The sequence below is a fragment of the Globicephala melas genome, chromosome 4 (assembly GCF_963455315.2).
Source record: "Globicephala melas chromosome 4, mGloMel1.2, whole genome shotgun sequence".
Taxonomy (NCBI): domain Eukaryota; kingdom Metazoa; phylum Chordata; class Mammalia; order Artiodactyla; family Delphinidae; genus Globicephala; species Globicephala melas.
The window spans coordinates 96177435-96321613 of NC_083317.1; the positions used below are offsets into that span (position 1 = coordinate 96177435).

Consider the following 144179-nt stretch of genomic DNA (forward strand, 5'->3'; position numbering starts at 1 on the left):
CTTGTGAGAATATATCAGGCAGCCCTATGAAGAGGCCCACATGGTGTACCTTAGGAGAGAAGGGTACACCGGAACTGCTTTCCTAGCTCGATGGCTTTGCTGTTCTTATGCTAAAGAGTCAAACAATATTGCCTTATGCTTTTTTCCTTTTTTTTTTTTTTTTTTTTTTTTTGCGGTACACAGGCCTCTCCCGTTGTGGACACGCAGGCTCAGCGGCCATGGCCCACGGACCCAGCCGTTCCGCGGCACGCGGGATCCTCCCGGACCGGGGCACAAACCCGCGTCCCCTGCATCGGCAGGCGGACTCCCAACCACTGTGCCACCAAGGAAGCCCAATGCTTTTTTTTTTTTTTAAGGAATTTTGCCTTTTTTATTTTAAAATTTTATTTATTTATGGCCGTGTTGGTTCTTCGTTTCTGTGCGAGGGCTTTCTCTAGTTGCGGCAAGCGGGGGCCACTCTTCATCGCGGTGCGCCGACCTCTCACTATCGCGGCCTCTCTTGTTGCGGAGCACAGGCTCCAGACTCGCAGGCTCAGTAATTGTGGCTCACGGGGCTAGTTGCTCCGCGGCATGTGGGATCCTCCACAGACCAGGGCTCGAACCTGTGTCCCCTGCATTGGCAGGCAGATTCTCAACCACTGCGCCACCAGGGAAGCCCGCCTCATGCTTTTTTGGAATTACCTTTTCCTCCCCTTCTCCCACTTCATCTGGATCTTCTCTTGCCTTTGCTCATAGTATCTCTGTGCTGCTCAATTTAGATTCTACTGCCAGCAGATCCTTCTCCGTGAGGGACTTTGTCCTGGAAAGGAGAGTCAATCGGTTAGTTCTGAGATTTAATAGGGCCCAGACTGTCACACACCATCTAATCTTTCCTTTGCCTTCACCCTTAGAACCTAGCTCTGGCACTGTTCCTCAAAAACCCAATTAGCTTTCTATGCTGAGTGGGCACATTTAGATTTTAGGGTAAGTACCTTTGGCAGTTTGATTACAAGTCTGATGCCGTTCAGTGCCACCAGAAGACCCTTTGCCTGCTTTCGACGTCCTCCTGCCCACTTGCTGATACCCTGTGGGTCTTTCTGCTGTCAGTTAATCCTCCCTTTCCTTGTATTCGAAGTTCACAGGATACCTTACTATTTTTATAGTAGATAATTGTTGTGCGTTTTTTGTGGTGGTGGTTACTGTTAGTGGAATAGGTAGATTCAAAACTACACGATTGCCACTTTAATCTTGCACAGAAATGATCACATTTTTAATTTCTAGAAGTTCCTTTATTCCCTAGATTTCCCCCTTTTTACATCTTCTGATTCTTGGTTTATGGGCCCAAGAACTAAGTATAATAGCGATTTTAAAACTTTTTTTTCTTCTCCTTACTTTGTCCTTATTTTCTCCAAGTTCCCTCTTTCTTACGGTTTCATTTTCATATCAGAATCTTTCCTCAACCATCTTGAGGTCTTTGGTCCTCCGAGCACTTGTAGAATGAGGGGCTCTGTGTATATAGGTAGGACTTGTCAATCAGTGGGCTTCTCTGTAATTGCTTGGGCAGCAACAGATTCATTTAGTTGAGGGACTCTACACAGTCAATATCTGCAGGTTTTTTCTCTTGGGCTGGTCAGTTTCCCAGGTAGGTGTCCCCGCACCTGCCTCTATTGGGCGGGGGGGAAGAGGGTGATTAAGCTTGGTTGCCAGTGTGTTCTTAGAGGAACTAAAGGGGGCTTAGGGAGAGATCTCATGCTTCCATGCACAGACTTTACTTCACCCCCTATCCAATACGGTACTTGAACCATGACCAGTGTCTCTGAATCCAGAACCTCTGTGTTTCAACAGTTTCTGAAAATAAACTTTCTATCTTTTCCAGGGTGGGGACGAGGACGGTCTCCTGTCTGCCCCGGAGTGAGAAATGGAATTTAATAGTTTAACTTCTTATACTTTTATACTAATCATCCTGTTTTCAGCCCTGCCCATTCCTACCTCTTCCTTCAGAGTTACCTGGTATAATTACTGGTTCACTTACTGAACCTCTGGGGATTCTGAAATTTGAAAAATCTGTTACCCCAAACTTTGCAGGTAATTAACTGTAAAGTCAGGTAAACATACCCTCTTCATGCTCTCTAGATTCCAAAATTTTGTTGGAATCTGTCCAGTTCTCTTTATCCTTACAGATTCATGAAGTGATTGTGTTTTTTTAATTCCTTAATTGTTTAAATGGAGTTCAAAAGGAGTGGAGGTAAACACATGTTTACCTTTGTCATCTTTTTAATAGAAGTTTTGTCATCCTTTTATTTATTTATTTATTTTTGGCTGTGTTGGGTCTTCGTTTCTGTGCGAGGGCTTTCTCCAGTTGCGGAGAGCGGGGGCCACTCTTCATCGCGGTGCGCGGGCCTCTCACTGTCGCGGCCTCTCCCGTTGCGGAGCACAGGCTCCAGACGCGCAAGCTCAGTAGTTGTGGCTCACGGGCTTAGTTGCTCCGCGGCATGTGGGATCTTCCCAGACCAGGGCTCGAACCCGTGTACCCTGCCTTGGCAGGCAAACTCCCAACAACTGCGCCACCAGGGAAGCCCCTTGTCATCCTTTTAATACATCCCTTTTCTGCTTAAATTAATTGAGAATAGTAATACTAATGCTAGAAATATATCTACAATAATATGTTTTCAAGGCAAGAGGTCTGCATAGGGCTGAAGTAAGCCCATCAGACATGTAACTCAAGACATTGCATGCCGCCAGAATGCTTTAGAGCTGAGTGACTGAAGTAAGTTTTTAAAAATTACCTAGGATTTTTACTTTATACTTATTAAAACTTATTTAGACATTCAGGTATGGATTTTTAAAAATCATGTCGTACTTGTACATACATAAGAAGAAAAATAAAAGCAGAAATTGATTAAGGTACTCTTAAAACTTCTTTACATTTAGAGTCCTAGCCTTCTGAATCATGTTTTTTAAATATATTTTAAAAAAATGTTTAATTGTAGTAAAAAGCCCCACATACTATAAAAGTTACCATCTTAACCATTTTAAAGTGTGCAGTTCAGTAGTGTTAAATATATTCATATCGCTGTGCAACAGATCACCAGAACTTTTTCATCTTACAAAAGTGAAACTCTGTACAGATTAGACAACTCCCCATTTCCTCCTCCCCCAAGCCCCTGGCAACCACCGTTTTACTATCTGTTTCTATGAATTTGACTGCTTTATATACCTCATGCAAGAGGAATCATACAGTATTTGCCTTTTTTATGACTGGCTTTCTTCTCTTATGTCCTCAAGTGTCATTCATGTTGTAGCATGTGTTATGCTTTTTAATAAAGTAAGTTTTGTGGAGAAAGAAAATGCATTTCCCTTTAAGAAGCAACACTGAAAATATGATTCACTCTGAAAACACTGGATCAAAAATTTTAAGGCCTTTGAAAGCATTCCTCAAAAATGCTTTCAAATATACATTAAGCCTGAAGTGAGAGAGTGGCATGGACATATATACACTACCAAACGTAAAATAGCTAGCTAGTGGGAAGCAGCCGCATAGCACAGGGAGATCAGCTCGGTGCTTTGTGACCACCTAGAGGGGTGGGATAGGGAGGGTGGGAAGGAGGGAGACGCAAGAGGGAAGAGATATGGGGACATATGTATATGTATAGCTGATTCACTTTGTTATAAAGCAGAAACTAACACACCATTGTAAAGCAATTATACTCCAATAAAGATGTTAAAAAAATTAAAATAAAATAAAATATACGTTAAGCCTAAACCTAAGGATGGAAAAGAAAAAAAAGTATACCTCACTTTTACAAAAACAAAAATCGCTTCAGTGCAAGAGAAATTACATGCCAAATATGTATTATCCTTGGGGTTTCATGGCAAGTAACCTTACCTACTGATAATACAGTAAATATGATACGGTAACTACTCTGTTAAATGCCAGCCATTAGTTTTCCCAGAGGGCTCTTAAGTGAATGCCTCTGATCCTGGGAGGAGAGGCAAAACCCTAGTTTTTAGTTGCTGTAGTCTGGTTATGTTGTGATCTGAAAATTTCCCCAAATTCGGTTTCCAGGATTTACCTTCACAGAGTAAAACCCAGTGCAGAGACAAGGGGGAAGCCATTCTTAAAGCTCGAGTTGGTGTGGGAAGCCTGAGGACTTGCACAAGTTTGTATATAAAGAGAAATACATTTTGAAAAAAATTCTTTTCTAAGCACGCGCATGGTAACCTACTGCTTAACCCACTGTATATTAAGAAACATGCAGGTGCTCTCCCCCTTGTTCTCACAAATCTGCCTTTCTCGCACTTGTTCCTTTTCTGATTCCCTGTTAGCTCTCAGTTGCTTCCTTCTCTTGCCTTCCTCTCCTTTCTGCCTTCCTTGTTCCCTGTGGTATTTTGTTTCCTCTCCCGATCACTCAAGTCCTGTGTACTTTCTGACCTTCCCTGGCTCCCTGGTCTTTCCCATCCTGCTCTGTGGTGTACTCATCTGCACATAGAACCCAGCGGGGCCTCACCAGCCGGGTGGGGTTTCACTTGGGGAAATTACCACATCCTGGAGCGCCATCCAGCAGTGTTTTCTTAAGACGTGGGAGATGGAGTCACAGCAACTGGGGGGGGGGGGAGTAAAAGCATTTACTGTGATGGCTCTCCAAAGAATAGCAGTGTATAAACCTCCCAAAGGTGAAAATGAGTGAAACTGACCATAGAGGTAAGTCTTGGGTGGGAGCCAGGGGACCAGTGAAAGGAAAAGCGCCCCCCGGCGTGACGGTGGGATCAGGATGGGGCAGTCAGGGCAGCAGGTTGTGGCTGGATTCACAAGCTGAAGGTCTCTCTTTCCCACCCACCCTACTGAGGCTCCGTCAGCTACGGGGCTGTGGCTGGGACACCTGTCTGGTTCCATTGCTGTCTGTTCCTGCGTGAACCTGGTGGGCCGGATCCTGCTTCTAGGTTGGAGAAAAAAAAAAAAAGGATGCCCAGTTGTGACTTCTAAAATAGTACTCCGGGTATATGGAACATTCCATCCCCCAAGCAGGGAGGTGGGCTCTGCAAAGTCATTTTGAGGATCCCCTTGTGCGAAATGTTTCTTGAACCATTCTGGAACATTGTAAGACCTATTTTATAGGGAGGAAGCCATGAACATTGTAACTTTAAGAATACCTATTAGGCCCTAGCCTAAGGACAGAACCTAAATTTTATTAACAGAATCTAAAACTCCATTTATAGTTTCATCCCTTTAAGTCTTGAACCCTCCCTTAAAATGTAAGCAAATCCCCAGAGGGATTCATAAATTGACCCTTCTGAATCTTGAGCCTCAAATCATACCAGAACTACCCCTAACCTCCATCCTCCATTCTTGCTCCAGGCAAACCAGAATTCACTCCTAGAGGCAACCCCAGGCTCCTTTAGATCTTCATACCTGGAAGTTTCTGAGCCTGATTTTTCTTCCTGGGACACTTCCCCCTCTCTCCTCTTTTTAGCTACCTCAGTTCTTCAAAACCCAGGCGATGCCACTCATTGTTCAAAGGCTGTGCTCCAAGACAGGCTTGGTCCAACTGTGGGTTCCCTGACGACGTGGGTCTCTCCTCCCTGACAGCCCTTGCTCCAGTGTAACCATCTTTCCACCAGGTTAAGACTTCAGTGACATGAGCTGTGTCTTGTTTATCATTGAATCTCTTAGCATCGAGAACAGTGAGTTCTGTTTATGGAGTGAATTAATTCTTTACTGCCAATGAGTTTTTATGGGGTGTGGGTGAAGGGCTGCAGTAGAGAAGGTGAGAATGCCAAGAGAAAAAGAAACGGTAAGCCAAGAGATGCGACTGGGGTCCCTGGAAGCAGACTCCTCTGGCCCTTTGCAAAACTGTCGCCCAGACAGCTCAGAGGCATGCCAAGTGCTCTGACACTCTCTCTCCCGGAAGGTAACTTTAACTGACTGTTGAAATTTTAAAAGTATTGACACATTTAATGCACTTGCCAAAGTGGTGTTTAATGAATTGTATCTCACAATAAAATAGGGCAAAGTTTAAAACTCAAATTTGCTTTGGATTTCTATCTGCTATCATCTGTTAGTTCCAGGACCCTGGGTTGCATCATTCTCATTTTTACGTTAAACACTACCAGCAAGAAAAACAGAAAGTAAGGGGGAAATAAAGACAGGTGTAGGGAAGTTAGGATTTCACACAGGCTTGACAGACTCTTGTTTTCTTCTGAAATCCTAGAAAACAGAAAACCACAGGAAGATGGCTTATTGAGAAAGACCCCCTTCAACTTGTCCATGAGTCAAACAGGGAACAAGAGTTCCTCAGATGGAGAAACTAAACCCCAGACTTTATTTGTCAACAAATGCATCAGGGGGTCAAAATTCAGGTCCCCCAAAGCTGAAAACAGAAAAGAGAGCAATGACCTTAAAACAACTGCTTTTCGACCCAGCGACGAGACACCGAAACCTAACATGATGAGTCTGTTCTAAACATTTATTTTGTTAAATGCTTTAAATAATTTGCTCATTTTACTTTTTAGGTTTGGCCATGCCACACAGCTTGCGGGACCCCAACCAGGGATTGAACCCAGGCTCCCAGCAGCGGAAGCGTGGAGTCCTAACCACTGGACCGCCAGGGAATTCCCCTCACTTTCCTTTTAAATTATCAAAAGTAATATGTTGCAGAAAGGTTTAGAGAAAAATACCCTCTTTCCTTTCATTCTAACACAAATGGTCATTTCTTCAAGATTCTTTTCAGCCTTTTATTCCTATACATGCATTTATGGTCAACCAACAAGTCAAACACTGAGCATCTGTGCCAATCACTTTTATTAGAAGGACAGCCATGAAAAAGAGAACATTTGCGTACATAAAGAACCAAAAGCAGATATAATTTCAGTGTGATAAGTCATATGAAGACAAAGTAGGCTGAGGAGACAGAGAATGATGGGCTGGGGGTGCTATTTTAGATGTGGTTGGAAGGAAGGAGTCTCTGATTTGGTGGCATTTGAGCTGAGATCTGAAAGTCAGCCACGTAGAATGAATGAAGCCAGCTACACAGGTGTTTGTGGGAGTAGTTTTCCAGGCAAAGGGATGCGTAAATGCAAAGGCCCAAGATGGGAGTGAGCCTGGAGTGCTTGAGAGCAAGCCAGGAGGTTAGGCATGCTGAAGCAGGATGAGAGATGGAGAGAGGATGAGTAGTAGACCAGTCAGAGAGGTGGCTGGGGCCAAACGGACGTACTTTGTACGGTTATAAGAGCTTATAAAGCCCGCTTGATCTGACACGGAGCTGTGATCCTACTGAGACATATTATTATACTGCTCAGTTCTCATATTGTTACGTCATGTTCATATGCTAATTTTGACAGTGGCATAATATTCCATTACATGCCTATGCCATAATTACTTAAGTTCCTTTTCTGCCCTTTAGTGAATATCTTTGGCTTCCCCTCTCCCCTATTTTCTGCTTTAGTCTGTTTCAGCTAATTAGCACACATTCCCAGAACAGAGGTGACAAATACAAGGGTTATGAAAATATTGCTAAATCTCTCTCTAAAGTTATGTCATATACAATGCCGTCACTATATTATTAGATTAAATGTATTTTTAAAACACTTTAAACTTTTTATGCAAACATATACAAAAGAAGAGAGAACAGTATGAGTCCCCAAGACCACCTCCCTCTAACAATTACCAATCCATGGCCAATCTTGTTTCATTTAAACTTACCCTCATGTCCGTCAGATTATTTGCACCAAATACCAAAAATATCATTTTACCTGTAAGCAGATTGAATGCATTTTTGGAAGTAGAAAATTAAGAAGTCTACCTTTAAAAGAGGGCAGTCAGAAAGTTGTTGATATTTGTTCTAAAGTATGATTTGGAGCTTCAGGAACATGGTTCATGGATACCCACAACCATGATTAAATTAACTGCACAAGACCAGTCAGCTGGTTACCCCAGCTGGGCAACACCATGCATGGCTTCTCCATTTCCATTTCTCCCCAAGTCCAGTGGCCCCTGGAGTCATGTGAATTCTGTCCTCCGAACAGCTCTGGGACCTCGTTCCTTCTCTCCGCTGCTGTCCTGGCTTTCATCGTCTCTTGCCTGGACCACTGCCACAGCTTTCTCCCTGGTTTCTCTGCTCCTGGTCTTGCTCTGTGGCCAGCCTGTCCTCCACACTGCTACCGGGTGCTCTTTCTAAACCACAGATACTGTGGTGTCTCTCACCGGTTTAAAATCCTTCACTGAGTCTTTCCTGCCTTGAAGAGAAAGTCTATACTCGCAAGCATGGTCTTCAAGGTGTTTGTGATCAGTTGAATATCTCTTCACAACCTTTGCCTTCCCCCCAATCTTATGTTCATCCTCTACTCCTGACATTCTGACTGACTCTCTCCTGAACTGGCCACATTCCCCTGAAATGGGTACCTGTGCCTAGAAAGACCTACCCTTGTGGCATCCTCCCTCTGCACCCCTCCCCCATTTATTCCTCTCTCATGTCCACCCACCTGGCTGACTTTCACTCACCCTTTAAGGTGCAATTTATCTACCACGTTCACCTGGAAGCTTCCCAAGACGCACCCACTGGACTTTGGACCCTCTGTGGCTTTCTTGTCTGCTCCATCAGACAGGTAGCTCCTTGGCAACAGGAACTTGTTACCTTGGTTCCCTGTACAGCATCACCCATGTTACAAACATGTAAAAATGTTTTATGAAAGCATCGGGATTCTTGGTTGTAAACAACGGAAACAAGCCCCTACAGGTTTAGCTTGGAAAGGAACCTAATGAGAAGATACTGCTTGGCTCACAGAATCACCTGGAGAAGCAAGAGCTCGGTTCAGCAGTAAAGCCGCCAGAAAAGGCCCCGAGTCACTCCATGGAGCTGCTTACGTGTGGTCACTTTGCACCCTCCATGGAGTGCCAGCCCTCCCTCCTCAGCCAACCTGTAGCAGCTCTGACTCGTCTGTTTTATATAATGAGGTATGACATAAGATATTTTTTGAAGGAAGGGGTTTATAGATTAAAAAAAAGAAATATATGGCCTGTAAGGAGAGGTCCAGGGGCCTCATAAGTTGGTACTCATATTTATACTTAGGTGGTTTGATAAAGATTTGTCATCTTGATTTATTTTGGTTATTGAGGAACTGTAAAACTAATATTCATTCATTCATTCAGTTATTTGCTCATTCAACAAATGTTTACAAAGTGCCTCTGATGTAGAAGGCATTGCAGAGTCCCATCTTCCTGGGAGGCCTCAGTAACTTTAAGTCACTATGCTCCTGAGAAATGAACCGGGCAGGAATTATAATTTCCATTTTATAGATGAGTAAACCAAGGCTCAGAGAAGTTAAGTGACTTGCTTACCTGATGGACCCACGAGTTGAACCAGGTTTTCCCGTTGTGCTGCCTTGGACTTGCCAATCATATAAATATTACAGAGCGCCCAAGTAGGCTGTGGTCTGAGAAGCGATTTCTGAATCTGTCAACTGGTTGGTTGGTGGACCGCACCCCACCAGCCTGCAAATCTTGTAGCTGCTCAGCCTTGAGACCAAAGAAAAGCCTGGAGACAACAACAGAGACATCAAAGCTCGTTGGTTAAGGGGCATCTTACACAAAGGTCCTGGAGCAACACTCCTTCCACGGATGGCCGGCAGCAGACAGGACATAGCAACAACCTCCACTACTTGGTGGAGAAGGAGGCTACCATTTATAGGGGGACTGATGTCAGGTGGGCTCATCAGTTACCACGGAAACCAGCAGCAGGGGCAGGGGGCAAGCACAGCAGGCAGTTACTGATTAAGCCCTATAATTAAGAGGATTGGAGAGTCATGTGAGTGAAGCAGGGCCTGGTGGAACAGGGGATGGACGGAGAGCAAGAGAACAGCCATCTTGAATGGCCTGACCATACGTAGGTCATTGGTGGTGACCCCTGAGAAACAATTTATTTGGCTAGGCCAGTGTGGCAACCAGAATGTAGAGGGTTAATTGGTAACTGTGGTGAAGAAGTGGGGTCAGCAAATACAAACCATTCTTTCCAAACATTTGACAGTAAAGGAAATGATTGACAGAACAGTGGTTTGAGGAGAAAACAAAGAAAAAGAAGGTTTGGTGAGGCTGGAACTTGAGCATGATTGTAGGTTGAGCCTATGGAGACAAAAAGCTAAAAAAAAAAAAAGAGAGCAATAAGATACAATGCAGAGAAAATTTTTTTAAGAACAAAAGTTTTAAAAAGCACCTGCACATAATGGGCTTTGGAGTCGATTGCTCTGGGTTCAAATTCTGCCTCTGCTGCTTACTACTTAACAGTCTCTCTGAGTCTCAGTTTCCAAATCTATGAAATAGTGTACTTGTGACTCTTTGCATTAAGTTTACACAAAGTGCCCTGTACTCACATCCTCCATCCACAACTCTCCTCACCCCAAAATTAGGGTTGCCAGAAAAAATACACACAATATTTGGGACATACTTTTACTAAACAATGATTCCTTGTTTACCTGAAGTTTAAGTTTAATCGGACGTGCTATTTTTATTTTTCCTAAATCTGGCAACCCTACCCAAAACAAAATACCTTGTATCCAATGTACCATAATAAAAATTGAAGGTCGAAATGAAGAGGTAAATGGTAGGTGGATGATGCTGCCTCCTACTGGTAGAATGTGACAACACCAACTATCCCCGCAAAGATGTACAGCCTGTAGGTGGTTTTCTTAAAAATAGCAAGCCACCAAGAAAACAAAACAAAACAAAGCAACAAAACAAAACAAAACAAAAATAGCAAGCCACCAGACACACTGTGGAGGAGAGGGGGAATTTTTATTATCCTGCTAATATTTTAGTCTACATTTACTACTACTGTCATGCCATCATCTTTTCATTTCCACTGGTACTAATATATTTCTTTTTTGCTATGTGGTTGTATACGTTTTGTCAGGGGTAGTAGAGTATTACTGCACATTCAGAATTTATGCTTTCCTATTGGATTCCAGTATACTCTTTGCATGTGTTTTTAACTGTGCATTTTCACTTGCAAAACCTCTTTAAAGTCACTGTCAATACATGCCTATTCATTTTTCCTTACAAAAGTATGATGTGTTTCACATGTGTCTTAAATGTTGACACATTCAGTAGGTAAAGCCCTGGTACATAGTAGGCACTCTATAAAATCATAGCTTTTCATTTTTATTTATTTAACTTTTAAAAATTGTAGTGATGGGCTTCCCTGGTGGCGCAGTGGTTGAGAATCTGCCTGCTAATGCAGGGGACACGGGTTCGAGCCCTGGTCTGGGAAGATCCCACATGCTGTGGAGCAACTAGGCCCGTGAGCCACAACTACTGAGCCTGCGCGTCTGGAGCCTGTGCTCCGCAACAAGAGAGGCCGCAATAGTGAGAGGTGCGCACACCGCGATGAAGAGTGGCCCCCACTTGCCACAACTAGAGAAAGCCCTCGCACAGAAATGAAGACCCAACACAGCCCAAAATTAATTAATTAATTAATTAATTATTAAAAAAAAAAAAGTAAATCCTATTTAAAAAAAAAGTTGTAGTTATATCATGTAGTGTGGTATTACAGTGGAACTTGGTAAGGGTGCCACTTAAAAAGTCCCTAATAACGAGGACACATGAGGCTTTCTGAGTGTATTCTCTGGCAGGAGTTGAGAAAATACAAAAGCTCTCCCAGGGACTACTCTCTCCGGATGCGTCAATTGAGGGGTCTAGGAAATGAGCAGCGAGGGTTTCACTCGCTCTCTTTAGCCATCTGAGGCTCATCAGTGGTGACTGCAGTGCTTCCCCTTCCTCACCTGTCTGGTTAGGAGGCCAGTGCCTGGGCATACCCCCAGCGTTACATTCACCAAAGATGTTTGTGCATCCTTCCAGCAGCGCTGTCTTAAACGCTGTAATAACAAGTTTACCTCTTTTTTTTTTTTTTTGCGGTACGCGGGCCTCTCCCTGTTGTGGCCTCTCCCGTTGCGGAGCACAGGCTCCGGACGCGCAGGCTCAGCGGCCATGGCTCATGGGCCCAGCCGCTCCGCGGCATGTGGGATCCTCCCGGACCGGGGCACGAACCTGTGTCCCCTGCATCGGCAGGCGGACTCTCAACCACTGCGCCACCAGGGAAGCCCAAGTTTACCTCTGTCCAGGAGCAAAGCTCCATCTACATGCAAGAAGCCCAGGTCAGGCCAGGAAAGAAAAGCCACTGAGTTCCTCAGGCTCCTTTGTAGGAAACGGGTCACTGGAGCGGCCAGTGTTGAGCACCGACCGCAGGAACAGAGGTCAGGTTTTGTCCCCTTACTGAGGTGAGGTTTCACAAGGGACCAGTTCAGGGTTGTTGTCCGTCTTCTCACTTGTCTTATGGTGATCATTATGCATCTTTAATACACTCTGTCATTCACAGCAAATTTTTCTTTATTTTTATAATACAGCTAAGACTATCACTTCAGAAATGGAATTAAGACCCAGGATGGAGGAAAAAAACGTTCCCGCCGAAGGTGGGCAAAAACCCTGTCGACAAGTGTCTAGATTGAGTGTCTAGATGTGAGGGAGCCAGGTCTGTATGGAGTTGACCTTGCGCAGAGGCACAGAGGGCCTTCGGGCTGGGATGAGCAGGGAAAGTGCTCGGTCCTCACTTGGTAGTGCTAGGTCTGCAGGGTGGCCCAGACAACTCAGGAAGCGCAGATGCAACGCTATCTTTTTTTTTAAACAAGTTAATTGATTCTTCCTCAAGCTTCAAAGATTTGAGCCGAGTTTAAGAGGGAGGTTTGTTTGTTTTTCCTGAGCAATTTTACTTCTTATTGATTACCTCTAGCTCCCTGAAACACACCTGTTCCTGCATCGGATGTATACTCATCCATAAAACTGAGCCCTGCTTGGAATTTAAAGGGGCATCTCGTTGTTATCTGTGGAATGAAAACTATCACTACCAGCAATTATTGCTCACACCGTTTTACACAAAAGTGCAACTACTGTTTGTGACACTGTAGCATGAGTTTGGTTGTGAAGAACCATCTTCCCAACACCACTGTCACCACCTTTTTTAAAAACTCTCTTTTTTCAGATACCTTAAATCAAATCTTGAATCAAATTAGGTGTGTCTACCAACAGAGGTATCAAAAGAACTGCGTTTTGAGTGAGGGGTCCTTGAGTATTTTAATTAAAATCCATGCCATTATATTTGAGACAGATCTCTTACGAGGGAGCTCTCACCATGCCTGTGATTCTCAAATGCCTATGTACATGTCAGAATCTCTTGCAGAACTTGTGGAAATGCAGGCACTTGAGTCCAACCCAAACCCACCGAATTGAAATCTTTGAGGGTGGGCCCCGGGAATCCTGTTTTTTTCCTTCTTAATGTGTTCAATAGTCTTTCATACTTTATCAAGTTAGGATCGTGGTGAACAAGATGAAGTTGTTAAAGTGCTTTGAATGCTAGTAGAAAGAAAACATATTTTTTTGCCCCCTAAGCATGTTTTTAGAATTTCTTTGGAATTGTGGAAGGTCAGGAATTGCTATGTCTGTAACTCTAGAAGCTCACCATGCAGCATCTGACTGCTGACACTATTTTAACATTCAAGACAGATGTTTAAAAGCAAGCAAGCAAAGACACTTTCACCCCCTGACTTTGGCATTTCCACTCTTAAGTCTTGTTGCTGCAGGAGATAAAGATGACCTTTGAGAATCTTGTTCACAGAGAGTAGCTTCAATTTTCGTGAGCAGTGGAGGAGACTCAGAGAAGATTCTGGTCAGGGTTTGTGTGTCTAAACCTGCACATGTTGGCCCATGTAGGTATAACAGGAACTTTATAAAGTGGTGACACCCAGGTGATCAAGATAAGAAAGAAAAGGTAACGGGCACCCTCAGTCTCAGCGGTCCTGCCAACGGAGTATTCCCCAGACCTTCAGCCTGAGGGTCCAATAGGACAACAGGGTGACGGGCGTCAGGGGGGTTTGCAAAATAAAAGGACCCGTATACACTTTACAGTGACAGTGGTAGTAACAGTCCTAGCAGTAGAATTACAATTTCCACTACAATAAAGGAGTTCTTATGAAATCTTATGGAAACCCCACCGCATTTTCAGAGTGCAGTTATTTGGCAGAAATAGAAAACGTCCCAAGAAATAGGTAAAGTAAATGTCACAATGTCTCCAGTTGTGCGGCTGAGAGATCCCTGCTTTGTGGAAAGTCAGCAAGTCCACCCTCCTTCTATCCGCTTACCAGAGCAACAGGCAGTGGATCCTATTGACTACAAATCACAAATTACACGTGCAAATCTGTTTTTTCTTGTGTTCACTTCTACTTGCTTTGCTGCCTTCTCTCCCAGACTTGGAAGAACTGGATATTTCCTGGAATGATTTCATAGGCAGAACCCTGCATTTACTCATGCAGCAAATGCATCTTGTCAGCAAGTTAAAAATCCTGAGGCTGGGTAGATGCAGACTTACTGCTGATGATGTTCGAGCACTGGGTATGATGAATGCTTCCCTTAAGAGATGCTCCCCTGGAAGGATCTTTGCAACCCAAACCCTCAGGGGCGAATTATCTGGGTCACCACCCCCTCAAGTGCCCATGGACGAGGATGAGAGTGCTGCCTGTACATGATGTGATGCTGTGTTGAGCTCTTGTATACCTTCTAAGGAGCTGTGTAACCTGCACCTAGCATCGTGCTAAGCCCTGGGACAGAGAAGGGAACAGGCTGACCAAGCCTCTGTTCTCATGGAGTTTAAGTGGAGATAGTAACTGTAAAATTTGCTCACTTTGGGTCTGTTACCTCATCTGTAAATTAGAGGAGTTGGGATAGATAATAATTAAGTTCTTTTCCAATTCCAAAATAGTATTTCTCTCTTCTATTTTCCCATTCCCATTTTTAAAAAAACGATCAAAACAAGATTTTCCAATTAAAAGCAATGATTTAAATAGGACTAGAACCTCAATTAAGTTAGTTTATAGTATATCAAACATTGGATAACATAGAACATAAGATAAAATTTGTCATGCTATTAACCCAGCTGCTTTACTGGGTTATGAATGCTGGGTTATCTAGAATGCTTGCTGGTTTTAGATGCAATGAATACTTTTTCTGTCTTCTTTTTGTCTGAAGTTTCTTATTTCGATCATGTATTTTGATCATTTAAATCTCTGCAAAGATTTCTGTAAAAGCAACAAAATTTATGCCAATGTCTTCTCTCTAATCCTTCCCTAGAAAATAGGGGCCAGCTGATGTTTCCTGGTTCACCCTTCCTATAGCTAAGGAAAAATGTTATACATCTCAGAGCTGGCCAGATCCTTTCAAATCCTAGTCCCACTTCGAATTCTCTTTGTGACCATGGACAAAATACTTAACTTTCTGAGCCTCAGTTTTATTATCTCTGAAAAGGGGTGATATCCACCTCAAAAAAAATTATTGTGAGCATTAAATCATTTCTGTAAAGTACCTACTATGTGCTTGACACATAGTAGGCGCTCAATAATTCTTTCTTTCCCTATTCCCTCATCCAAAATTACCTTTCTGTGGTTTTTCATGATCAATTTAGCCCCACTGGTTAGCAGCTGGTTATTGTGTACCAGGGTCTCAAATTTAACATACTGTTACTCAGGCATGAAAAGAAGTATAGATTATTTTCTATGACTAATCTAATCTTTTTCATGATCCACCATCCTTAAGAAACCAGGAAGTGGAATTTCTGCCCTGGGACCCACTCTAAACTCATCTGGTCCAGGAGAGAGTCTGCACCCTTGTCACTAATGTTTTGTGTCCTTTCCCCTCTCCCCGAGATTTTATCCTCTCTGGAAGGACTTCTGCATCCTCTCCACCAGGAGGGGCTATCTTATCATCCATACTCTGCTTAGCCTTAATGGCAGATGGAGTATAAGGAGAATGAATGGTTTACCAATAAGAAAACAGAAATCAGAGGCATTTCAACATTATTGCACCTGTTACAATTGCTTAGTGCAAGATTGCAAATGCCTAGGCCCTCCAGTACCATATGCACTGCAGACAATCATGTACTCTTTCTCCCTGATCCTGGGGGATGCCTCAGGGCGATACATATCCACGCCCCTTTGACTGGCCACGGCATACAAAATGACACCTTTTTATCCCTGGCTTATGATATTATAACTCCTGGAGAATTTGCATTTTAACCTGAGGCTCCTGGACTCCAAAAACCTCAAACCATGGAATAAATAACCAGTGGCAGAAGTTCCAGCCCAGTAGTGGATGGTGGAAGAGAGGCTTCTGGACACAGTGGACCTTCCAACACTCTTAACTGGTGCTAAAATTGACTCCAGACATTGAGAAAGCACATTTGTCATGTGTGTGGCTCACCATTCTGTTCTGCCCCCAAAGCAGTGAAAATTATTCCTAAGGGCTGATCTCCCCACACTTCCCCTGTTCTCTCCCAGCTTCCACTCTGTAGCCCTCAGATGTTTCCTGTGTGAAATGGTATCAGAAATGTCAAGTTTCACCCCCCTCACTGTATCCTCCTCCACCCCAAGATTGCATCACTGTTAGGAGCTGCTAGTGCCTGATGCTCTCTTACTGGTTCCTCCCTGCAGTGGTTGGATCAGTGGTATGTGATATTCTTGATGTCAAAGTGAGCTTTTCCTCTGTGGTGGCCAGTGCCCTGCTTTGCTTCTACCAATCTTCCTCTGGCCAAAATATAAAGAGTGGTTATGCTGGGGAATAGTATTATGGGTGATTTAAATCTTCTTCATGTTTTATTTTCTAAGTCTTTCACACTTCTACCTCTGGCCGAGCTTCTCAGCAATGCTGATCCCCGGAGAAGGTGGATGAGAGAAAGTAGATGGATTGGTAGAAATATTTACTACCATGAAAACAATTCGGTGAAACCACCCCTACTAACAGGTGGATTTTTTTTTTTTTTTTACACAACGTTTGCTTACGAGCATGGCTTCAGAATTCTGGAGGGACTAGACTTGCTGTGCCTGTACCTGTATGTAGAAGCTCACCGTGCTGGGAGTGGGCAAGAACTGGGTCCTTTTCTCCTCCCTGTTCCCTGGCATCTAACCAGTAGCTGGCCCGGCTTCAATACTCCGTAAACAATGGCTGTATTGATTTTGAAACGAATTCCCTGCTTTGCGGATTAGCGATCAACCTGATCTTTGGGCCATTTTGTAACAGGAGAAGCACTTAAAGCGCTGCCTGAACTTGAGTTGAATTTGTCCTGGAACAGTAAAGTGGGAGGAAACTTGCCTCTGATCCTCCGGACATTCCGAGAAGGGAGCAAGATACAAATGCCTGAGCTTGTGGACTACGCCCTCACGTCAGAAGATGGGGCGTTTGTGGGTAAGTGGAATTTGGAAGAGTCCTTCCCAGGAAAACATGTGAAGGCACCCATGATTGGATAGCTTGGAAATCAACGTTGGCTGTGTTTTCTCTCACCCTGAATTGAAAGAGTGGTTCACTATATCCCAGGTCACATGAAGATGTACCTCCCTCCTGCCTGCCCCAACTTTCACACCCTGCATCTTTACTGAGTTGTCTTTTGGATTTCCTTCCTTCCAGGTCAGTTGCTACTTAGGCTGCAAAACCTTGAAGTACTTGATCTTTCTATTAACAGAAACATCGGTGGCAGTCTCAACAGTATTGCTCAGGGATTAAAAAGTACCTTAACTCTGAAAGTCTTGAAGTTACATTCATGTGGGTTATCACAAAAGAGTGTCAAACTACTGGGTGAGTTAGGAATGGCTAAAGTTTGTATATAACTTTATATTATACGGAATTTTTAAGCTGTTAGGAAATACAACAAAACATAAACAGTGGTTATGTTGGGGAATAAGATTATGGGTGATTTAAATCTTCTTCATGTTTTATTGATTTTCTAAGTCTTTTACAGTGAGCATGTACTTTCATGATTACAAAAATAATCTTTTAAAACAGCTGACTCTGAAAAGGCCAGGATATTTTAGGTCTGAGAGAGACACTGTGCAAAATAAGTGTGCTACTAAAGCTGTCCATTTTTCTCTTACTTTTGAAAATGGCAGCATTATTTTATGCTTAGTAGTAGGAAGGAATTGGTATTGATAAAAAGAACAGCTTCAGTGACATAGGAAATGAAATGTGTATCTATCCCTTCAACTTCTAGAGCCTGTAAAATCCTGCTCCCTGGTAGTTTGAATAAGTCTAGAATGCTATGACAGCACCAGTGCTCAAGGATAGCAGGGGAAGATTCATTAGTTGAAAGATTTTGATCAAAACCATTGAGGATCAATGCAGATCACAGGGAGTGTGTATTTGAAGCCATTGTCAGGTCCGAAGGGGTAGATGGTACAAAGTGGACAGTTATCCCACTGTCTGGGCTTTTGTCAACATAGTGTACATATTGTCTCAGTCTCCCTTCTCCACACCTGCCCCCTCTCCTGCCGACCGCCTTGTAATATGTCAGAATGGGGTTCTGACCTTCTTTGTAGATGCTGCTTTTAGATACTTGTGTGAGCTGAGGACGCTAGACCTTTCCTGCAACAAGGAGATGAGTGGAGGGTTTGAAGACTCCCCGGGGCTGGCCGTGCTCGAGCATCTGGAGGGGCTGGATCTTCACCAGTGCTCGCTGATGGCCGACGACACGATGTGGCTGAGTAGGTACTGCAGAGCCGAGGGAGGACGCTTGGAGCCTTGCCATGTGTTTGCAAACCTGGCAAATTTGAGATGTGCTGTTTATGAAGTTACCAGAAGGACCACATCATAAAAGTTTTGTGAATGCCCCAATATAGTATTAAGTGCCCAGTAATTGTTGGTGAATCTAAACTCCTCCTAGACACATCTGTAAAGGATGGATGTGGCACTTGAGGGAGAAAATTTTTGAATGTATGTGGCTGTTTAGAAACGGATCTGTTACTGTTACAAAGTGGATTACACATAGGGATGTAGAAGGAAAGCCAAAACGGAGGGTGTTGAGTCTTTCTCGCTAATCAAGTGAAGCCGAGGCACTTAGAAACAAATGAAGTTACAGAAAGTCGGTGGGACGGTGCATAACGGGTGTACGTTACAACTTTAGGTCACTACGCTTACTTTCCTACCACAGACATAGTCCTGTAACCTGTCATGTATAAGTGCAGTTTCCCCTAACAAACAACGAGCGTACGCTTGAGATTAAGGGTTTTATTCCACCTACAGCCAAAATAAACCTTCAGAACGCATCAAGACTCTGACCATGGCTTACCATCTAGACCTCTACTACCCTGGTCCAGCCCGCTGTCACCTCATGCCTAGATTATTACAAGAGTCCAGATGGTTTTCCTGCTCCTCTGTCACTCTGACTGCATTCTCTCTTCCTTCCCCGCATTGGCTACTCCAGCCACAGCATGTGTGCTGACGCTCGTGCACACCAGCCGTGCTCTGCTCTCCCTCCGTACTATGGGCTCCTCCTGCGTAGGGATGGTTTTTATTTTTATTTTTTTTCAGTATCTCTCTGTTGCTCATGCACAGGGTCTGGCACATAGTTGGCAGCCAGTAAATGCTTGTTGAGAATGTGATTGATTGAATAAATCAATCAACAAAGGACGAGAAAAAGAATTTTTTGTTGTTTTGAGTACAACTGGGGGAGAAAAACAGTAAAATAGGTCTTTAGGTCTAATATTGATTTTTAGACCTGCTAAGTTATTTCTTAGACTCTTATCCCTCAATTGGGGAAAATGAGAAGAGTTCAAGGCTTTCATGAAGATTTTAAAGTAGTAAACAGTCCCTTTTTGGGCTCTAGGTGGAGACTGTGAAGTGTCACCATCCTCTTTTCTTATGAATGTCCTACCCGTGGAGACACTCCTGAATTACCAATCCACCAGATTCCAAATAATGAATTTCCCATGCTACAACTGAATAACACGAACGTCCTGTCTCATCTTATTGCTCAGAGGAGGATTAAAGTGCTAGAGGATCTGAATTGTTAACGCTAGTACAACAGAGGGATTAGCCTCTCTTATCTAGATCTGCCACCAACACGGGTAAGTGGCCCCAGAAAGGTAATGGTTATTTAATAACTGTAGTGAATTGCATTGTTCTCCTGCTTAAGTTTGAAAAGATGGAATTGAAAATACATCCTGTTTCTACCTTATGATGTTAAAGAATTGAACATTCTTTTATCTGATCATTCTCGATAGCTCCAAAGGCATGGAATTACAGGTCATTTAGCCAACAACGTTTGATTGATCATCTAATTGTTCGAGGCACTGTTCTGTGGGCTGAGGGAAATTCACAGGCAGAAGCTTCAATCTGGTGGCGGCAGCAATAAACCAAATACGTGATGAAGTACAAGGTGCTGGGGACGTTAGAAGAGGAAGCCACCGCAGCAAGTACCTGCCCTTTTTTCCTTCCCTTTCCCTTCCTTTCTCCTGTCCTTTCGTCTTTCCACTAACATTTGTGCCTCTGGTTTCCAGGCTCTGAGGCACACTCCGGGCACGAAGCAGCCCCTACACACAGAGCTCACCTTTTGGGAGGGAGGGCAGAAGACAAACACATACACAAACAAATCACGTAACAGGGGTGCTGGGAGGAAAAGAAAATAGGGAGATGTAGTGGTGACCAAAGGGTTACTGTGGGTTTGGTGGCCCTGGAAGATTCTGAGGAGGTGAGCCAGCCCCACAGAGATCCCAGGATACTGCATTTCCCACATTCGAAAGAACTATGGCAAAGGTCTAGAAGCAGGAAAAGCAGCAGAAAGATAGCGAAGCAGGGGTAACACCTGGCACAGCAAGGGCCTTCAGGGCCCCACTCCAGTGCTGCTAGCCACAGATATCTGTGCTGATTTCTTGATTTCATTGCCTTTCTAGTACTTCTGACTTATATTCTGAGAAAAGAATGATCGTATCAAACATTAATTGAGCAGTTAGTGTGTGCCAGGCACCGTACCAGGCACTTTACATATACCAAGTCGTTTTATCTTCCCATTGCCTCTGTGAAGTAGTAGTGTTATTCTTATTGAGAAAACTGAGGTTCAGAGAAGTTAAGTAACTTGTCTGAAACCACACAGTTCTTTAGTAGCAAGTCCAGGATTAGAATCACCAGTTCTGTCTCCAAAGTCTTTGCTCTTAACTTCTAGCCTTGAGAGAGGCTTGGAGAAGTGCCCAAGCTGCATACTGGGAAGAATGGCTGGTGTGTATGTGGTGTGTAATTGTGCGTAAGGCAGGGCAGGGGTCAGAGAGGGAAGAGCTGTGCTTGCTGATCAAGAAGACTGTGGGGGCTTCCCTGGTGGCACAGTGGTTGAGAGTCCGCCTGCTGATGCAGGGGACACAGGTTCGTGCCCCGGTCCGGGAAGATCCCACATGCCGCGGAGCGGCTGGGCCCGTGAGCCATGGCCGCTGAGCCTGCCCGTCCGGAGCCTGTGCTCTGCAATGGGAGAGGCCACAACAATGAGAGGCCTGCGTACAGCAAAAAAAAAAAAAAAAAAAAAAAAAAAAAAAGACTGTGGGACCCAAACACCCAGAAGATCCTTTGTGAGATGCTGCCTAAAACATGTCACTGTTGATGTTTTAGTAGCCCAGGTATCCCTTTTCTCTCGAGTTTTCAAGAATTGGACTTATCTGCCAACAGAAAGATGGGCAGCTCTTCTGAAAACCTACTTAGCAGGCTCCAATTTTTACCAGCACTGAAGTCATTGTTAATCAACAACTGTGCTTTGGAAAGTGAGACTTTTACTGCCCTGGGTAAGAGCATTCCCCAAATCCCTGCAGGCACTGGTACCATAACATCTGAGAGGGGAGGCCTCTCTTTGCCTACAAATGAATGCTCAGCTGTAGGCAACGTAAAGTATTAATTTGTCTTTCTTTCAGGAAATATGCTCTCTTGAAACTGACTTTCAAAGCCACATGAATGATTTCTAGCATTGTAAATTTAAAGTGTACACAGTTGGCCCTTTGTAACCATGGGTTGCAAATCCGTGGATTCAACTGACAGCAAATCAAAAATAGTTGGAAAAAAATTTCCGGAAAGTTCCAAAAAGCAAAACTTGAATTTGTCTCATTCAGGCAACAATTTACACAGATAGCATTTACATTGTAATAGGTATTATAAGTAATCTAGAGTTGATTTAAAGTATATGGGAGGATGTGCATAGGTTATACGCAAATACTGTGCCATTTTATATAAGGGACCTGAGCTTCCATGGATTTTGGTGTCTGCAGGGTGTCCTGGAAACAATGCCCCTGTGGATACGGAGGGACGGCTGTATAACCAACTCTGAAGGCTCACATTCCTGGTAACTTGTACAGTATAATTTGGAATTGCTGGAAAGGGAGGCGTTTACTAGTGTGTGAGCCTAGCTGGCTGCCTGGCACCTAGTCCCAACAGGGTTTGTTGTCCTCTGTCAGGAATCTTGGCGTGCCTGAAGACCATGGATACAGCCTGGCCTACATCAGGGATTTACTAAATCTGACATTTCTGCCTATGCTGGGGCAAGGGCACTGTCAGCGAGTAGAGGGAGACATTTTGAGGCAAAGGGACTTTGCCCAATTTTCCCAAATGTACCACCCAGGCATCCAACACTTTAAGCACATGGTGCCAGGGTTCCTCAACCACATCCAGCTTCAGTGATTCACTGGAGGGACTCACAGATCTCACCGCTGAGATTTATTACAACAAAGGGATACAAAGCAAAATCAGCAAAGGGAAACATGCATGGGGCAGAGTCCAGAGGAAACCAGGCCCAAGCTTGCAAGATTCCTTTCCCAGCAGAGTAACAAGGATGCGCTCCGTTCCTGCAGCATGTTGTGACGTCATGGTCTGAAATGTTTCCTGGGAAGTCTCGCCTGAACCTTCAAGTCCAGGGTTTTTAGTGGGGCTTGGTCATGCAGGCACCCTCTACGAAGCACAGACCAACATTCCAGACTCACAGAAGGAAAGCTAGTGTTCAGCATAAATCATCTTATTTGTACACAAACACTGTAGGCACGACGAACCACCCTTATAAGTTAGGGAATGGTGACGACACTTCCAAGTTCCCAGATGTCAGCCAAGGGCCAACCTTGCCAGCAGGACTTTGTAGGGATAGTGGTCTCAGGCCTGCTAGGTTAACGCTATTTTGTACACATGTGCAAGACTAGTGTGGTTGGATTCTGGTGCTTCCTGGGTAACAGTGAAAACAGAGCCCTTCTCTCTGGCCTTCCCTCAAGGGTTATGTTTGTTGACACTCCCTTAAAAATGAATTGTCCTATGGACCCAAGAGGGCTATTATTAATGAAAAAGAGGCATTCTATTAATAAAAAATAACAAGTAGTTATTTATTAATATCTGTTAATAAAAATAAGTACATATAATTTATCCCAAATTCTAAGAACTCTCTATTTAAGGTATTCTTGCTCTCCTTTTCATCCCAAGTATTCTGTTCGACCCACAGGGTCTTGGTCCTTGCCATGTACTGCTCCCAGTCCTCCCCCAGCACTGCTCATCTCATTGGCCACGTGTCTGGATGGGGAAAAGTAGCAGGATATGTACGTCTCTTAACCTGAGGTCCACGGCTCCTCCCTTAAGAGAGTCAGTCTATAGTTATGCCTGGGCAGGGGGCTGTGAACTCCCTAAAACTGATTCCAATTCTTTTGTCGGTGGGGAATGTATGGTACATTTTTCTGGCTCCAAAGCACCTGGGATCAGACATCTGAAAGCAAATCCTGGCTCTGGCTCTCATGACCTGAGGTACTTAACAACTCTGTGCTTCAGTTTCCTTGTCTGTAAATGGAATAGTAGTATCATATCTCATAGGGTTGTAAGAATTAAACAGGTTATTACATGTGAAATTCTTGGAAATGTGCCTGGCTCATAGTAAATGCACAATATATGTCAGTTGTGAATATTATTATGGGGAGAGAGTCTATAAATTTTACTTAAAAAGTAAATTTTGGGACTTCCCTGGCAGTCCAGTGGTTAAGACTCCACACTTCCACTGCAGGCGTGCAGGTTCCATCCCTGGTCAGGGAACTGAGATCCCACATACCACACGGTGTGGAAAAAAAAAAAAAAAAAGTAAATTTTATTGTAAAAGCCAGCAGTTGCCTGGAGAACCTCCGGTAAAATCCCGATTCCTTCCTGTGATCTAACAGGCCCTCTGGCGGCTCTCCCCCTTGCTCCCTGAACCCAGCCTCAGTTGGCTTCTTTCTGTTCCTTCATATCACCGAGCTCTCTCCTGCATTTGACCTTCCTGTCCTCTAGAATTCCCTACCCCCCAGTCTTTCCTGGGGAGCTCTGATTGCAGATCTCAGTGTAAATGTCCCCTTTTAAGACAGCCTCTCTCTGAATTAGAAGTCCCTGTATCTTCCTTATAGCCTTTATCAGTATTTATAATTATGTATTTACTTGTGTGGTTTTTTGATGTTGATACTTCTTCCAGATTGTTACCCTCTTGAGGGCAGGGATTGTGTTTATTCTTCACTGCATCCTTCAAAGCACGTTTTCGGTATTAGTTATGTCAGTCAGTAAGTAGATAGGCAGGTTAGTAGATAGATAGACAGACAGACAAATTTCTCAAAGGGGGCTATAATCCCCAAAATGGCTGGGTAAACACACACACACACACACACACACACACACACACACACACATACCCCACATTCCACTGCTCAGACTAATGTTGTTAGGAAAATTCCACAAAAAATAAATTTGGGGACAACATGAGATTTCATAAATATACTTCCTAGATGGAAAATGTTGAATATTTTTAAATAAAATTTTGTTTTTAACTTTGTGTCTTCTGCCATCAGAAGGCACAACTCTTTTCAATTATAGCTACACAATCAATGGATCATAATCAAGTAGATATTACACAAAATTACATCATCTGACATAAATCTTTAGACAGTCCCTGACTTACAGTGGTTTGACTTCACACTTTTCGACTTTAAGGTGGTGTAAAAGCAATACACCAGTAGAAACCATACTTAGAATTTTGAATTTTGATCTTCTCCCGGCCTAGTAATATATACATGGTGCAATACTCATGCCATCACGAGGGTAAACTTAACAATCGCTCTGTACCCAGACAACCACTCTGTTTTTCACTTTCAGTATGGTATTCAATAAATTACATGAGATATTCAACATTTTAGTATAAAATAGGCTTTGTGTTAGATGACTTTGCCCAACCATGGGCTAATAGAAATGCTCTGAGCATGTTTAAGTAGGCTAGGCAAAGTTATGATGATCAGAAGGTTAGGTGTATTAAACTCATTTTTTACTTAAGATATTTTCAACTTATTGGGACGTAACCCCACTATAAGTCGAGGGAGACCTGTTTAATTCAATTTGAATTAAGAAGTAAATCAACAATAAAAAAAAGAAGTAAATCAAGTAAATACATATTTCTCTGCATCACTTTGAGAAAATAAAGTTCAATTTCTTATTGATACATCTCTGTACCATAGGAGTGGGAGGGTGCTCTTGTTAGATATTATAAAAAGAATATATATCTACCCTTCAAACGGATATTATTTTTTAGAAAGAAGGAAGAATAGTTTAAAATGTAATTAGTGGCTATACCTCGTGGATAAGTTGCTCTGGTTAATTTTTATTTTTTTTTATTTTTTTTTTGCGGTACGCGGGCCTCTCACCGTTGTGGCCTCTCCCATTGCAGAGCACAGGCTCCGGACGCACAGGCTCAACGGCCACAGCTCACGGGCCCAGCTGCTCCGCAGCACGCGGGATCTTCCCGGACCGGGGCACGAACCCGTGTCCCCTGCATTGGCAGGCGGACTCTCAACCACTGCGCCACCAGGGAAGCCCTCTGGTTAATTTTAACGTTAGGGGAAACCGAGAACTAAGCAGAAAATCTTTGAATTTCCTTTAAAAATCTTTCCAATATACACTATTTCCCTTCTTTGTCTCTGTTAACTGCAGTTAAGTAAACACAAATACATTTTGGTGTTTCAGAGTTCTAGGGAGGTTTGGCCTTGTCTCTGAATTTCAGCAGCAACCAGGACATGTAAAACCAGGACACACTCTGGAAATCGTGACTAACTGTGAAAACTGTTCGTCTCTTTCTCCCTCTTAAATGTGAAGTGAAGGAAAGAAATCCCAGTCAATAGTGAATTCCATTTAATCAAGTTTTTAAAATTTTTATTTATTTATTGGCTGCGTTGGGTCTTCATTGCTGCATGTGGGCTTTCTCTAGTTGCAGTAAGCTGGGGCTACTCTTAGTTGCAGTACGCGGGCTTCTCATTGCGGTGGTTTCTCTTGTTGCAGAACATGGGCTCTAGTCGCACAGGCTTCAGTAGTTGTGGCACGGGGGCTCAGTAGTTGTGGCTCACGGGCTCTGGAGCACAGGCTCAGTAGTTGTGGCGCACGGGCTTAGTTGCTCTGCGGCATGTGGGATCTTCCTTGACCAGGGCTCGAACCCATGTCCCCTGCATTGGCAGACAGATTCTTAACCACTGCGCCACCAGGGAAGTCCCCATTTAATCAAGTTTTACTTTTCTAAAGTTTCCAACATTTCTCCCCAATAAAAATAGACAACAGAAATTGAGGCCATGAATTTCAGGCAGGAGAAACGGTCTCTACAACTGTCTTAACCTCACTGATAGAAATATGTTGCCCTAGCCTAGGTTCCTCAAATTCAAGGCTTATGGCCTCTAAGGAAACCTAAATTATTGCTATTCTTATCACTGTCGATTTCAGCTGAAGCCTCCGTTCACCTCCCTGCTCTGGAAATAGTCAACCTTTCTTGGAATAAGTGTGTTGGCAGCACCCTAAAGCTGCTCCTGGAAACGCTGAAGCTTTCAACGTCCCTTCAGGTGCTGAGGCTGAGCAGCTGTTCCCTGGCGACAGAGGACGTGGCTCTTCTGGGTTTTACCTACTGGTTCCATCCAAAGCAGTCCTGGCACTCAGAGCCCAGCGTGCCTGCTCTGGCAGTCCAGGACAAGGGAGGTGGAGGAGGCAGCGAGGCCTGGAGCTAAGCCCTCTGCGCATCTTCCCTGCTCCCTGACATCTGCTTAGGAGAGAGCTTGTTGAAACAGATAAGGGCAATTCTGAAACCAAAAAGACAGTGGAGAGTGTTTCATAAAAGGAGATGGAGGAATTTCCCTGGCGGTTCCGTGGTTAGGACTCCACGCTTTCACTCCCGGGGGCGAGGGTTCGACCCCTAGTTGGGGAACTAAAATCCCACAAGCCATAAGGTGCGGCCAAACATTAAAAAAAGAAGAAGAAGAAGAAAAAAAGAAGATAGACATAGATATGGTGGTGGAAGAAGGAGGATTACCTGATGTAGAATAGAAGGTTGGAACACTGGATGTGGATGGGTGGGGCTCCTTGTCCTTGAGAGGTGTGTGCATGTGTGGATTTTGTTTACGCCTGTACCCACCTTGGCTCAGCTGGGTGCAGTTTTCTGTGTTCACCTACTGTTTCCTGTGGATAAATTATGCATAAGCAAACAAGAAATTTGTGTTATGTCCACACTGTTCTCTGATATTTCAATCTAGTTGGAACAAATATGTGTTTTCAAAGCAAGTGTTATGGCCAAACACTGTAATTAGAAGATGTGGACAAATCATTGTGATTTTATTTTGCATTTCCCTAATGACAGTGAGCGTATTTTTATGTGTTTATGTGTTTATCTGTGTTTATCTGTAAACTGCATATATGCCTTGGTGAAGTGTCTGTTCTAATCTTTTGCCTAATTTAAAACACTGGATAGTTTGTTTTCTTCGTAATGAGAGTTCTTTAGATTTTCTGGATACAAGTCTTTTATCAGATCTATAGCTTGCAAATATTTTCTCTCAGTCCGTAACTTGTCTTCTCAACCCCTTAACAGTATCTTTTGCACAGCACGACTTTCAGTGTTTTTGTTTTTTTTTTTAATATTTATTTATTTGGCTGTGCCGGGTTTTAGTTGCAGCCTGCGGGACCTTTGTTGCAGCGTGAGGGAGCTTTTAGTGTGGCATGCAGGATCTAGTTCCCTGACCAGGGATCAAACCTGGCCCGCTGCATTGGGAGTGCAGTCTTAACCACTGCACCACCAGGGAAGTCCCAAGACTTTCAGTTTTGATAAAGATCTATTGATCTATTTGCTAATTTGATGGATAGAGCTTTCTGTGTTGCATCTTAGAACTTTTTGCAAAACCCAAGTTCTCAGGGATTTTTCCTAGATCTTCTTCTAAAAGGTTTACATTTATATTTTACATTTTGACTTATTATCCATTTTGAGTATTCTTGTACAAGGCATGAGATATGGGCTGAAAATATTTTTGCATACGACAGCTCAATTATTCAAGCACCATTAATTGAAAAGACTCATTGAATTGCCTTTGCATTTTTGTCAGAAATCAATTGGCCAGTTTGTGAGGGTCTATTTTTGGTCTGTTCTGTTCCATTGGTCTATGCATCTATTCTTTTACTGATACCATACTGTCTTGATTACTAAAGCTTTATAGTAAGCCTTGAAATCAGGTAGCATGGGCATTCTGACTTTGTTCTTCTTTTTCAAAATCATTTTGGTTATTCTAGTTTCTTGACATTTCTATATAAATTTTAGCATCAGCTAGTCAATATCTACAAAAAATCCCTCTGGAATTTTGATTGGGATTGCATTGAATCTATAGGTAAATTCAGGGAGAAATGACATTTAACTATATTGAGTACTCCTATCCATGAACACAGTATATCTCTCTTTTTATTTAGGTCCTCTTTGATTTATTGCATTGGTGTTTTGTAGTTTCTACCATGCAGATCCTGCATACACTTTGTTAAATTTATATCTAAGTATTTAATTTTTTGGTGCTATTATAAATGGTACTGGTTTCTAAATTTTGATTCCCAATGGGTCATTGCTAGTATGTAGAAATACAGTTGATTTTCATATATTGACATTTTATACTGAGACCTTGTTAAACTCATCTATTAGTTTTATGAGATTTTTGGTAGATGCTGTAGGATTTTCTACGTAGGCAATCATGTCATCTATAATTAGAGTCAGCTTTATTTCATCCTGTCCAGTCTCTATACCTTTTATTTCTTTTTCTTGGTTATTTAACTGGTTAGGATTTCCAGTAGGTGTTGAATGAGGTGAGAGCAGACATCCCTGCCTTGTTCTTGATATTGGGGGGAAAGCACTCAGTCTTTCCCATTAAGTATAATGTTAGCTATAGGTTTTTGTTTGTGTTTTGTAGATGTGCCCTTTATCAGGTAAAGGAATCCTAACCTGGCTAGATTTCTTATAATGAATTGAAGATGTTTTGTTGAGGATGTTTGTGGCTATGTTCACGAGAGGTAATTGTCTACTAGTTTTTTTGTAATATCTTTGTCTAGCTTTGGTATCAGGGTAATAATGACCTCAGAAAATGAGTTGGCAAGTGTTCCTGCCTCTTCTATTTCCTGGAAAGATTTTGTAGACTTGGTATTATTTTTTCATTAACTTGAAACTTTATAGAATTGACCACTGAACCTGTCTAAACTTGGAGTTTTCTTTGTGAGGAGTTTTAAATTACAAATTCAGTTTAAAAAATAGATATAGCACCATTCAGGTTATCTTTTTCTTCTTGAGTTTTGGTACTTTGTGTCTTCCAAGGAATTGGCCCATTTTACTTAGATTGAATTTATGGAAATAAAGTTGTTTTCTTATAATCCTGTTAATGTCTCCTAATCATTTTGACTACTTCTTCTGTGACCTCCTTCCTCTTCAACCACCTGCTGGAGAAAATTCTCTGCTTTTAAAGGGCTCCTGTGAGTAGGTTAACCTCGCTTGGGTCTACGTTTCTTAAACTCAGGTGTACCAGGTAATATAACCCAATCATGGGAACCCATCATATACACAGTCTTAGGAATTAGGGTGGAAATCTTGGGGTCACCTTAGAATTCTGATTACCACAAGAGGTTTATCAATATTACCAATCTTCTCAAAGAATAAGCCTTTGGTTTGGTTTGTTTTCCTGACCTGGACACCATTAAACATATTTAAATTATTTCATTTAAAGTTATTAAAATTTGCTTCTTCAATTTTTTATTTTTTTGGTCTGCATAATATTTTATTAATCATAGCTCCAGCCATTATATATTGTTTCTTAATTTTTACTACCAGGTTTTCTTCCTCAGGTCAAATTTATACTTTTACATTTTGTCAAGGGTATTTTTTGTTCTTTCAAGTTTTAGTCAATGATAAGTATTGCTGTGTGTGGCTTTAAGCATTGCCACTTAACTGTTTTGATTATTTCTAATAGAAACTTTAAGAATTTGTTAATCCGTAGTAGTTTGTGTTTTATTCTTTTGTAAATAACAGCATTGGTTTTTTTCATATAGTAAGCTACAAAAATAGTATTTTCATGACCTATGATACTATTACCCAGATTTTAAAAAATATAACGCATATAAAATACTAAAATATAATAAATAGAGTACTCACATCATTGGAAAATTCAGATAGTATAGGAAAGGTAAAACAATGTCTGAGATTTGCTTTAAAATACTAAAAAACAAACAAACAAAAATTAGGGGAAGGGGACTGGATGAGCCAAGATCAGTGTAGTGAAAATAGCGTTGAAGCTGATTGATGGGAACATGGGAGTTCTCACTCCTATTCCATCTACTTTTTATATGTTTGAAAATGTCTGTAATAGAAAATTTTCTAAAGGGAAAAAGCATGCACATTATCTTTAACACTTAGCTAGGTCTTGAGAACATGGTGAGTAATGTTCTGAGACAGAAAGATAGGAAGGGACACGATCAACATGAATACCTAGGGACCAAATGCAGCTGTTGAGTGTCCTGACTGGGATGATGAAAATGATGGGGATGGAGCATCCCACTTGGTGTGGAAGCCATGATGTGTGAGGAATGACTGAAGGACCAGGGCGTGTTGAAGCCTATAGGGGGGACATTTGAGGGGACCTGACTGTTGTCCAACACTGCATGGTTGGCACGAGGAAGGAGCTGAGGTTCCCAGCAGGCTGAGGTGGGCAGTGGGGAAAGTCAGATAGGGCCTAGAGGCATGGCTTCCTCCTGCTGAGGGTTGCTTCCCTCTGTTGGGGCAACCTGAAGAGGGACTTCAGGCCCTCTGTTGGGCTGGTCCCCAGTAGAGAAGCTGTGAGAGAGATTTCTCTCTGATCATTGATCAGGTTGAATGAGGAGCCCTCCAAGGTCCCTTCCAACTCTGAGATTCTACACATCTCATCTCTGTAATCCATTCCTGGTTTTGGCTGAAAAGGGAAGCATGTCCTGTCTGCTTTGGCTGTCTCTCCTAGCTCCTTTTCTTAGCTTCATCATTAACTGATATTTATTGAGAGCCATTATGGGTAGTACTGTGATATGTGCTATTCAAAGGAAAACTTGATCCATGTATTAAAGTCTCTAATTGACCCATGAATTAGAAATTATCCAAGCATATTTTGCCCATGGAAAGTGCTCAATTAAATAACTGTTGAATGAAGAATGAATAAGCAATGAATAGTTAAACAGCATTAAATAGCAAGAAAACTATTCAGAAATGGTCCTGACTTAAAGCCAGTGAGCCATCACCCTTCCCCTTTAATTAGAGAAAGTCTGCAGTAAGAGTTGGGACTCCAGTGGAGCAGAGAGCAGGAACTCGACAAAAAAGACACTCTTTGGAATGGGATTTGGAAAGAGCAAGAAAAATCCATTTTCAAGCTGTACATGAAATGCAGAGAGGAAATTTGTTACTAGAGTAATTTCAGATGCCCTGAATAAAACTGCTAGCTAATAACATTTCATTACTAAGTATCAGTCTTGTCATTACGAATCCTGGAGCTACTGTGTTGTGTTTTTGGAAGTGGGAAATGGTCACACTAGAAAGTATCCTTGGCTTTTAGCATTTAGAGTGATTTTGTTTTTCAGCATCGGTAATCCAGACAGGTCACCTGGCCAGGCTGCGGAAGCTGGACCTGAGCTATAATGACAGCATCTGTGATGCAGAATGGACCATCTTCTGCCAAAACCTGTGGCTCCTCAAAGAGTTAACCAAGCTGGATATTAGCCTTCAGCCATCAGCTTTTCAGGAGCGTGGACAATGGTTTAGACACTTGTTATGTGCCGTGACCAAACTTCCTGAGATCACCGAGATAGGAATGAAGAGGTGGATCCTCCCAGCCTCACAAGAGGAAGAACTAGAAGGCTTTGACCAAGATCACAAAAGCAGCATTCACTTTGACCATGGTGGGTTTCAGGAAGCTGACTTCTCAAGGCTCAACTAAGCTACACACCATCCTAAGGGAGAGGAAAAGAACAAGAGTGAATCCCGGTGAAATCAAGGAGTACCAGCTTCTGGGCTGTTTGGTGGGATTTACAGTACACGAGGTTTGTGAATATATATTGTCTATAATAATCTAATGTGAGCATGTCTTTATTCTCTATTTTATAAAACAAGAATGATACTTTTCAATGGATTTTCATTTGTTTTGATATATAGTTAGTTCACTTGCTGTTTAGAAGCCCTGACAAAAATGCTTAGATTCTGGTACTGCATCTCCCTTTGTCTTGCCCTGGAATTTTCTGCCTCTCTTTTCCTAAATATTTTAAATATAAGGGTGTGTGTTTATGTGTATGTGCGTGTGTGTGTGAAATTCTAATGTGAAAGGCACAAACTGTGGAACATTTTCATATTCTTTACCATTATATGTATCTTAATGTGGTCCACTCACATTTTTATCAGAAAGTATTCCTTTCAGTGGTATATTATTTTTTGTTCTCTTGGCTTTTATCTCAGATATAAACTATGAACACTAATAATGGCCACTGACATACAAACCTTCATTAAAAGTGGTCGAAAATTCAAAACCCAGTATCAAAAAATACCTTGTGAAAATAAAGTAAAAGATTTTATTGCTAAAATAAACAAATTAACATATTACCTCTGAGCATTTCTTTGGCATGGAATTTGCCACATAAAACCTACTTAACTCATTAAAGTTTCTGTGCTGCTCTAAGTGATTTTTGGAATTTTTTATTTTTCTCTTACTAGAGCATGAAATTCATTGCATGGCAGAGGGGTCTGTTCACACATTTCTATTCTGATATGCTCCAGTCAAGTTATGTTTTGCTTTCTTCTTGCTACACTAATAATTCATACTGCAATCATTGCTTGAAAGACATGTAGAATTTGAAATCAATACCACTCTAAAAGAAAAAGTCATCATGGGAATTCCCTGGCAGTCCAGTGGTTAGGACTCGCTGCTTTCACTGCTGTTGGCCTGGGTCCAATCCCTGGTCAGGAAACTAAGATCCCACAAGCCATACAGTGTGGCCAAAAAAAAAAAAAGGAAAAAAAAGGGTGAGGAGGTCTTGAGTGGTATAAATGGGGATGTTTTAGGTAATGATTCTTCACTTCTTTCAGCATTCCCATGAATTCCATGAACACCTGTGCTCATGCAAAACCCTATGAACAAATGTTCATAGCAGCTTTATTCATACTAGCCAACAACTGGAAACAGAGCAACACCCTTCAAAGGGTGAATGGTGAAACAAACTATGCAATACTACTCAGCAACCAGAAAGGAATGAACTATTGACACTTGTACTACTTGGATGGACTGGAAGTGAATTATACAGTATAAAAAGGCCAGTCCCCAAATGTTACATACTATGTGATTCCATTTACATGATCTTCTTGAAATAACAAAATTACAGGTTAGGGATTGGAAGAGGGGTAGGTGGTAGGTGTGACTAAAAGCAATAGCACAAGGGAGATTGGTGGTGATTGATAGAACAATTCTGTATCTTGACTGTGGTGGTGGCTTCACAAAAGCTACATGTAAGAAAATTGCATTGGACTACACGCACTCACACACACAGACACACACATGCACACACACAAAAGTGCATGTATAAGTGATGGAATCTGAATAAGCCTTGTGGCTGGTAGTGAGGTCCATTTTCTGGTTTTGTTGCTATACTATAGTTATGTAGGATGTCAACACTGAGGGAGGGTGAAGGGTGCATGGACCTCCCTGTACATTTCTTTGGAACCTCCTGTGAATTATTTCATAATTGAAAGTTTTAAAAGTAGACATGATAGTACAGTGAACCTCCATGTACCTATCACATGCTTCTTTTTGGCCAATCTTATTTCAGCTGGATTCTTCACATTTACCTCTCCCTGATATTCTGAAGCAATTCCCAGGCATTTTAATCCATCAACATTTCAGTAAAAGAACCTTTATTTTTATATATAACCATAACTCTGTGAATAATTTTTGTGTGGTAGGCATCTAATTCCTAGAGATTCTTAATCCATCAGGGTTCATTACCTCAATTCATACATTTATAGAATTATTTCTTATTTTTCTTGACAGATTTTCCTTTTACATCCTGCTTTCCTTTCTTATCTTTTGGAGAATTCCTCCCCTTCTTTTGCAATTTTAGCAGGTCTTCAAATTTCCCAAATCCTTTGCGTACCATTATTCCACGCCACCATGCCTGAATCTGAAAACAAGAACAGCATCAGCTCGTACCACAGTGGACTGGGGATGGTTACAGCTCTTTGTTCTGGTATGTAGTTTTCAAGATGTGGAGAATGAATGTCACTAGAACTCTGAACCTTATTTTCTCTCTTTCTCACTTGGCCAGTCATCCAGGCAAAGCATTTTTCAAGTATTTGGTGCTTTATGTGCCAAGCACTGTTCTAGACATTTGGGAAACAGCAGCTAAATACCAATGTCACTGACTCTGTGGAACTCACATCCCAGTGAGGGGAATAGACGATAAACAATAAACACATGACTGTATGATTTGCCAGATGGCAGAGGTGACAGTGCACAGCAAGGGGAATGGGTATGCCTGTACCCTGCCTTCCTCTTGTTCCTGGACTACCTGCGCTCCTACCTACAGGCGGCCCTTACCTGTTCTTGAGATCCTATTCCTTCGCACCTGTTCAGGAAATCTCTTCTGTAGTAGACTCTTCGAACCTGCCAGTGGCTCCCTGTTTCTCTCAGAATAAAAACTCAAGTCCTGGCCTCTCACCTTCTGAGATGGCCCACACTCTGTCTGTGGAGTATGTTTCTACCAAGGTCATTTTCACCTCTTGAGATGGACGGCATTCTGTCTATGGAATGTGTATCTCTCTAAATAAATCCACGTCTTCAACAAAAACAAACAAACAAACAACCACCACCCCCCAAAACTCAGGGCCTTGCAATGGCTTACAAAGCCCTATCCAATCTGCCCCTCCCACCTGATCTCTTAACTGTCTCCCCCTTGCTCACTTGCTCCAGCAATGCAGACACACGCAGGCACTGCTCCAGCTCAGGGCCTTTGCCTTTACTGCTTCCTCTGCCTGGAACACTCTTCCTAATATTCAGATGGTTCACCCCTCCACTTTTTCAAGAATTTGCTCAATTGTCATTGCTATGGACTGAATTGTGTCCCCTGCTCCCACAATTCGTATGTTGAAAAGCCTTAATGCCCAATGTGGTGGTATTTGGAGACTGGGCCTTAGAAGGTAATGAGGTTAGATAAGGTCATGAGGGTGAGGCTCTCATGATGGAATCAGTGCTCTTATAAGAAGAGACATCAGAAAGCTTGCTCTTTCTCTGTCATGTGAGGACACGGTGAGAAGGCAGCCGTCTGCAAGGCAGGAAGGGAGCGCTCACCAGAAACTGACCATGCTGGCACCATGGACCATCCCGGACTTCTAGCCTCCAGAACTGTGAGAAAATAAGTTTCTGTTGTTCAAGCCACCCAAGCTATGATACATTGTAATGGCTGCCTGAGCTAAGACAGTCATTTTCCCAATGAGGCCTACCCTGACCATCTCATTAAATTGAAACCCTTATAAATCTAAAAAAAAAAAAAAAAAAAGATGCAAATGAACTTATTTACAAAACAGAAAGAGACTCACAGACTTAGAAAACAAATTTATGGGGCTTCCCTGGTGGCGCAGTGGTTGAGAATCTGCCTGCCAATTCAGGGGACACGCGTTCGAGCCCTGGTCTGGGAGGATCCCACATGCCGCAGAGCAACTGGGCTCGTGAGCCACAACTACTGAACCTGTGCTCTAAGCCCGTGAGCCACAACAGCTGAGCCCATGTGCTGCAACTACTGAAGCCTGTGCACCTAGAGCCTGTGCTCCTCAACAAGAGAAGTCACCGCAATGAGAAGCCCACCTACCATGACGAAGAGTAGCCCCTGCTCGCCGCAACTAGAGAAAAGTCTGCACGTAGCAACGAAGACCCAACGCAGCCAAAAATAAATAAATGTATTAAAATAATAATAATATTGATGTTGGCTCTAAAGACTGGGTAACCAATCCTTTTATAAGTCAGGTGGTTTCCGGCTCTTTGCCTTCAAGAAAAGTGAAGTTAATTTGTCAGCTTAGAGCCTGCTATCTATTTTTGGGGATACATCTGGAAGAAGTTCAGAGATATGTGAGGCCCTGTCACTTAAAACAAAACAATATAGGCAAAAAAAACACCTTTTTCCATTCTTGTCAACTTAAGAATTTAAACGAGGTTTCTCATCTGTAAAATAAAAAATAGGAACGGAACTGATGCCAAACTTTATCTCATTCTAGCAATAATTAATAGTTATGCAAGGATGTATAAACTATGTGAAAAAGTCTTTCCAAAACTCCTGTAAGTCAAATAATTAAATATCAAAATTTATAATGGATTTTATATTGTTTTGGTCAATTTTATACTACTACTAATTTCACTAAGACTCAATCCAGAACATTACAACACTGTGATCATAGAAAAAAATTTTAATTTAAAATTTTAATTTATATAAATATTTTTGTAGCCTAGAAGTATGAGGTGATCCGTAAATGACATACACACACACACACACACACATACACACACACACTAAGGTTAATTCTGAGGGGAAAATGGAATGGAAATACACGTTCAAGAAGAAAAAGAAATGACATAAAATTTTTGCATGTAAGATAAGAACTTGTTTACTGACATACCAAATCATAATGGTACTTAGATTCCATTGGATACATTTAAAATACTGATATAACAACTCTATTTTAAGATGTCAGTATGTAAAATTCACTGGAAAGTAAATCCTTTGCAATGATTTAAACTTAGTGACAAAAAAGGTTAAAAATCAATTTTAAAGTGTGCAAGAGGGTGCATGGCTTTTCAAAATGCTTTTAAGAAGTATCCCCCAAATATTATTTTCATTCCTGAGTATATACATATTAAAATTAATATTTTAACATAAACTTCTTTCCTTTATGTTGCAGCTCGGGCATTATTTTGATTTATTAAAATTATGTTTGTGGTAGCTTATATTATCTATGAGTTTAATTTCAGTAGCGTAAAGGAGGTATCACACAATATTTACCAGGAAAGGGAGGATGTTAGGTCTGATATGATTGAGGGCCATCGATAAAGGGTCTTACAGACCAAAGACTAACTCTTATTTCAGGTAACATGGAGAGCTGTCCACTTCAGCAGAGGCATGGCAAGATCTGACCTAGGTTTTAACAGCGTAGGTCTGACTGCTGAGTGGAAGATGTATCACAGGGGAAGCAGGTGAGGAAGTAGGGACACTAGTTGGAGGGCTAATGCAGTCATCTGGGTTTGAGATGATGGGGGTTTGGACCAGTTGAATGAAGAATACTGAATACTGACTGAAGTGGACACGTTCCTGGGCTGTCTGGGATATCCTTATGTTTCCATGGGCTTGGTGGGCAAGGAGGAGAGTGACAAGGCTCTTAGCCCTTTGATGCTAAGTTAGGGGCAGAGCAGAACTCTGGTCTCTAGACCTCTGATCCATAAATGCTTTCATTTCTAATTTTTCAGTCTCATCTTACTGACTTTGTTAACATCAGCTTTTCACTCCAGTGAATAGTCCAACAGTTTTAGATAGTTTGGGAATTTGAAGTTTTGGTTTCTTTTGCCTATTTGTCTGCTTCTCATCTGACACAGAGAAAAGGAACAGAAAAGACAAAAAATGCTAGGATGATGTTAAAAACTCTCTCGCTTAGCCCTGGGGATATAAAAGTAAATAAGAATCTCTAGTCTCAAGGTATAGATGTGTAAAGAGCAGCCTCATATATCTATAGTTTAACACTAATCCCACTCCAAGCAACTGTGAATACGTTATACAAAATTTTTGCTGATTTTACCTTTGTTGCCATTGTCTTCATATTTCTTCTTTCTTTAAGGTACGCCCGTACAGCCTCAGCGCCTTCGGCACACACTGTCATTGGGGGTTCTTCCATGGGATTGCCCATCAGTGTCAGAACTTTTAGATTCACTAGACTATCCAGATTCTCTGGAAGATGGGTGATCAAGTTGTCCTCGAGCCGTAATTCTTTCAAAGCTGAAATGATTTTTTTTTAAATAATGAATTTGTCTTAAAAACAAGCAAAATTAAAGCATGCATTCTTGAGTCCAATCACTTTGAAATGTTTCCTCCTATGCCATGTAACAAAAGACGGCACATTTAATGAGGCAAACCAAGTTCTCTTTTTCATAACAACTCAAGGTTGTTGGAGCCAGTGTAAATTAGTGTTAGAGACAGGAAAATAGTAAATACTAAAAAATGTTGAGAACGTTCCATTCCTCCAGGGATCAAAGAGAGGATAAAAATGCACGGTCTGGAGCATGACTAAGGAGTACCTCATACCCGCCCCTGCCGCTAATCTTTGAATTATGTCCTATGGGTATGGGTAGGCAACAGCTTCCACTCATATTCCTTCATCCTCCTTTCATTAAAGAATAAGTCATAGCTTGAAAACACATCTATAAATCTGAAGATTCAGCACATCATGGCAAAGAAAAAGTTTTTGTTTGGTTCCTGTAGGATCTCAGCAAAAGCCTGTTCAGCGAATGGATGGATTTACAAATAGTGGTTTAGCCTAGTGGAAAATGTTTGCATGTTCAAATATGAATCATGTATGATTTTTCATGTCAATCATGTAGCTCCAAAAGTCCCCCCTTGCTAATTTCATTACTCTGGGTCAATCCTTTTCCTTTTATTCAAGTGACTTATTGACCTAAAGCAAATTTAATACGGGACCCCCAACTCCAAATTCTGGCAGATAGTAGGTATTCAGTAAATTCTTGTTCATGGCATAATGACTATATGGATGAGTGCTAACTTTCTTAGCAGTTGCTATTTTCTTTTCAATTCTTAATAAACAATCTAATTGCCTTTGTGAGGCTCTTAGCTGTGCTAACCTGGCACCTGGCCTTCCCCACACTACTAGGAAGCTCTGCAAGGAGATGATGGGGTAGGTCTAAGCCCTCATCACTGAGATTGATCTTTAGTAGGGCAAGGAAGCCTTCAACGCTGGTCTCAAACTCCACTGGGCTGTGGATCTACAAAGAGTCCTCACCTTGTGCTTGGCAAATGGCATCTGGAAGTTGCTTAATCAGATTGCAGCGGCAATCAAGAATTTCCAAGTTGGGCATCGATCCCAAGGATACAGGCAGGTACTCGAGATGATTGTTCTCTACATACAGCTCTTTAAGACTCTGAAATAACATGAGAGTATACCGTAATGACCCTTACATTGATAAAAGAATTATGGTAACCAGAATCACCTGTGAGTTCCCATGTTCTTTCTTTTTTTTCTTTTAATATTTATTTACTTAGGCTGTTCTGGGTCTTAGTTGCTGCATGTGGACTCCTAGTTTCAGCATGCATGCAGGATCTTGTTCCCCGGCCAGGGATCAAACCTGGGCTCCCTGCATTGGGAGTGCAGAGTCTTACCCACTGGACCACCAGGGAATTCCCTCCATGTTCTTTCAATGGGGATATTATGCATTGGGGTAAAGGGAAACACACATTTAAAGAATCATCATCAAAAACTACAATTATTTTTGAGTTAAGCCATCATTTGCGGTTCTCACGTATGCAGGGAAAAGAGAACATGGGAATCTAGTGTTTATTTGTTTCACGAGAACTTTATGGAAAAACAGTTTGGATCATTTAACTACAAATATCATTTGCTCCCTTTCAACAGCTAATTCTCTGTGGCAGTTGCTACAGAATTGCAATTGCCACAGACATCAATCCAACATTGCCCAAGTGGATGTAACCACAATGTACAGAGAATAGGTTAACTATTTTCAGATTCACTGGGCAAGATTTTAATGTTTGCATTTCACCCTAAGATTTTGGAGAGTGTGGCGTGACATGTACAAGGAGCAAGTTGATGAAAGCAGTTCTGTGAACACAGGGCAAAGGAACAGAGAATTAGGAATAGGTGAGACGTACCTGTTCTGTACATGCCATTGCTCAGTTCCAGGACTGGGAGTTATGTAGTTACACCTACTTTATCATTATTAAAGTTACACCTAGTTTATCATTATTAAAGTGTAGCACCAGGAACATGAAAAAAAAAATCTTTAAAGTACGCATACATAAAGACACACTGGTATGGCTACTTTGAATGATGTCATCTTGTTGCTTTGCTAGGATTTAGCATAGTGCTGTGGACCCATCTTCAGCATGAACCTGGTGCAATAGTTAAGTACACCATGATACGCCTTCCACCATGCAGGGAGGGAAATCAGACTGTCCCATCCAAAATGCAGACTCCCAGCCATGTCATCTGATACCTTAACTTCAAAATAGTATCATTTTCAGAGAATATTTTTTAAAAGTGGAAATTAATTGCAAAGTGGTATGGCTCAGTTTCTGCAAATAAAACATGCCAAAGCACACAGTAGAAACAAGTATGGCTTGACATATCCAAGAGCAATTACAATACAATGTTCTTGGAGGATGGATCCCGGGGCTGTTTAGGAAGACAGTGGAAGCCTCAAAGCGTAACAGTGACTGCTTGCTGGCAGCTAGGAATCTCGTATGGATGATTCCACATGCAACCTGTGAGAACAACACCAAGTCTTCTCAGTATCAGCCAATTTAAGGAATCAGGGCGTATAATTTTTTGCCTGCTCGTTTGGGGAGGCTTACCTGGAGTTTCCTAATGCATTCTGGCATATGGGTAAGCTTGGCTCCCTGATCTTGGCCAATGTATAATTTCTCTAAAGACTCTAAAGAAAGGATTTCTTCTGGAAAGGAAGGAAACTGGTTTCCGGTTAGTCCAAGAATCTTCAGTTTTGAAAGTAAACCAAAGTTTGACGGTAACTGGAAGTATTCCAAAAAGATAAGTCAAGATTATTCAGGTCAAGATTATTTTTAACAGTAAGAAAATAAATTGGGCTTTTAGTTTTGAGGCAGAATGTTTAAAAAATAAGTAGAGCAATTTAGCATCTCCTACTGATGAAAAGTTAGCCCATACGTTTGCATATATAGTATTTATACTCATATATAAAGTCTGGAGTTCTACCTTTCCCCCAGCCTCTCTGCTCTTTACTTTTACGCACTGGATAAAATTAGAGCAATTTTTAACCTACTTTATTGCAAATTTTTAAGCTGTAGTGTATCAAATGCTTGACACTACTGAAAGAAAAAGTACTAAGCTTATTAGTGTAATATTGCAACTATAATATTCATAATTAATTCTGTTATTGGAACTGATCAATTTAGTGACATGACCTCTCACCCTTAAAGGCTTTAGCTCAGCAATTCTGAAACTTCAGTTAAAATCTCAGTTGGAAGGAAACAATGAATTACAATTATATCTTCTGCCCTCCAGTGAATCCCAAGGCTATCTGTCCTGGTATTAGGCAGGCATTTCACAGACTCCCACTCCCAGACTTTCAGAGTTGGAAAGCCTTAAAAAGGTCTCTCTATTCTAACCCTCTAATATGGTGGTGGAACATGTTCCATCGCTAGCCATCCAGCCCATATTTAAACACCACCTCCTGGGATGAAAAGCTCATTGGCTGAAGACCACTACTTACCAAATTTCCTTCTCCTGTCAAGCCAAAAATCTGTGTCACTAATACATCCACCTATTGGCCTCTTTCTGGTCCTCTGGAACCACATGGAAAAATCTCACTCTTAAAATATGTGACACAACCCTATTGATTATGTTACAGAAATACCTATTTTCTTGTAGGAAAAAAGGCCCAATTCTGTGTCTTAATAGCTTCTTAACTCATTTTGAAATATAGTTCCCTGGCAAATCCTTCCTCACGGGTCCCTGCTTCAGCCTTTGGGCTTTCCTCCCACCCATTCCCTAATCTGCCACTCTACTTTTCATGACAATGGTTAATAGGGTTTGGCTCAACCCAATCTCTCTCTAGATGGGTGGAATAGGTAAATAATTAGTGAATAGATTATCTCTATAGTGGGCTTTCTTTTGACCTACAGGCCAAAGTCTCATACACTTGGAATCTGCCATAAGCCATTTTTCTCTTTATTGTGTAGTGTGAGGGTTCATTTTCGTAAAAAGTTATAAACTGCTTACAGTTTTACTTATTTATTAACATTAAAAAAAGAAAACTCAGAACAAGTCAACTTCCAGAGAAACTGATGTTTAAGCTTTCCTTCTTGGCTATTTCAAAATTCTTCATCAGGCCCTTAGATCCCTTCAGTGGGAAGCATCTGCATTCAATGCAGTCCAAAATAATGGGGAAAGAGTTTTCAATCTAACCACTTCATTATAACCTAGTCATTTCACTCTTATTGCTGTTTACTTCGTTCATAGGTTTAGCTTTTCTTTTTCAAAAGCCTACTGAATTTTAAAGATTTTTTTCCCCAGGATATTTAAGATCTAATAATTAATCCCGTCATAGTCATATCAAAGTATAGTGTAAGTAAACTTGGATGTACAGAAAACCTGCCGAGCGTCAAATGAGAACAATTATTGCTGACACTATAATTGAGCTGTAGCCATTCTGAGGTTGAATTTTCCCCCTTAATAGTGTGAATGAAAAATGTTACCAGCCAAATCAGTAAAACAAAAGATGTTGCAGCCCCCTGACAGTGAGCCCTGAGGGAACTCAGGATGGAGACAAATGGGCTGCCCACTCCCAAGCCCTCAGCCACTGCAGTCACCCTCCACGGTGCACCCTGAGGAGACTCAGGATGGCCCTAGATAGCTGAGGTGCATATCAAAGGAATGATTTCAGTGAGCCCAGACTCTTGCACCTTCCCATACACAGAAATGCGCTAAATTCCTTAACTTGAGAATTTGGTTTTCTTTAATTAACAGTAATCTTTTGAAGTTCCCACTACCTGGTCTTTGTTGCAAAAAGTCCTATATATCCCGGCTCCTCCCTTCCCTCTGTGGAGCAGACCCTCTGAGCTATCTGAGAGGCTGCATCCCCCGCTTAAGTCCTCAGTTTTGTCCACCAAATAAAACATAATTCTCAACTTTTAGATTGTTTGTCTTTTTTCAGTCAACAATAGAAATGTACCATACAAATAAACTCCATCTAGATACACACTGAAAGTTAGCTATTTTTGCCTCCATCTAGGAAAGAAAAAGCAACTGGCCAGGCTTCTAGCGCCAGAAGGCCATGAGGCAAATTTTGGGGTGTGATAAGGCGTTGGCTTAAAGGCAACGTGTCATTATGGAGAGAAATGCATTGGGAGGTTGCTGGAGGCATAATAGGAAATTGAAAAAGGAAGACAAAAGCCGCAGAAATACCATCATAAGAACTGAAGAATAATAAGCACTGGTACGTGGAGATTTTCATGTTCAACATAATAACATTGAACGTGTTCACATTTAGGTGCAGTTTGACTTGCAGTAAAACTTGGTGTTGGGTGAGGCTAATCTTTGTTAAGGAGCCATCTGTGTGTGATTCCCTCCTCCACCCTGATTTCTTGAAATGTCTCACAGGGAAGGGTTAGGTATCACTCGTGACTCAATAGGATTTAAGTGAACTTCCCAAGGGTGCTTTATATTTTGAGCCTTTCACTCCCAACTGTGGAATGACAGACTTTGTTCACTATAAAAGGAATTTCTTACATGAGCTGCAGAAGAATTGGGAGCCGGGCAGAGGACTTCTCACAGAACCTCGAAAATCCTCCAAGGTGGGCTGCTACCTAAGTAGAAATTGAGTCCTAGATTCTCTTCCTAAATCTTAAAGTCATCATCAAAATATTTACTTCCTGAAAGGCAGTTTTGAAACTCTCTAGCAATGAGGAAAACCAAAAAAAAAAAAAAAAAAACCCCAAAGTTCTAGAAATTGAAAGTCAAGTAAAAGATTAAAAAAGAACAAAAAACAACTTTAAGGCTAGGTCTTTTATAATGTATGAAGTACATGAGAGTGGTGTTCACGGCTAGGAAAAACAGACCTAATATTTGGTTACTGTTGTTGATTTCCAAACCTCCCTTTCTCTCTCTCTACAGTTGTCTTTTGCTTTTTTTTTTTTTTTTTTTTTTCGCAGTACGCGGGCCTCTCACCGTTGTGGCCTCTCCCGTTGCAGAACACAGGCTCCGGATGCGCAGGCTCAGCGGCCGTGGCTCACGGGCCTAGCCACTCTGCGGCATGTGGGATCTTCCCGGACCGGGGCACGAACCCGTGTCCCCTGCGTCGGCAGGCAGACTCTCAATCACTGCGCCACCAGGGAAGCCCTGTCTTTTGCTTTTAACAGAACTCTGTTCTTTTAAATTTTCAAATATGAAAAAAAAAAGATATATTCAATATCTTGTAATAACCTATAATGGAAAAGAATCTGAAAAAGAAACATATATACACAACTGAATCACTTTGCTGTACACCTGAAACTAACACAACATTGTAAATCAACTATATTTCAATAAAAACATAAAATAAAAAAAAGCATCTGTACCCGCCGTCCAAACCTTTCGTTAATGAACAAAATGAACTACTGCAATTAAAATTGAGTTCTTGGGGCTTCCCTGGTGGCGCAGTGGTTGAGAGTCCGCCTGCCGATGCAGGGGACACAGGTTCATGCCCCGGTCTGGGAAGATCCCACATGCCGTGGAGCGGCTGGGCCCGTGAGCCATGGCCGCTGAGCCTGCGTGTCCAGAGCCTGTGCTCCACAACGGGAGAGGCCACAACAGTGAGAGGCCCGCGTACCGCAAAAAAAAAAAAACAAAACAAATTGAATTATGATCCCATCCTCATTTCCTTGACTTCCTTCCCTCTTCCAAGAGGCAGCCATTATTAGGAATTTAGTGAGTTTTTTTCCAGTACATATTTTTATACTTTTATTACATATAAAAATATCCATAAAATGTGTTGTGTGTTGTGTGTATGTAGTTTTGTGTGATTAAAGATTTATATGTGATATAATATTCTGCCATTAGGTGTTTTACTTTTTAATAAACATCACACTTTTGAGATCTACCCACACTGGCACGTATAACTCCAGTTCACTTAAATTATTGTGTAGTATTCCATTTTACAAACATACCGCAATTTACTTGCGAATTCCTCTACCAACTGACATTTAGATTATCTCCCGTACGTCATGATTATCAACAATGTTACCATGAACGTTTTTGAACACACCACGCTGCACACATGTGGGAGAGTTTCTCTAGGGACAAACTGATTTTGCAGTTTCCCGTGAATGGAACATTAAAGCCTAAGGCTGTATGTGTCAGAGAACTCTGCTGTTTCAGGAAACCCCGTTAGGAGGTAGTCTTGTTAAGAACATGAACCCTGCAACCCAGTGCTGTGGGTTGGCATCCTGACTCTCTCATGTACAGGTGTGTGGCCTTGACAAGTTAGTTAAGCTCCGCATGCCTCATTTTCCTCATAGATCATTGAGGATAATATCAGCCACATCGAAAAGTTATTGTGAGGATTAAATGGGATAATATCAATACATGTAAAACACTTAGCCCAGTGACCGGCACGTACATATTGTAAGTAAACATCAGCTACTGTTTATGATCACTATTGCTATTCAGAGCGGGAAAAGTAACATAAATGGTGACCCTGTTGGATATATCTGTTAACCCCGGATTTTCACTCGTAAACTCAGTTCGAATTTCCTGATGTTTAGACACAGAACTACACCAGCTTAGGGCCGGAAGGGCCCTTGGTGGGAGCATAGCGACAGCCAGGAAGGGGATCGGTACCTTGCATATTTTATTATCATCCAGCGCCAGGATTTCCAGGTTCTGCAGCTCACAGATCTGCAATGGACAGCGTTCCAGATAGTTCTGGCTGAGATCGAGGAAGCGCAGGTTAACCAGGCGTCGGAAGGGGCGGCGCAGCACCCGCAGGCCGGTGTTGTGCAGGTAGAGCAGGTGCAGCGAGGTCCACCTGCAAAGGACGTGCGGCACCTTCTCTAGGTGGTTCCCGCTCAGCCCAATCTCCGTCACCTGCGAGAGCTCGGCCAGGGTGTGCGGGACGGAGTGGAGGCGATTGTGGGATAAATCCAGCACCGACAGCTTGGAGCACTGGCACAGCGACTCCGGGAGAGCAGGCAGGCTGTTGTAGGCCACGTAGAGCTTCTTCAGCTTCGACAGGTTCCCAATCTCTTCTGGGATGGCACTTAGCTTGTTCTCATCCAGGTCGATGATCTCCAGGTTGAAGAGACCACACAGCTCCAGAGGGAAAACTTCAAATTGGTTTTGCTTCAGGTGGATCTCCCTCAGTTTGGTCTGGTTCACTATTTCCTTGGGCAGAGATTTCAGGTGGTTTCCCGCCAGTCCGAGCAGCTCAAGGTGGTGAAGGCGTTTACAGACGAGGGTGGGGATCTCCGCCAGGTCCGTGCGGTAGAGGCGGAGCTCACGCAACTTGCTGATGCCGCCGAGGACCCGAAGGGACGAGGCCAGGAGCGGGTTGTCACTCAGGTCCAGGCCCTCCATGTTGCTCAGCTTCCCCAGCTCGGGGCACAGATTCTTCAGCTTGTTCTTGTTCAGGTAGAGGATCCTGACATCCCTTAAATGCTGAATATCCTTGGGGATTTCTGCAATCTGATTGTTTTCCAGATGCACTTCCTCTAATTCTCGTAAGCCTAAAATCTCCGCTGGAATGGTAAGCAAGCTCTGATTAGAAGCGTCAATGAAAAATGTTCTATCAGAGACCTGTTGTGGATCATTTTTCTGATGAATTCTAGATGAATGTTCTGATTTTGTGCTGTCATTTGACATTATTCTGATGGAAAGTTCAAATATTCAAAATCTGAAATATTGTGAAAAGAAACAAAAACAATATCAGTTTACTTGCCACCAGATTTGGTATCCTTAAGAGAAATAAAGTTTAGTTGATTAAATTGAGTGCTCACTACGACACAACATAAAATGTAGGCTTTTGTGTTTCATGTTGGGAGAATACCCCTCTTTCTCCTAACAGGTTGACTTATATTTTAAAAGAAGGATTGTCTAATTTCAATTTTTAGAAATGCCTCTTTTGATTCTATTTTCAGGTTGGATGTGGAAGGTTGCAAAAGATCATTGATCTTACCATAAACACCGAGAAAACATTAGGAAAAAAATAGTACTTTAAAATACTGCATTTTGGGGAGTTCCCTGTGGCTTAGTGGTTAGTATTCTGGGCTTTTACTGCCATGACCTGGGTTCAGTCCCTGGTCAGGGAACTGAGGTCCCGCAAGCTGCGTGGCCAAAAAACGAAACAAAAATTGCATTTTTCCTTAAATCCCCCAGAGAGTTGTGGATGTAAAGAAGGCCAGTAGAGGGCTTCCCTGGTGGCGCAGTGGTTGACAGTCCACCTGCCGATGCAGGGAACACGGGTTCGTGCCCCGGTCCAGGAAGATCCCACATGCCGCGGAGCAGCTGGGTCCGTGAGCCATGGCCGCTGAGCCTGCGCGTCCGGAGCCTGTGCTCCGCAACGGGAGAAGCCACGACAGTGAGAGGCCCGCGTACCACCCCCCCAAAAAAAATCCAGAAAGTTTCACAAAGCAAAACTTGAATTTTCCGTGCCCTGGCAACTATTTCATAGCTTTTACATGGTATTTACAGCTGTTTATATAGCATTTACATTGTATTAGGTATTATACGTGGTCTAGGGGTGATTTAAAGGATGCAAGGAGGACGTGCATTGGTTATATGCAAATACTATGTTGTTTTATATAAGGGCCTTGAGCATCCACGGATATTGGGATCCGAGTGGGTCCTGGAACTAATCCCTTAGGACACCGAGGGACGACAAGGAACAATGACATCCTCACATACTTTCTTTGGTTCTGACTTCTAGAAATCTCAGATTCGAGTTAGACCTCTACTCCGAGTTCTTGACACATAAGCACCCAGTGAATCCACTCAGCATCCCTCTCCCCTGCTCCCCTACCCCCCAATCAGGGAGGGTTTTTTTCCCAAACTACATCCCTCCTCCATATCTGGAAATCACTAGGGGTGATGAGAAAGGTACTAATGGAAATGAGCTGTACATGTGGTGTCTTTTTGACCATCCTATTTGATATGCATTTTGACATTGCAGGCTGTCGTTCTGTGTAAATACTGTTTTGTTTTGCTAAGGCAGACGGGGAGAACAGTGCTGTAGTGCCGTTTGCCTGGTTAAAGCAGCTCTTACCTGTTTATTCTGTTCTGACCCTGTTTGTTAGTCACTCTCTAGAACAAAAGTCTAATTCTGCCCTTCTTGCTCCTTTGGAAGAGTATGCTTCCCTTGCCCTGGAGCAGCAATTAATTAATCCTCAACCTCTCTTTCCCCTATTTTCTTAACTCAAAATACTTTAAGGGAGGAATAGGGAAGGGCGGGTGCTGAATTGCACCTACACTCACACTTGAGTATTTCAGGCTACCTCTCAACTTTGTTGGTAGCACGTGGGATAAATGAAAATATAATTGTCTTTTCTATCATCATCATGTGTAATCTGAAGAAATACAAGTGATGCTTAACATCTGTGGGTGATGCTTAAAAATCTCTTGAGGCACAGGGTTTCAAGAGACCTCTGCCTTGCCTGGCACAATTTCTTGGCAGTGGAGCGGTGGTCTGGAATTGGCTGGTGGGGTAGTGGGAAGGAGAGAGGACTCAGACATTTTGTTTTTCACCTTTGAACTGTCTTCCTAACTGGCCTGTTTTTACCTTGAGGATCTTCCTTACACCTTTGCTCAGGCCAAGGAGTCTCTGACTGGTTCCAGAGTCCTCTACAGCAGGGGTCCCCAACCCCCGGGGCCATGGACCGGTACCGGTCCGCAGCCTGTTAGGAACCGGGCCGCACAGCAGGAGATGAGTGGCGGTGAGTGAGCGAAGCTTCATCTGCCCTCCCCATCGCTCACGTTACTGCCTGAACCATCCCCCGCCCCTTTCACCCCCCCATACCTCCCCCCCAACCCCCATCTGTGGAAAAATTGTCTTCCACGAAACCGGTCCCTGGTGCCAAAAAGGTTGGGGACCACTGCTCTACAGGGGCCTTCCACTTCTCTTCGATCTATGGTAACCCCAAATAGATGGCCTTCCTTCCCTCCTTCCTTTTTTTCTCTCCCCCAGGCCCAAGTACCAAATCGTGAACATGTTACCCTGTAACTATCGCTGGGTTCTGTCTCCTTCTCATTCCCCAAAGTCCAGTCTTAGCTGATGCTTTATGATCTCTCCTGAGCTGCTTCATACTGCATCTCCCCTAGGTCGTGTCAAATCCATCCTCCATCAGCTGTTCCCCATTTGAGAGCTCCCAGCGCCCTGCCCCATAACAGCTCTGCTTCTCAGAGGATGCACAGGACTCCACGTGGATCTGGCCTCGCTTGCCACAGAGCTCCCCCTTCGCCCCCAATACACAGTCTGGGCTCATCTGGGCAGCCCCAAGAACCTGCACATCTCCAGAAACGCACAAAGCAGTTTTGCCCTCTGGCAGGTTCACCCCGGCCAGTCAGAATGATACCTCTTCCAAGAAGCCCTCCCTGATGCCCCCACCCCTCCGCAAGACTGATCGACAAGCCTCTTTATGCTCCCTTACCTTCGTGCCCTATCTGTGCTAGTGCCACTCTGTGCTTTTGCGCCTGGCCTCCGCAGGTACGTGCACACTTTGGGGAAAGGACTGTGTCATAATCGTCTTTGTATCCCCGGGCCCTAGCCCATCAGCTGGGCCCCCTAAACCTCGAGAACTTCTCCCTGCAAAGGAGCCAGGGTGCCCTCCCTCAGTGTCTTTAACCCAGGGCAGGTGACCTGGACCCAGACGGGGTGACCTAGGAGCCTCCATAGCATCGGCGGTCACTGCCCGCCCAATCAGGCCTCAGGGACCAAGGGAGTAATGGCGAAGGTCGCCACAGCCGGCTAGTTCCGGCGCTCAGGGTCGCGCGGTGGATCCGCTCCCGGCGCAGATCGTTGGCTGCCTGGGGCGGCTGGCGCACGCGCGCGGTCGTCATGACAACGCCGCTGCTGCGGCCCGCGGGATGCAGAGAGCATGCAGCGTAGCCCGCAGGAGGCCAGGCCTGAGTCCCGGACCCCACCTTCCGCCCCATCTACGACCCCCACTCCGGCGTGGGCGGCGGCCGACGGTAGCGGTAAGAAATAGAGGGTCCTTTGGCGCCGGCCTGGCCCGGACAAAACGCGCGAGGGCCGTCGGGGCCAGGCCCATTCCTTCGAGCAGACTTCGGGCCAGAGGTGGTCCGGCGGGAGGGTGCCCCTGGGAACCCCAGCTGTGGCCGGAACTTCGGGGCGCCCCCAAACGCAGGCGGGAGCGGAGCCCCAAGTTCCCGCAGCGGGTACGCTGTTCGTGCGGTGGGTTGTCCTGAAGTACTAAAGTGTGTGTGTCGCTTTGCTCTTACGGTCTTTGAGAAGGTTGTCTGGATATACTTCTTGGGCCCCTTTTTGTGCAGTCTCCAGAGAGCAGGGCCCAGGTGGGCGAGAGGGTCTGGAAACCGCTCTTTGCACCTCGACGCCAGCTCGGTTTTAAGTATTTCTGCACCCATGAATTATCCGGTAGCAAGTTAGGTATAGTGTGAACGCCCTCTCCCTCCACCATTTCCATTTTGGACACTTGTTGTAGATATGGAATTGTGCCAGAAGCCTTCGTATTCCTCAAAGCACCATGAGATGAGCATTGATATACTCTGCTTTTAGCATAAGAGGAAATTTAAGATCGAAGAATTTAAGTAACTTGTTCAGCGTCACACAGACGTTCTGGATAGGCACCCAAGTATGACACCCTCAACCCTTCGATTTCCCAGTACTTGGCTGTTCCAGTATAGGAGGGCATTGGGAACCACCTCCAAAATGAGCCCTTAACTAGAATTTTTTAAACAGGCTGTTAAGTAAAAATTATTTGGAATTCAAGACTCCGGTGTGGATTAAAAATGAAATCTAGGTTAGAGTCTTGACATTTTCTTGTGTAATTGGTTATTCCTAGGTTTTGCTTTACACTTTGCAGACTGGTTTATTATTTTCTCCTAATATGAATACACTATAGGAAATAAATTATTGGTGTCGTAGAATCCTGACATACAATACTTAAGTGAATTTTAAATAAAAGAGAGAGTAGCAGAAAGATATAGCTGAAGCTTTAAAATAATCGACATCCATGGCCAGGTAATTAAATACAAATATTCTTGTAAATTTCTTTAGCTATATTTAGCTTGTAATCTAAGATTCCTTCATGTCTTCACAAAAACATGACCTGTAAGTCTGTCTGTCTGCATGTCCTGGATACGGTCGTGCCAGCTGAGGGCAGGCAGAATGAACGTCAGAGAAATTCTCAGGGCAATCCTCTCTTCTTTGATGACATACTTAAGATCGTTTAAAAATCAAAATGGAGTAACTGTGGTACAGGCATGCAACATGGAGCCAAGTGGCCATTGTGGATATGATTTCAGATGCATTCCTTCATCACTGAGAACTTGAATTTTCTCTAAACTGTATCAGACTCAAGGACACTACCGGCTGTTTTCAAAACAGAATCTGCTAGCAGCTGCTAGTTGCAACCTTGTAGTTTCAAATTACCCCCACCTTCGCAATTTTGTAATTGTTTCAGACTCCTAACCAGTCCTTGCTTACCAAGCACCCTTACTTCTTGCCAGCTCCAATCCTAATTCTTGACAAACAATTTATGTAACCTTGTGGGTTTTTTGCATTTATAAGCCCCCACCATTTTGCAGTCTGGTGGAACACAGTTCAAGTGCTTCTTGGATCTGTGTCTCCTGGGTTGCAGTCCTAACAAACCCCAAATAAACACGTCTTTATTTCAATCAGGTCTCTATTTCTGAAATTTTGTTTAACATTTTTAATACCGAGGAAAGTAGTAGCCAGAAGAGAGGAAAGAAACCCAGTGGGAGCCCAGCTCCAGGAAGTAAATCCGTTTGAGATCTACTTGCTTTGTTTTCTGTTGAGGACGCTAAACTAGCATTTTTTGGATTGCATTCCATGTTAACCATGGTCACGAAAGTCCTAAGTCTGGGAGCCCTTTTAACCTCCCTCCCCGCCAGGCTCAACAATCTGAGGAATCTTTGAGCACCTGAGAGTTTTAAATGTCCTGAGAAGTGTTGTAGATAGGAATCTGTTTAGCATTGTTCAATTCATCATTTCCCAAACTTATTTGACAGTAAAACCTATTCTATTTGGAACATCTTGTAGATTAGTATTCCACAAAACACAATTTGGGAAATATTGCGCTAAAGTATTATTTAAATACATGAAAATTTCCTAAAGTAAGGGAAAGATTTCTTTAAAAAAAATTTTTTAAATTGTAGTTGATTTACAACGTTGTGTTAGTTTCAGGTGTATAGCACAGTGATTCAGTTATACATACGTATATATAAGTATATTCTTCTTCACATTCTTCTCCATTATAGGCTATTACAAGATACTGAATATAGTTCCCTGTGCTATATAGTAGGTCCTTGTTGTTTATCTATTTTATATCTGGTAAGTGAAAGATTTCTTATGTACATCTATCCACAAGACAGAAATTATGCTGATATTAAAAATTTTCAGAGAATATCTAATGATATGGGAAAGCTGCTCACAATGTTAACTTAAGAAAAAAAGGATATAGAAAAAGAAAAATTATAGGGAAGAAATAGCCCCAGACCTCAGTTGTGGTGGTTCTTTGGTAGTGGGATTGCTGATGAATGTTTCTTTTCTTTTCTTTTTTCTTTTTGATATTGAAATTTCCAAGTTATCTGAAATAGTGTGGGTTAAATTTATTTATTTATTTATTTGGGCTGCATTGCAGTGCAGTGAAAGCACAGAGTCCTAACTACTGGACCACCAGGGAAGTCCCCTAAATTTATTTTTTTAAAGTTTATTTTAAAAAACTATAAGAAAAGTTTATTTGCTTGCACTTGTAATATGATGTTCCTCATCTTAAATCTTGTTTTGCATATTTGTTTAGCAAACTCTTTAGTTCATATAGTGCAGAAATCCACTCAGCAAATAAGATCTTTGAGATGTAGAGACTTAGAGAAGCTGGATCCTAAAGACCTCAGGCTGATTGAGTAGTGATATCTGAGCATGGACTCTTAAAGAGACATACCCAAAAGGTAGGACAGAAAATACAGACAGTGGTGTGTGCTTCTAAGAAAAGTGTCAGCATACCTTCTACCCAAGAAGGCCTGGGCCTCAAAAAGGATGCTTTTAAAGTAATAGCGAAGGGGAGGGGGGAGGGATAAATTGGAAGACTGGGATTGATATATACACATTACTGTATGTAAAATGGATAACTAATAAGGACCTACTGTATAGCACAGGGAACTCTACTCAATACTCTGTAATGACCTATATGGGAAAAGAATCTTAAAAAGAGTGGATATATGTATATGTATAACTGATTCACTATGCTGTACACCTGAAACCAACACAACATTGTAAATCAACTATACTCCAATAAAAATTTTTTAAAAAGTAATATCGAAAATAATAAGACCATTAAGGAAAAGTGCAGGTATAACAGAGGAACAAGTTCTTAACTCCTGTTTTGTTTCTGTCTTCCTTACTAAGGACTGGACAGGGAAAATCACCTTTAGAAAGAGGAAATGGAAGGCCTGGGTAGGTGAAGTGCTTCTGTGAGCTAGGCCTCAACTTGGTGTTGGGAAGCACAGACAGAGCTGTATTCAAATGCCATCAACGTGCATTGTATAGAGGGTCTCCAAGAAGCCTGTTGGACTTGGTGATTTTTCAGATCCCTTTTGAGTTTAGACTCTGTGATAAAATTGTCTTTGTTTGAAGCCATGATAAGCAACCTTGAGTCACCCTAACCCATTATAGCAGAGTAGGAAGAGACTTTGGAGTCAGTATGATTCTGTACTCTGCCCTTATTTATCTGTATGATTTTAGGCAAAATACGTAATTTCTCTGGACATCATTTTCCTCAGCTGCCAGGCCTGTTACATAACAGAGGTTAGTTCTCCCTTTGTGTCACTTCGAAGTTAGTGTCTGCCCACCCTCAGTGGGTACTTCTATGGCCCTAGTTCTCCAAACAGCATTTTTCTTCTCTCCCATTCCTTCTTATTTTTCTTCCCTTTCTGTATTCTTAACGTCATCTCCTATTCTTCACCCTGCCCTCAACTCTATACGCACACATTTGTATCTTTGAAAGAAGTTTGATTTTCTTTTGGCGGGGGGGAAGCTCCTGGGATAATGTATATGTGATGAAGGGTAACGCATTTATTTTTCAGAAGCTGCAGAACCTATTGGCGGTCTACAGGAATATTATTATGAGCTATGTGTGGAAAAGTCCCAGGAAATTAAACCTTTTATATTGCATATACTCCAAAAAGTGGATGAAGAAATTGAAAAGGGGTAAGGAAGACAAATACTTGATCACATCAGTAACATTCACTGATATTCATCTGTGTGAAAATACTGGAACACTGAGTGATTTGAAAGCCATTTGCAAATGCTTGATAAAGTGGACATACTTTTTGATTCAGCACAGATGATTGACATAGTTAGGTCTTGGAGGTAGTGGAGTTTACTGAGTTCCAGATTTGTCCTTAACTCCTGTGAGCTGGGTTTACTTATGCAAATCATTGAAGTCTTCAATGTCATTATCTGTCAAGTGGGAATACTTTGGTTTTCTTGTGGTTGAGAAATTAAACTATGCATATATATATATATATATACACACACACACATGTGTGTGTATATATATATATATATATATATGCAGGCTCAGCGGCCATGGCTTACGGGCCCAGCAGCTCCACGGCATGTGGGATCTTCCCGGACCGGGGCACGAACCCGCATCCCCTCCATTGGCAGGCGGACTGTCAACCACTGTGCCACCAGGGAAGCCCTAAACTATGCATATATTAAGGTGCTTTGCAAAAGCTGTAGCATATTCAGTAGTTTTAAGTTACTTGATATAAACCTGTACTGTGGTACATACTTGGTTCCAGTAAATTCTATCCATGATGTTACTAAACATGAAGGAAAAATACTTTTATTTCTTTACTGGATTTCTTTTTTATATTTTAACAGATTGGCAGGAATCACATTAAATGTTGCTGGTAACTGTCGCTTAATGCCAGTAGAAAGAGTAACAGGTGAAGATTTTTGGATTCTTTGCAGAATTTTAAAGAATAATCCATATATTAATGGTATGTCTCCTTAAGAATCATTCCTTCCAGCTTTCATTTTCCTGATTTTAAGTGTTCACTAGAAGGAATATCAGCTTCTATTCATCTGTGTTCTTCAGGTTTGGATGTTAGATATAACCTCATAAGTGATGTTGGTGCATCCTATGCTGCAGAACTGCTTCAGGTATTATTTTACTACAAAATGTTCTTGGTTAATTTTTTTTTTCTCCCAGGACCCAGTTAAGAACCAGCCCTTTCTTTGGAACGTGCAGGGTTTCAGCACCCCTAGCCTGCTAAGCTAACCCTTTACTGCAGACTTCACTTTGGAGATACCCAAGCTGAAATGCTGTTTTATGGTTGCATTTTATTTACGAAAGACAGTGTGGCCCACCAATCAGAATAGGTGTTGTTAAAGAAAAGGCTTTGTTTCAACCTCAGAAGATTGGCACATACGTATGTATGTCTGTATTTTCAGTTAAAATAAAATGTTTAAAGCAGCATATATCATTTTTTATCCTTCCCTTAAATTGGCCTTTTAATTTCCTATTTGTTCCTTTCTCATCTGCTACAAGTGCTTCTAATGAGCTTAAAATGAACTTAAAATTCTCATGTCCATGAAATGGCACACAATGTATGGACAGAGTGAGGATTAAGAAAAAAAAAAAGTGAAGTAACCAAGTTATTTTCATCAACCACAAATAAAAATGCTGCAAAAGCATCGTCATCAAAATATTCTTAGTTCTGTTTACGGTGAAATCACCTAGTCTAATGACACACACACAAAACACTAGTTTTGCAAAATGTCAAGTGTCCTGACTCTGTGCCATATTTATAACACTTGAAATATACTAAAAACCCATTTGTGTATTTGGTCTCAGTAGAGCTGGTACCTAGAGCCTCCTCAGTCATCTTTTGCAAACTCATACACTATGGTTAAGTACATAAAGCACATCCATACTTTGAATCATTGATCAAAAATGAATATAGTTCTTTTCTTTATATTGCCATTATATTTGTTTAAATGATCATGTTGATTTTTTCCCTTAATGGTCCTTTCTTTTGCTGGACCTTGAAATTTCCTGGTTATAAAGATTTTTTTTGGAGGTAAACACTTTTACTTAAAAAGCAGCTCTTACATATTATTGATTTCTAATAATATATATGTAATAGCTTCTTTTCTCTCCTTATTTTAGAAACAACATAATCTCATTTACTTAAACCTTATGTTTAATGACATCGGGCCTGAAGGTGGAGAACTGATTGCTAAAGCACTACATGTAAGCATTCGTATACCTCAAACTAACATTTTATTTGGGAATTTTAACTTCTTTAGTTTTAGCTTGGAACCAACAGAAACAAATGTTAATGTCAACTTATTTTAATATTGTGCGAATGTATATTTTTTATTTCACTTCAGTTTATTAAAATCTGGACATTACATGAGCACTTTTGAACTCATTTTTAAAAATAAACAGCTTTATGGATAAACCATAATGGAAAATATAAAAAAAGAATGTATATATGTGTATAACTGAGTCACTTTGCTGTACAGCAGAAATTAGCACAACATTGTAAATCAACTATACTTCAGTTAAAAAAATAGAGAATAAAAACATAAAGAGCTTTATTAAGATATAATTCACATATACAAAATTTACCCTTTGTAAGTGTTCAATTCAGTGTTTTTTAAGTATATTGAATACAGTGGACCCTTGAACAGCACAGGTTTGAACTGTATGGGTCCACTCACATGTAGATTTCTTTCACTAAATACATGCTGCAGTACCACACAATCTACTGTCAGTTGAATCTGAGGATGCAGGACCTCGGATACAGAGGGCCAAATGTAATGTTAAACTCATTTTCAACTGCACAGAGGGTCGTCGCCCCTAACCCCTGTGTTGTTCAACAGTCAGTTATATTCACAGTTATGTGACCATCAGCACCATCACTGTTTTTAGAGCATTTTCCCCCAAAAAAGAAGCCCTGTACCTGTTAGTAATCCCTCTCTGTGCTTCTCTCTCTCACTCTCCAGCACCTGGCAGTCACATCTACTTTCTACCTGTAGATTGCCGATTCTGGCCACTTATAAATGGAATCGTACAGTTTGTGGCCTTTAGTGACTGGCCTAATGCTTTCAGATTTTATCCATGTTGTAACATGCTTCATTTCTTTTTATTGCCAAATAATATTCCATTGTTTGGAAATATCACATTTGTTCATCCATTAGTTAATGGACATTTGGGTTTCCACTTTTGCACACATTTTTCTGTGCATGTATGTTTTCAGTTTTCTAGGGTACATACCTAGGAGTGAAATGGTTCATTTGGAAACTCTGTTTAATATTTTGAGTGACTGCCAAACTGTTTTCCAAAGTGGCTGTCCCTTTTTACAATTCCACCAACAATGTATGGGTGTTCTGATTTCTCCATATCCTCACCAGTACTTGTTATTGTCTTTTTTTTTTTTTTGCGGTACACGGGCCTCTCACTGTTGTGGCCTCTCCCGTTGCGGAGCACAGGCTCCGGACGTGCAGGCTCAGCGGCCAAGGCTCACGGGCCCAGCGGGTCCGCGGCGTGTGGGATCCTCTCGGACCGGGGCACGAACCCGTGTCCCCTGAATCAGCAGGCGGACTCCCAACCACTGCGCCACCAGGGAAGCCGTATTGTCTCTTTGATTTGAGCTATCCTAGTGGGTATGAAGAGGTTTTGTGGTTTTGATTTGCATTTCCCTAATGAATAAAGATGTTGAGTATCTTTTTATATGCTAATTAGTCATTTGTATATCTTCTTTGGAGAACTATCTGTTCAAATCTTTTGCCCTTTCTGGAGCCCCTTATTAGATACGTGATTTGCAAATATTTTCGCACATTCTGTAGGTTGCCTTTAACTTCCTTAGTGGTGTCTTTTGAAGCACAAAATTTTTTAATTTTGACAAAATTCATTTGATCTATTTTTTCTTTTGTTGTTTGGGCTTTTGGTGATGTACCTAAGAAGGCTACAACTTCATGACTTTGCCTAATCCAAAGTCATGAAGATTTACACTTACGTTTTCTTTTAACAGCTTTTTGATTTGGCTCTTTTAGTTCTCTGATACATTTTGAGTTAATTTTTATATATGATGTGAAGTAGGAGTCTAATTTCATTCTTTTTCATGTGGATATCCATTTGACCCAACACCTTTTGTTAAGACTGTTCTTTCCCCATTAATTTTGACATCCTTGTTGAAAGTCAGTTGATTATAAATGTGAGGGTTTATTTCTGTACTCTCCATTCTATTCTTTTAATCTATATGTCTATCCTTAGGCCAGTCTCACAATATCTCGACTACTGTAGTTTTGTAGTAAGTTTTAAAGTCAAGAAGTGAGTCCTCTTTGTTTTATTCAAGATTGTGTTGGTTCTTCTGGGTCCCTTGCATTTCCACATGAATTTTAAGATCAGTTTATCAATTTCTGCAAAAAATGCAACTGGGATTTTGAGAGGCATTGCTTTAAATATTTAGATCAATTTGGGGAATATTGCCATCTTAATATTAAGTCTTCCAATCCAGGAACATGGGATGTGTTTCCATTTACTTAGGTTGTTTTTATTTTAGTTTTTTACTTTTTTAATATTTATTTATTTTTGGCCACATTGCACTACATGTGGGATCTTAGTTCCCCGACCAGGGATTGAACCCATGCATCTTGCAGTGGAAGTTCGGAGTCTTAACCACTGGACTGCCAGGGAAGTCCCTGTTTAGGTTGTTTTTAATTTCTTTCAACCATGCTTTGATGCTTTGTAGTTTTCAATGTGCAAGTCTTGCCCTTTTGTTAAATTTATTCCTAATGTTTTATTCTTTTTGCTGTTATTATAAATGGAATTTTCTTAATTTCATTTTTGAATTGTTCATTGCTAGTGTATGGAAATACAGTTATTTCTGTATATTGATCTTGTGTCCTGCAGTCTTGCTGAACTCATTTATTAGTTCTTCTTTTTTTTTTTTTTTTTGGCCGGCTTGTGGGATTTTAGTTCCCTGACCAGGGATTGAACCTGGGCCCTCAGCAGTGAGAACACAGAGCCCTAACCACTGGACTGCCAAGGAATTCCCCATTTATTAGTTCTAACAGCTTTTGTTTTGGTTTGGTTTTTTTTGGTGGATTCCTTAGAATTTTCCACATATAAGATCATGTCATATGCAAACAAGAGTTTTACTTCTTTTCCAACCTGGATGCCTTTTTTGTTTCTTTTTCTTGCCTAATTGTCCTATCTAGACCCTCCAGTACAATGTCAAATAGAAGTGGTGAGAGTGGACATCCTTGCCTTCTTCCCACTCTTAAAGGGGTTTGACTTAATTTTAAAGTTAATTATTTACACTTGTATGTCCAGATATTTATTCACTAGGACAATGAAATGTCTGTAATTTTGTGAAAGATTTATCAAAAGAAATGAAATAAGAGAAGGAATTAAACTTTGCAAATGTCTGAGAAATTGTATCACTTTCAAAATGATACAGGGGAATGTGAAGTGATTGCTTAATGGGTACAGGGTCTCCTTTAGGGGTGATAAAAATGTTTTGGAATTAGCTAGAGGTGATGGCTACACAGCACTGCGAATGCAGTAAAATCCAGTGAATTGTACATTTTCTTGCTTATTTTTTTTTTCTGCACCGTGCTGCTTGCGGGATCTTAGCTCCCCAACCAGGGATTGATCCCAGACCCTCAGCAGCGAGAGCAATGGAGTCCTAACCACTGGACCGCCAGGGAAGTCCCAAATTGTACATTTCAAAATGGTTAATTTTGTGTTATGTGAATTTCATCTCAATTTTAAAAGGTGGTATAATTTTCTTAGAAGATAAATTTATAGATTTTCTAATGAAAGGAAAGTTATTAAAATCTGCTTCATTCACTGGTCATTATTTTTGGTATCTATTTCCTGGGCATTCTTTCTACCAAACTATTAAACTAGATTTTTATCTGTTATGGGAAATTGAATGTTACCTTTAAGGAATATATCCTGTTCTATCTCCATGAAAAACTGATGAGTCTGCAAATAGTAATATAGTCTCCTAACTCATGTAATCTAAAGAGAATTCGATGGGTTAAAATTTTAACCAAGTTTTGCCTCTTTTCCTTTTCAGAAGAATACAACTCTGAAACACCTAAGAATGACTGGAAACAAGATTGAAAATAAGGGTGGAATGTTTTTTGCTGCAATGCTACAAATTAATTCATCCTTAGAGAAATTAGATCTGGGTGACTGTGATCTGGTGAGTAAAATTGGGTATGAGATAGTCACTCAGATATTGGATCATTCTCCCTGGAAACTAGCATAGAGAAGTGTCAGAGACCAGCTAAATGACAGTCTTATGAATGATTAAGCTTGTCTCTAAGGTCTAATATCAGAGAAAATATTTTTTTAAATAAGAATCAGATTATAATAATATTATGGAAGAATATCCAGTGTAATAAAAATCTTCCTAAACTTCCATCTGTTACCCTTCTTAACTTGTATGGGATTTTCTAAAGAAGATGATTATGTTCCTTTTAATTAAACAAATACTACTTCATTTGTATAATATAAATTTTTTACTTATGGAAACATTTTGCAGTGAGTAGTTATGTTATAGCATACAACCTAAGATGATGCTAAGAGCTGCTCTGAGCCTTCATGTGGACTGATAATGAGAAGTTTGTCTGTTTTGCACGTCTTCAAATTCTAGGCTTCATTTTCTCAAACATGCCTTCAAACCTTCAGGCCTACTGTTAGGAACCTATTTTTAATAGGTTAATGCAAAATTACTGGGACAGGAAAACAGTAAGATGGGCCAAGGAGGCTCTTTGGGGTAATAGGCTCTAAAGCTTAAGAAGCGGGTAGATGCAGCCAGTATGGTCTTGGGAAAGCATTAATTTAATACACAGTTGACTCTTGATAACACGGGTTGAACTGCTGGGGTCCAGTTATATGCAGATTTTTTTCAATGGTAAATACTACAGTTGCTACAGGATTCAAGGTTGTTTGAATCCATGGCTACCACGGTACACAGTTGATCCTTGACCCTTTAAGGGTCAACTGTGTATTGTCTACACATACCAGTCACAATTCTAGATTCTAAGGATACAGGAGTGCATCATATATGATCTCTGCCCTTATAAAGGTTATATTTTAGTTAGGAAAACATCAGTAAATTAGAGAAAAGTGCTACAAAGTTGGCGAAGTACTCTGTTAATGGGCAGAAGGTAATATGCATGATAGGATGGTTCCCTGAAGACCTGAGGAGGTCATACTTAGGAGTCGTGAAGGATGAGAAAGAGCTCCCTTGAAGAGGGTCCATGGTAGAACATTCCAGGCAGGGGGTCCAGAACCCACAGACTCTAGGTTAGTGCTTCCCCAAGTGTGGTATGGGTAGCATACTGACTGACATAATTTGAGGTAATTTTAATACATATTTATTTTTACAAATGCTTTCCATTTATTTCAAGGGATTGTGGCTTTCCATTTATGGTAGTGAAACAGTTTTAAAATAAATATAAGTGAAAAGTGAGTTGATTTAATGGAAAAGTATTAGGTAAAGAGTAAAACTGATACTCAGATATGGCAAAAATCATGAGGGGAGTACATGAATGATGAAATACTGAGTCTGAGAACTAAAAAGCCAGAGTAGCTACACAAAGGGAGTTAAATGCAAATTATGGAAAGGCTTTAAGTTGAGGGGTGACATGATATGATTGGTGCTTGTAAAAGATCACTCTTGTCTCTCTGTGGGGAATTAGAGGGTGGTGAGAGGAAGCCCAGTGACCACTTAGGCAGTTTCTGCAGTAATTCAGGTGGGTGATGAGGACTGGCGTTGGGGTGGTAGCTACAGAGATGGACTAATTTGAAACATCTTTTGGAGGCAGAATCTGTAAGACTTGCTGATCAGCTGATAGGAGAGTAAGAGGACTGACTGGTGAAGTGGAAGAAAGCCCAGGTTTTCTGGCATAACAACTAGATGTGTGTGCATCACAGACATGGCGGAGGACTAGGCCCTTCCAATAAGGTAGAGCGACGCCTGTGGCAGCAGTGAAAAATGTGATTAGTAACCCTTTCCTGCCACAAACACACACCTAAAGTACTAGTATGAATGTAAAAGAAAGCTTGCATTAAGGATATACACTATAAGTAGTATAGAGCCCTAGCTGGGATCCACTTGTATGTCCGTATTTCTGTGCATCATATAGAACCTTGAGGGGTTAGGAGCAAACCTAGAGGTAAACACCGGAGGAAATGGATACTGAAACCTTAAGAAACTCCCCATGTATGTTACAGATTTCAGGGCAGAGAGAAAATAACACAGTAACAATTCATTTCTGAATTTGATCAACCTACAATTGAAGGATCAGGAAATTACTTAAACTTTTTAAAAACATGATTTTGATTTGTCAGAATCCAGATTAGTGATCTTGAAATATTAGGGGTTAATTTATATACTTTGTCAGTTTCCTTAATGAATTTACCTGTTTTTAGGGAATGCAGAGTGTGATAGCATTCGCTACAGTCCTAACTCAAAACCAAACAATTAAGGGATTAAACCTAAACCGACCTGTACTTTATGGTGAACAGGTATGTATTCAAAGTGAGCAGTTAATAAGGCTACATGTGAATAAAATGAAGGTACTACTTACTGAAGGTTATGTCAAGATTCATGAATGCATTGTATTTTTAGAACCGTAAAGTACTGTTTACAAAGAAAAACTTGAAAATTTTAAAATCTTGGTAAAAGTTTTATAAATATGGTTTTAGATGTTGCTTATTTAAACAGAAAACATGTCTATTTTTCTTATAAACTCATTCTCAGTGAGTAAACCTGTGAGGGGCAGAGGGCTTAAAATGAAAGCATAAATGATGAAAGTTTTAAAGGCTGGAGGATTATAAGAGCCCAGTGTGAACTGTTTTGTGATTTGTTTGTTCTTGTTACACTGATGTGATGAACCATTACATTTGAAATCCTGAGCTATAATGGCAAATTGCATATGAATAGCAGTCTGGGAGGCCTGGACTTGGTGCTTCAGGTAAGCTGCAGGCTAGAGACAGAAAGACGGTAAAAACATGGTTCCAACTCTCAAGGCTTCTCCTTGCCCCTTAACACTCTTAGGTGGCTCTCCTCTCTTATCAGCAAAATGCTAGGGAATAAGAACTCGTTTTACTATTGGTCTAAACAAAAACAGAATATCTACTAAAAGAAAAAGTTCAAGGACTTTGGTCTTTAAATCAGCTACTTCACTGTTCCCCATTAGTATGAGTAACTGAGAATTAACCATATTTTTAAAATATTTTTCATATTTGTAAGTATATTTTGCATTCGTTGTCTACATAGATCTCTCCCTTTGAATTATCTCTGTACTTTCCTGTACAAAAAATTTTGGAATTTTACATCATGTTAATTGCTTCATGTTTACAAATTTAATCTCAAAAAGACAACCAGAATCCTCAAATAGAAGAACCTACTTTAAAGACCAGCAAAATACCTGGCTCAAAGTAAGCTTTCAGTAAATTGCTTCATTTCTCATTCTTCACTCAGTAAATATTTGAATGCAACCCTAAACAAGAAACAATGCTGGTGCCAGGGATAATCTCAAAGCACATAGCCCTCATTTTCAAAGAGCTTTTTTTCAGTCCACATGGAGGGAGATCCACAAGTCTGGAGAGTGATATGCTCAGGGTGCCTTGGGAGCAGGAGAAAAGACATAGAAATCAATGCAGGGGGATGAGAGGTGGCAGGGAAGCTTCTCAGATTGAGGACATGTTAAGAGATATGAAGGCTGAGTCAAACTTTCCCGGATTGAAGCCCTGAGGAAGTATGTTAAACTATATGAAATTATATTAGAAGCACAATCCCTCTTTTAAATGTTGAGCAGTGTCATTACTCCTAAATTCATCTGAGAATAGTTATTGAAAGCCCAGGGCCCACCCCCCCACCCCACCACTAGAGAAAGCCCGTGCGCAGCAACAAAGACCCAACACAGCCCGAAATAAATTATTAAATAAAAATTTAAAAAGCCCAGGGCTCTTTCTCAGGCCCCAGACCTTGCTCTTAGCCTGGTGCTTCTGGGCAGTCAGATAAACTAGCCTGCTTTCTATTCCTCTCCAAGGCAACCACCATCTTCTATCCCTGACAGTACTATTCTCTTAAATGGTTGTGGAGTAGAATCCTCTTGTGCTTCCTCATACCTGCTGTTCCCAAATACAAGCCAGCAAACCTATTTCATTTAAGGGTTTTACTGTTCATTATCCGGGGAGCTTAGAAAAACGCTGATGCTAGGTGCCACCCTAGGCCAAACTAAGCCACAAACTGAGTGGAGCTAAAAAAAAAACACCAAAAAACAAAAACCCTTTACTATTTGTGATACTAGTTCCCTTTCTTAATAAGGATGGTCCCTCTTTCAAATTTCTTGACCTAAAAATGCAGTCGAGACATACATCATATCTGTATTGAGTATATCCTCTGCTCCAGCACTATGCAGAGCAATACTGGACCTCGTAAGTGGTCAGTTTTCATTTAAGATTTCAGACTACAGCTTCCCTCTGCATATGTATTTTCAGTGTCAAAGCAATAACTTAAATCAGATACCGTATTATAGAATATTGAACAATAATAAATGCTTTGTGGTTTTCTATAGAACACCAATTTTGTGCCAGGTACTTCTGTTAATTTATTTACTTCTGTGAGGGAAGTAAAATTTTACCTATTTTATATAGAAAAGGGAACTGGGACTCAGCTAGATGAAATAATTAGCCCAAAGTGATAAAGTTAGTACAAGGTAAAGCTAGCATTTGGACAGTTTTATTTTAAAGCTCATATACAATCTGCTATTGCTATATGATTTTATTTAACTTTTATTTTTTCTCAAAGTACTTTTAGATAATTCGAGCATATATGGCTATCCATGATCAGCATTTCCAGTGACTATAAAACTTATAAAAACAGCAATAATGCATCAGGACTTCTTATCATAAAATACTTTGGCCCATTCATTTTAAGACATGCTCTGATTCTGTTAAAAATTTAAAGTGCTTGGTGTTCAGATTCTCACTGAGGTTATATACCTTTTGCCTGGAAGCAGCAGAGGAAGGGAAGAAGGAAGGAAGGGAGGAAGGGAGGGAGGGAGGGAGGGAGTCTAAAAACTACAAAGAGTGGAGATCAAGAGCAAAGTTTAGAAACATCTGTAAGGGGCAAGAACACCTTGTCTTGAGAGGACAGCAGTAAAGGAGCTTTCATGCTCAATTTTTTTTTTTTTTTTTTTTTTTTTTGGCCACACCGTGCAGCTTGTGGGATCTCAGTTCCCTGACCAGGGATTGAACCTGAGTTCCAGCAGTGAAAGCTCCAAGTCCTAACCACTGGACCACCAGGGAATTCCCTCATGCTCAATCATGGGACCAATTATTTTGATTTATTTTTCCTGCTGAGATGATTGTTGCTTTTTTAGTAATGATCTTTTTTAACCAGCATCTCTTAAATCACTTAGTCACTGCACTTTACTAGTGCCTGCTGCCTGTTTCTAAGACAGTAAAGATATTTGTGGCAAAATGATTTTTTTAAAAAGCCATGCCAAACAAATTGCAAATCGTAGACTAATAATAGTCTTAACAGATAAAATCTTTTTAAAAAGCTAATTTAAATAACTTTGCATGTTTGGAATAAACATGTACTGCTTCAAAATTATATTCTAGAAAAAAGACTATCTATTTTTAGGAAGAGTCCACAGTTCATCTAGGCCACATGTTGAAAGAAAATCAGTGCCTTGTTGAACTACACCTGTGTAAGCATGACATAAAAAACTGTGGTATGAAACAGTTATGTGATGCACTGTGTCTGAACAGAAGCCTGCGCTACCTTGATGTAAGCTGGTAAGTGATAACTTATATATTAATTCAGGAGTTAAATCATGGGAATAATCTCTGTAAATATTCACTGTAGATAAGATTCTTTGTTAGACACTAATTCCAGAAATTAGAAAATGCAGCCATTGTTGTCAACTTTTTATCTTGAGCCTTAGTATTTATTCGGCTTATACCGATATAATAACTTGAGAGCAATTTAAATATGTAAACCAGAATAGAAGCAACATTTTATGGCAACTTTTTATTAACTTTTTGGAAATTGAGTGATTAAAATAAATCTTAACTAAAATAGAAAGTACTTATTACTATATAAGTTTTCAAGCATGCTATCTCTATGAATAAAAGAATACTTCATATTTCCAAATATAACTACATATTTTTCCTTTCCCAGCAATAAAATAACTCAGGATGGAATGGTGTGTTTGGCCGATGTACTGAAAAAGAATACTACCCTGGAAGTAATAGATCTTTCTTTTAACAGAATAGAAAATGCAGGAGCAAACTATCTCAGTGACACTCTTGCTTCACACAACAGGACTCTTAAAGCGTTAGTATGGTTTTATACTTAACCAAAATAACAAAGAAAACCTTAAATTTTTTAGAATATTAACCTTAAACCTCTTACCTCTTAAGATTCATGGTGAAATATGAAAACTCAGTTTCTAAATTGACATATTAAGTTACAGGAAACATTTCAATTTCTTCTATTTTTCAAAAGTAATCTTAAAAATTAGATTGATTCTAGTTATGACTGCTTAAAATTAATGAGAAAACTCTTATTTTATCCTGAATTCTAACAGAAAAATTATAATCATTCAATATGATCAAGACTCTAAAATAAGAATGAATCAAAGAAAATATTACTTGGATGACTTTATCTTGAAAAATATATCTGTAATCCACCCCAAACCTTTACAGAATAATAAATAGAAAACAATAGGCTGTTTATTTCCAAAATGTAGGTAGCTCTACTTAGGTACATGAAGTATCCAATTAGAAAACTAAGTTTCTTGGATTTTAGGAATTATTAGGTCAATATTTTGATTATACATTAAATGTATTTAATGCTAAGACTTAACACAAAAAAATGTGTGTAATAAATGCTGTTGCTAGCTTACGCATTCTCTTTGTGGAACTGTTGGTTTCCAGGGTTATTACTTTTTGGTTTTCCAAAGGTTGTCAGTGGTAAGCAACAACATAAAGGGAGAAGGACTTGTTGCACTTTCACAATCAATGAAAACAAATCCCACACTCTCTAATATCTACCTGTGGGGAAACAAATTTGATGAAGCTACATGTGTGGTAAGTTTTTTTCTTCACTGAGGCTTTTTCTGGGGTTTTCCCTATAACGTCAGATGTTATATACAGATGCCTTAGACGTGATTACAAAGTATAATGAGACACTGCAGTTTTGATAAATTTTAATGTTAAGTCCTAAAAATTAGCTATTGGAAAGTTTTGTGGTTGAAATAGGAAAAGATATCAAATACTACATATTAGTATAAAGGTCACTGAATTACACAGTCCCAATTTCTCCAAAGTTTTTTTAAATCACAATTGTTGATTTATTTTAAATTTGCTGTGGCACAATCTCCAATCTGCTACCCAATAATTAAACCAAGACACAGAATTTAGAGAGATATAGTAAAAGCTGTCAAAATATTTGGTGTGTTGCTTATGTAAATACAGAGAACCCTTGATACTGCTTTCAACACACACAAAAAGCATAGTAACAAATAGTTTTCATTTGGAAAGAAGAGAAAGAAAAACAAGATGTTAGGGGACTTCCCTGGTGGCACAGTGGTTAAGGGTCCACCTGCCACTGCAGAGGACATGGGTTCAAGCCCCGGTCTGGGAAGATCCCACATGTCGCGGAGTAGCTAAGCCCGTGTGCCACAGATACTGAGCCCGTGCGCTCTAGAGCCGGTGAGCCACAACTACTGAGCCCACGCGCAGCAACAAAGACCCAAGACAGCCAAAAAAAAATATATATATATGTTCGAATTCTCAAAAATTGCCAAAAGACTAACCAGAATTCTATCACTAAAAAGGCTAATAAAATGTACACTATTAAAAAAAAAAATCCTTGGGCTTCCCTGGTGGCACAGTGGTTGAGAGTCCACCTGCCAATGCAGGGGACACGGGTTCGTGCCCCGGTCCGGGAAGACCCCACAGGCCGCGGAGCAGCTGGGCCCGTGAGCCATGGCCACTAAGCCTGTGCATCCAGAGCCTGTGCTCCGCAACGGGAGAGGCCACAACAGTGAGAGGCCTGTGTACTGCAAAAAAAAGAAAAAAAAACCCCTTGATTTCAGAAAAACATCATATCCACATTCTATACACTAGAGGCTGAGCTGAGTTGGAACTACTAATGACAAGCTACAGCAGAAAGCAACTAGACTTTTGAATCTTTTACTGTCTAATTTCTGCCTTTCTCTATAATCGCAACCTTACTGACAAACTAGTTTAACATGTTTGTACGACACTTTTATGTAGATATATCAATGATCCATAAGAGATATACAAAGAAAATTCTACAATGAAGAAATAATTAGTGGCCAGCCAGGCCAGCATCTCATACTATGGTTATGGTCTCTAGTCTAAGCCTAAATCTATACATTATCTTCAGAGGGTCCATGAACTCCATACAGTTGTATGCCAAAATCTGTGATTGTTTATTTTGCTGAAAAATGGATCCCTGGCTGTCATCGGATCTTCAAGGGCATATACAACAGCCCTCCATCCTTATTTATGAGTCAGTCACCTTAGGACTTGAAAATTTTGACCATGAGACCTCTGGTCCACAAAATTGGTAATACATAGAATTGTTATCTCGGGGAGTCATGAAACAACAAAACATGCCTAATAACGTTAAAATGTAGAAATAAGTTTTGCAAGATTGTAATTACATTGTGTGGAATTAATAAAAACTACAATGCCTGGACAATAAAATTCAGCAGTGTTATACAGAGTATTTTAAACTATAAATTATCACATTTAATTTGAATGTTGATATTTGTTTAAGCACTGTAAAATGAATAAACTGTTTTCTTAATGATACAGTTTTTCTTAAAAATCCTAGGCATATTCAGATTTAATTCACATGGGCCGTCTAAAATCAGACAATACAGATGTGGAGCCATATGTGGTGGATGGACACGTGTACCTTGCGGAAGTCTCCAATGGCCTTAAAAGGCATTATTACTGGACACCAGGTTATGGAGAAGCTTGCAGCCTATCATCTAATGCAGGTCTTACTCTTGTACCAGTAGGTCAATATCTATGAAAAACAAGCTTTAATTTTCATATATTTGTCTTATTACTCTTCACGGAGATTACATTTTATTGTCTATTAAATTTTCTTTCATAAATTAGAACAATGAAAAGAGATACTAAACTGTGAGTAACTGTCCATTGTGAAAAACTGAGTAGTGTAATTTTTTCAAAGAAATTTAGCAAAAGAGGGACTAAAATTTGAACACCTGGAGAAGGAAATCAAGGAACTAATTTCTTTTTATAAAGAAAATATACCCAAAGAGTAAAGTAGCATACAAGGAAAGGTCATTATAGGTATCCTAACTGAAAGTTGTCATGAAGTGGTAAAAAGGTTTCAGGTGGCAGATTCCAGGGACTGTCAAGGGGTTTAGAGGTTGAAAAAGTATTTTAGGTATTTTACAAATGGGTATTGATACAATTTCACAAATACAGGCAAATATATATATACATATACAAATACATATAAATGTATACTTTCCAAACAAGTCAGTGCTGCCAGTGAACTTTTAAAAAAGATAATTCTCTCTTTTGGAGGATGCCAATAACATTTTCATGATTTGATGGCAAACAATTACTGTTGTCTGTGGTCAATCCTGTTTTCAAATTAAAATTTCTATGAAGAGGCAACAGACACCACGATCCTTTGATTACACACCCATGTTCACAAATTAATTCATACATACCACTTAACTGTTTAATCTGAATGATTTATTACTGCTAAAGCTGGCAAAGTGTGAGAAAAAAAATTTTATGTGAACAATTTAAAGAGGTTACTTGAAGTTCTGCAGTCTAAATGGAAAAACCATCTGTCTCTAAATGTTGAGAGGAATAAAGGTGATAGCTTTACAGTTGTCAAAGTATTGGCCTTCACTTAAAGTACTGGGAATTCCTCAAATCACAGCTGTATTTATTCAAAAAATTTAACATTACAGAAAACCCCCACATCTGTCATTGTCCATTCCTTTAATAGATTAAAGAATTAAATATGCCCTACTCACTACTTAATGATTCTTAAAGTTTAACAGGTTTTTCCTTATATTCAGCACCTCATACCACACTTCCATACTCCCTGGGGAAACTGGGGTGGTGGTGATGAAGGGGTGGCACAGATGGTGGTGGTGGTTATGAAATGGGAAGAACATCTGAATAAATTATATGAGCCATGATTTACATTTAATGTTCTAGAGCTACTGAGCCAGAAAAGACCTAAATGCCTTACCAAATCCATTCTCATGCTTTCAGAGAGATGAATCTTATTTTACTTAGTTATTAGCTTTTATCAAACTTTAGTTTCCAGTGTTCTCTACGTGTTTCAGATCTTACTTTCTTTCCACTTTAAGATCTCTCCTCTGCAGATATAGAGACTAGCTGTTTTTTACCAAGTTCTTTTACATTATTACATGCTGAATATAGCTAGAAATAATTAACTGTATCTAAAAAAAAGTTGTGTGTCCGAGGAAAGTCATGTCTATAGTGTTAAAAATGCAATAGGAAATTTAAAAAAATTTTGTCTTTTGATCAAATTTGAATAACTGCAGAATTCAGTGAGTGCAAGAAAACCATGGTGTAGGAAAAAATACAAACATTTCTAACAACTGTCATTACATTTGGAAAACATTAAGCTGGTGAGGAAATACTACTCCTAGCAATTAGATGATAGCCAATAAACTCAGACTTGAGAAACACTATGACAGACTTCTGTCACAGACACTTGAACATCTGTCCAAAGAGTAAAGACAGTTCAAACTGAAGATACTAAATCAGCATTTTTTAAAGTATGGAGCATCAGAATCACCTGGGGCAAATGTTAAAAATACAGATTCTTAGAGTGAGAGCTACTGAATCAGAATTTCTGAGGACAGTCTGGGGAATCCGCAGTTTTTCAATCCAGGTCATCTTTAATCTCACTGAAGTTTGAAAACCAATGCTCTGGTTTTCTTTCTTCAAATTAGTTTCTTTAATATATACTTCTTTTAAATGGAAGTATCTAAGTGAATAGCGAGATGAATTATCACAAAGCTAACCCATCTGTGTTAACCAGGACCCAGATAAAGATAGTAAATGCCATAAGCTTCCCCAGAACCACCTCCAACCATCTTCCAATAGACAACCACTATCATGATGTCTAACATCACAGAGTAGTTCTGCATGTTTTGGAATTTTATATAAATGGAATCATACAGTATATATACGCTTTGTGTCAGACTTCTTTGTACATTATATTAGTACAAGTCGTTCATGTTGTTTAATGTAGCAGTGTCTATTCAGCTTTCATTGTTTTGAAGTATTCCATAATATGCTGGGTAGTAGAGGAGTCCACAGGATTCTGGAAGAGATACTCCCAGGCTAGGACACAGCCATATCAAAGTAAACCTTCCTAATGCAGTTTGCTTTCCCAAGCTACTCTCTGTTCCTCTGTACTACAGAGGGGACCCACAAGTTCCTCTATTCTCCCAACGGGAGACTGACAAGGTAGCTGAGTGGGAAGCAAATAGGTAAATGGGAAGTAGGCTTATCTGGAGCCTGCAGTGGAGTGGCATGTGCTAAACCTGCAACCTGACTTACACGGGACTGCTTGAGACATCTTTGCAGAAGTCTCAGAGCTCTCTTCTCCACATCCAAGAGAACTAAGGTGAAGCCAGGTCAGCCAAGAATTACTGGGCTCTGACCAGGCTAAGGAAAACCTGATGACATATTTTACAAGCTGTTGCCTATTGCATGAGAGGCCAGCAGGATGCTCAGAGAATAGAGTGAAGACAGTGTCTTCCCTGATGCCATTTTGTCATGCAAGCCTCCTCTCCTCCCCATATATGTGGACAGCATTTTAGAGAGAAGACAAAGGGTAGAAATAAGACAGCAATTTTCAAAATGTTCAAGCACTACCTTAAGATATTATAAATTCTAGCTGCTTTGTATCAGATTAGGTTTTAAAGTGCCTAGGACTAAAAGTTAATTTTTTTCTAGACTTCCCACTGGGTGCAAGAGTTCTGTAGGAAAATTCCCCTTCTTCTGCACATCTGAATTGTAACGAGCAAATCTGCAATCATATACATGTTATACATTTCCTTCCACTTTCCTCTTAGCAATCATCCTTTAAGATCCAGCTCAAATTACAGTGTTACAGACTCTATTATGCTCATCATTTAACAAAGTTTCAAGTTTGAAGCAAAAAAGCAAGAAATAAAGTGGTTTGTACCTTTTAGATATTTGATAAAATGATCTTGTTTGCTGTACGCGCTCTGCTTTTCAAACTAAATGGTAGTATTCATTATGTCTTATCTACTACTCAAACCATATCAACCTGGGTTCTACTCCCACTATTATTACTGCAGCTGCCTTTCTCAGGGGATCATCATGCTCCAATTACCCAACCCAATTACTCAACCCAATGTTGTCTTTGATTTGCATCCTATCTAATTTCTCTGTACCACGTGATCAGTACAAAGCCACTTTTGTCTTCGTGAAACTTGCATCACCCTGGTTTTCTTCCTATTATCACTTTCCATCTCCTTTTCTGTCTTTTGCTCATTCTTACAATGCATTTCCCCCAAGATTTTGTCCTCATCTTTTGTTCTTCTTTACCATCTCCCAGGGTTGCCTAAATCATTTCTATCACAATAACTATTAGCCTTATGCTGCAAGATCTGTTTCTCTAGCTTTAAACTCTGCTGGGTTTCAGTCCCCATTTCCAACTACTGCTAGACATTTTCACATAGGTATCTCACCACTGATCAAATTCAGCACATACAAAATAAAGTCTTCTCTTCCATAAACCTCCCCCTTATCTTGCCTAGCAGTTAATGGCACCTCCATATACTCAATCGCTGAGGATCAGAACTTAGGATTCTAAATTGAAACTGCCTAACTACATGCAACAGAAACTGACTCAAGCCTGCTTAAGAAAAGGTGGATTTAGGGAATTTGCGGGTTCAGTCCCTGGCTGGGGAAGTAAGATGCTGCAGGCCGCGCGGCACGGCAAAAAAAAAAAAAAAAAGAGAGAAGAAAAAGGAAAGGGGGCTTTACTGTAAGAATTTAATAGGCAAAAATCACTGGCATGCAGAACAAGGAAATGAAGCATAGCTGTGTGACCTCAAGAAAGGTCTGCAAAGCCAGAAACCAAGCCACTTCTCTCACAGGGCCTCAGTCGCTTGGTTCTGCAAACCTACTTCATCCCCTTGCTTCGCTCTACAGGTCAGCTTTCTCTGCTTCTTCACTATTTCTTTTAGACTTTGGCTTGCTTCAGTGACTCTGGACCAGATCTAAATGATCTTTTCCATGTACACCAATACCTAGGAAGTCTCTGAATTTCATAGCTCAAATTCTTAAGAAAGTCGCTCCATTTGGCCTAAGAATTGTTTCTCCCTGGTAAGCTGTTCGTCAGCTGTGGTCACAAGTATAGAATCATATGTTACAAGTGTGGCTGTCTAATCCCTGCCCTTCAGCAGTCAACTGTAGTTGAGTGTGTGAGATCCTGGATTATAAACATGGCTATCTAATCCCACTCTTTCAGCACAGGCTAAAGGTAGAGGACTATTTCAAGGTGGTATAGATAGTGCTAGATGTGTCTTTGATTCCTATCTCTGCCACCACCTTTCAGACTTTCTCTCCATTCTCCCTACCTCAGTCAGCTGTGTACAAATTCCTCCCATTAGCAATCTCCTCTTGTTTGCCTATCCAGGGGAGTAACAGCCCTTTCTCTGTCCACTCAACTTCCATTGACTGCTCAGCATTTCCCTTCTTTCCTTCCTCCACTATAACACTTGGCATTCAGGCTTGTCTTTCCCACTTGACTGTAAACTTAAAAGAGGAGATCATTTTATTCATCTTTACAGCTGTATGTATTCTGATTTCAATAATTTTCCAGCATTTGAAATAATGGCCAGGTATTTTAATCCAAATATCTGATTCACATCCATGGTGTTTATTTCAGTATATTCTTGAAATTAAATACCCTATTTCTGAATGATTACTGTGTTTACATGATAATTATCTAAATTCCTTAAGCAAATACACCAAATCTCTGTTCAGTGAAGGGGGGGCAGGGGTTGTAGAGGACAGGCGAGTAGACCATATCACTGTCTCAAGAAATGCTCCAATAACTAAATATCGGTATTGTTCATACATAATGAGTAAAAATGTAGAATTTACAGAAATTGCATTAAAGTACAATTTCTTTTTATTTGGTGGTATTTCTAGCCAAGTTCTAAAGACTCAAAATCTCTGAGTAAAAAGTGAAAAGTTATATCAAGAGCTTCATTTATCAAGAGCCCACAGAGAGACTTCCCTGGCAGTGCAGTGGTTAGGACTCTGCACTTTCACTGCCGAGGGCCCGGGTTCAATCCCTGGTCGGGGAACTAAGATCCCTGCAAGCCACGTGGCGCGGCCAAAAGAAAAAAAAAATAGAGCCTACATATCACATATCAAGAGCCCAAAGGAAGAACACCAAGAAATGTTTAGGATAATAGTTCTCAGTGTTTGGTATGCATTAAGATTACCTATGGAGCTTTTCAGCATGTTCTGGAGATCGTCTGATTCAGAGAGCCTAAGGTGGGGTGGGGCTTGGACACCACTATTTTTAAGCTATGTTTCTCATATGCATCAAATGTCAGTTACTCTTCTAGGATATTTAAAAAAATGAGTACATGTAGATTGTCTTTATATAAGCACATTTCAACTACTCTCATTTGTACAATTGCTGTAGAAATGAAACATACAGAAAAGTGACACACTATTGTTGCAAGAGAAATGACAGAACCTTTTCTTTTGAAAAAAATAAAACAATTTTCTAAAATCTATCTATCAAAATCATTCTATGAAATTAAACATAAAACAAATACCAGCAAAAAATCATTTATATATAGTCTATGGTTTTTTAAAAAGCCTAAAACCTAACGATACAGAAAGAATAATCTAATACAAATACAAAACAAAATTAACTTAGAAAATAATTTCTCAATAAGATGTTCAGCATCCTAAAAAGACTTTCAAAAAACTTAGTAATACTTACATAATTAAGAATAGAACCTTCCCAAAACACTGCATTGTAGCAAATATATTTAAAGATGAACTTAACTGATAATTGTGAGTGTTACAATGATAGCAGATACAACTAAAATACATGCATATTATGATAAAGAATAATACAGCATTATGAGAAGAATGACAAGACAAAGATACTCAGTCTTCAAGCTTTCTTTACATGTCATTCTGGAAGAGCATCAAGCCATGTCAATTTAAAATAAAATTATTTTAGCTAAGAAGCAGATAATGTGATGAAGAGAATAGATCAACTTCAGTCACTCCAATAATCCTAAATATAATAAATTTAAAGACTAATTTATGTAAAGGCAAATGCTAATTATCATCATGTTAGAGGAAATTTGGTAACTACTACCCTTACAGAATTATGACATCACTACAGCAGCTTTTAAAAAGAAATTTTGTTCATTAGATGCTTGGATTAATGAAGATGTGAATTAAATATAGCCTCTCCATTTCAGCAGACTTCTTAAAAAGGCTGAGTCTTAATTTTCTTTAATTTCTTCACATTCCAATAAATTCCTATTGAATTTAAGCCAGAATAGATTAGTTGAACATTTTTATAACTTTATAAATTGTATTTAAACCCAGTATATTAAATTAATACATATGCATAATTAGATTTCTTAGATAAATTAAATACTAAGTTTGATGTCTGTTATACAAAGGCAGTATTTCAAACTCTATTTAATTAAGTCAATCCCACTGGTGGCAATTTATTGTAAAAATGCTGCATGTGCTGTAAAATGATCTCTACAGTTTAGAAGAATTTACTTTTACTAAGTCTTCTACTTGGTTCCTATGACTAGGAACCCCAGAGAAAATACAACTAAAGAAATCAATACCAATAGAAAATACATTAATTTTGTTACAGGTATAGTTTAAAAGCAGAAAACAAATGATGCACGGCAGAAATAAGAAATAATGTCACCATGGTGTCTGATCAGCAGTATAGGAACTGACTTTGAGGAACTGATAATTTACTGTCCAAAGATTAGGCAGTGAAATAAATCAATATGTGGGAAAAATGGGAGGGGGAAGAGTGGTAGTAAATATCAGAATAAATCTGAATTTTCTAAGTTCATTAGGAACGAAAAGGACTACTGTGAAACTACGACCACCATGAACTGTTGTGGTTTAATCTATAAAAATGTAAAACTCGAAACTTACAGAAAACTCAAGTATAAAATGTTTAATAAACTGGCTTTCTGATAACTCAAATGTTCACTTATAACTGAAGTTAATTTCTTAACTATTTATGAATATAATTACAAATTCAGAAGACAAGTGTTTTATACTATGCATTAAGTTTCTATTTAGAAAATTCTTTTTAGGATTTTATATTTTAAAAAGTGCATAAGAATATGAGAGGCTTATCAAAAATTATCAAAACTCAGTATATTTTCCTCATCTCCAGTAATCTAGAAACCTATTAAAACAATCTGCATCAAATCTGAAACTGTCTTTAATAAGATAAAAACACCAAATATCTATTTAAAATTCACTTTGAAAATGTAGTCTCAGATAATTCAAATCAAAAGTACTGACCATTGGTTTTATCCAGAATACTGAGTTCTAAATGAACAAAATTTATACATAGTTTTCTACTTTTTAAGAGAAGCACTTTTTGTTTCATTAGAAAAGTTACCTCCAATGGACTATATTAATAGAGAAATAGCACAATTCTTACTCAGTACCTAAATTTTCTTAGGCAGAGATACGAATTTTTTTTCCCCATAGTTTATGTACTGGTCTGTGGCGCTTAGTAACAGCACCACTCTTGGGCTGATACTATTATGGATTTTGTTTAAATTTTGAGGGGAAGAAAATAAACACATCCCACAGGTCATAAGTGAATCATAAACTGATAGATTCCACTTGAGTAAATGAAAGGCAATTCTAAAATGAAAATAAATATGGAATTAAGGCAGCTCTAAAAGATAGTAAAACTTATCCACCCCAAATAGTGCTACTGTAGTATAATTCATTCCTTTAAAAGCTGTGTGTATAATGTAGACATAAAAGCCAAATATCAAAATAAGCATTGCACAGTTATGATGCAGCATCAGGTGCTTTTACTTCAGTGAATGAAAAATAATGGCCACAACTCAAATGAAGGGTTAATTTAATATGAATATATGCACCTTACCAGAGATGTTTATGTTTACTACCAGAGACGATTTAGCAATTCCATATTCCTCACAAAGTCAGTATAGTTGTTGTAAAAAAATCAATTGTGGTTCTGAATACCCGTTCACAGTTGACCTCAACAATGTATCTGATGTAGGAGACTGATTATCTGTAACAGGCAGAAGCATGTGGTGGTCCTCAGTCCCAAGTGGAAGAGTTAGTGGTAAAGTCATATCAGAAGGCTTCACATCCAAAGTTTCTGATAAAGGACTTTTTTGTATGGAATCTTGTTCACTCAAGGGATGATCCTCTATACTGGAATCTAGAATTTTATCTGTACCTGAAATGGAAGATAAAAAAATTCACCATCTTTAAAAACAAAACAAAAACCATGAGGAAGACTCAATCTATTTACCACCCCCAGAACTTGCATTTCAGCCCCACACCTTTAGTCACACTGTTTCCTTTTTGCTGATTTGCCCTTAGCATTATCTATACAAATCCATTACGGGGCCTCAAGATTAGGTTTAAGCACCATTATAAAAATGGACTTAACTGTGCTAGACCAGGGTAAGCTGTTTCCAATCTACTTTATCACTCATTTGTCAGTTTTTCATATACCACCTTGTGACATCTGTCTATCTTACTGGTATGTAACATTCTACTTAGGTGTGCCTTGAATGCTCAACAGACTATAAATTCCTTCAAAGTAAATGTCTAATTATACTTCTCTGATTCCTGCAAAGTACCTTATAGTGCTACACACATAGTAAGTACCCAGTTTATTCAGTGAATGTATTAATGAATAGTTCATATTATTCTGTGAGTTCAAGTTCAGAGGTATGGCACTTTCATTTATTTTCAGAAGAAATTCTGTGTTACTCAAGGGAGTAATTACCCCACTGACTAAAGATACATTTTTCCCTTCAAATTTTCCACTAGCTTTACCACGCACGCTCTTCTCACTTCCAAGTACTGACGTGATTTCAATCTCACTAACCTTGTTAGACAAAACTGCATATTTGCTTTTTTAAAGTTATGATTCTGTTTTTGCCAGACTATTCTTCAGTTCAGCCAGCCAAGAATACAACCTGCGCTCTCTTGTTGCGATGACTCTCTTCACAATATTCTCTCTGCCTGGGATGAACATTCCCTTTCCCATCTCCACCCTTTGAACTCTTCTCCACCTTTCAGTTTCCCTAGAATTAAGCCTTTCCAATACTCACCTCAGAAGGACTTAATCTCTTCTTCAGTATTCTTGCATCTCTATTATATCCTGTATTTTGTGTTGTAATCAGTTATTTATGTAGATTTCTGGTCTCCCACACCAGATGGTAAGCTCTCTGAGGACTAGGACTATGCCTTGCTCAACTTCACGTACCCTGCATAGTTATGTGTACTTTAGAGGTATTTAATAAATGCCTGTTGAATTAATGACTCACTGAAGTTTTCAGACATCACTACCTCAATCCTTACGATGTTTATATTTACTATCAAAGACTATCATCTCTACACAGTGAAGAAGACTAGTGTTTTGTTTCTAATCATGACAGAATGGTAAGCACAGTGAAACTTTCTCAAGGATTCATTTTAAATAACAGACTAAAAATTGTGTAGTCTGGCTTTCCATTTCATGCATCATAACAATTTGGGGATACCTGTTTCCCTATTTCCTCTTATACATTTTTGGACTAGCGTTCATGATGCTCCTTTCTTCGCATAACTACAGTAAACCCCAGTTAACCTAGATTCTAGTATGGGAAAGAGTGATATATAGTTGTTTATGTATTCTCTCATTCTTGCAATCGTTCATATATCAGGTTATTTATTTATTAACATCTTTATTGGAGTTTAATTGCTTTATATATATATATATATATCAGGTTTTTAAAGGAGGAAGTATTTCAAGCAATGTTTATTACAAGGTCAATATGGAAAGAAATTCAGAGTGAACTCATCTGCACATTATAAAGCTACCTTCCTCATACGTGTGCACCTAGTTTTTAAAAATATATATCTAATATAAACTGTTACAATGTGTATCTCAACATTTTAAGGAATAGTACAAATATGAGAGCACCAAATTTTTTAAAAACAGAAGCATTTACCAGAATGGACTTTTGTTTTGTGCTTCTTTAAATTTTTAATATCTGTGTAAGAATTTCCACATAATTCACAGATAAATGGTCTTTCTCCTGAAAAACAAGTTAAAAAATTAAAATCTCAGTATTTCAGAAGCTACTAAGGCAAAAATATCAATGTTCACGAACACAATGCAAACATTATATTGTTTAAATTTAGTTTCAAGTTACCATTTTAATCTCTTGGTTCTAATATAGTGAAATGAAAACTTCTATACGCATAGGCACTCCATTCCTTTATAATACAAAGTGTACCTATTTCAAGGAAAAATCGAGCATTTTCACTAACAGAACCTTCAAACTAAAAAAAACTTACTTTTTTATTTCTATCAGACATTTAGTGAGTGCCAATTATATGCCAGACTCTGGCTAAGAGATGTAGCTGGAGGAAAAATGCGTAATTATGGTTTCTGCTCTCAGGTAGCGTATAAATTAGAAAATCCTTTAAAAATACTCACAGAATAAAAATACTACAAAATTATAATTCTTTTGAAATGAGAACTGTTCATTGCTTTATAATGCAAAGTAAGGAACTGAGGATATAGAAGTTGCCAGTAAACTTATTAACTGTTTACTACTAGGTGCTCACACAATACTAGATAGGGATTACAAGAAATAACTTTTAGAAAGAAAAAGTACAGTACATTTTCAAAGTGGTGTTCTCCTTTGTTTTAAAAATTTTTGTGTGTATTTCATATTTTCTTCATACTACTTATATACTACCTTTTACAATAACCATGTCAATATTAAAATATATTCCTAAAACGTGCATACTGAACATTGTTTAATAAGAAAATCTGATATTATCTTGGTATTATCTATTCCTTTTCATTTTTTGGTATTATCTGTGTAATTTTATCCAAATCATTTAAAAACCATTGATTATCTGGCACAGTTCTTAGAAAATCTACACAATTCTTGACCAAATTTAATCCATAATCCAAACAACTAAAAAAACAAAAATAAACAAATAAAAAGTTGATATTCATACATTAAAATATAGCTACAGTTAGAGTATGATTAGATACCATCTAGTCCATAATGGTTTAAAGTCAAGGTTTACATAAAAAGAAATTAGAGAGAACAAAAAATAATACGTTCTCCCTAAACACAGACCTGTATGGGATCGAAAGTGTTTGTTGAGCTCTCCTGAGGAAATAAAACTTTTCCCACAAATACCACATATGTATGGTTTTTCACCTAGATGGAAAATAAAAGATAGCGAAGTGGTGTACTATACCAATATAATATTTATCAATTACAATAATCTAAAGTAAGCTGTTCTAAAATATTATTTAAATTAAAACCTCTTTGTATTGTATTTCAGAGGTATTTTCAATGTGATCCAACTTAAATGAACATTAGTAATTACTTTACACTGTGCATGTAACCTGATGCTTTTCATATAATAAAACTTTCTCCAAATATCCTTCTAGTAGACTAGAGGTGGGCAAAAAGTCTGATTTTTATATAATTAAAAACATGAAAATTCATCAATCCATATTTCAATTTTTGCTATCTATAAGATTATTAAAGGGGAATAAAATCATTTAGGAAAGATCTATTAAAAAATTACCCTACAAAAAAATGAAAATTTTTGAACAACAGGTTTTGCTTCAAAATTGATACTTTGGGTTTGAAGTATCTATTTAATTTGCAAATCTTACAATGTCTGTAGAAAAAGTCCTAAGAAGTTATTAAATCAACGTTCTACCCAAATTCACCCCAACCCCTTAACTTTACAGTTTTATCCAAGGGAAATGAAGCTTCAAGACCCTAAGGAGTTCTTCTAAGGTCATAAAAAATGTCTTATTAACTCAAGTTTATATATTGTCAAAATTATCTGATTTTAATGTATATAAGTTACATGATAAAAAATTTCACCCACTGTGTATTATTCTAGAAAATAAGTCTGCTTTTATATCTAATATTTATGTGAAAATCAGAAACACAAAAAGCTTCAAGAAGCACAGACACAACAGATATAACTACAAAGCCTATAACCTACTTTTTGTAAAGGCTCAATTTCCCTTTTTCTTTTATTTACAACTTTCCTTGTTTTAAGCCACCTCTGTGTCAAATCCTTACCGGTATGTTTTCGAGAATGAGTAATAAGAGAACTAGAGACAGCAAATGCCTTCCCACAGGTGTCACACACATAAGGCTTTTCTCCCGTATGCCTTCGAACATGATAGGTCAACGTGCTGGCTTGGGCAAATCGCTGTCCGCACCTATCACATACATATGGCTTCTCTCCACTATGCTTCCTGTTAGTAAATAAATATAAAGATACATGCTGGCAAGTAAAACAATCTAAGGATCATGCCACACAGCAAACATTTTTCATACAAATTCTTCATGCAGTATCTTATTTCATTTCATCTTAACAGATCAACAATATGTATTTAAAATCAACAGTTTTCAATGTATACTGTCAAGAATAAATGTTTTGGTTTTCAAAACATTAGTTCTGAGACTAGTTCAAAGTTTTGCCATCAGCCTTATGTGGTAGTCAAGTGTGCCCATAATACTGCAGGCAATTATTTTTGTCTGTCCATTCACTCAATCTTCAAAACTCTTTCCTCAAACCTTCAGCACCTCCTCACCCATCCTCACTCTCAGCTGATGTCCTTGCTTCCTGTTTCACTGAGAAAAATTTAAGGAATCAGAAGTAAATTTCTACCACACAAATCTCCACCTATAGGCATCTGTATCTATAGGGTTTGCTTTTCTTAACTCTAATATGAGAATGACAGTTCTTCTGAATCCAAGTACTCCAGTTTATATACTTAAGATACTATCCTCCTTGCCTACTCAGTGATCACTCTTGCAATTTCCTCCATCCTATATCATCTAGTTTCACCTCCCCTTTGGATCGTAGCATACAAATATACTGAAATATCTCCCATCTTAAAAAAAAAAAAAGACCCCTGACCTTACCTGCTCCTCTATTTTCTGTTCCCCTTTAGTAAAATCTTGAGTCTCCAATGGTTCTACTTTCATTTCTTCTCTACTAGCCTCTGCTAACACTGCTTTTGTCAAAACCACTGCTAACCTCTCACTTTGCCAAATCCAATAGTCACTTCTCACTCTTAATCTCCCTATCAGAATTTGACACAATGATTACTCCCTCTGAAATCATTTCCTCCACCTGGATTCCAAGACAGCCCAGTCTTCTGGTTTGCCCCTATATTGGTTGGTCCTTCCTAGTCACTTATAGTGACTTGCCCATCTCCCAGAACTCTTAGTTAGTGTGCCTTATGACTCCATCCTTTGATCTCTTTTTTATCCATCTTCATTCTCTTGGTGACCTCATCTAATGTTATGACTTTAAATACTATCTACTCAAACCAGTCCCGACTTCCAGACTTAGATAACCAACTATCTAATGCACGTTTCCATTCAGATGTCTAATAGTCATCTCAAATTTAACATGATCAGAACTCTACTCAACTCCTGCACTCCTACTTCAACTGCTTTGTCCACAAATCTCCACTTCAGTTAATGGTAATTCTATCTTTTCAGATGCTCAGGCTCAAAACCTGAGAATCATTTTTAATTCTACTCTTCTTTTTTTCTTTCATACCCCACATCCAATGTGCAGCAAATTCTGTTTGTTGTACCTTTAAAATACATCCAGAATCTGACTACCACTTATCTCTTCCACTGCTATCTCTCGGACCTGAACCACTGTCACTCTCACTTGGGTTTTATCTATAGCTTCCTAACTGGTAACTTTGCTTTCACTCTTGCAATCCTACAATCTTTTGCTTAACATAGCATCCATAGTGATCCTCTTACAATGCAAGCAAGATTACATCACTTACTTCTCATTCTCAAGAGTAAAAGCTTTATAATGACCTACAAAACCTTCACCATCTGGACACCCTAACACCATTCTGATCTTATTTCCCTCCCTCACTATTCCCCTCCAGGCACCATGGCTCCCTCGCGGTTCCTTCACTGTACTAAGAATACTGTGTGGTGGTACCACAATTAGAACTCTACTGTCCTGAATTCTCATACAATAGTCTATTTAAGGCTATAGTGAATGACAGACTCAAAGATCAAACATCTGTTTTTTTGTTTTTATTTTTACCTTGCATGAATCTTGAGATTGCTAGAAGTTGCAAATTGTAAATTGCACACATCACATTTATAGGGTTTTTCCTCACCATGATGCATGCGACTATGGAAGACTAGCTGGCATTTCTGAGCAAATCCTTTATCACACAATTCACATTTGTATGGCTTCTCACCTAAAAGAAAAGTAAATAAAATTTATATTTAGAAGGAAATATTGTTTTAGTTGCTTAAGCCATACAAGCTTTCAAAAGAGTTCATCAACCAGTACTAGTTTCAGTATTCAGAAAATATTAACTCTAGAAGTAAAAAAGCAAATAGGATATTTTTCCAGATTGATTACTGAAACCACCAGTAGAGTTAAAAGAAATTAGTGTTTCTTAGTCCATAATAGTGAAAAGTTATCAATCAGAGAAATACATAATGCATCTTAAAAAGCACAAATCTAAGTGTACCAATAAAGGTAAATATAGAGGCTGAGGAAGGAATGTATATATAATTTATGTTCAGAAGTTCGACAAAGAAACAGGTGGTGAGATGTGTTGGTAAAATCTGAGAATCAGCCTGAGTTGTAATTACTTTTTATCAGTTTTAATATATTGGCTGTTAAATATTTAGCAAGGTAGAACTAAATTTATGCTTATTTTAATTGTGAGGGAAAATGGTTTAAAGAGTTCACACACTGGGACTTCAGAGTATCAGTTACAACAAAACAAATAGCCATTAAATACTTGGTCACAATTACAAAGACATTTTCAAGTCTAACATGCTCAATACTTTTATGAATACAAGTATATACCAAATTTTGATCACAGTCAACACTGTATGTTAATATGTTTATAAAAATATTATTTCGGTCACAATATAAAAACAATTATACTTTCCACAAACCAGTCTTACCTGTATGAGTTCTTACATGCGTTTTCAGCTGGTTACATTGGGTAAATGCCTTTCCACACAAGTGGCAGACATAAGGTTTGACTCCTTTATGTATTCTCATGTGCCTTCGCAAGCTGCTGGCTTCTGAAAACACTTTCCCACACGTGTTACACATTGGTTTGGCCTTGGAATACCTCTGATCCAGCTCTTCCCCGGAGCTCTCCAGCTCGTAAGAGTTCTTGACACTGGCTATATTAGACATAGAGTGTTCTTTCAGAGCACAGTTTGGCTGTGATTTTCCACGTTTCCGTTTCACTGTGACAGTTTGCACAATATCTTGTGCTGGAAAAGTATTTTCCACAACTGATGTCAACTCAAGTTCTGAATTATTTCTTTGTGCAACTTGTTCTATTACAGGTGTGGACAATTTATTTGCATCTAGATATACTTCAACTGATGCATTCTCTAAAATGTCACTGGGATATTGCACTGTTTTATTCTGCCCTGTTTTCTGGGAGTTGAAGGCCTTCTTCTTCTTTTTACTTTGAGATGACTTCTTTGCTAAAGCCCCTTGTTTAGGATTTGCCTGAACTAAATCTGTAGACCCTTCTGATTTCTCCCGACTGTTATAATCTCGTAGAGTAAGGAGACAAGTCTGTTGATTCAATTCAATGTTTCCGGTAATACTAGATATCTCTGTAGAAGAGGGATTAGCAATAAAAGCAAAATCTTCCATCTTTATTTTACATTTAGTGACCACCTCTTCCACTTTGAGATAGTCAGCAGCCTGATGGATTTCTTTAACATTCCAACTGTAAGGAAACAAGGCTAAATGACAATGTTCTGATCAAAGAAAAAAGGTTTTTGAAACAGAGCTACACAAATATTTCTGTCTTTTAAAGACCTAATGAAGTAGAATGATACAAAAGGCCTAAGAGAACAAATTTATAAAAAATTTATTCACTCAGAATGTTTAGGCAAAAATCTCCAGTTTTACAGAACTTGAAAAGATGAAAAGTAATGGATTATTCATATGTACAACCATGGAAAAACAAAATGTTAAAATTTCTACTTGTTAAGAAAACAGCTGGAACACGAAAGTGGCTGTTAGCAATTTACTGCCTCCTCCCATTTCTCCTGAGGCCTCTTCAGATACCAACCAACTTTTCTGGACTGGCAACAAGAAGAGTCTAAAGAAATTATTATCTTCCTCTGCTCCCCTGTGAAGAACTTCAACTGCACTTCTCAAACTTTCCTGTGCATGTGAGTCACCCAGGGATTTGTTAAATGTAGATTCTGATTCAGCAGGTCTGCTTTGGGCCTGAGCATCTGCATTTCTAACATACGCCCTGGTGATGCCAATGCTGCTGGTCCATGGATCACGTTTGGAAGAACAAGGTTTTAGAATGCATTAAGCTCTCTCTAGCAACCTTCCCAGCTTTTTTTGTGTATGATCCCCAATCCAAATTAGCTAGAGAGTTTGTCATATTAGAGTTATATAGAAAAAATTAATGTTCAACATTCGAATCAATATTTACTGAGCATTTCACTTTATAAAATGCTTAATCTGCCAACTCAGGAGCCTGCAGTGCGGGGTGGGGTAGGGTGGGCAGCTGCCCATTAGACCAGCAGAGCAGGACTGCAGGGGTGCGGCCCACCTTCCCCTGCCCTTCTGTTCAGATACCCAAGGGGCCCATGTGCACCCCTGGGATCACATGGCCGAACACAGGACCCCAGAAGTTTCCAGAGTCTTTGCCTACCAGAGGGGCTGTGGCGGCCCTGCTGGCCCATCTCTGAGGAGAGCATCCCTGGATGGGGCAGAGCTACATGTGGCTGGGCTAGACAGGGAGGGGTGGGGCAGTGGGCTGTGGAAGGGGCTGATGGTAGCAGATAGGGTGTTGCCGCCTGCCTGCAGGTGGGGAGCACCCTGACTGAGTGGGTGGCAAAGCGTTGGTCACCAGGCCCAGACACCCAGCTCCTTTGGCTATAGGCTGACGTCAGAGTAGTGGCTCATGGGAAGTGGTTAGCTGGAAGGTCTGAGGCCTGGCTCACACAGTCAGGGAGGAGCTGGGAGAAGGGGACAGTACTGTGAAGGCAGATAAGGGGCAGCAGCCTCAGGTTTATGCCCCCCACTCCCCTGGTATTTTCCAAGCCAAAGCCAAAGCCTGCAGCTTACTTTTTAAAAAAATTTTTTAAAAAGAAAAGCAATTTATAAAAGCAAAAAATTAAAAATCTCCTTACTGTTAAATCTTTTAATATGTATTTTTATATGTCTTGAATAAAATATGAAAAAAAAAGAAAAGAAAAAGAAAAAAAAATTTACTGAGCATTTACCATGTGTGGTACTGAGAGCGATATTAAGAAATATCAAATAGTCTCTGCTCTCCAGAAGTTTACAATGTAGTGAAAGGCTGGCTGTTCAGTTACACTAGCAATGGCTCTGGATCACTAGCTGAATTAATTCGAATAAATCAGCATCTTTGGGTGCTTCAATTTTCTTAGCTGTAAAGTCAGAGAGCTGAGTTGGTATTAACACTAAAAATATGCCCTTTTAATTATCTGACAATGGATACATACATAAACATACACATATATACACACACACACACCCTCAAGTAACCTTCCTACTTGTCATTTTCCCCAGATATTATTTAATTCTTCAGAAAAATTAAGTAGATTTATAGGCTAGTTTGGAAACCTAATCACCACTTTTAGTGAACATTTTATTCTCTGGGAAAATCCATCCCAAGTTCCTAAACATACTACAAATAAACTTTTGGAAAACAATCTGTTTGTAAACTGACTCCCTTAGCTAAGAAAACATTACTTACAATAGTCTTTTCTTATGGCCTTTGGCTATAATTCTGGAGCAAATAACGAATGATCTTTGTAATCAAGTTAACTCCCTGTTTGCAAAGATATAGCATGAATGCCCCAAACATAAATACAATCTTATTCATCTTCCATACAAAATGTTTTTTGCATGTATATAGCACTGTCACTCTCTAAAAACATTACGTTTCTTAAGCATTTTTATTGATTCTGTTACACAGTCTATTATTAAGTTACAATAAATGAGAGAAACTATTAGAATGAAAACCAAATTTACTCCATCACTTATTATACTTAGGTCTCAAATTATAATTGTGCTTAGTGCTTCATAAAATGAATCACCAACAAGGTGAGATAGCCTTTAAGACCAATACAAACTAGTATTGAGTTACACACTAACTGTTCAGTACTGAAACAGTAATTCATACAAATTATTTATCTATTTCACAGATAGCCTATAATCTCAGTTACAGTTAAGAGAATCAGCATTTGTTTATGTCAATAACTGATCTGCTTTTGTTTATAAGCATGAAGTTAAAGTGCCTGCAAACTTGCTTTCACTTTTTGAATAGTCACTGAAAGTCATTTAATTACATATTGCCAGGTATATGGCTAACTGCTTTATATGAGCAATTATAATCCCCATTTTACATACAAATGAAGGATCAGAGGTCCAAAGAAGTTAAGTAACTTGTCCAAGATCACAGAGTGTTAGAACTAAGATTTGACCAAGGTAATCTAGCTCCTGAGTCCACTTAATTCTTTATTACTGTTTTCTTTTTTTTTTTTTATTACTGTTTTCTTAATCACTAAATTGTACAGACTTTCTATTTTTGGTATATGTCTTCTCTTGCATTTGTGTCTGAGCTCAAACAATTAGCTCCCCAGCTCCCCAGGAAAGACATGTATCAAAAAAAGACTGAGCCAGGGACTTCCCTGGCAGTCCAGTGGTTAAGACTTCACCTTCTCATGCAGGGTGTGCGGGTTTATTTCCTGGTCAGGGAGCTAAGATCCCACATGCCTTGGGGCCAAAAAAACAAAACATAAAAAGAAGCAATGTTGTAACAAATTCAATAAAGACATTAAAAATGGTCCACATCAAAAAAAAGAAGATTGAGCCAAACATCTGGCTCTTCTTCACATTGGTTTTTTGCATGAAGGGTTAAAGTAAGGCGCTCTTCATTGTGTTCCAATTAGTTCAAGATTTTTGGGGCTTCCCTGGTGGCGCAGTGGTTGAGAGTCCGCCTGCCGATGCAGGGGACACGGGTTCGTGCCCCGGTCTGGGAAGATCCCACATCCCACATCCCACATGCCGCAGAGCGGCTGGGCCCGTGAGCCATGGCCGCTGAGCCTGTGCGTCCGGAGCCTTGTGCTCCGCAACGGGAGAGACCACAGCAGTGAGAGGCCCACGTACCGCAAAAAAAAAAAAAAAAGATTTTTGGTAAAGTTATTTGAAAAAGGGAAACCACTAAATTGAAGATCAACCAAAATTCACTGGTTTTGTGATTATTTTATATTATGTATTCTAAATTTTTAGATCAGAGGCACTTGTATAGCCAAATATTCAGTAAATTTAAATAACATCATATGACATTTATCTATGACACTGCTTTATTCCTTTAATCAACTTACACGGAACTGACTCAAAAATTTCATTACATCAAAATTTAAAAGCAATTCCAAACAGCATGAATGGTTCCTTTTCAATAGGATTAAGGAACATCCTAATTCCAGCTTTTCAATAAGTATATTTCCACGATCAGCTGCAGTGTAAAGAGAGGGAAGAACTTTGCTTAATGTGTACATGCATATATCTATAGAGATCATCTGGAAAACAAGGAAAGAATATTTACCGAAGTGTTAAGAGTGGTTATCAGTGGGTGGCAGAATTTCAGGTGTTTCCTTTTTTGTTTTTTCCCTAATTTTTCTCCAATAAATGCAGAATTAATGGGCTTGTAGAGTAGGATAGAGAAGAGGAAATAAAGGAAGGAAAGTAATGTTCATTGGGAGGTAGTAAATCCTAAATCTTCACAGTAACAACCAATGTAGTTATCATCTCATTTTTACAAATGGAGAAACTGAGGCCCAGAGAGGCTATAGCTTGCTCAGAGACATGGTGACTTGACAGGCAAGATCTAATTCTAAAGCCCATAATCTTTCTATGTCAGATGATGATCTATTCATGTTTACACTTTCATAAAAGATGGAGAAAAGAAGACAGGAGTAAGTTGATTGGTTTCTCTTTCCTTTTATCCCCACCACCTTTCCCTCAACAACGAGTAAACATATTAGTATTAATCTAATTATACAGTTCATCACGTATGAAAGACACAAAATGCCTGCATTATCAGATTCCTCAGAACCTACTTCTTGTCAGTGCAGTGACAGCATTAAGCATCTCAGAGAAGCATCCTAGCATCTTAGACCAGACTTAAGCATTAGCACTGATAGCTCTACCAGGCAACAGGAGTCATGGCCATTAACACACCAATGAAGTTATTTTCCTAAATCAAGATCAGGAAGAGGTTCTGCAGGTTGCTATTTACAGCTGGAAATGGGAGCACTATTAAATGAACAGAGATTCTTCCTTCTTTCTCCACCTATACCTCCCCAACCCTAACACCTTAAGAGGTAGGGGATAGAGAGTGAGAGAGAAGACCAGAGGAACATAAAGACCAAAAAGCAAGGGGAAATTGGAATTCAATTAAAATTCATCATATTTTGATCTTTAACTTTACATAACTGAAATCACAAGCTTTGTTTCAGTAGATAAATCAAATGTATCAAAAACCATACTTTAATCGTATTAACATCTATACTTTTTGTGCTTATGAAATGTGGTCTGTTTATCTCAAATCAGAGACACTGACTTCTTTATTAAAAACAATACTGTGCACATCAATGTTTGAAGACTCAGAGTTCAGGGACTAAATGGAAAAAAACTAATCTGCTTTAGCTCTAAAGACTATTGACCAGCTTTTATAAGTGGAAATAAAATGTGTACCTTACCTGTCAAGATTTAAAGTTCCTGTGTATATAAATTCCAACAGTTTCTGAAATCCATCAGCCTTCACCTGACTCTGATCAAGAAAGACATTGTTCTCTGAAGTGCTTCTGTAGATCGCACCAAAATACTCACTAAACGAGGCAAGCACATTCCTATGAGCTTTAAACTGGAATTCCCCAATTACTATGGTGCAGTCACAAAGAAAACCTGCTTCCCGTTGTTTGTTCAGTCTCTCTAAAAGGTGCTCACAGTGGTGCGAATACTGCATTTTGATATCAGAATCGAATTTTACCCTTGCTCTAAAAAACAAAAAGAAATAGTAAATCAGTAACCCTAAGTTTTCATCAAACTTTTCACCCAAGCAATTGGTGAGTGAAGAGACACAGAACATGAACTAGAATAAAGTCTGTTCTCATTTTATATCCCCTGAAAATTCTTATCAAACAGATATGGATAAAACTGCCGAAGGGATAAATGCCTTTCTAGCTTTTATTTCAGCTTGGTAAACTAACACAATCCTTTGGACACGTCAATAAATGGCGATGTGCGAAAACATTTTCCACAAAGTGGGAAAAAAAAAAGCACCGCAAAATTTCACGCTTTTGCATCAGTTGAACCTTCAGACTTTCAAGATCAGCAGGCACACGTATATTACGAAAAAAATTAATAAACCACTAAGAAATGATTTCTTGGGACAAAGGGGGAAAGGACACGGTATGAGTTCTTTAAAATTGCTCTCAATCGCTTCTCGGCCTTTTGGCTAAAATCAAATGTAAAACTCTCAAATCACTGAAACCTGTTAGCTTCCTCGGAGCATAGTGGCTTCAAACGCAAGGTGGGCGCCCAGGGGGCGGAGAACCAGCAGGGCCAAGAGTTGTCAAAGGTTAGGTCACTCGCCCCAGGAGGCCACACCCCTCCCTACCCCGCCTCCACTCGAGGTGGCATCGGAGAGTGACTGCGAAAGCCGGTCTCTCCTGGCTTCCGCCTCCCTGCCCTTCGCCGAGCTCCCACTCCCGCGAATTCCCACAGCAGAGGTTGTGGCCAAGGCCAACACGGGGGCTGCTTCGCCCAAGCTTTCCACACTAACACCTTCACTCCGACCTGAGCGCGAACTCCAAGGAGCCTGCCCTCCAGTGCCCCTGGGTCTGGAGAGAGCGGGGACAGCAGGCTGAGGGCGAAGACAGAACTCACCTATAGTAACCCAAAGGGGAACACAGTTTCTTCACTCTCTCTCCGCCATGTTGGAAGGACGTCACCGCGCCACGCTCCACCTCTCCCTTCTTCCTCCACGGCGACGTCACATCCGGCTCCGGGCGTTCCGTGGCAACACCGTACGCAACATCGGAGGGCCGATGCCGGCCTGTGGGGAATAGTCTGGCGTACAGAGACACCGCTACCTAGCATGCCAGGAGCTAGGGAGAAACAGGGAGAGTCTTGGATACGAGATCTAAGGGCTCGCTCACAGCGCCACACCTGTCTTCCTCATTCTGAGCATTCTGGTTGGAGGACAGTCGGCATCTTGCGCTCCGCCCGCGTTCTGGGCCGAGGCTGAACCGCGCTGCACCGCGGGCCTCTTTCCAGGAGCCAAATAGCGCATTGCATGCTGGGGCTTGTAGTTAGTTGCTCGTCTTCTCCCATCATCCTCCCCTTCCTTGTGGCCCCACGAGTAGGAACAGCTGCTGCGTGTACTCGGGCTCTGGGCCATGGGAATTTTTGAGCTGAAACTGATCACCCCTTTTTAGTTTACGTACCCGAAAGCTCTTGGGAACCCACGAGTCTTGTTTGCATCAGCCAACTGGAGCCCAGTTTCCAGGATACCCTTACGTGGTGATTGAAGTCTGAGCTGCATGAAAGCGGAGCAAAGCAGTAGGGTACACTGGGCATGCGCATGGGGAAAGGTGGGCTTTGTACCGGAAAGCGTTCTTTTGCGTCTGGACTAGAAAATTTTTAATACAATTATTTACAGATTTTGTACAGTGAGGGAAAGGGGTGCCAGTTATCTGCGTAATATAAAAAGACGCAGAAACGGTAAGATAAGTCGTGCTGATATGTTAGGGTGAATTCTTTCGTACTACCGGCGGACAACATAATCTAAGAAAACCAAAACGTCAACATTTTTTCTTGTTAAAAGTTTTAGCACAAAATAGATAGCTGGTGGGAGGCAGCTGCATGGCACAGGGACATCAGCTCGGTGCTTTGTGACCGCCTGGGGGGGTGGGATAGGGAGGGTGGGAGGGAGGGAGACGCAAGAGGAAGGAGATGTGGGAACGTGTGTATGTGTATAGCTGATTCACTTTGTTATGGAGCGGAAACTAACACACCATTGTAAAGCAATTATACTCCAATAAAGATGTAAAAAAAAAAAAGTTGTAGCACAGGGAGCTCAGCTTGGTGCTCTGTGATGACCTAGATGGGTGGGATTGGGGGGTGGGGTGGGAGGGAGGTCCAAGGGAGGGGGGAATATATGTATATATCCTGATTCATGTAGCTGATTCACTTCGCTGTACTGCAGAAACTAACAAAGCATTGTAAAGCAACTATACTCCAACTAAAAAAAAAAGTTGTGTCAGGACCACAGGAAATTTACTCGTGATTTTATATTAAAGGACAGTCTCAACTTGAATTTATTCTTTTCTTCTCTCTTGAGATTTTTTACAACTAGATTCTGTTTGCTCTCTTTGTAAATTCTTTCTTCCCGGTAAGAATCATGTTTGTGAAAAAACCCACAACCGTTAGGTTTATAAGAAAAAAAAAATGAGGCTGGTTCTTTCTTGATTTCATTTTTATGAATATAATTTTTTTCTGATTCCACTTTATTTTTGTCAGAATCCTTTTCAGTAATTTATTAATTCAGAAATATTTGTCTCTACTAGGTGTCAGATACTAAGAATATGGAAAAAGCATAAAACATGGTCTCTGGCGTTTAGAGAAATCAGCAATCTCAGGGGGAAAACTAATGGAAAACCAAATGACTTGTAATACAAAGAGTGCTGGGGGCAACAGAGCTTATTTTTTACGCGGTGTTTGATTACTCTTATTAGGATGTACATTATATTATTTTTTCAGTATCAGGTTGTGAGTTTTAAAAACTTTTTTAAAGTCTGAAACACTTCTTCCATGTGCAAGCCGTTAATAAAAAAACATTTGGTGAACAAGCAAAATAACATCCAAGTTGAAAGTTCAAATTCCCAAGGTAGTGCAAATTACTATCAGGATTATGTTTTTTAAAAAGCCAACATAACCCAATCCAAAAATGGGCAGAAGACCTAAACAGACATTTCTCCAAAGAAGATATACAGATTGCCAACAAACACATGAAAGGATGCTCATCAACATCACTAATCATTAGAGAAATGCAAATCAAAACTACAATTAGGTATCACCTCACACAAGTCAGAATGGCCATCATCAAAAAATCTACAAATGCTGTAGAGGGTATGGACAAAAGGGAACCCTCTTTCACTGTTGGTGGGAATGTAAATTGATACAGCCACTATAGAGAACAATATGGAGGTTCCTTAAAAAACTAAAAATAGAACTACCATATGACCGAGCAATCCCACTACTGGGCATATACCCTGAGAAAACCGTAATTCAAAAAGAGTCATGTACCACAATGTTCATTGCAGCACTACTTACAATAGCCAGGACATGGAAGCAACCTAGGTGTTCATTGACAGATGAATGGATAAAGAAGATGTGGCACATATATACAATGGAATATTATTCGGCCATAAAAAGAAACAAAATTGAGTTGTTTGCAGTGACGTGGATGGACCTAGAGTCTGTCATACAGAGTGAAGTAAGTCAGAAAGAAAAACAAATACCGTATGCTAACACATATATGGAATCTAAAAAAAAAAAAAAGGTCTGATGAACCTAGGGGCAGCACAGAAATAAACACGCAGACATAGAGAATGGACTTGAGGACACGGGATGGGGGAAGGGTAAGCTGGGACGAATTGAGAGACATATACATATGACATATACACACTCCCAAAAGTAAAGTAGATAGCAAGTGGGAAGCAGCTGCATAGCACAGGGAGATCAGCTCAGTGCTTTGTGACCACCTAGAGGGGTGGGATAGGGAGGGTGGGAGGGAGACGCAAGAGGGAGGGGATATGGGGATATATGTATACATATAGCCAATTCACTTTGTTACACAGCAGAAACTAACACAACATTGTGAAGCAACTATACTCCAATAAAGATGTTAAAAAAAATAAAAAGCAAACATAAGGAATATCACAAGACCCTGTTTAAGTGGACGTAAACAGGGGGAAAAGGAGTAAACAAAAATAAAATAAAAAGCAAACGTAAGGATCAAATAAAATAAAAAGCAAACGTAAGGATCATCACAAGACCCTGTTAAGTAAGTGGGCAAACATAAGGAGCATCATAAGACTCTGTTAAGTAAGTGGACGTAAACACGGGAAAAATAAGAACACTGTTTCCGCCCGGTTTCGAACCGGGGACCTTTCGCGTGTTAGGCGAACGTGATAACCACTACACTACGGAAACCCGCCTGTCAGCAGTGGCTGAGAAAGTCCTTGATATCGCTGTTGTAACGTGCAATTCACGAGCGCTTAAAGGTAGGGTTAGCGTAACTTTTAATAGAAAGAAAAATGAAACCAAAAAAAAAGGAAAAATAACCGTATGTCCAGTTGAACAGTATTACCATTTCAAAAGTTGGAATTTGCATACACTTTTTGCAAAGCCCCTAGTTAGAAATCGGGCACCCGTTGGTTGCACTTTTTTGCGGTTTACTTTCTTCTACGGAAAAGAAGTGTTATATTTTGCGTTACTCTGTTGAGAGTACCGGATGAGTTTCAGGGCTTTGGCGGGCTAGGAAGGGCTGGCCGCACGCGAATCCCGGAGTCCCGGCTCCCGCAGCGGGGCGCAGCTCCGTGCAGCACCAAACTCCCTAGCTGTTACTTAGCTAGCGAGAAAGCGATCCTTTCAGCCTCTGGTGGAGGGACTTTTGAATTTCCTCTGCTCTGTACTTGTTTTAGACGGCACTTGTTTTAAAATCTTCTACAGGGTGTGCAAAATTGAAGAGGTTAAAAAAGAAAATCAGACATCGAGATGCAACTTTTTGGCACGCAACATGAATAAATTTTTCTAAGCCTGAGCTTCATATGACCTAAGGAATATCGTTTTTCCTGCAAAGAGACAGACACATCCTTATGCCTAAAAATCAAGAATTTTTAGGGAATGAGAATGAGCTTCCATATTACACCGGGGGCAGGGGCGTGGGGTGGGTAACCTGATGGGATTGCTTAAAAAATTTAAAAGTGAGATTATACTTTTTTGGTTTTGAGTACATTTTGCTTAGAAAACACGGGGAAAGAAACACAACAAAGTACTGCCCAGAATATATAGAAATAATAATAAAAGTATTTAAAACCCACTTTAAGTCCTAGCACTTTTTCCCTTTCTCTTTTTACAAGTTGACGAAATTCTCTTTTTAGAAGTTCAGAAGCATGAACCGTACCTCCCCCGCTACGACACTTTACCCTGTCAAATCTCTCCACCTTTTTCCAGTTTCGAGGGCGCATTTCAGAGCTTCTCGCAGGCCCTTGGACAGACATCTACTAACCAGAATGTAATGACGTTGAGAAATAAAACTGTTTTTATGGCTCATCGAGGTATTAGAGAAAGCCTCTTGTGAAGGGTTAGATTTGTATCTAGCTTTCTGGGAAGAAAGTCAGGTTTTCCTGATATTGGTATTCCCGGATTCCAAGGGGGTGAGGAGTGGCCCAACCCGGGTGAGACGCAATCGTGGGTGGCACTTTAGAGTGCACCTTGCATCCATCGAGTCCCCGGCCTGGGACTCCCCCCCGCCTCCCCGCCAGCCCCCGGCTCCCTCCAGCCCGGCTCAGGCCCCGCGGGGCCGTGCCGGGGTCTCTATGACGCGGCGTTCCAGGTCGTCTGACCGGCACATCACTTTCCGCGCTCCCCGCCTAGCCCGCAGCCAGGGCAGCCCGAGCGGCCGGGCGACAGGAGGCGGCGGCGTCATGAGCTACTACCAGCTACCGGTGGTGATCGACAACGGCTCAGGAGTGATCAAGGCGGGCCTGGCTGGGTCCCGGGAGCCCCAGTTTGTCTACCCGAACTTTATAGGCCGCGCCAAAGGCCAGACCTGGGGGGCAGAAGGCGCGCAGGAAGTGTGCGTGGGAGACCAAGCGCAGCAGCGGAGAAGCGCACTTTCCATCAGGTACCGCCTTCTCCCGGCGGGCAGGACCCGCGTGGAGGCAAAGTAGGGGGATCCCAGAGGAGAGGCCCAACACTGAGAGAAAGGATAAGAAGTGAGGAACAGGAAAGTCTCTGCCAGCTATCATTATTGCAAACGCTCGAGCCGCAGATCTCTGAGGGTACCACATACCTGAAGAGTGAACATTGCTTGCTCGCTGTATCTATTCAAATGTATTCAAACGTACAAACACAGTTATCGTTCATAAAATACAAGTTCATTTAGGAATGTTAATTCAAGGTACCTTTGTCTTCCGGGCTATTTGTTTTCAACTAACTGATATTAAAACTGTGAAGATTTCCCTATATATATATTTAAAGTCAAAAGGGGTATTCCAAAGAGGCAGGGAAGATGGAAAGCAACAAAAATTGCAGAGGAAGGTAGCTGGGCTATCTTTTGCTGGCAGTTACCATCTCTGAGAGGCTCTGGCGGGCACTGCCCATAAAGTGCTACTGGTAATAAATACGGGGATTAACCCATGTTTGAAGAGAGTAGACACTGGAAAAATTTAAAGCTGCCATTTATCTTATTGCTTTTCCTACAGCTACCCAGTGGAGCGTGGTCTCATTACTTGCTGGGGGGACATGGAGATCATGTGGAAGCATATCTACGACGATAACCTGAAGCTAAAGCCCTGTGATGGCCCAGTCTTGATTACAGAGTCAGCACTGAACTCACTGGCCAACCGGCAACGGGTCACTGAAGTGTTTTTTGAGCATCTGGAGGTTCCTGCCTTCTATATGTCCATCCAGGGGGTGCTAGCTCTCTTTGCTACTGGCCTCACAACTGGCTTTGTGCTGAATTCAGGTGCTGGGGTTACCCAGTGTGTACCCATCTTTGAGGGTTACTGTCTGCCTCATAGTGTCCAGCAGCTAGATCTGGCAGGTCTTGACCTTACCAACTACCTCATGATGCTGTTGAAGGAGCACGGCATCATGCTGCTTAGTGCTTCAGACAGGAAGATTGTCACAGACATTAAGGAAACCTATTGTTATGTGGCAATGAACTTTGAAGAGGAAAAGGCCAAGAAAGCTGATTGTATAGAGAAGGTTTACCAACTACCTGATGGGAAGACAATCAAACTCCATGACCAGCTCTTTCATTGTCCAGAGGCCCTCTTCTCTCCAAGTCTCCTGCATCTTGAGACCCCTGGCATTGATAAGATGTGCTTCAGCAGCATAATGAAATGTGATACAGATCTGAGGAATTCCTTTTTCTCCAATATTATCCTTGCTGGGGGATCAACCTCTTTCCCTGGTTTAGATAAGCGGCTAGTTAAAGATATAGCAAAGGTGGTGCCTGCCAACACCCCTGTGCAGGTTATTGCTCCCCCAGAAAGGAAAATATCAGTGTGGGTGGGAGGCTCTATTCTTGCATCCCTCTCTGCCTTCCAGCACATGTGGATCACCGCTGCAGAATTTAAAGAAGTCGGACCCAACATAGTACACCAAAGATGCTTCTGAATACAGATAAAATGGTTAGAAGAAAATGTTTTGAGTACATGTGACAGAAAACTTTGGATATTATATGTTTCTGGGAGAACAAAATATTTCAGTTATTGGAAGGTCCATGTCTCTGTTGCATTTCTATAATGGGGGAAAATAATGATGAAGCAGTCAAATAACATATTTATTGAGTAGAACCAAATTAAATGCTAGAGGAGACATTACTCTTTTAATTTTATTTCTTTGGCTGTGCCGGGTCTTAGTTGTAGCAGGTGGGCTCCTTAGTTGCAGCATGCATCTGGGATCTAGCTCCCTGACCAGGGATGGAAGCCGGGCCACCTAACATGGGAGCATGGAGTCTTAACAACTGCACCACCAGAGAAGTCCTGAGAAGATGTTATTCTTTACCTTGGAGATCTTACACTTCCTTTGGAGGGAGAGAGCAATTTGTGGTACAACATGATATGTGCCAAATGAGTGATACAGATTGAAGGTTGTTGAAGTTTATGGAAGCAAGTTTGCTATAAGGGAAGATTTCATAGCAGAGGTATGCCATCATGAATAGGGTGGTATTAGGATGGGTGTGGGAGCATAATAAAAGAGGGCAGATATTCAGAAGAGCATAGTGGAAATGAGCAAGAAGCTAGATAGGATGAACAAAGCATACTCAAGGCATGTTTAATACACTGGTTTTGTTAAAAATGAAGAGCTCATATCGAGCAGACTAAGAGCAATGACTAGGAAGGTAAATTAAGGCCAGAGACTGGAAGGCTTTGTTTTAAATGTCCTATAGGCAAAAAGGAGCCTTTAAAGATTTGAAAAGAGGAGACATAAGGAAATTAAGATGAATGTGGTAGTAGTTTGGAGGCTAAATTGGACTGGGAAAGGCCCTGGAGATTCAGTGATCAATTAGAAAGTTGTTAGTGTAGATATAAAGTAGTCAAGTCTTATACTCAAGATTATAAGCAATAGGAATTAAAAAGAAGAAATTATGAAAAACTGACAAGTCTTGGTCCCTAATTAGTTATGAAGGGGAAAGAAGGGTCTGAAATGACGAAGGTAGCTGAGAGAATGATGGCAATGTTGACATAACTCAAAGTATGTAGTATCTGCTCTATGGAAAGCACTGTGCTAAGTGCAGTAAGTGCTAAATCAGGAGTCAGACTGTGTCCTTAAGAAGCCAGCAGTCCAGTGTGAGAGGTGAAATTCATACTTTAATTGCAATAATATAAGGTGGAAAGTGATTTAGTGTTCTAAGAGAAATATAAAATGGGACTTACAGGACTTCCCTGGTGGTGCAGTGGTTGAGAGTCCGCCTGCCGATGCAGGGGACATGGGTTCGTGACCCGGTCCAGGAGGATCCCACATGCCGCGGAGCGGCTGGGCCTGTGAGCCATGGCTGCGGAGCCCGTGCTTCGCAATGGGAGAGACCTGATAAGTGGGGTTGCTAATCCTAATCCCTATCTGTCTCACAGGGTCCTTATGAAATACAAATGAGATAATGTCTCTATGGGAACTTACACAATGTTATTTTTTGCTTATAGAATTAGACTATTTATAGGTCCAGCTCATGCTACTTCCTCCATAGTCAAAATCGATTATTTGTATCCTTCAGCACATTATATTACTTGTACTTTTATTGACCATTTAATTTATGCAGCCTTATCTTTTGGTTTGCTTGTCTTTCTCCCTTACTAGATATGTTCTTAGAGGACAGGGATTGTGGGCTTTCTCTTTTCATCTCTGTCCCCTTCCCTGATGACTTCTGTGGTGCACTCCCAGTAGATATGCAGTTATATAGAATTGACCAGAAGCACACTGATGGCAGAGGGAACATGAGGGCAAAGCCTCCAAGGTGTAAAAATCATGGGCATGTACAAGCAGCAGGAAGTAATTCAGTTTGGCCTGAAGCATTTGTGAAGAGGTGCATTTCATTTTTTGACATGTGTTTATCATTTTAGTGATTGTAAGCAAAACTACTAGATTGGATAAGGTGTAGAAAATGATTATCTGAGAGCAGTTTGAATAGTCGATGCCGTACTCACTAGAGTCACAAGCACTGTAGAGAGAATTGTTGCAGGAAGGGGGACCCCTTCTTCCATGGCCCGAGAGTGGGCTCTTGTCTAACACTCGGAAATGAATAGTCCGAGGAGACACACATGCTGACAAAGCAAGAGGCTTTATTGGGAAGGGGCGGCGGGGCAGAGAGCAGCAGGGTAAGGGAACACAGGAGAACTGCGCTGCCACGTGGCTCGCAGTCTCGGGTTTTATGGTAATTGGGTTGATTTCTGTGTTGTCTCTGGCCACTCACTCTGACTCAGGATCCTTCCTGGTGGCACACGCATCACTCAGCCAAGATGGATTCTAGCGAGAAGGATTCTGGGAAGTTGGTACAACACATGGACTGGAGTCTCCTCTCTCCTTTTTTTGGGGGGGCGGGTGGTTCGCGGGCCTCTCACTGTTGTGGCCTCTCCCGTTGCGGAGCACAGGCTCCGGACGCGCAGGCTCAGCGGCCATAGCTCACGGGCCCAGTCGCTCCGCGGCATGTTGGATCTTCGCGGACCGGGACACGAACCCGCGTCCCCTGCATCGGCAGGCGGACTCTCAGCCACTGCGCCACCAAGGAAGCCCTCCTCTCTCCTTTTGATCTTCCCCAAATTCTTCCGGTTGGTGGTAGCTTATTAGTTCCGCATTCCTTACCAGGACCTCCTGCTTAAGATAGCTCTTGCAAGTGGTTACTATGGTACCTGGCCAGGGCAGGCGGTTTCAGTCACTGGTTCCCCTAACAGAATGATCCCAACCCCCTCACTTTAGAATTCTTAAAGTGCTTTTTTCCTAAAAGAAGTTTCGGCTAACCTGTTTAGATACATTTATCTAATTTAAACTTCAACATCCCAGAGAGATGGGCAAGACAAATAGTATTTCCATTTACAAATTAAGAAGTTGAGATGTAAAGAGGTTAAGAGATGTAAATTTAAAGTGTTCTCCAAAGTAGCTTGCTAGATTAGGCAGGGGCATGGTCCTTAACTGTGGTTTCTTAGGCAGTTAACCCAACAACTAGCCTGGAATATTCTGTACAGACTCTAGCCTCTTCATTGGGGTCATGGATGATCCTTTTCAGGTAATCTAGGGAAAGGAAATAAAATGTGAAATTTGCGTTTAGTTATATTTTCCCCTATCTTAAACCATATCGAACCAATCCCCTTAACATTTTACTTTTCTTTCAGATCGCGGTGCCGCTAGCGACAACTCCATGAAGTTCACCCAATTGAAGAGTTCAACTTTTAAGATTAGCCAGTTATATGAAAAACAGCATGTACCGGCCAAAATAAAAACCTGCTACAATTTATGGTGCATTGTTCTTTTTTAACACTATCACGACACAACATTAAAGCAAAGTCAATGACTGAAAAGCCTTTATTTCCTAATAAAAGGGAGATTCGGTCCTCAATGTTGAGATCGAGAAGAGAGTAGTTATACGTAATAAAACAACCTCTGCTCAGGAAGGGAACAGGTCAGGATCGCGGAGGCAGCCCAATGAGCCAAGCCAAGATTCTGTTCGGGAATCTATTTTGGTAAAGTTCTCTAACAAACGTGATGATCCGAACTGAGAATTTGGCCCTACAATTTTTGTATGAACTCCATTTCTTTAAGATAGTAACGTGCACCTCGCCTGGTCTGTAAGAGATGGAAAACAGCGCTAAAAAGCATTCAAGTTAGTTTTCAAATTACAAGTTAATACGTCTGAAGAAAAGATCCAATCTTCCCGTAAGGAACATGTGGGTGGGGCGGCGATTGTCCTCATGGCGGGAAACAGAACTTTTGAAAAAAAAAATTTTTGTGAGACCGGTTCTCGCGAGAGCCGCGGCGGGCTGGCCCCAGCCAATCCGCGCAGGCGGCGGCCACTCCCTTTATAAGGAGACGCTGGAGGAGGCGCTGTGGGTTGCGGAGGGTGGGCCCGGGAGTGGTGGCTGCCATTTTGTGTCTAACCCTAACTGAGACTGGCGTAGGCGCTGCGCTTTTGCTCCCCGCGCGCTGTTTTTCTCGCTGACTTTCAGCGGGCGGAAAAGCCTCGGCCTACCGCTATCCACAATCCAGACCGAAGCAAACAAAAAATGTCAGCCGCTGGCTCGCTCACCTCTCCCGGGAACCTGCGTGGCTCGCCCGCCCAGGCCCCGCGCCCCGCCTGAGGCCGCGGTCGGCCGGGGCTTCTCCGGAGGCGCCCACTGCCGCCGCGAAGAGTTGGGCTCTGTCAGCCGCGGGTCGCTTGGGGGGCCGAGGCGAGGCTCTTACCGCAGGGAAAGGAACGGAGCCGGTCCCCGCGCGCGGTGCGCTTCCCTGAGCTGTGGGACGTGCACCCGGGACTCGGCTCAGACACTTGCAGCCGGAGGAGCTGCGGGGGTGGGGCGCGGGCAGTCTGTTTTCTCCCTGGGAGGGACTCCGTTGGTGCGCGTCCGTCTTCCCTCGCCGTCAGTGGTGGGCCTGTGGGCCTCCAAACTTGGAGATTGGACCACAGTGCGTGCAAATCAACTGTCAGAAGGACACGTGGAGGCACCTCCAAAATTGGTCCCAGTGAATGGGCAGTGAGACGAATAGCCAGCTGGCCGTTCCTGTGTAGGGCTTTTTTGTCCTCCCTCTCCTCTGGTTTTGTTGCCCTTTATCATAGTATCACAACGCAGTTCCTGCTCTGCGGATTTTGTCGAGGTTTTTGCCTCTTCCAAAGTATATCCCGATCAGTCCCGACAATCGGGTATGGAAGAGAAGTGTTTTTTTGTGAGATTATTAAACACTTAATATTTGTTAACTGGAAGAGCTAGTCTGTTCTTAAAACAGTGGAAATTCTGTTCCTTAATGGTCGTTGCTTTTCATCTTTGTCTCCGTCTTTGGGTGCAAAGTATTAAGTGGTGACGGAAAAGTGTACGAAGAAATATATATCCCCCCCCCCAAGAATTGGGTGAGGTTTCTTTGCCAAGGGGGGGGGGAAGAAAAAGGCCCATTAAGAAACAATCAACAGGTCATTCTGCCCATTCGTCTCCGAAATCTAACTTCCAGGTTTATGTGGGAATTGAAGTCAGTGCCTTCACTTCCTTGAGACAGCTCTTCTGGCGGCAATTGCTGGGACAGAGAGTACCCTGCAGCCTGAATTGTAAAGGCAAATTATCAGTGTGATATCCAGCCTGGAGCTGGACCCGACAATGGAAAAGAAAAATCAGGACCATGTCAGTATCTACATGAACATGTCTAGCATTTCATCCTGTTGCCTGAAGTAGGTCCCTCAGTGTCGTCTAATACAATTCTTAGCTTTCAGTTAAGAAATGTGAAAAATCTGGACTGCACTGTTTCTGGTAATGTTCTCTAAGAAGGAAAAAGTTTTCCCATCAGCATGGTTTTGTGGAAAGAACATGGGGTAAGTTAGTGAATGACGTTCTCGTTCTGATTTTGCCAAAGATTTTTCTTGGTTTTTCAGGTAACTCAGCTAGCTTCACTAAGCTTCCATTTACTCAGAAAGTGACCTTTTAAGATCGCTTTTGAAGACTGCCAGGGTTCCTTGAACTAGAAATAAATAGATGTCTTTTGTTCCTGCTCCATCTAGTGGTACTTTTGCTTCTCCACATGTACAAAATTTGTGATGGAGTCTGCCCTGAGGCAAGGATGGCCACCTACTGGGGACAAGGCTCTTTTTTTTTTTTCTTTTTTTCTTTCGGCCTCCTGAGGCCTGCAGGGTTTCCCAAACACATGCCCCCTGCAGTGGAAGCCCAGAGTCTTAACCACTGGACTGCCGGGGAAGTCCCTCTCTCTCTCATTTTTAAAAAAGAAAGTAGTGATTTAATAAATACAATTTAAAAGACCACAGCCGTTTTCTAGTTCTTATACTTGAAATCCTCTCCTTGACAAATGTCTTATAAACATTCCAAAGGAAAATTCTCAGTATTATGAACATCTGATATATTTTTTTCTGTTTTGGCAGAATGATTCTCTTCCTTAAATTATATAATTTTGGAGCAAGAAGGGGCCATAGAGTTCAACCAATGAGATAATTTACATGATAACATTTTGGAGATAATAATTATGGCAAATGTGACTTCTTATTGCTACAAGATTTGAGTCCCTCTACCAGATGAAGAAACTCCCTTGGCTAAGTTAATTTTTTGCGGAGTTGGAACCAGCAATTAGCCCCCTGAACTTTAAAGTCCAGTGTTCTATTTACTATGTGGCACCTTAATGCTGCATTGGCTTGTCTGGGAAAGATGATTAGTGTTAGCTCCACCACCATTTTCTGGTTTAAAATAAAATAACATCTTTAAAGGTTACTTGCCTGTGAGCTTAGTTTTCATCCCCTGCTCTCTTCCCTCCACAACTTTCTTTGATAGGATTTTGTGCTGGAAAGTCCATTGTGTGTTTCACTAGTTTACAAGTACAGTTTATTCTTGTTATTTGTGGTAGTTCGTTCTATAAAGTCACCGTAACACTGAATTAGTGAATACGAAACCATTTCTCCTAGGGGAAATACAAGATTAGGTTCCTGAGAGCCTCTAGTCACATCATTTTCATCAACTGATCAATGAATAATCTTGTTTTATGTGTGTTTCTATTTAAAGACACCTTATTTAATATATACTATTGATTCATTATCATTGAACTCATATTCAACGACTCTATATATAGCTCTTGCCTGTATATGAGCTTATCTACACATATATTTTCTGTAGGCATATCACAGCCTTCTTTCACTTAGGAACACCAGACAGCACTTCAGCACTATACCTGGGGTCATTTTAAACAGCAAAATCATCAATAAGCACAAAAATGAAAAAAAAAAAGTTCCACTAAATAGATCATAAAAAGGGCACTTGTTTACAGTGTTCTTTTTGGAATAAGTAGGCAGCGTGTCACCTTGTTGGACCTCAGTAGGGAAACTTTGTATCAAGTGACTCAAATTTTTCACTGCTCAGCATGTGTCCATGAATGACTGTAAAAACGCTTTAGCTATTGATTTTGGGGTTACAAATAAATTTTAGTAGGTGGATTTACAAATATGGAATCTGCAAATATTGAGGATTGCCTATACTTCAAGGTCTGTGCAACCCCTGTACCTGAGAGAGACTGCATGTATCCACATGGCCCCTGAAGTACTTGGGGCTTATTTCATGCCTTTAAGATTATTTAAACAGTGATTTGCAAAGGGTTTTAATGGGGGAAGGGGTAAATGAAATTTGAAAATAACTATTTGTCTCATTTATTTATTTTTAGTTACTTATGATGAATTTCAAATAATAAAGGAGAATGTGAGAATTTAATGCTTGTGAAGGAAATTACAGCTTTAAAAATATTGAGAAACATGGGTTTTGTTTTGTCTTTAGAAAGAGAGGCTTCTTTTCCAAGGTCCTGGGTTGGCTGTAGTTTTTGATTCTGAGGATGATGTGAGTTTTAATTTAGTTTGTCCTGGTTCTGCGGTCAAAAATTCCATGTTGGCCTGGCTCAAGACATAAGAGACAAATAGAAGACACCTGCACCCTCACTCACACAAAGTGTAGAGGAAAAGTAGTTTTAAATTAAACTAAGGTGAGAATGAAATGACAAAAGGTAATTGTCATTCCTTCCCCATTTATTCTTTTAAGGTAATAATGTGTGATGGAAGTAAAAACAGCAAAAACACCCAAGGCTTAGGCCAAGGTTTGCAAATTTAAATGTCTGCAGTGCACCAGAAGGAAACAAAAGGAGTGAATCACACCAAGAATAAGACTGTGGAGATGGTGGGGAAATATCCTTTTTAAAGGGGAAGCAGCCTTGTGGGAACGGAGGCCTAAAACTGGAAATATTTCAGGGGGAGACAAAAAGTTTAGTTTACGTGAAGACTGATTTTAAAATGTTGATAGTAAATTTAAAATAAAATTACATATTGTGTGTGTGTATAATAAAGAACTTGGATGGCTTTTATTCCTGAGTCCTGAGAAGTAGCTTCCATATCCTTGGAATTTCCTGATTGGTAGGAGTGCCTTTCTTATTCCTGGTGGGCCCCTCAGACAACACCTAATAGCTTATGGGATGACCTAGATGGGACTGGTCACATCAACAAGACCAAACGTCCTTATCAGCCAGACCTCCTAGGAGAGGAGTGGGGCTAGAGACTGCCTAATGACTCAACAAATCATGCTGATGTAATGAAGTCCCAGTCAAAACTCTGGACACTTTGAAGCTTGGGTGAGAAAGCTTCACATTGGGGGCCCTCCCAGACCTCACCCTATACATCTCTCTCTTTGGCTGGTTTGGATTTGAATCCTTTTTCTATAATAAAACTGTAATCGTAAGTATAGCACTTTTCTGAGTTCTGCAAGTCATTCCAGTGAATTATCTAACCTGAGGGTGAGCCAGCTGAATTGTAGCCAGCTGGTCAGAAGTGGGGATGGATTGGGGAACCCCAGACTTTAAGCTGGTGTCTGAAGTAAGGGCAGTCTTGTGGAGAACTGTGCCCTTAACCTGTGAAGTTTGGCCTAACTTGGGTGTTGGTGTCAGAAGTCATTGCAATGGGCCACTCAAAAAACCTTTTGAGGAAAAATCTGGCCCATCATAGCTACTAATCTGTGACCTTTGGCCTACACAAATTCAATGATACTAGAAGTCAGGAATGATTTTCCCAGAAGTATGGGAGTTTGGGCCATCCCACCAGTTAAAGGCCTATGCAAGGTAATTGTATGTGAAAGGAGGCTATGCTCTTAGCATCTTTTATAGGCCCCTGGGAATATCACTAAAGACAGAAATTTCAAAATAAAACTTTAATAATATTCTGAAAATAGAACTGGAACTCCTCCCCCACATTTAGGACACCTACGATATTTGCTCTATGAATCAGCCTGAGGCATAGGCCTGTCCTTCAGTGTCTATTCTGTCAGATCCTGGTGGGGCTGTGAGTGTAACATGGGAGAGCGAAATCTGACTACAAGCTGGATCTGTTTCTTTTACTTTAACCTTTGCTTCCCGTTGCTTTTGTTCACTAAAAGGATACTGTCTATACACAATGGCCTGCCTCAGGGAACACTGCCCCTCTGCCTGAATGTTTAACAAAAGTGCCTTTGTTCAGGGAAACATCCTGACCCTGTCCACCTGTAGATAGCTGAAGAAAGAAGAAATTAACATATCCCCTCCTCGAGGCTGGCCATTCCAGGGGACATATGTGAATCTTATGGCCTTCTTACTTTACTTCCTCCCCTTCTCTGTTCTACAAAAGAAACTGGCATCCAAACCCCAGTAAGATGGTTTTTCAGAGACACTAGTCTGCCATCTTCTTGGTCTGCCAACTTTCCAAATAAAGTCGTATTCCTTATCTCAACACCTCATCTCCCGACTCATTGGCCTGTCATGCAGCAAGCAGAGCGAGCTTGGACTTGGTAACATGAGGAGGCTTATACCATTACCTGGTGGAATTGAGGACATTTCTCCCATACCCTTCCTCCACCTTGGTTTAGATCTCCCTTCTTAGAAAGTCATCACAGTGTGCAGTATTGAAACCAAGCAGGACCCTGTGGGGCTCCTGGGTACAAATCCTTTCTGTGTCGCCCATTTCTATTAGGTTGGCCAAAAAGTTCATTCAGGTATTTCCATAACATTTTTTTTGTGTGTGTCTGCATTGGGTCTTCGTTGATGAGCATGGGCTTTCTCTAGTTGTGGCGAGTAGGGGCTACTCTTCGTTGTGGGCTTCTCATTGCAGTGGGTTCTACTGTTGTGGAACACAGGCTCTAGGCACACAGGCTTCAGTAGTTGCAGCATGTGGGCTCAGTAGTTGTGGCTCGTGGGCTCTAGAGCGCAGGCTCATTAGTTGCACAGGCTTAGTTGCTCCGCGGCATGTGAGATCTTCCCGGACCAGGGATCGAACCCATGTCCCCTGCATTGGCAGGCAGATTCTTAACCACTGTGCCTTCCATAACATCTTATGGAAAAACCCCAACACATTTTTTAGCCAACCCAATAGTTTGTAGGAAATAGGCTTCACTTAGCCTCCGTGAACTTCCCTGAGCTTCAAAGGGCAGGTTCAAACAGTTGCTAATCAGGGAGGAGAGAGAATGCAGAAACAAGGGAGGAGCAGTCAAGAAGCAATAGTGTAGCCTTGGGGCAGGGTCCCAGTCCCTCCTCAAGGAATATTTATAACAATATCTTTGAGTTCTTCGGCAGAACTAGGGTCCCCACCCAGATAGAGGATGGCAAGTTCAGGCTGAGCACAAGATTCCTGGAGCACCACCCTGGGTTACCTCACCACCAGCCAATCAGAAGAAAGTCATACACCCTGCAGCCCTCGCCCCAAATTTTGCCTATAAAAACTCTTCCCCAAAAACCAATGGGGAGTTCAGATTTTCTGAGCACAAGCCACCAGTTCTCTTTGCTTGGCCCTGCAATAAACCTTTCTCTGCTCCAAACTCTGACGTTTTGGTTTATTTGTCCTCACTCTGCATCATGCACACAAACTTTGTTTGATAACAATATCTTCAAATTCTCATTTCTTCCTTGAGAGAAAAAGGAAACAGGAAGAAATGGTCAAACGATTTTAACCTGGGTTCTAACCTGGCCAGAAGAATCTAGTATAAGTCTCCCAACTTCAGATTCCACATTTATTAAATGGATATGCTAAGACTTACCTTTAATGGTTTTTTTTACATCTTTATTGGAGTATAATTGCTTTACAATGGTATGTTAGTTTCTGCTTTATAACAAAGTGAATCAGTTATACATATACACATGTTCCCATATCTCTTCCCTCTTGCGTCTCCCTCCCTCCCACCCTCCCTATCCCACCCCTCCAGGCGGTCACAAAGCACCAAGCTGATCTCCCTGTGCTATGCAGCTGCTTCCCACTAGCTATCTACCTTACGTTTGGTAGTGTATATATGTCCATGCCTCTCTCTCGCTTTGTCACAGCTTACCCTACCCTTATTTTTTTATTTCCTTTTTGATTTCTTCAGTGATCGCTTCGTTATTAAGTAGTGTATTGTTTAGCCTCCATGTGTTTGTATTTTTTACAGATCTTTTCCTGTAATTGATATCTAGTCTCATAGCGTTGTGGTTGGAAAAGATACTTGATACGATTTCAATTTTCTTAAATTTACCAAGGCTTGACTTGTGACCCAAGATATGATCTATCCTGGAGAATGTTCCATGAGCACTTGAGAAAAATGTGTATTCTGTTGTTTTTGGATGGAATGTCCTATAAATATCAATTAAGTCCATCTTGTTTAATGTATCATTTAAAGCTTGTGTTTCCTTATTTATTTTCATTTTGCATGATCAGTCCATTGGTGAAAGTGGGGTGTTAAAGTCCCCTACTATGAATGTGTTACTGTCAATTTCCCCTTTTACGGCTGTTAGTATTTGCCTTATGTATTGAGGTGCTCTTATGTTGGGTGCATAAATATTTACAATTGTTATATCTTCTTCTTGGATCGATCCCTTGATCATTATGTAGTGTCCTTCTTTGTCTCTTCTAATAGTCTTTATTTTAAAGTCTATTTTGTCTGATACGAGAATTGCTACTCCAGCTTTCTTTTGGTTTCCATTTGCATGAAATATCTTTTTCCATCCCCTTACTTTCAGTCTGTATGTGTCTCTAGGTCGGAAGTGGGTCTCTTGTAGACAGCAAATACATGGGTCTTGTTTTTGCATCCATTCAGCCAATCTGTGTCTTTTGGTGGGAGCATTTAGTCCATTTACATTTAAGGTAATTATCGATGTGTATGTTCCTATTCCCATTTTCTTAATTGTTTTGGGTTCGTTGTTATAGGTCTTTTCCTTCTCTTGTGTTTCTTGCCTAGAGAAGTTCCTTTAGCAGCTGTTGTAAAGCTGGTTTGGTGGTGCTGAACTCTCTCAGCTTTTGCTTGTCTGTAAAGGTTTTAATTTCTCCATCAAATCTGAATGAGATCCTTGCTGGGTAGAGTAATCTTGGTTGCAGGTTTTTCTCCTTCAACACTTTCAATATGTCCTGCCACTCCCTTCTGGCTTGCAGAGTTTCTGCTGAAAGATCAGCTGTTAACCTTATGGGGATTCCCTTGTGTGTTATTTGTTGTTTTTCCCTTGCTGCTTTCAATATGTTTTCTTTGTATTTAATTTTTGACAGTTTGATTAATATGTGTCTTGCCATATTTCTCCTTGGATTTATCCTGTATGGGACTCTCTGTGCTTCCTGGACTTGCTTAACTATTTCCTTTCCCATATTAGGGAAGTTTTCAACTATAATCTCTTCAAATATTTTCTCAGTCCGTTTCTTTTTCTCTTCTTCTTCTGGAACCCCTATAATTCGAATGTTGGTGCGTTTAATGTTGTCCCAGAGGTCTCTGAGACTGTCTTCAGTTCTTTTCATTCTTTTTTCTTTATTCTGCTCTGCAGTAGTTATTTCCACTATTTTATCTTCCAGGTCACTTATCCATTCTTCTGCCTCAGTTATTCTGCTATTGATCCCATCTAGAGTATTTTTAATTTCATTTATTGTGTTGTTCATCTTTGTTTGCTTCATCTTTAGTTCTTCTAGGTCCTTGTTAACTGTTTCTTGCATTTTGTCCATTCTATTTCCAAGATTTTGGATCATCTTTACTATCATTATTCTGAATTCTTTTTCAGGTAGACTGCCTATTTCCTCTTCATTTGTTAGGTCTGGTGGGTTTTTATCTTGCTCCTTCATCTGCTGTGTGTTTTCCTGTCTTCTCATTTTGCTTATCTTATTGTATTTGGGGTCTCCTTTTTGCAGGCTGCAGGTTCGTAGTTCCCGTTGATTTTGGTGTCTGTCCCCAGAGGCTAAGGTTGGTTCAGTGGGTTGTGTAGGCTTCCTGGTGGAGGGGACTAGTGCCTGTGTTCTGGTGGATGAGGCTGGATCTTGTGTTTCTGGTGGGCAGGTCCACGTCTGGTGGTGTGTTTTGGGGTGTCTGTGGACTTATTATGATTTTAGGCAGCCTCTCTGCTAATGTGTGGGGTTGTGTTCCTGTCTTGCTAGTTGTTTGGCATAGGATGTCCAGCACTGTAGCTTGCTGGTCGTTGAGTGAAGCTGGGTGCTGGTGTTGAGATGGAGATCTCTGGGAGATTTTCGCCGTTTGATATTATGTGGAGCTGGGACGTCTTTCGTGGACCAGTGTCCTGAAGTTGGCTCTCCCACCTCAGAGGCACAGCACTGACTCCTGGCTGCAGCACCAAGAGCCTTTCATCCACATGGCTCAGAATAAAAGGCAGAAAAAGTAGAAAGAAAGAATTAGTAGAAGTAGAAGGAAAGAAGGAAAGCAAGAAAGAATGGAGGGAGGGAGGGAGGGAGGAAGGAAGGAAGGAAGGAGGGAAGAAAGGAAAAAAAGAAAGAAAGAAGATAAAGTAAAATAAAATAAAGTAAGATAAAATATAATAAAGTTATTAAAATAAAAATATTATTAAGAAAAAACAAAAAAATCCGGACGGATAGACCCCAGGACAAATGGTGGAAGCAAAGCTATACAGATAAAATCTCACACAGAAGCATACACATACACACTCACAAAAAGAGGAAAAGGGGAAAAAATCATAAATCTTGCTCTCAAAGTCCACCTCCTCAATTCAGGATGATTTGCTGTCTATTCATGGATTCCACAGATGCAGGGTACATCAAGTTGATTGTGGAGCTTTAATCCGCTGTTTCTGAGGCTGCTGGGAGAGATTTCCCTTTCTCTTCTTTGTTCTCACAGCTCCCAGAGGCTCAGCTTTGGATTTGGCCCCGCCTCTGCGTGGGCGTCTGTTCTTCGCTGAGACAGGACGGGGTTAAAGGAGCCGCTGATTCGGGGGCTCTGGCTCGCTCAGGCCGGGGGGGAGGGAGGGGCACGGAGTGCGGGACGAGCCTGCGGCGGCAGAGGCTGGCGTGACGTTCCACCAGCCTACGGCGCGCCGTGCGTTCTCCCGGGGGGAGTTGTCCCTGGATCCCGGGACCCTGGCAATGGCGGGCTGCACAGGCTCCCCGGAAGGGGGGTGTGGATAGTGACCTGTGCTCGCACACAGGCTTCTTGGTGGCGGCAGCAACAGCCTTAGGGTCTTATGCCCGTCGCTGGGGTCCGTGCTGTTAGCCGCGGCTCGCGCCCATCTCTGGAGCTCCTTTAAGCAGCGCTCTTAATCCCTTCTCCTCGTGCACCAGGAAACAAAGAGGGAAGAAAAAGTCTCTTGCCTCTTCGTCAGGTCCAGACTTTTCCCCGGACTCCCTCCTGGCTAGCCGTCGTGGTGCACCAACCCCCTGCAGGCTGTGTTCACGCCGCCAACCCCAGTCCTCTCCCGGTGCTCCGACCGAAGCCCAAGCCTCAACTCCCTGCCCCGCCCGCCCCAGCAGGTGAGCAGACAAGCCTCTCGAGCTGGTGAGTGCCGGTCGGCCCTGATCCTCTGTGCGGGAATCTCGCCGCTTTGCCCACCGCACCCCTTTTGCTGTGCTCTCCTCCGCGGCCCCGAAGCCTTCCCCCTCCGCCACCCGCAGTCTCTGCCCGCGAAGGGGCTTCTAGTGTGTGGGAACCTTTCCTCCTTCACAGCTCCTTCCCACTGGTGCAGGTCCCGTCCCTATTCTTTTGTCTCTGTTTATTCTTTTTTCTTTTGCCCTACCCAGGTACGTGGGGGGTTTCTTGCCTTTTGGGAGGTCTGAGGTCTTCTGCCAGCGTTCAGTAGGTGTTCTGTAGGAGTTGTTCCACGTGTAGATGTATTTCTGGTGTATCTGTGGGGAGGAAGGTGATCTCCGCGTCTTACTCTTCCGCCATCTTCCCGGAAGCTCCTCTAATGATTTTATTAAAGAGGAGAGGTAGGTCTTATTCTCATAGTTTGCAAGGAATGATTTTACAGCAATCTGATAAGAGCATTGTGGCTACTCCAACAGAAAGTGGTTTTGATTTGTGTTGGGTATACAGGTAAAGGATGTGTGGATAAGGGTGGAAGTGCTAATGTCAAGTTTTTTATATAACACTGATTATGAACTTGATGCACATCTGCAATAAGACATGTTGTTCTAGGGACTTCCATGGTGATCCAGTGGTTAAAATTCCATGCTTCCACTTCAGGGGGCACGGGTTCAATCCCTGATTAAGGAACTGAGATCCAGCATGCTTCACGGCTGGCCAAAAAAAATAATAAAGTTGTTCTAGATGATGTTCACTATCCTATATTTTGTCTTGAGAGTTGTAGGTGTTTACTTTGGTGATATTTATGTGTGTACCATGGCTGTCTATGTTAGAAATGTTAAAATGAATAAATATAGATATTTAAAGCAATTCTAGGAAAACCCATCAGAAAAAAATACAGCAATGAAGAAATAAAAATACTGGAGTTTTATGTCAATTTTTGAATGAGGATATTATAGCTAAAATGAAAAGCATTATTTATACATATCATTTGCAGAAAATAGTTGAATTCGTCTCACCATTATTTAGAAAGTAAGTAGCTTACTAAAGTGAACCAAGTGACTTATTTTCAACCTTGGGAGAAAAACTCGATTAAAGCTGCAATTGAACTGTAATGGCACCAAGGAGTTCAACTCGACCTCATACGCCAGATGATAATCATCTTTCAAGTGTACAAACAAGGAAGCACAGTTATCAAAGAATGAGAAATACATTTGTTCAAAGACCATTTACTGCTTTAACAAGAGGTGAAAGCTTGCCAGAAATGTATAAACACCTAACACGGTGCTATTCATAGGCTTAACATGTTCAAAGACTTGGGGGGCAATTTAAAAATATCTTTGAAGTTGTGGGTATTCATCATCATATCTAATAATGCTTACTTTCTAGAGCCCCTCTCTAAGGAGGGCAAAGCAATTTATCTGACTTATTTTCATGACATCCTTGTGAGATAAGGCAACTACCATTATCTCCATCTTGTAAATGGAGAAACTAAGACACTGGGAGGTAAAATCACTTGAAGAAGGTCAGTAGCGGGCCCAAGAATTTAAACATACACATTAAAGCTTTGAACTCCCATTTTAGTTTAACTACAGAAAACTAAGCAAAGCATTTAAAAAATAAGCATCTCATACTTTTTCTTTCTCCTTTTCAGTTAGAGAATAATTAATGGTCAATCATTTTGTCCTTGTTTGCCTTCGTAAGGAAAACTGTCTAAAATCAGGCTTTGCACAATAAGTAGACTCTTATTACACTGGAAGGAATGAAATATTTGCAAAGCTGTGACATTCATTTAACAAACACTTACTAAATGCCTAGTCTGTAACATGTTGCATTGTTGAGACTTCAAAGGTGAAAAACATATTCCCCATCCTTAAAGGTCTTTCTGGAGAGTAAGATTATATAAGCAGATTGTAAATTGCAGTTCAGTGTTCTTTAAATTTAAGTAAATTCTTCATTTTATTCCCCAAATTCTTCCTCACTTTTCCCATCTCGGTAAGCACCGTTGACATACACTCAATTGCTCAAACCAGTAATCTGGGCATCACCCTTGCCTCATTCTCCCCTCACCTCATCATATCCTCTGGTCTTTCTCTAATTCATTCCATTGCTACCACCTTACTCCAGTTCACTATCATGTCCTTCATAGACCTTCTGACTAGTTCTCTGCTTCTTGTCATGTCCTCTACTCACCACCAAGTCATTCTTCACAAAGTAGCCTGAGTGAGCTTATTAAAATACTAACTGAACCGTATTTTTTCTCTTCAGTAGTTTCACATTGCACTGGGAATAAAATCCAAAATTCTGATCAAGGTTTTGCATGATCTGGTCCCTCCTTACGTCTCCAACCTCATTTTAACTCCTCTTCTCCTCTTGCACTGTGCTCCAGCCACCCGGGGCCTCCTCCTTTCGGTTCCCAGGACTTGCTAAGATCTTTCTCACCTTAGCTCCCCTGCTTAAACTGCTCTGCCCTGGCACTTGCAGTTTTGGGCACCTTCTCATCGTCATCTCAATTTCGATACCATTTCCTTGGAAGCCTCTCTGGCCCCCTTTTAAAGCAGCTTCCCCTTCCTAGTATGACATTATGTTGGTTACCTTCATACCATGTTCTCCTGATTTGTAATAAATGATTTGCTTATTGTCTGTCTTCCTCACTGGGCTGTAAGGATAGAGGCAGGGACCAAGTCATTTACCTCAGTGAAATATCCCTGGTGCCTAGTACATAATAGGTACTGAATAATTATTTGTCAAGTAAATGAATGAGTGCTATTGGGACAGAGGACAGACCACCTAATCGTAACTGCTATTTTAGCAGCACAGAGGCAAAGTGCTAAATAGATATCTGCCAAGTAATAATGCTTTCTAATTTTTTTTCAGTTATAAAATGAATGTAACAGTACCACAAAAACGTTGAGAAGTAGAAAACAATCACATTTCAGTAAAACTCAAGTACCATTGATATATTTCTATTTCCTTTTTGTATGTATATTTTATATAATTATAGCTGATATGTACATTTAATGTAATTAATTTTCAAATTCTGCTTTTTACCCTTGGTAGTAAATCATAGGCATTACTTTTTGATATTACAGATCCTTCAGAACCATTATTTAATACTATTACTTAATGTTCCATTGAATGTACAATAATCTAGATAACACTTTGCCTACTGATGGATATATAAGTTAATTTCAATTATTTTCCTGCTACTGTGAATAATTATTATGCACAACATTTGCCATATTTTAATTTATTTTTATTTTTGCCCACGTTGAGTGGCCTGCGGGATCTCAGTTCCCCCACCAGGGATTGAACCCCGGCCACAGGAGTGAAAGCCCAGAATCCTAACCACTAGGCCACCAGGGAACTCCCTGCCATATTTTTAGATTATTCATTTATTTAATTACTCAGAGTGCATGACTAACACAAGGGATAGTATTGGTTTGAAGGAGAATTGTCCAGACTTGTATAGTACGTCTGGGTAATCTACCTATTTTGCTTTCTCTTCTAAAATTTCCCAAAATAAATTTTTTTTCTGGATTACCACATACATCTGCTAATCTAGAGCACTAGTTCTGGCCACAGCTTCAGACTTTGGGTAACTGTGTAGATTTAATCATTGATTTCTAGAGTCTAGAAGTTTTCTAGAGTCTAGAGTTTTCTAGAGTTCTTCTACTAAAATGAAGGACACATTATATCTTTCCTGTCTTATTCCTCATCCTCTTTCCTACCTTGCTTTCACAGCCCGTCAGTTTTAACAAAGCAGAAGGTAAAGATGACAGGGGGAATGAGAGAGAGAGAAAGAGAGAAGAAAAAGGGGAGAGAGAGAGAGAATGGCTAAAAACGGAGTGAGTCTATTTCTTGGGCAGCTTTGTGGTTCTGAGTTACAGGGACAAAGCATATCGGTGCAGAGGCTGAACATGGACATAATGGTGCCTCTCCTACATCACACCCTCCTCGTGCATTCAGTTGCAGCCAGGCATTGTAGGTAGGATGGATTGACCCTTGCCTATTTCCGGAATGGTTCTAATCCCATCTCCCTTGCCATTGTGATTGTTTTGGGCTGGTCCAGGTGAAACAAGTCCAGCACTTCAGTTTAATGGTTGAGTGAAGTAAGGGTCTCTCTCTTCAGATGGGAATGAAGAAACTAGAAACGAGTGTTGCTGCTATTAGCAACTAAGAGGGAAACTATTCTGAGGACAGAGTCAACACATAAAGAAAGGCTGAATCCAGAGAAACACAGAGAGAGAGGTGGAATCCTTAATGTACTGTACTGAAAATCTTGCTCTACTTCTGGACTTTTCAAATACATGAACTGATAGATCACCTTGATTATTTAATCAAGTGGACCAGTTGGAGTCGAGGTTCTTGTTGCTTCTACTAAAATTACGTTAACGATGCAGAAGGACTGGCATGACTGCCAGTTTTACTGCTACCTTGCCAAGGAATGGTACAGTGGTCCTGTCCTAAAAGAGGGGTTAAGATGGCTTCTGTCCTAGAAGGAAATGTTCTCCGTAAGATAGGAAGCCTGCCTCAGAGACCTCTGGGATCTGCTCTTCTGCCACTTTAAACTCCCATACCCTGGACCCCCAATGATAAGTGGCTTTGCCTTTTTTTTGTTTTACGGCACCAGGCGGCATGTGGGATCTTAGTTCCCAAGAACAAGGGATCGAACCCACACCCCCTGCATTGGAAGTACAGCGTCTTAACCACTGGGCCACCAGGGAAGTCCCAGCATTGCTCTTTCTAAAGACAGGACTTGCAACTTTCAGATACTATATTTGCAAGTAAATTTTATCCTATTAGAGATGCTTTGTAGCTATCAAATGCCATGGATGTGGCTTGTGATTATTTATAATATCAAACAGCAGAGGCACAGGGGCTGTAATGTTGAGGCAGAACCAATCTTGACAATAGACCTATGCTATTCAGGATACAGGCCCAAAGGCTAGGAAGTTGAAACCACAGAGTGTACTTGGAATGCTTATCCTAAGAGAAGAAAGAATCTTTTCTTCTGTGTGTGTGTGTGTGTGTGTGTGTGTGTGTGTGTGGGCGGGGGGGTATTGATGTGTAGCTTTTCAATAATGAGATATACAATAATGAAAACTTGAAGTTCTGCCCTTCTCCATCTCCCACTCCCATACTTTCCTTTCCCTAGAACAGTCCCTCACCTTATTTGGTTGGTTGTTTATTACAGGGAAATTCATATGAATAATGTTATAACTGAAGTGAGAATATCCATCTACTTTAATTTTTGTCTTAAAGTTAACATTTAAAAAGAGTTAATACATGTTATTGGATGACTGTCTAATGTGTTATTCCTGGTACAGAACAAATCTTCCTTTGGTATTCATTGCAACAAGCTGACTCTAGCAAAGAATAGCACTGCTGATGATAGTGCTTCTGAAGGGTTGACTTCCATATCAACAGGTCTCCCCTTCTCTGTCTGACAGAATGCTGTTCCAGAAAGATTGTTCTTACATGTTCAATAATGTAATTTTCTCTGCTAGTGCAAGATATGGAATTAAAACAGAGTTACTGTATATAGAGGGCAAAGGAGAGGACTACAGAAACTTTTTTTTTAAACTTAAAAAACAAAAAATACATATGATCCTGCAATCCCTCTCCCAGGCATATATCTGGAGAAAACACTAATTCGAAAAGTTACATGTACCCCAGTGTTCATTGCAGCACTATTTACAGTAGCCAAGACATGGAAGCAACCTAAGTGTCCACTGACAGATGAATGGATAAAGAAGATGTGGTATATATATGGTGGAATATTACTCAGCCATAAAAAAGAAGGAAAAAATGCCATTTGCAGAAACATGGATGGACCTAGAGATTATCATATTAAGTAGAGGGAATGGTTTGAATTCACCAGTTCTTTCTACTTTTCTCCTCTCTTGTCTTCATTTTTGTCTTTCCCCACTTACTTGGTTGTTTGGTCTTTGTCTCAGAGATTCAGATGCTGATTTTTTAATAGGGCACAAGGACTCAGCTATATTATTCTCAATTTCACACTGTTTATGCTAGTATTTCTTGAGAGTGTTCCACAGCTATTTGCTTATATTTTTCCATCTTTTATTCACGTATTCATTCACCCAATAAACATTTATTGAGTACCTGCTATGTGTCAGCATTATGCTAGGTGCTAGGAATGCCAGGCACTGGGTGACCAAGGCTCAGGGTCCTTGGCAGTAAACTAGAGAAGACAGACAGTGACAAATAAACTAATAAATATATAATTACAGAGTGTAAAGGAAATGAACAGGGTGTTGTGCTAGAATACAATGGATGGGAGAGGAGGACTTAGGTGGTAGATGGAGGAGGAGGGAGGTGTATATATTCGGATTATACTTTGTAGATAGATCTATGATAGAGATTTATGAAATGCATGTGAGAGAGGGGAAGGGGGAATCGGTCATAATTCCTAGGTTTCTGGCTAGAGCAAATGGGATGGATACAGGGACTTAATAATATCAGGAAAAATAGATTTTGTAGGAACGTCAATGATTCAGCGTTTTTATGTTGAGTGAGATGTGAAACATCCAAATGGAAATATTATACAGTTGCCATTATTTCTAGTTTGTGTGTAGGACAGTCCCTGTTTATGCCTATCATCCCAGTGTAGTTATTAAAAATGTCCCTTTCATTCTCAAAAATTTTGGTTTATACAATGTGTTACATGGTCATCTTATGTATTGGTAATATTAGTTTTAGTGGATTAGGGAGGCATGATATTATAAAAAGAAATATCTATTTGGTCTTCCTCCCCTTTTCTGGCACAGAACTCTTAAAACCCTTGGAATTACGGGCTTCCCTAGTGGCGCAGTGGTTGAGAGTCCGCATGCCGATGCAGGGGGCACGGGTTCGTGCCCCGGTCCAGGAAGATCCCACATGCCGCGGAGCGGCTGGGCCCGTGAGCCATGGCTGCTGAGCCTGCGCGTCCGGAGCCTAGGCTCCGCAACGGGAGAGGCCACAACAGTGAGAGGCCCACGTACCGCAAAATAAAATAAAATTTAAAAACCCTTGGAATTCCCTAAGTGGTAAGAGTGATAAAGATGTCTTGATATTCATAACAAACTCCTTTCAGCTACACCTGAGTTTATGTTAATAAGGTGACTTTTAGAAAGTACCTATGGTTGGGGGGCTGGTTGCTAGGGGAATCAACCAGGTGATTAGGGGTTGAAACTTTCAGTCCCACCCCTCCACATGAAGTTAGAGCCTAGGTCACCTGCAAGGATTCCTTCATTCTTCTAATACTCAAATAACCCTTCACTGAATACTTTAAAATACTTATTTTATTAGTACAAAACTGTATTGTAGCTACTATTGTTCGAATTTTCTTAATGATTTTTAAAAATTATTTTTATTTTTGTTGTTGGCTGCAGTGGGTCTTCGTTGCTGCGTGCGGGCTTTCTGTAGTTGCGGTGAGCCAGGGCTACTCTTTGTTGTGGCGCACGGGCTTGGTTGCTCCGCGGCATGTGGGGTCTTCCAGGACCAGGGATCGAACCGGTGTCCCCTGCATTGGCAGGTGGATTATTAACCACTGTGCCACCAGGGAAGTCCCTAAAAAGGAACGATTGATACTTGCAACAACGTGGATACATCTCAGGAATTACACTGAGTGAGAGAAGTCAGTCACACAAGGTCATATAAGTATGATTCCACTTACATGACATTCTAAAAATGAAAAAATTATAGAGAGGGAGATCGTGGTTGCCAGAAATAGGGATGATGGAGGGAAGTAGGTGAGGAAGTATCTGTAAGTGGGTAGCATGAGGAACATCTTCGTGAAATAGTTCAGAATTGTATTGGTGGCTACACAAATCATATTTGATAAAATGACAAAGAACTATACACATATATTGTACCAATGTCATTTTCCTGGTTTCGATATTGTGCTATAGCTGTGTAAGATGGTCTCATTAGGGGAAACTGGGTGAAGGGTGTATGGGACTTCTCCGTACTATGTTTGCAAATTCTTGTGCATCTATAATTATAATGAGAGTTCAAGGGATTACAGACACTCCGCCACTTCTCTGCTCATAAGCTTCTCCTATAACCGTTTTATCTTCCCTGCATATACGACACTAGGCATATATACCTGGGACTTCTTTGCATGACATTTCCTCCCTAGACTCACCTGCTGATACCTGCTGAGCATGTGGCATCCAGTAATGACCTGTGGTTCTCAAAAAGTGTCCTCTCTGCTGGTTCGTGTACTATACAGGTTTCTATCACCTGCACTTTCCCGATTCCTGCCGTACTCCCCAAGCAGAAACAGATCTGTTATTTTTCATTTTACCTGGTGCTCCTTCATTCCTCTGTCAGGGAACTTCTAACAGTGTTCTGTAAACCCAGTTGCGAGGTTGCTTCTTTCTCACCTCCCTTAGACTTCGAGACTCTCTGAAGGATAGGCTGGTCTGTCTTCCAGCTTTGTATTTCTGATGCTTGTGAGAGCCATGCACATGGCTGGTGTTCAGTACACATTTGTTAAATGAGCAAATAAACTGACTTGAGTGAGGGCCCCTTGAAAACAGTAAATGCTCTACCAGTGTTAGATATGATGAAAATCCCTTAAAGCATCCAGCGTAATAAGCCATAATAGTTGGGACCAGAAATGCTGATATAGCAAAGTCAATTACCAATTTTTAAAAACTTTAAGTCTGGGCTTCCCTGGTGGCGCAATGGTTGAGAGTCCGCCTGCCAATGCAGGGGACACGGGTTCGTGCCCCGGTTCGGGAAGATCCCACATGCCGCGGAGCGGCTGGGCCCGTGAGCCATGGCCGGTGAGCCTGTGCGTCCGGAGCCTGTGCTCCGCAACGGGAGAGGCCACAACAGTGAGAGGCCCGCGTACCGCAAAAAAAAAAAAAAAAAAAAAAAACTTTAAGTCCTTACAAACACGCATACACACACAAATATACGTACGTACACACCATACACGGTGCATGGTGGGTAGTCAGCTTTTATACTTGGATTAACACTCTACAAAGATGAAAGGTTTCTTTCCTTTCTTTACATAGACATTCACATTGGGGCTTGCATGGTGCCATCCACACATCACGCTTCGCATCCACTTCTCTCCAGCATGAGAAAGTTGACACAGGACGTCACAGGGTGCTCGACTGTTGATAGAGTTAAATAAATACTCTTTAAAGGGAAAAATACTTTCTTATGCATAAAAACAACTGAATTTCAGCCACCAAATCATTTCCTCCAGCTCATCACCAGCCATCAGAAAAATGACAGGTCATTCTTCACGTTGATTGTTACTAGTAGGAGAGTTTTAATGTGCCTGGATTTTCTGACTCAGATGGATGCACTGCTTTCGTGGTAGCCTTTTGCCCTAAAGGGGCTTTCTCTATATTTGAGCTTAACTATGTACTATTAGAGGCCCCAAAGAAGGCTGTGTTAACTACCCTATTTTTCTAAAGAAAATTTATTTCTAGCTAAATCTAAAGTTAAAAACTGATAAGCACTTCTAGTGGCTTTATGAGAAAACAAAGAAAATAAGTTAATATACACCTTAAGTTAAATTTTGAAATGAAGTAAGATAATTAAAAAGGGATGATTTATTTATATTTCTTCTTCACTGTAGTATCTAAAATGGTGAGCCAAATAGAAACCGATAAAGCAATGATTTGCTTTCAACTTTTAATCAAATTAGGAATAATTGCACATAACAATTTTTCTGATTTTAGGAAAGAAAGTTTTGTTTGTTATATTTTCTATCCTCTTTAGTTTTCAAACTACTTATGAATACTAAATCCTACTTTCATAAAACCATTTTTTAAAAAAATAAATTTATTTATTTATTTTTGGCTGCGTTGGGTCTTCATTGCTACACGCGGGCTTTCTCTAGTTGTGGCGAGCGGGAGCTACTCTTCATTGCGGTGCGCGGGCTTATTGCGGTGGCTTCTCTTGTTGCAGAGCACGGGCTCTAGGCATGCAGGCTTCAGTAGTTGTGGCTCACGGGCTCTAGAGCACAGGCTCAGCAGTTTTGGCGCACGGGCTTAGTTGCTCCGCAACATGTGGGATCTTCCTGGACCAGGGCTCGAATCCGGGTTCCCTGTATTGGCAGGCGGATTCTTAACCACTGCGCCACCAGGGGAGTCCCAAAACCATTTTTTTTTTTTCTGTTTTAAATTTATGATCTGTCAAAACCTTAAGGCTGAAAGCTTTTGGCTTAACCATTTTATTTTTTCTCAACAGTAGATGGCAATATCTGTTCACCTGTAGCAAAAACCTCAATCACAGTAATGACTACAGACTTAGATTTTTTTCCCTCCCACCCTGTAGAGTGAAATCAGTCTATTTAAAATTGTAAAACTGAAGACAGAAACAGTTTGCATGTCAGTGTAATCTTACTTTTAAAATTTTGGTTGAAGGGGTACAAAAGTATATGAGTAGATGAAAACTATGCCTTCTTTGACTCCAGGGTAGAAAGGCAGGCGGCTCCAAGAAAAGGCTGCTGGATGCAGTGAACAAAGAGAACGGAGAGGTAGACAGTCTGAGGCGAGAATTAGAGAGGTTAAGCTAACAGTTTTTAGCTAGTTCTGTTAAAATTTATGCTCAGATCTTGTTACATACCCATGAAGGTTTTTTGCTTATTTTTTAAAATTTCAACGTGTGGTTTGCCTAGAAAATTTTAAACTTCATACATTTATATTTTTGAGGAATAAAGTAAGAAATAAAGAAATTAAAAAATGCCAGTTTTGTACCCAAGGCCCACACTTACATTTTCCTTCTCCAGGAAGAAAGCGGGTTGGGGGATTGAGACCAGGATTTTGGAGAGGTTTCCTTTAGATCTGACCCTCCTCTGATCCTCTCAACCAACGCATTTCTTGTAAAGTGGATTTCTAAAATAGATTTGAAGAAATGGCCCCACAGCTTCAAAAATTTCAAAAATGACAACTGATGGCCTAACAGAATAGCTGTTTTATAGGTTCCACAGTTTTACCTCTGTGACAAGCAATAGACAAGCTTGCTTTCTTTTTTGTGTAATATCTGTTTGTTCATCTGGTTGTGCCAGGTCTTAGTTGCAGCATGCGGGATCTGTCATACGTGGGATCTGCTGCAGTCGGGATATGCCGCACTCTGGATCTTGCGGCATGCAGGATCTAGTTCCCTGACCAGGGATGGAACCCGGGGCCCCCTGCACTGGGAGCGCCGAGTGTTAACCACTGGGCCACCAGAGAAGACCCTAGACAAGCTTTCTTAAAGACAGAGATAATATGCAGTTGTATCCTCCCTAGAATCTAACATCATCTATGCCTTTGGAAATGCTAATGTTACAGTGCTGTGCACTGTGATGAGAGAAACACGTTGGCATACTCTCTAGCTTTTACTTTAGGAATTTCCGTAATGAGTGTTATCTGCATTAAAGTCTATCTTTGATAAGTAACATTTGGTACTAATTTGATTGCTTATTGGTTATAACTTTATGGGTTTTTTTTTTTTTTGGCCGTGCCATGTGGCATATGGGATCTTAGTTCCTCAGCCAGGGATTGAACCTGTGCCCCCTGCAGTGGAAGTGCGGAGTCCTAACCACTGGACCGCCAGGGAATTCCCTATAACTTTTTGTTTTGTAGTTTAAAATAAGTTGGCCTTTTGTCAAAATAGTTCCATTGAGAATTTGCTCTTTGGAGGACTGTGGTTGGGAAGACAGCTGTTTTCAGACAGGACTGTTGGGAAGCATGGCAAGGGTCTACCACCACCAACCATCAAGCCGTATACAACATACAAAGAAAACAAAAGTTGGTGCATACCTGGTGTCAAATAGGCCTAGCTTCCATGACATCATACTGATCAAGGCTTCAAATGTTTTTATGGCCCACATTAATATTGGGCCAATTTTCATTTAAAAAAATGACTTCCTTGTTCCTATGATTGACGATCAGCCTCTCAGAAGCAATATAGCTGATTATAGTACTTTTAGATTCTTTTTTTAAAATGGTTCGCTTTAAGTAGCTAGATTTTAAGAATAAATGTTTTGAGGAGGCAAGGAAGCATAAGATATAATCTATTTCTAAGTCAGTCTGTGTCGGTGACTGTTGATTTCAGTAGAAAATTCCTTAGGATTCTGGAGATTTACATTGATACTTGAATTCCTATTAGAGAACAGGTCCCATGGTTGTCTGTCTCTCTCATTATTTAAGAAAGTTATGGCATGTGTGGTTAACTGAACACAGTTCCTGCATAAATAAAGTGACCACATTCCATGAAGTTTTGATGGGTTTATGGTCAAATGAAGGAAATCATCTTGGCTATTTCTTGGTGGATCTTTTCCATAGAGTGCCGCTGTGCTTCTCACTTTATTTCCTGTGAAGTGATGGGTTTCACAGCAGAAGCCTATTATTTTTAGGATCACAGGACATCTGGCCAGTTTTGTTATTTACGACAAGTCTTCCTTCAGGCAAAAACCTAAATTTCATCATTTCTTTTATCATATTAATATGCCTGTAAACTAATGCATTATAGGATCTACTATATTTAGCTGAGGACTGTCTACACTGTATATGTGTATCTGTGTTGTTTTCATCACAGGAAGCAGCTTGAATTTCCTTATAACACAAAGAACTCTCATCTATCTTATTTCACAATAGCCTTTTGCTGTTCACTTGGTTTTATGGCCCCTACTATGTACAAAGAAAAGTGTGAACCTAAGAACAGGCCTTAGGAGTGTAAGCTCCCCCACGTCAGAATACATTAAAGGTTTGATTTAATATGCATTTGTAGGCAGCTTTGAACAAACAAAGCATGATGGTTATGAGTGTGAACTGGGAAAGCCTGTTAATTTCACTTCTTTTCCATTCACTCTTATCTCAAATTCTCCAAGGTGGAACTTTTATCTGCCTATTTCCAAGAAGGTGTTCAATTAATAACAGAAAGAATTAAGGCTGATATGATCGTTTCATGGCTTAATTTAACTCTTTTAAATAGACAGCTGGGAAGAAAAAGTACCATTTTCATGTTTGTTTGTTTGTTTTTTGATCCAGGTTTTTTCCCATTGTATTTGCCATGTTACAGATTTAGTAGTTTCCTCTCAGTAATTTATCACAGTAATCTGGTATTTGGTCGCTTACCCACATAGCACACACCAAATTTAACTTTAGGTGAATAATATTTGAAACGTTAATTTGTAATCTGTGCAGGGCTTACTCAAGCCACAGGAGCCCTCTCTATTCAGAGCAACTATCTCCTGTTGAGGTGTCCCCATTTGATGCCCTTTACTTATTATCCCTCCCAAGCTTTCTCCTCTAACCTCGAATTGTGCTACCCTTCTCCTGTCAGTCCTGGTTTCTAGACCCTCTGGGTTCTGCTTTTAGCTTTTCCCCAGCTGTTAGAGAGCAGGAAGGAAAAAGAGCTAGTGCAACCGACATGCAGCTGGGTCACTCCATCCTTCAAGACTTAATGAAATGGACTCAGCCCCTAACCCCACATGTGGAGGGAAAGGAGGCATCCCTGAGCACCACCCCCATTCCCACCATGTCTGAGGATTCTTGGGGCAGTGAGGGGTGCGGGGGAGCTATGTTCCAGACCAAGGCCCTTTGATTTTTGCTTTCCACTTCCGGAAATCTTCTCCACAGTACATTTATCCTACTCTCTGTATTTTCTGCCTGCTTTTCCATATGTCTTCTTCCTGGATAGCACTCAAATCCTTCTGCTGAAAGTCCTGACAACTCAGGGTTGTGCCTGAGATGTTATGAAAGGTTTGGGGCCATGAAGCCATGCAAAACAATTAAATTTCAGATATTTCTGTTCTCAAAAGCCTTTGACCATGCTGCCTCTGGGCAGTCGCAGTCTTCTGGGCTAGGAGGAGGACCCAGAGTTCCCTTTCTCCCTACTTCAAAGTCTGCTCTTTTTCTTTGACTTATGCGTGCTTCCAAACCCCACAAATTCCTGTCTGTTCTTATGCAGAACGGTTTTGCTCCTTGGTCTTATTCCTGCCTCATTCAAGCTGTGCCCCAAAGACTCATTCCACAGCCGAAATGACACATCAGGACTCTGTATTTCGTCAGAGACTATTCTCTAAGATGTCTTCTGATATTAGCTATTAAAGTAATATTTGTTTAATGTGCTATGCTAAATATTAATAGTTATAGGATTATTCCCCTTCTAGAGATATTTGCATGTTCGCAAGGGATTAACTTGAGGAATTGGCTGACTTCTCAGACTACTTGTGGGCCCCTTCGGTGAGATGTGTCTGAATAGGAGAACCATTTTAAACCCCACAAATTGGATCAGAGAGGCCACTGATTTCTCCATTTTTCTACCTGTCTTGTGTTCTTTTTTCTCTGCAAGCATAGGAAGGAATGTGGAGACATTTAAAGAACAGAGTTCATGATGAAGATAGAGTTTAAGTAGGTTTCTATGCTAACCTATTTATATGCATTATTTTATTTAATAAAAACCCTATGAGGAAACTGTGTGATAGGAAACAGTCCCCTTTGAAGTAACTCACCCAAGGTCACATAGGCAGTGGATTCAATCTAGATGGGTCTTACTCCAAAATCCTGTGCCCTTCACCACTAGGCACCATGGAACTTTTCTCTATACACAAGTTCATTACATTTCTTCAAGGTCAGAAGTCCATTGACTTCAATGTGCTGTTTTTTTTTTTCCCCTAGTCAGTAAATACAGCGTTATTTAAACGCACACTACTTCTTTGTATGTGAACAAGAATCAATTTGTTGTGGGATATGTTGGCCTTGTGACGAGTTTAAACCAATGATAAGGGATTGAGATAGTGCAATACTGTCTAAAAATTAACCTCCATTTCTTTATAAATATGTGTTGTGTATGTATACACAATATAATATAAAATCTATTTTCCCCTTTATCTTCCTGTACCTGCCTCAATATCAAGAGGGATTGGTATATTCAAGATATTGGGAAAGTTTTTGGTTGCCAAATCACAGTAATGTGATAAACTTTATGTTAAAATTAAGTATGAGAAAGCAATTACCATTTTTAAATGAAATATAATTGCCTTTAATATGGTTCTCCTAAAAAAATAGGGATTGTCATAAATACATTTACAAAGTCACTTCATGGTATAAAAAGGTTTATTTCCAAATAATTCATAAAGAAAAAGTGTTCAATTAAAATTTAGTTTAAATTTTCTCAGTAGGTAATGCATTCGTATTGTTCAAAAATCTAAAGTTAAGAAAAGGTATATAGCGAAAATTCTTCTCACCTCTGGTCTTCCCTTGTATTTCCTGCAACCAGTACCTTATTTTCCAAGTAACCATTGTTATATTCTTATGCGTTTGAATATATATTCATATTTCTCCCTCTTACACATAAATATTTGCATATTTAAACACTCTCATGTACTTTGCTTTCTTTACTTAATAATATGTCATGGAACTTTTTCCATGTCAGCATGTACATAAAGATTTTTTTCCTTTTCTTTTCAGTTGAATAATATTCAGTTGTATAGATCCACCATACATTATTTACGCAGTCCCCAATCAAAGAATATTTGGCTGTTTTCAATCTTTTACCCTTTTAAACAGTGTTTCGGCTATTAACTTTGTGTCATTTTGCATGTATGTGAGTATATCTGTAGAAAGTGGCATTGTTGGATCAAAGAATACATGCATTTATAATTTTAATAGATATTATGCAATTGCCCTCCATAGAAATGTAACTAATTTATAATATACAAGCAATGTCATAATATTCAACTAATGTACAAGAGTTTCTGTTTCCCTACAGCCATGCCAAAAGGGTGCTAGCAAACTTTGTTTTTTGCCAATTTGGTAATTTAAAAATGGTATCTTAGATGTGTATTATTTTATATTTTCTTACTGTGAATGAGGCTAAGCTTCTTTTTATATATCTAAGACCAACTTGTATTTCCTCCTCTATGACCTATCTATCACATATTTTGTCCATATTTTCCTATGGAGTTATTATTATCTTTTTCTTATCAATACTATTCAGGAGATTTGTCTATCATACGTATTGCAAATATTTTCCCCAGCCTCACTCCTTGGAGGTAACCACAATTAACAGTTTTGAGTTCTGAATGAACATATAGATTAGTTTATCACTTGAAAAATTTTCAGAATTGCTTTTTCCTCTCTAGGAATAAGGTCTGTCTTAGGTTTTAAAACTTAATTTTTTGTTTTTGTTTGTTAGCTTTATTGTTGTGTTTACAGGGGTCTTGAACATTTGTTATGCTTATTTCTAGGTGTTCTAGGTGTTTTATGGATTTTTGCTGTGACTTTTTTTTTTTGGTCCAGAAATATCTTTTCATCTCTCTCAAGTTCAATGTCCGAGTGTTCTTTTATGTGGGTCCATCATTCTTTAACTGTTCTGAACTTTTGGGGGGAAGGACTATCCTGCCCCATATAGCCATTGGTGGCTGAAGAAGAATAAAAGGGAAAGGCCAACACGGCTCTTATTTATCAAGTTGAGGAGTTTCATTCCCTTATAACAGTCTGTGATTTGGAGGGACATTTCCAATTCTAACAGTATCCTTCCCTAATATGGAAGGACTAATCAATGCCTAAAATTGATTGTAAATGCAGTACAGGCATTCCAGTTTACTCCAGGTGGGTTAAAATGTGTTAAGTTAGTGGTTCTCAAGTTTTTCTTTGGATTAATATAGACTGTAAAACTAGAATAATTTTAATGAAATCAAGATTTTCTCCAATTACCACATTTCTAAGAAATCTACCCCTTATTCAAAGAAATGCAAGCCCTACTTTCACTCTAAATACCAGCTGTTTGCGGCAGCACTATGCACTGGGACATTCCCCATTCTCAGGGCTAGTGAAAAACCCATGACATTATGATTTTTAATTGGTCAGATGATCACAGTTAAAGCAATTTCTTATTCCTTGGAAATTCCTATTCATTAAAAACAAATAAAAACAACAACACACTTTTGGATATGGCAGATTCTTATGTTTGTCAATACCTCTTCACCCTAATGTCTCAATTCATACTATACAACAATGTTTATCTAAGCAGCTATAGATTTTTAAGGATTATGCCATACCTTTCGGTTTATATTAAGCAGTAGTTGCCAAAGAACTTTTATTTGTTATTTAAAAAATCACTTGTGATAGTATGAGTTACAAATAAGTTGTCTTTTATTGCTGCCTCTTCCTCCTTCTTTTGAAATTCTTTGTACTGGGGATTTGTGATCAACCCCAGCTTTCCTCATGGTCTGTTGGGCATGTCCCTTGGCTCACCATGTTGAGAATGTGTTTATCTGCAAGTGAATGAATAGGGTGCAAGGATGTGGCTTCTGTGCATCAAAACATGGTGGCTAAAACAAAACAAAAAAACCTGGTAACTGGTTTAGTGATTTATCTGATGAGAAATTTTCTCTGGAGGAGCAGTGTTGATGATGTCTTTCTAATTCGGCTACCTCTGCTTCATTGAACACAGCTAAACCATATTTGAAAGCAAATGGAGACAATGTGGTAAACCACAGGCAGAAAGACAGAGCTCTTGAGTATTCCTGACCAAATAAAGGCCTGACAAAGAAGAATATGTGTTGACAGCATTTCTTAGGACATGCTTCAAGGATCACATTAAAACATTTCCACAGGGTACAGGCTTCAATCAGCAGAAGATGTTCTTGTATCCCAAGTACTATAGGGTCGAGTTCTCCAATGACCCCAGCACAGCAGCCAATATAGGGGCGGCTAGAGTAATTAAACAGATTTCATTAAGTGTCAGCAAAAGCTCATGGCCAGCTATTAGACAAATTTTATGCATTATTGTAGTCAGGTCCCTTCCAAATACATCCAGGCTAATCTAATTGAATTGGATATCGAAGTAAGGATACATTTATTAAAAGGGAAGGTTTGTTCTTCTGCCCTAGATGATAATGTTTAAGAAATTCTTCTACTTTATTCAATTTATAAGATACATAAGTTGTTGGGATAAATTCTCCCAAGGACACTTTTCAGAGAGATGCATATATTTTCTTCCAGAAGTTTTACTGACTTCGGATTCATACTCACCTAATGTTAATTATCTACTGTGTTAGGCATTGAATTCCAACAAACCATAACAGCTATTGTTTTCTGAATTTTATAGTTGAGAAAAGAGGGACTTGGAGAGGTTAAATAATTTACCCAAGATCACATAAAGAGTAAGTGGGAATAAATCCATGCTGAATCATGCAAGCTAATTATATTCCCTCCTTACATCCCTTTTATTATGTATTTATAAAAAGCAGTTGGTATTTTATCAGATGTGTATTATGCTCATCTCATTAGTGAAGCATCATTCTACTTGATGTGAAAAATGTTTATGCTAATCACACTTACTGGGGATTAGTCCATAGAACAATAAAATTCTTTTCCAACCCAGTTAGCTCACTATATATTTTTCCCATTGTCTTTACCAGTGTGGGAAAGATGGGAACAATCTGAATATGAAGCATTTCCCCCAAAGACAACAAGGTGGGATATTTGGACTGTGGCCATTAGCTTGTAGTACTTCTCAGAGTTCATAGCTTTTATTCTCCCTTCAAAACTTGTGGGGCCCTGGGGAGAAGTATGAGAAGTAGGAACATGTATAATTGCAGCGGTAGGTAAGCACTAAAATTTGAGAGACACTAGCTTATAAACAATTCGGTTTCTCTTAGAGATGCTTTAGGTTTGTTTGATGGTGTCTCCCTCTTATTTCAGTCTTGAGAGTTCACTGAACTCAGAACACTGAGAAGAGACGTCCATTCCCCACCTTAAGCCATCCTCTAGTTAACAATCTTGAATAGATAAATCGATTATCTTAAAAATTCCAGAGGAATGATTTCTCTGGTAACATATTCAGTCCAGTGTCAGTAGTTATTTTTTTAATTGAACAGTGTCTAGAACAGTATCTAGCACATGACAGGCACTTGATAAATGCTTGGTGAATGAAAGAATCAAACATAGATCCATCTGCTGTCCTCAGAGGAGATGGAATGGCAAGAAGACTCTTTGCAAAAGTGAGCTAAATTGAGGCTAAGAGGGAAAATTGGCTTGAAATCAGACTAAAATGGGGAAGAATGCCCTTCATCTGTATTGGCTTCTGGTATTAAGGAAAACAAACAAAATTTTAAAACAAAATTATTTTAACAACAGTGAGCAGAAAATTAATTTTAGTAGTTTTGTGATTCAAATATAAATCACTATTAAGTTGACCTGGTATGGCATAAGGTACAGTAATGGAAAAAAATATATACTTTATGACTGTATGATAACACCCATATAGTTCTTAGACTTGATGGAAGGAAATACCGTATTGGAATCTCATGTGTCAAGCCTAAGATTTGTATGCACAAAAAAAGTCCAAAGCTGCATAACAAAGGTATTGAAAAGTGATCTATGACATAAATTACTAAACAATTCAGAGACTAATCCCTGAGAAGCTCATGTGTGGTAGAGAACAAAGCAGCACAGTGAAAGATTTGAGAATAGAATTGACATTGAAACTAATTGACTGAAGGAGAGACAGAACTCATAGTCTGAATCTAACCATGTTATTTGACTGTCAAAATTTTAAAAAGTCAACATTCTACAGAGGGTTTTAATAGGATCTGGAGTTTCCAAATATAATACATATTTAGAATACCATCCAAAATTACTCAAATACAAACGAGCAGGAAAACATGACCAATTCCCTAGTGAAAATACAATCAACAGATTCCAACCAAGAGATGACCCAGAAGTTGGGATTATTAGACTTTAAAGCAGTGATTATATATAATCCTTCTCCATGAAGTGAAATTGAACACATTTGAAATGAATGAAAGGTAGAAAATTCGAGGAGAGAAGTAGAAACTATAAACAAAAGTGCCACACTGAGATTTCAGAGCTGAAAAATACGAATGAAAAAACAAAAATTCACTGGATGGGCTCCATGGCAGAACTGAGATGATGGAGAAAGGAGTCAGTGAATCTGAAGACTGACCAATAGAAATCACCCAATGTAAAAAACTAAGAGAGAAAAGATTAAAAAAAAATGAGATCATCAGTACCTATGGGAAAATATTTTAAGATATAATATGTATGTCATTGCAGTCCCAGAGCGAGAAGGAAGGAGATTGGTGCAGAAAAAATATTTGAGAAATAATGGCTGAAAACTTTCCAATTTAGTGAAACACATAAGGTTACAAAATAAACTCGAAGAAAACCACACCAGACACATTATAATCAAACTGCTGAAAACCAGAGGTAAAGAAAAAAAACCTTGAAAGCAGCCAGAAAAAATAACACATTACACAGAGCCTAGAAGACAGTGGAAAAACATCTTTAAAGTGCTTAAAGAAAAGAGTTTGTTAACCGAGAATTGTACATCTAGTGAAAATATCCTTCAGGAGTGATGGGGAAATAAAGATATTCTCAGAGGAAGAAAACTAAGAAAATTCATTGCCAGCAGACCTTCTCTAAAAGAAATGGTAAAGGAAGTTCTTCAAGCTAAAGGGAAATGATTCAAGAGGGAAAATTGAAACACTGGGAATGAAGGAAGACCAAACACGTTTGGGTAAATGTAATAGCATAGTTTTCCCTCATAAACTCTTTAAAATATATATGACTATTGACAGCAAAAATATAAGATTAGTGGAGGTTTCAATGTACGTAGATATCATAAATGGCGACTACAACACAAAAAGGGGGAAAGCTAAAGAGACTTAGGTAATTGTAAGGCGTCTTCTACATTTTACTTAAAGTGCTAATATTAACTCTAAATGGATGATTAAAGGGTAGGTAGGTAGGCATACTCCATTCCCTATAGACTGTACACCAAAAACAGTGAATTTTACTGTATGTAAATTTGAAGCCCAGAGTACTTTAAGGACTTTTATAAATAATTGAATTTAAAAGGAAAAAAATGAGTAGATTAAGACTTTGAAGTTTTGTAGCATTTGTTGAGAAGGGGATGCTTCATCAACTCAAGCATAAGAAGTACACAAGTTATTACTCTGAGATCAATGATTTATCCTCATACTCTCACCACAGTCTACATAGTTTCAATGTTCTTCAAGTTCAGCTCATTAAAGGTGTCTGGCAGTTGGCATTGCATACCTGGCCGGATAATTAAGTTGTGTTACTTCCCATTATCACAGCCTCGAGAAAACCTGCAATTAAGCATTTTAGGATAGCTTTTTTCTCTTTGACCTTGGTTTCTGGTGACTTTTACTCCTCAGTTTTCCTGATGATTGAACAATTATTGATCTGGAAGACACTTGAAAAAGATGATGCTGGATTAATACCTTAAACATATAATAGGGTAAACTCTAAGCGGATCAATGATTTAAATGTAAAAAATTATGCTAGTACAAGGAAAAACATGATGGGTTCCTTTATAAACACTGAATGGGGAAAGCCTTTCTATGATTCAAAATTCAGAGCCCATAAAAGGAAAGATGTGACAAATTCAACTACTTATATAAACTACATATGTAAAACATGACTTTGTAGCACAAACAACATAAGAAGTCAAAAGACAGTGAAAGTAAAAAAAAAAAAAAAAAAAAGACAGTGAAAGTATTTCCCGCTCAGAACACAGAAAAAAGCTAAATTCTGGAAGAACTTATAGAAATTGAGAGAAGTCCAACAACTTAGCAGAAAAATAGGTAAAGAACAAGAATAGACAGTTCATAGAAAAAGAAATTTAAATTTCCCTTCAACTTAAGTTGCTTAACCTCACTCACAAAAAGAAAATCACAGATTAAATCTGTAGTACTGGGATATCTTTGCGGTACGCAGGCCTCTCACTGTTGTGGCCTCTCCCGTTGCGGAGCACAGGCTCCAGATGCGCAGGCTCAGCGGCCGTGGCTCATGGGCCCAGCCACTCCGCGGCATGTGGGATCTTCCTGGAACCAGGTCACGAACCCGTGTCCCCTGCATCGGCAGGCGGATTCTCAAGCACTGCGCCACCAGGGAAGCCCTCTCCCTCCCTCCTTTGAAATGACCCTCCCCCGCCTACTCCAGAACAGGTCAATCTCAAAGAGCCATGTTCTTATACTTTCAGAAATTCCTTCTGTCTGTTCTCATCAAAGACTATACTTTTGAAATAGTTTGATAATATTTATTTAGACAATACCAGTTATGGATATGGGCAATGGAGGAGAAGTCAATGGAGAAAGAGAAACAGATTAAAAAAGGTCCCAACGTAAAATAAGGCATAGCAAGAAAACCATACCAGCGAGAATGGTACCTCTGTCAGAAATAGATAAAGGCAGAACAGGCAAAGATATAAATAAATCTGAAGATTGAGAGCATGCTAAAGGTCAAGATCCTTGATGGCAAGTACAGAAATGTGATTCAAACTGGCTTAAATAAAAAAGAGAATTTATTGGCTCATATAATTGAAACATCCTGTGGTATGATGACTTCAAGATAGGTGGATTGAGGAGCTCTAGGTTGCCATCAGGACCAGATCTTTCCTCTGGCTTTTTCTTTGGTAGGCTCTTCCCTTCTGGGGAAAGATGGGGGTTTACAGTACTGGGCTTGTTTCTCTACAGATTAGCAATTCCCAAAGCAGAAGAAAGTTATTTCCCCTAAATAAATCTGACAAGGGTTTCATTGGTCTGGCATGGTTCCCGTGCCCATCCTTGATTTGTTTACTATGTCCTGGGCAGTCAGGCCTGAGTCACGTTGCCAACTTTGGAGGAGATGGGAGCCGGCCACTAGAGCTGCAAGGACTGGGGATGGGAGAGGGACTGTTCCTTCAAGGAAGATTTGGGTGTACTGGATCTTGGGGGCAGGTAAAAGCAATGGGTACCCACTGTAAGGGGAAGTTTGGGGACTACAAACTGGATCAACATGAAAAGAAAAGGGTTAACAATTCATCCTCAGGGTGCAAGGAGAAATTAGGAGGAAAGGACATTAGGAAGTAAATGGAGAGGAAAACATTTGGCATCAATGCAGTGGGAGTCTGTAGAGATTAGTAAAATAATCATTGAGCAGCACTGAGGGCCCGTTTAAAGTTAGATAGTGTGGATTTGTCATTAAGTCATTAAACCCGGTTTCAGTAGACTCATAGCAGAAGGGAAGAAAGGACATTTTACTGTAGCTTTCCCAGGGTTGGGAATTGGCCTAAGGGTGGGGAGAAGTCAGGTGCTGGCAAAGTCATGGTTAAGATGGGGTCCAGGCTGAGGTGTGAGGAAAGGGAAACTAGATGGCGGCTGGTGGACTAAGAATAGGGGAGGCTCAAAGGACTGAAGGTCATAGGCGGATAAAAAGCAGTCTTAGCAGGAGCAGTGGAGTGTAGATGATGAAGGACAAGTTTCCTAGAGGTGCAAGATACGTGGGTAGAGTCGAGACAGAAGATGTAGACAGAGTCACAGCTAGCTATCAGGGTACTTTTGCAGGGAGGGTTCTCTGGAGAGCAGGTGCTGAAATGGAGTGAGGAGTACAAAAGGCTTATTGAGGAGTTAACACCAGTGAATGGAGAAAGAGGAGAGAAGGAATGGCCAGAGAGAGCCATCAGATCATGACACAGACCTGACGAACCCTTTGTCTTCCTGACCCGGAGCTCCAGGACAAGGGGTGCCCATTAGAGAAGCCCTGTGTTTTTAAATTAAATTAAATTTAATTTATTTATTTTTGCGGTATGCGTGCCTCTCACTGTTGTGGCCTCTCCCGTTGCGGAGCACAGGCTCCGGACGCGCAGGCTCAGCAGCCATGGCTCACGGGCCCAGTCGCTCCACGGCATGTGGGATCTTCCTGGACCGGGGCACGAACACGTGTCCCCTGCATCGGCAGGCGGACTCTCAACCACTGTGCCACCAGGGAAGCCCCGAGAAGCCCTGTGTTTAATGGGAATGGCTGGGCCTGAAGGACCATCTTACTTAGTCATTGGCTTTGGGCCAAGTGGAAAAGAGCATGAACTCCCCTAGAAAGCTGAGGCAGACTCTGAAAGATCTGACAGCTGGAGGATTGGCTCAGGGATCCTCTTTGCTAGGGATTGGCTCAGGAATCTGGGTTTCAACCAGTTACTTTGTGTGTTCCCCTGTTATTGGTCCAGGGTGGGAATATGATCTAAATTTATCCAATCAGATATGATTGGAGGAGAGTTCCCACCCTCACTGGCCCTGGGACAACAGCAAGACTATGGTGGCAGTTACTCCTGGCAGCCTCCCTAAACTCTTGAGGGGAGCCTTTGGATGGGGTTTACAGAGTGAGGAGATAGAAAGAACCTTGGTCCTTGGATCCCTGATGGCATTGTTGCGCTGCTCAATCATGCAGCCCCAGTCTCGTCCACCCTTAAAAATTCCTATTATAGGGCTTCCCTGGCGGCTTCCCTTCCTTTATTGGCTGCTCAGAAGCCAATAAAGAGGCCAGGTTGGTGGAAAGGAAACTTTGCTTTATTCTGGATGCTGCAACGGGGAAGGGGGAAGGGGGAGGGCGAACTTCTGTCTAAAGGCCGCCTCCACCCCCCACCCCCCACTGATGATCAGGGGGCAAGAGCTTTTATAGGCAGACGGAGGGGGCTACATGCAGAAACAGCACAGTCAGCTCTGACAGTCATCTTGAAATTGGTCATCAGTGGTCTGACCAGCGTCATCTTGATTGTTTTAAGTAGAGTTAGTCTTCACTTCCAGGGTCAGTTTGTTCCCATTTCCTTGAGGCCAGTTCTCAGAATTGTGGCAGCTTATGTCATGGCTATGGTCTGGTCACCATGTAGTTGACTTCTTCCACCTGCTGGGAGTTTCAGTATCTATAAGACGGCTCAAAGGCCGTGGCTCAGAATATTATCTACAGCCCTTGAGAAGGAACTAAAGGTCCTTGACCTTGCTTACTGACTGGACTATTATTGTTTTGTCCTGTTTGACTGCTTTTCTTTGCTTCTGCATTTTCTCACTTCTCTGATTAAACTTATTCTTTGGCTAAAGTTTTTCCACAGAAAAAGGCAGACTGAGGACATGGTGGGGAAGGACCATAAGGTCCTGCTCCATTTCAGGGTGGCAAACTTTCCTTGAAGTAGTAGACCGTGGTGATCTGGGCCAGGGGTACTGTAAAGAGAGGACAAGAAATTTTAAAAGAGGCGTGCTTCTGGGGGCTGAGAAACAATATACAGTGTTATTAAAAGCATGGGCTCTGGGCTCACAATGCTGAAGTTCAAACTCTGGCTCTACCATTTGAGAGTTATATCACTTTTGGCAACTGAATCTCTCTGGACCACAATTTCTTCATCTGCAAAATGGTGGTTATAAGGACTGAATCAGATAGTATTTATCAGGTACTTAGTACATAGTAAAACTCAATAATTATTATTGTTTTTTTAAAAATAAATTTATTTATTTTATTTATTTATTTTTGGCTGTGTTGGGTCTTCATTGCTGCACACAGGCTTTCTCTAGTTGTGGCGAGTGGGGGCTACTCTTCCTTGCGGCACGTGGGCTTCTCATTGTGGTGGCTTCTCTTGTTGCGGAGCACAGGCTCTAGGTACGTGGGTTTCAGTAGTTGTGGCGCACGGGCTTAGTTGCCCCGCAGCATGTGGGATCTTCCCGGACCAGCACTTGTACCCGTGTCCCCTGCATTGGCAGGTGGATTCTTAACCACTGCACCACCAGGGAAGCCCCCAGACTCAATAACTATTACTTTAAAAGATTAAATCAGATGAATGGAGCCTGTTTCTCAACTAAAATCACTCTGTTGACCCCAAACTGTAACCTATCTGTTTTGTATCCAGGAAAAAGGCTAAGGGGTTGGGATAAAAGAGCTGAAAATGCTGTTCCTGTGGAGGTGAGGACAGGGAGAGAGAATGAACATATGGGGCTTGATTTTGTCTCTCCTGTCTATGGATTGTCAAGGAACACCAGCTCAGAGCCTCTGGAGAGGCAGGAGGAGTGGACCACTGCCTTTGAATATGGGAGAGGGTGGTACATGGGTGTGAGAGCATGGGAAGGGCTCCTGCAGTGTGGGGCAGAGAGGTAACACTTCAGGAAGTGGGCTGGAGGGTTGTGCAAATGGGAGGCAGAGGCTGGGGTGATAAACGGGGAGCCTGAGTGTTGGAAGACTTTATAGACTGACCACATCCAGAGTTTCAAAGGGATCACAATGACAGCCGGGGCTCTGGCTCAGGTACTGATAGAGAACACCACCCTCATGTTACTGACCAGGAATAGCCTACAGAAGGGGATCCCATCGCTCACATAAAGGGAGTGTATTTTGTTTTTCTAACTTTGCTGAGGCTGTGCTAATCTACATGGCAGAAACATTCAGTGTCTGAAGTAAGCATCCACCTTGGGGGTCTGCAGGGTCTTGAGGCAGCTACCAGGGAAGGACAGCTCACTCTGCTTTCTCCTCTCGGGACCTGTGGTTAATGCGCTGCCATGTCGCTAGCAGTTTGTAAGCGTGTTTGTGTCCACTGTGGTGAGCTCCCCAGGGAGATACAGGAATTCCAGAGACGGCGGGGCTGCCAAGCTGTGTGGACACACACATAAGTGGTGTGTGTCCAGAGGTCACTCCGCTGCTCTGCTGGGGGTCAGAGAAGTAGGGAGAAGAGTCGGGTGGACATGGAGTGCTGGCATGAGAGCGTTTGCCAAGATCAAAATGTTCCCCATCTCTGCGAGCAGATGAGATCTTGGAACCTGGAATCACACAGTCTTAGCTCCAGCAGGGCTTCTGGCAACAGCCCTAGTGTCTTCAGCTACAGACACCACCTCTGTGAATGCCAAGAAAAGCAAACATAGGCCCCAGATCTCCTGTTGCACCAACTGGAAAGCAGCCCGCAGTGGAGGAGCTGAGCTGTGAGGACCGCCGTCTTCCCATAGTGCTTGATTTTCCACCATCCTTCCCCCATCTGAATCAAACAAACAACATACTCGTAATAAAATTTGCAGGTGAGGCTGGTTTATATTCTGAGATTCTCTTTTGATCAAATTCCCTTTAGGACACCAGGATAAAACGGTGAATAAAGCTGGAAATGCGTTATGTCCCAGACGTTTGAGACTCCATAGGAGGGGAGGAATCCTGGAAAAGCAGAGATTTCATTTCACCCCTGGGAGCTGGTTCTTTTTTAGTGGCCCAGGATGGTGTCACTCAAATACCCTCCAGACAGCCCTTAGAAAACGCATTCCAAGTTTCTCTTCTTAGGGATAGTGGTGGTGGGCATGGCCCTGTACAGCGTAAAGAGCAAGAAAACAAGTGGCATCTTAAAGCCCTGGCGGTCCAGGGTTGGCAAATAAGATCAGAAGTCCATTTGAGGAAAACAGTTTTTCTCAGCTTTGGGTGAAGAAAAGTAGAGTTAATAATATCCAGAGTGACACCAGCTACCGAGGAGGGGGGAAATAGCTGTAGTTTACCAAAGAAAACTGTGAGTCACCGGGGGCACTCAGGTGAGTGGGGAATTTGAGATCTGGGGAGTCTGAATTTCTAGGAAATGAACTGGGGGCGGTTGGTGACTCAAGTCTTCAGACATTCTGAAGACTTTAGCTTTCTGATTCAGCAAAGTTTCGTCAGTTGCCAGGTTTCAAGATTGCGATCAATCCACACATGAGTGTTGGTCATTTTTAATGTGTGAGGCATTGGGTTTCCCCCGGATTATTCCTGAGAGTTGTTCCTCCTCCGTGAAGGAGGAGTTGTTATTCCTGAGCGTTGTTCCTCCTCCGCTTCTGTGGGCCCTGGGTACCCTTCTGTCTCATCTCTCCCCTCTTCTCATGTGTCTTCCAGACCCCATCATACTGTCCAAAATACTTCCATTTCATAATTAGGCAGATTTTTAAGCATATAAAAATATAAAGAGAATGTTCCAGAGACCACCATACCCATCTCTCAGCTTCAACAGTTATCAATATTTTGTGAATCAACAATTATTAACATTTTGTGAATCTTCATTTTTCTTCCTTATTTCAAAGCAAATCCCAGACGTTATATCCTTTTCACCCTTTAACGTAATTTCTACATTGCCACTTCTGTTCAAAAACCATGTTTCTCTGTTTGTTTGAAACATTTATTGTGAAATATATATACAAAGGCGTGTTTAAAATACTTAGGAATGCTTAAAATAAAACAACCAAAAAAATAAAACAAGCATTCGTGTACCTTCCTCCCATCTTAAGAAAAAAAATTGATCTTTTTTCAAAAAACAAAGAATGGAATTTGACTTGCAGTTCCTACCATGATGGTAAACTAACACACATTCTTCGCTCCCTCCCGTAAAGTCACCTGGCAGAAACTTTAGAAGTGAGGACCTCATTGTGGCTGCCATCACTTCCAGAAACATTGGACTCTCAATTCTGCCCCATCCACCTGAACAGTCAGACTGCCCTTGGCTCTGTGCATCATACCCTCAATGGGTAAAAATCCTGGGTCAGGGCATTTGATTGGCCAAGCCTAGGTCACATGACTGTGCCCCGGCTGGGAGAGGAAATCTGCTCCCTTGCTGATTACTCTGATGGGGGTGGGGGCAGGGGGGGCTCCCTCCATTGATTTTATATTTTCCCCAAATTGGAAGGAGATTTAGATACTGAGCACAAAAATGGTAAAAGTTCACCATTTTTGTATATATCAAGTATCTACCTCTATAGCAAGCCAGTCTTCTGAGCTCCAACCGGTACGTCCAACATCCTCCTTCTCACCTCCACTAGGCTGTTCCTCAGGTGCTTCAGACTTGGCATATTCAACTCTGAGCCTATCATCTTTCATCGATCCTCTCTCTTCGCCTCTATTCCTTTACTTAGTGAATGGCATTGCCATCCCCCAGGAGCTCAAATCAGAAACCTGGAGGCCACCCTGGAATTCCCTGGTATCTTCCATATTTAGTTTTAACATCTTTTGAATGCACCTCTAATCCACTTCCTTTGTCTCTGTGTTCCCTGCCTGATTCAGACGCTTGTCATCCTTCACCTACAGTGGCCTTGTCTTAGTCTGGGTTTCCCCAGAAGCAGATACCAAAATAAAGATTTGAGTACAAGTAATTTATCTGAGAGGTGAAGTACACAGGATAGGGGAACAGGATGTGAAACAAGGAAGAGAAAGCAGCCAAAAGGTCTGTTATCAAGCCAGCTCCCACTGCGGGTAACTGGGGCTTAATCCCACTGGGGCGGAACACATGCACCAGATTTAGGTGCCAGCCCACCTCAACCCTCGGTTGAGGGTGTGACAGGAGCATGAATTCTCTGACCCTCGAAGCCTGCCATGGGCAACAAAGCGAGCTCCAGCAGCAAGAGAAAGCTCTCAGGTGTGGAAATGCAAGTGCTGGCAGTTGGAGGACTGACGGTGTGCAGCGAAGTCCCAAGGGTGAGGCGCTGGTGGCATGTGATACAGGCCTCTAACTATCTTCCTGGCACATATTGTGCCCCTCCCACTAACCCAATTATCTGTTTCTCAACCAGAGTGATATTTCAAAACTGCAATCTGATCATGGCGTGGCCCCGCTGAAAATCCTTTTAAGGTTTTCCATAGCTTTCTATATAAGATCTAATAATTTAGCAAGGCGTGCAAGCCTTTTCCTTCGTTTGTCTCTTGCTTATTTCTTCAGCCTGATCCCTTACTAATTCCTCTTTCTTTCCTCTCACAGATACTATATTCCTTTTTTTTTTTTTTTTTTTGCGGGACGCGGGCCTCTCCCTGTTGTGGCCTCTCCCGTTGTGGAGCACAGGCTCCGGACGCGCAGACTCAGCGGCCATGGCTCACGGGCCCAGCCGCTCCGCGGCATGTGGGATCTTCCTGGAACCAGGACACGAACCCGCACCCGCTGCATCGACAGGCGGACTCTCAACCACTGCGCCACCAGGGAAGCCCCTATATTCCATTCTTATTGAACCACTTGCACTTCACAGAATGTGCCACATTCTTTCATGGTTCTGCATCTCTGCAAATGCTGACTCCCTCATCGGAATGCTTCTCCCAGGTCCTCTTCTGGCTCCTTCCAGACTATGGAGTAGCTGAGTACGTGGGGCTCTGAGTAGACTACCAGAGTTTCAATCAGAGCAGAGAGAGAGAGGGGCAGAGGTATCTATATACCTGCATATCTATGTATGTGTTCCTTGTAAGACTTTATCCTGAAAATGCATCCTCCTACTAATAACATAAAAATAGAAATTGACAGAATTAGACTATCAAAATACAGGGCCATCAGATATTTGAATCATACAAATAGCTCTCTTAGTTCAAATTCCTCACTGCTCACCAAGCAACTTTCTGGTTATCATATGATTTAAATATTATCTGCCTGCAGGGAAAGTACAGGCCATGCCAAAATGAGCATTCTTTTGTGTGTCATGGTCATATTTCTTATTTAAATGAACAAATTGCATATGATTTACATATCAGTCCCCTGTGTGTTTGATTGTCATGAAGTAGTCTCCCTGAGTCTGATAACTCTGGTGCACTGTGGAGGTCAAATTTTTGAATCTGTAAAGCCAAGGACCATACATACCTTTGAGTACTGTGGTAATGCCCACCTGTTAGGTAACCAGCCAGCTGGTTTTCTTATGGCAACACCTTCTATTTTCCTTCTTTTTAAGGTACAATGATTCTGGCCCACCTAACTGTTGTTGATCACTTTTTTGATCCCCCTCCCCCAAGAGAAAATTAAATGGATAATTGTTTTAGGGTAGTAATATGTGCTTCTCTTCACTTAACTCTGTGCAAACTGAAGAATGTCCAAATAAAATCCGCGGTTTAAGTTCACAATTATGTTATTGGCCTTAAATATCTATCCTGAGAAGTTTGTGCTCTTAAACATGTAAAATAAGTCCTTAGGAGGCAGTTCTAGACAGATGATTACTTCCCTTGATTAGATGTGATGTGGAACAGAAAACACATTGATGTGAACACTTGATTTGCAACAATGAATTTGATGTTTTATATCTTTGTTTACCAAACAAGAGGTTGATCCAGAATTTGATCTGTGGAGTGTAGCCACCTTTCTGAAGAGATGACATTGAGCAGAGAAAACACTCCCACCCAAGTTCCTCTTTGCTCTTTCCTTTTCCTCAGGCCGGATGCAGGTAATGATAATGCCCTAAAGAATGACAGAGCCACAGTATGGAAGAAGCTCCGGTCCCTGAATTACCATGTGTAGGAGAGCCAAGCCACTAGCCTGAATTCCCTACCAGGACTGTTTTAGATGCAAGAATAAATATTCTATTGCTGGAGCCAGTACATGCTTTGGTCTATTTGTCATGTCAATTAGTCTACCCTAACTGATATATTATGAGAAATATAATGTGTGAAGTTAGTGAAATCAAGGGGACATGTGATGTTACCAGGATGCTGTGTTGAAATAGGAAACAAGGAGAAGGGAACTTCAGAATATTTACAAAAGCAAGAGTTTGACCAAAGAGAGTTAAGGTTTTGGTAAACGCAAACTATATATGCGTCATTCCTGGTTCAGTGCTGGTAATTTGTACCCATCTCTATTATAATAAGAACAACCACATAAGAATGAAGTAAAAATACATTAGAGGTCTATCATGCCCTGTTCTAGCCAGCTTTATCTGGAGAAAAAATCTAGGGTGGAGCTGGGTAGTGGTGGTTTTGCTGAGACAAAAATGGAGTGAAGCAGGAAAGAAATTGAAGGATGTATAAAAGGGTCAAATTGACCCCGCATGTTTGCAATATTCTTAGGAGGACTGGTTTAGGATCTTAGGAGGATTTGCTTAGCAACAGACTTTGGTCGAAGTCAGTGAAGATATTAAGCCATGTCCACCTGGTCATCATGATGGACACTGCAGTCAGGGATGGGCCTTGCGCTGGAAAGTGGTGGCTCTCCTGGTGATCTGTGTAAACTGGCTCAGGATTGTGGCATTTGAGGCAACTACTGCTTGGATAGCCATCTGTTCTTCC

At 40.7% G+C, this 144179-nt stretch overlaps 5 protein-coding genes and 1 non-coding gene across 10 annotated transcripts; 3 read left to right on the plus strand and 3 right to left on the minus strand.

Moving 5' to 3' along the window:
• Window positions 1–6244: 6244 nt before the first annotated feature.
• LRRC31 (leucine rich repeat containing 31) lies at window positions 6245–32070 on the plus strand. Its single transcript, XM_030864742.2, has 10 exons — window positions 6245–6428; window positions 8760–8929; window positions 14161–14407; window positions 17084–17248; window positions 17468–17635; window positions 18373–18537; window positions 19150–19155; window positions 21436–21597; window positions 26552–26719; window positions 31715–32070. The coding sequence occupies exons 1-10, from the start codon at window positions 6245–6247 to the stop codon at window positions 32068–32070; spliced, it is 1791 nt and encodes a 596-aa protein (XP_030720602.2).
• A 2074-nt stretch (window positions 32071–34144) lies between these two features.
• Window positions 34145–46772, minus strand: LRRIQ4 (leucine rich repeats and IQ motif containing 4). The gene is made up of 5 exons (XM_030864756.2): window positions 45753–46772; window positions 40754–40927; window positions 39168–39306; window positions 37953–38149; window positions 34145–34297 (listed from the first exon to the last, which is right to left on the minus strand). The coding sequence occupies exons 1-5, from the start codon at window positions 46770–46772 to the stop codon at window positions 34145–34147; spliced, it is 1683 nt and encodes a 560-aa protein (XP_030720616.2).
• A 3095-nt stretch (window positions 46773–49867) lies between these two features.
• LRRC34 (leucine rich repeat containing 34) lies at window positions 49868–69389 on the plus strand. Of its 2 annotated transcripts, XM_060298429.2 has the most exons (11): window positions 49871–50099; window positions 54207–54330; window positions 55012–55130; window positions 55229–55293; window positions 56303–56386; window positions 60228–60356; window positions 62594–62689; window positions 65820–65974; window positions 66360–66515; window positions 67144–67270; window positions 69048–69389. In XM_060298429.2, the coding sequence occupies exons 1-11, from the start codon at window positions 50000–50002 to the stop codon at window positions 69249–69251; spliced, it is 1359 nt and encodes a 452-aa protein (XP_060154412.1). In that variant the 5' UTR covers window positions 49871–49999; the 3' UTR covers window positions 69252–69389. The 2 variants fall into 2 exon arrangements, with proteins under 2 accessions (XP_060154413.1, XP_060154412.1); XM_060298430.1 differs by lacking the exon at window positions 66360–66515 and having other exon boundaries at window positions 49868–50099.
• On the minus strand, window positions 64938–92182 carry MYNN (myoneurin). Of its 4 annotated transcripts, XR_004041127.3 has the most exons (10): window positions 92104–92175; window positions 91544–91712; window positions 90355–90651; window positions 84535–85325; window positions 83651–83810; window positions 81640–81818; window positions 80668–80751; window positions 79519–79605; window positions 77430–77750; window positions 64938–75802 (listed from the first exon to the last, which is right to left on the minus strand). XR_004041127.3 is itself a non-coding variant. In XM_030863880.3 (9 exons), the coding sequence occupies exons 1-9, from the start codon at window positions 92138–92140 to the stop codon at window positions 77488–77490; spliced, it is 2067 nt and encodes a 688-aa protein (XP_030719740.2). In that variant the 5' UTR covers window positions 92141–92175; the 3' UTR covers window positions 64938–77487. The 4 variants fall into 4 exon arrangements, 3 of the variants coding, with proteins under 3 accessions (XP_030719740.2, XP_060154411.1, XP_030719760.2); XM_030863880.3 differs by having other exon boundaries at window positions 64938–77750; XM_060298428.2 differs by lacking the exon at window positions 90355–90651 and having other exon boundaries at window positions 64938–77750; window positions 92104–92182.
• A 2618-nt stretch (window positions 92183–94800) lies between these two features.
• TRNAV-AAC (transfer RNA valine (anticodon AAC)) lies at window positions 94801–94873 on the minus strand. The gene has a single exon. It is a non-coding gene; the product is annotated as a tRNA-Val (tRNA).
• A 1496-nt stretch (window positions 94874–96369) lies between these two features.
• On the plus strand, window positions 96370–98068 carry ACTRT3 (actin related protein T3). Its single transcript, XM_030856991.2, has 2 exons — window positions 96370–96569; window positions 97150–98068. Exons 1-2 carry the CDS (start codon window positions 96370–96372, stop codon window positions 98066–98068), a joined length of 1119 nt encoding a protein of 372 aa, XP_030712851.1.
• The last annotated feature ends 46111 nt before the right edge of the window (window positions 98069–144179 follow it).

What these genes read in the sequence shown, in the direction of transcription:
- LRRC31 (XM_030864742.2), top strand. Translation starts at nt 6,245, where the DNA reads ATGAGTCAAACAGGGAACAAGAGTTCCTCAGATGGAGAAACTAAACCC. An exon ending in TGATGATGTTCGAGCACTGG is followed by an intron (nt 14,408 to 17,083) that starts GTATGATGAATG and finishes ATTTTGTAACAG; the next exon opens with GAGAAGCACTTAAAGCGCTG. An exon ending in AGAAGATGGGGCGTTTGTGG is followed by an intron (nt 17,249 to 17,467) that starts GTAAGTGGAATT and finishes CCTTCCTTCCAG; the next exon opens with GTCAGTTGCTACTTAGGCTG.
- LRRIQ4 (XM_030864756.2), bottom strand. Translation starts at nt 46,772, where the DNA reads ATGTCAAATGACAGCACAAAATCAGAACATTCATCTAGAATTCATCAG. An exon ending in AATGCATTAGGAAACTCCAG is followed by an intron (nt 39,307 to 40,753) that starts GTAAGCCTCCCC and finishes ATGTTATTTCAG; the next exon opens with AGTCTTAAAGAGCTGTATGT. An exon ending in TGAAGACAATGGCAACAAAG is followed by an intron (nt 34,298 to 37,952) that starts GTAAAATCAGCA and finishes TCTTGTTTTCAG; the next exon opens with ATTCAGGCATGGTGGCGTGG.
- LRRC34 (XM_060298429.2), top strand. Translation starts at nt 50,000, where the DNA reads ATGCAGCGTAGCCCGCAGGAGGCCAGGCCTGAGTCCCGGACCCCACCT. An exon ending in GGCGGCGGCCGACGGTAGCG is followed by an intron (nt 50,100 to 54,206) that starts GTAAGAAATAGA and finishes TTTATTTTTCAG; the next exon opens with AAGCTGCAGAACCTATTGGC. An exon ending in CACAACAGGACTCTTAAAGC is followed by an intron (nt 66,516 to 67,143) that starts GTTAGTATGGTT and finishes GGTTTTCCAAAG; the next exon opens with GTTGTCAGTGGTAAGCAACA.
- MYNN (XM_030863880.3), bottom strand. Translation starts at nt 92,140, where the DNA reads ATGCAAACAAGACTCGTGGGTTCCCAAGAGCTTTCGG. An exon ending in TCCCCTTTGGGTTACTATAG is followed by an intron (nt 90,652 to 91,543) that starts GTGAGTTCTGTC and finishes TTTGTTTTTTAG; the next exon opens with AGCAAGGGTAAAATTCGATT. An exon ending in GGAACTTTAAATCTTGACAG is followed by an intron (nt 85,326 to 90,354) that starts GTAAGGTACACA and finishes GTTTCCTTACAG; the next exon opens with TTGGAATGTTAAAGAAATCC.
- ACTRT3 (XM_030856991.2), top strand. Translation starts at nt 96,370, where the DNA reads ATGAGCTACTACCAGCTACCGGTGGTGATCGACAACGGCTCAGGAGTG. An exon ending in AGAAGCGCACTTTCCATCAG is followed by an intron (nt 96,570 to 97,149) that starts GTACCGCCTTCT and finishes CTTTTCCTACAG; the next exon opens with CTACCCAGTGGAGCGTGGTC.